Source organism: Saccopteryx leptura, chromosome 1 (genome assembly GCF_036850995.1).
Source record: "Saccopteryx leptura isolate mSacLep1 chromosome 1, mSacLep1_pri_phased_curated, whole genome shotgun sequence".
Lineage (NCBI taxonomy): Eukaryota > Metazoa > Chordata > Mammalia > Chiroptera > Emballonuridae > Saccopteryx > Saccopteryx leptura.
The window spans coordinates 314,245,806-314,386,722 of NC_089503.1; the positions used below are offsets into that span (position 1 = coordinate 314,245,806).

The window sequence follows — 140,917 nt, forward strand, 5'->3', positions numbered from 1 at the left end:
GAGGAAGGACAAAAACAAGCTGCATTGGCAGTCACAGTTCTCACCAGTGTCAGAAGCTGGGAACCACGGTATCAACCACTCTATTCAACCATCCACGTTGAATAAAAACCTTCCACCCAGACCCCATTGGCACTTCAAGATGTTCCCCGAGGTCACCAGCTCTCACTTCTCAAGTGCATACTGTCGCTTTAATAAATTCATTGTGCTTAGTTAAAAAGGAAAAAAAAAAGTGCTAGAGGCCCCCCACCCAGAGGTCAGGCTGGAGCCTGCAGCCAGGTATAAATATGGCATTAAGATGTGGCAGTGGGTCCCCAGGGCAGCGTAAGAAAGAGGCTTTTCACAAGAGACACATCCCCATTGCTTCTGTCACCCCAGGATCTGTGACACTCTTCATAGCTCATCAAAGAGTCCAAAGCATTTCTGGAACTAATGGACGCCACTGTGCATGAACCCATCATAGAAATGGCCTCATCACCCCCAGTTCTAACCCTCCCCAGACCCACCCCTCAAAGGAAGGTCCAAACTTCTTAACCCCACACCCAGTCCCTCCCCCACATTTCCAGCCACCAACAATTTTCCCTGGCTCTCCTGCCCCACCTCCCACCCCCCGGGGAAGAATTCACTGTACAGCTCTCCCTCCAGCCCTCTCAGCCTGCTGGATTCTGCTTCACCAGTTAGGGGCTCTGCTGGATGGGAGCCCTGAGGGTCCCCGTGGATTTACTCCCAGGCCTTTCAACTATCAAGTGGTGGTAAATGAACAGGAAGTACTTTTCCTTATTTGTCCTAGACTTGCCACTTTCAGAGACTCACTTTGGTGCCTTTATTAGAGGATTTAGGTACCCCAAATACTCCCTTCATGACTTGGGGATCTTAATCCTTTCCAGCCTCTATGTCATTGTCTACAATCCTTCCTCACGTTGAGGGAGAGGTCCTCCATGTCCCCAATTTATACATTCGTTCGTTCAGCGATACAACAAATATAAAAGTTGTCACTCGCCAGGCACTGCTGAGGAGCCAGGACACGGTGAGAACACGGCGGACGCAGCCCAGGTGAACATTAAACCATGAAACGTAAGTCACCCCACCTTTATCCCCAAGGTACAGGCCAACGACGACCCAGGGGGTGCCTGGCTCACTGCGGCTGCTCCCCTAGCCTCCTGCTCCGGGTCCTGCAGAGCCCAGGGGGGCAAGGTCCCACCACCCACCTGTCCCCCTCCCTGCGACACCGCCTGGATGTAGCCAGGAATTTAGGAGGTGGTTTGGCCACCTACTCGGAATTCTCCAGCCGCCCTGCTCATAGCCTCCCGCGACCGGCGCGGTACGGGGCGGTTCCTCCGGCTGAGAAGGGAGGGTCAACTCAGGCCCCGGCGTCTGCCGGGCTTGCCCGCCGGAGGAGGCGGGGCCGGAGCAAAGAGGCTGACTAGGGACCTGGGCTCTGTGGGGGCGGGGCCTTGTGGGCGGGGCCAAGAGGTCAAGCCTGCGGTTAGAGCCCGACCCTCCGGCGTCCTTGCTCTTGGACGTGTAGTCACAGCACATAGTGACGGCCGCCGTGGAACCAAGGGACACGAGTTATGGGTGAAGACTCCCTGTCCGGTGACCGTTAGACCTAAGGGGGCTGAGGGAGGCCACGCACGCACTTCCACCCACTTAGTTGGGACTGCGAAGGGCAGGAGGGAGTCGGAAGGATCGCTGACCACGCCGCTCTCCTGGGTGTCGCATCTACATCATCTGCAGCCTGGGAGCTGCCGAGCCTGACGGGCGTGGATGGGTGGGTGGGAGGACGAAGCCGCACGAGGCCTTTCAGGGTTCTTGGAGCCCTAGTTAGAGAAGAAAGCGTACAGGGGTATGGGGGTGTGCCGGTCTCCAACTCTTGTGGGGGGCAGCAGGGTAAAAAGATCAGGTCGGCTCTGGGCAGTTGAGAAGGCAGCTCTGACCAGAGCAGGAGGCAGAGTGGTGCTGGATGGTCAGGGCTGGGGTCCTGGAGTCCGCTGCTTGCACTAAATCCTCGCTCAAGCTCACCCTCCCTGTGTGATCTTGGGCATGTACTGTACCTTCCTATGCCTGTTTCCTGGTTTGAGAAGAGAGGGCAATAGCGATCCAAGTGTCTGTGAAGATGTGGGGAGATAGGCCACTCCATCTTGCCCTCAGAAAAGAGTCAGAAAACTTTGGCTATTATTCTGTTTATTCCAGTTTTACAGAAAAGGAAACTGCGGTTTTAGTAACTCAGCCTAAGGTCACACAGCCAGCAAGCGGCAGAGCCCAGACCTAGCCAACCCCAGGCTACTTTAGAAAGTTTTGTAGTAAAGCCTCCCAAGGATTTTTTTCTCCCAGTTTATCTTTCCCTACTCTGGGGATGCCCAAACCCATGTCCAGCTCTTTCTGTAACCTCTGGGGGCAGCGCAGGAACCTGAACCCCTGGTTAGCTGATGCCCTGAACACATGGGGCATAGATGACAGGCTCAGAAAGTGCCAGCTTCAAGACTGAGTGGACTGCTCTCTCAGGTCTGGTCTCAGAGCTGAAGATGGCTGTGCCCTGGGGCCACATTGCTGCCAAGGCCTGGGGCTCCCAGCAGAGCCGCCCTGTTCTCTGCCTGCATGGCTGGCTGGACAATGCCAACTCCTTCGATAGACTCATCCCTCATCTCCCGAAAGGTGGGTCTGGGGCTGAAGGGAAGCTGAGGTGGCAGGCCTGCAGGGGCAATGGGGAAGGGGAAACAGCTAACTTAGACACCTCCTCCTACCCTCTTATCTCTGTCTCAGACTTTTATTATGTTGCCATGGATTTTGGGGGTCATGGACTGTCATCCCATTACAGCCCAGGTCTGCCATATTACCAACAAAACTTTGTTAGTGAGATTCGAAGAGTCTCTGCAGGTGAGTAAAAGGCAGAGTGTGTGGGGGAGGGAGGAGGAGACATCCCCTCTCATGGTCAGGAAGTCACGCTTGCCTGGGAGTGACCTGTGTCTGGCCCCAGTTCTGCCATGAATCTGTGGTGACTTTGGGAAAGCTGGAGAGGGCTACCCAGAAGAGCTTACATCCTCCAGTGGGTTCCACCTTGCAGTGGGGCTGGGGCCCCTCTAATCTGGCCTCCAGATGCTGGGGAGGGATTTCCCAAGCACAGAGACTGTGGGACAGGGGGTGGGGGAGGACCCGTCCATCCAGACCTGGCTCTGTGTGCTTTCAGCCTTGAAATGGAGTCGTTTTTCCATCCTGGGCCACAGTTTCGGTGAGTACACTTTGGCCAAGACCTGACTGGGCTCCTGCAGTGGGGCTGCAAGGGAGGATGAGGATTTGGTACACATGTCCTTCTCCCCTGCACTTATGGGAACTTCAAGGAGAAATGAGGGGGTTCATTCAACATTGACCTTTGGACACTGTGGCCCTTGGCCTCAGGCAACTTCCCTGAGGCCCATATGGCCTAATAGGTAGCTGTCTCCCAACTTGATGAGGGAAATATGGCCTCCTGAGTGGTCTGATGACAGGGCCATTTAGCCCAGTTTGACAGCTGACACAGAACCACGTCCACTGGTGGAAGAGAAAAACCAGGCCTCTAGCCTGACGGTGGTTCAGCCCTGGGAGGAAGTTCTAGTAGGATGTTGATTGCTAGGAATATCAGCTCACTACTCTTTTGTCTCCTAGGTGGCATTGTGGGTGGAACGGTGAGTAGATGGTTTTGCAATGACCACCTCTGCCACTGTGGGTGCTCTTCTGAGGAAGAACAGGAGAAGGAAGGGGAAGTTACCTGAGACAGGAGGTGCCTCCTTGGGTCCCACGTTTCAAGTCCACATTTTATTAGCTACTGTCAACACTAATTCTGTAGATTGCAGTAGTAATCACTATGTTGGGGAATTCTGTGAAACAGTGCCAATTCCTGATGGTTACAGCACATCCCCTGTCCCTCTGTCACTGGGACCCCAGAATCCAGCAACTGCCAGGGTTTGGAGGGTGTGCTGGGTGCGGACTGTGGGGGGAGGGGAGAGAAGATTCTTGTTCTGGCCTCTTGGTCAGCACCTTTGCCTCAGCCTCAGAGATGTTTCAGGAAACAGCAGAGAAAAGTTTGAGTGCCTTTTCCTTCAAGTTCCTCTCCTCTTCATTCTTCCCTTTTTGTGTCACATCCTAGTTTTCCTGTATCTTCCCTGAGATGGTAGATAAACTCATCTTGCTGGACTCAATCCCCCTTGTCCTGGACTCTAATGTAAGAACTGGGGTGGTCACTGGGGGAGATCCAGGTGGCAGGGCCCTCAGCACTGTCTCCTTTGGTGGATACCAGGGAGGTGGGCGGAGGTGGCAGAGGGCAGACAAGGGAAACCACCTCCCCCACACAGGGGGCAGGGAAAGGGGTACAGGGGCCTTTGTTATCCTTGGAAACCCTGTGTGTTGCCTGGGATCTGCAAAATGCCAGGTCAGTCATGAAGTGACAAGGGGAGGGACAGGATAGGAGCAGTGGGTTTGAGGAAGCCCTGGGGACACACAGGTTGGCCAGCCCACCTATGCTACTGTTCAGTCAGATACCTTGGTGCTGCGAACACATGGCACAGCTGCACACAGCAGCCCTGAGTATGGACTGGTGGGAGAGTGCTGACTCCATCCATCCATCATCTGAGTCCTGGCTCTGCCACTTATCTGCTGTGTGTTGCTGGGCAAGTCAGTGCACTTCTCTGGGCCTCCATTTTCTCACCTATAAAGTGAGGAGGTTGGACTCGATGACCTGGGAGGTGCCCTTCCCAGCTCTGACATTCTGTTCTTCTGTTTCCGAGGGCTCAACCTGTTTGGTTATGACACAACTCCTTATCAATTTCCGTTTTCTTATCTGTTAAATTACCACAAACTTTATAAAGGCAAGAACAATGGGTCGTTTTTTATTACCATGCGGCCAATCCTGACACATAGTAAGTGCTCAATAAATGTCTGGTGCATAGACAGATAATCTGTGGGTTATTGTAAGGAGCCAGTGAGATGGCTGGCTGCCACTCTGGCTTTTTTATGTTTTACCCACTGAGTTGACACAGTGCCCCCGGGGTGTTTTCTGTCCTCCTAGGGGGTCTGGGGAGTGTTTGGTTTACTATACTCTCAGGAGGGTGGATGGGAGTGTCACCGCCCACTGCTACTCCAGGTGGTGGATCATGGACAGGGTCAGGTTGGTCCCAGAGTGAGCTGGGCTGGAAGGGGATACACCCTGAGGGGGGGAGCAAGCTGGAAACCCCTGAACTGCACCCCTCTGCCAGTTTCTGCGCCAGCATGTGGAGTGATAGCACTTGTTAAATCAGATGAAATCGCCAACCCTGGATGGTTCTTGACTTACGGGCCTGAATATCATACTTTTGCAGTTGATGGAGATTTTCTTTCCCCTCTATCATCCATTCTGCCCCCTCCAGCTGTCCCCACCACAGGCAGGGCTGGGCTGGCTGTGACTCAGGGGGACAGTGTGCTCGGGATCACGGGGTAACTAGCAGGGCTGATCTTGTGCAACCCCTCACAGGGTCAGAAGGAATGGACAGGGGCTGCTGAAGGCAGGAGTGGGGTAGGGAGGGGCTGGGCCTCTTTATCTGCACTTGGGAGCCCCACCTACCCAGCAGAACCTCAAATATTTAGGAAATGGAGAACCTGCTGACCTACAAGCGGAAAGGGATAGAGCACACACTACAAGTGGAGGAAGCTAAGGAGCCCTCGCGCGTGCTCAGCCGGGAGGAGATGCTACAGAGGTGGGTGCCGTGGGGGGAGATGGAGGGCCCCCCAGAGAGGACATCTCTGGGGCACAGAGGCAGCTTTGATCACACGTCCACCAAAAGCCTGTTTCTGTGTGTGCCCACCCTGGGCATCAGGCTTCCTGGCACTACTGCAACTTTAGCTGCCTCTTTCCCCACGTGTAGCGATGCCCTTGACCCATCTCCACACACATTCCGGCCCTGACCTGTCCCCTTGGGCACACTCTCCCCTCTATACCTTTGCTTCCCTCTGTGGCTCCTACCTGGACCTCTCTCCTCCTTTGGGTCTCAGCTGGCTGGCACTTTCTCTGGAAGCCTGTCCTGACTCCCCTTCCCTGCCCTGTAGGTAAAGGTGATCTTAGGTCTGTGGGTGGTGGTGACCATGGCTGGTTGGTCACATCTCTATATCCAGCCCCTGTCAGTGCCTGTTAGTCAGGGCTCTAGAAATATTTGGTGTCTAAAAGATTGAAAACACCACCGCCCCCACAGATGTGAATGACCCCTCCACACATGCCTGCGTCCTGGTGAGGTAGCCTCTCTTTCCCTGCCCTCCTCTCCTTTCCATGTGTTTCCTGTTGACCCAGAGCATCCAGCATCCTTCTGTCTCCCCCAGGTTCCTGAAGAACAACAGCCATGTAGGCGAGGAGTGTGGGGAACTGCTCCTGCAGAGAGGAACCACACAGGTGGCCACAGGTAAGGGGCTCACCCCCAAGGCCCCGCTTATTGGCACTGTTCTCAGTGAGGAGTGATAATGACTAAGCTTGCCTTGGGCCAGGCATGATGGTAAGTACAGTACTTTGCAAACAGTATCTTATTTAATCCTCCTGCTACCCTCTACTCAGCCCACTCAGAGCAGGAGAAACTTAGGCTCAGAAAGGCCTAAGGATATCCTAAGAGGCCAAGTGACTTTGAAGAGGTTTTTCAAAATAGAGAAGTAGAGTTGGTGGTACTCAGGCTCCAGGGCAGCTTCAGGCCCGTTTTCTGTGTTGTGCTTCCCCATACAGTCATTCAGGAAACCTCTACTAACAATGTACTCTGTAAAAAAAAAAAAAAAAAAAGGAGAAGAATGTACTTTGCCCAGCCCTGAGCAAGGCTGAATGTGACTTCAGTTTATAAAGTACCAAGGAGGCGCCCTGGCCAGATGGCTCAGTTGGTTAGAGCATCATCCCAATACACAGAGGTTGCTAGTTCAATCCCTGGTCAGGTCAAATACAGGAACAGATCGATGTTTCTCTCTCTCCCTCCCTTTCTCTCTCTCAAAAATAAATTTTTAAAAAGTACCAAGGAGGCAGGGGTCAAAAACCCAAGAGCCTGCGGGAACTGGGCAAGTTGTGGAATTAATCTGGCTGCTGGGAGTGAGGTAGTAGGGAGTGTTGAAACTGTGGAACTGGCCCAGCCAGTGGTTATCAGGTCTAGTCTAGTCAGAATTTCCAGTTGCTCAAGAGAAGCTAGAGATGTCTGACGAGGCAGTGGCGCAATGGGTAGAGCGTGGGCCCGGATTGCTGAGGACCCAGGTTTGAGACCCTGAGGTCGCTGGCATAAGTGCAAGCTCACCAGCTTGAGTGCAGGGTCACCAGCTAGAGCAGGGGATCATAGATATGACCCCATGGTTGCTGGCTTGAGCCCAAGGTCTTTGGCTTAAGCAAGGGGTCATTGGTTTGGCTGGACCCCCCCTCCCCCCTCCCCCCGTCAAGGCAGATATGAGAAAGCAATCAATGAACAACTAAGGTGCCGCAACTATGAGTTGATGCTTCCCCTCCCTCCCTCCCTCCCTTCCTCCCTCCTTCCTTCCTTCCTTCCTTCCTCCCTTCCCTTTCTTCCTTCCTGTCCCTGTCTGTCCTCTCTCTCTCTCTCTCTCTTAAAAAAAAAGAGAGAGGCCCTGGCCGGTTGGCTCAGCGGTAGAGCGTCGGCCTGGCATGCGGGGGACCAGGGTTCAATTCCCGGCCAGGGCACATAGGAGAAGCGCCCATCTGCTTCTCCACCCCCACCCCCTCCTTCCTCTCTGTCTCTCTCTTCCCCTCCCGCAGCCAAGGCTCCATTGGAGCAAAGATGGCCCGGGCGCTGGGGATGGCTCCTTGGCCTCTGCCCCAGGTGCTAGAGTGGCTCTGGTCGCGGCAGAGCGACGCCCCTGGTGGGTGTGCTGGGTGGATCCCGGTTGGGCGCATGCGGGAGTCTGTCTGACTGTCTCTCCCCGTTTCCAGCTTCAGAAAAATACAAAAAAAAAAAAAAAAAAAAAAAAGAGAGAGAGAGAGAGGAGCTAGAGGTAGACTGTTGTATTATTTTCTAGAAATTGACAACACACTAAGAGGTCAAATGGTCTAGATCAGGGGTCTCAAACTCGCGGCCCGCCGAACAATTTTGTGCGGCCCGCAGACTAATCCACGAAGTTCAAAATATTTTGGATAAAATTAAGTAAGCCTAGGGGCCTACTTGTATTTTTCATTTCTCTAGCATCCTAGCTAGATATTAGCTTAGTTAACAGCAGTTGTGATGCAAACTACAGTTTCTGGTTGTTTTGTGACACTGAGTAAACTGCATGTACGATTGTGCTTGTTGTACTGATTTTTTTTTGTTTTCAACTGCAGTGAGAAAAGTGTTGCGTAACAGTTGCCTTTTTTTTTTGTTTGTTTTTGTTTTTTGTTTTTTGTTTTTTTTTCATTTTTCTGAAGCTGGAAACAGGGAGAGACAGTCAGACAGACTCCCGCATGCGCCCGACCGGGATCCACCCGGCACGCCCACCAGGGGCGACGCTCTGCCCACCAGGGGGCGATGCTCTGCCCCTCCAGGGGGCGATGCTCTGCCCACCAGGGGGCGATGCTCTGCCCCTCCGGGGCGTCGCCATGTTGCGACCAGAGCCACTCTAGCGCCTGAGGCAGAGGCCACAGAGCCATCCCCAGCGCCCGGGCCATCTTTGCTCCAATGGAGCCTTAGCTGCGGGAGGGGAAGAGAGAGACAGAGAGGAAAGCGCGGTGGAGGGGTGGAGAAGCAAATGGGCGCTTCTCCTGTGTGCCCTGGCCGGGAATCGAACCCGGTTCCTCCGCACACTAGGCCGACACTCTACCGCTGAGCCAACCTGCCAGGGCAACAGTTGCCTTTTGTAGACCTAGTGCGGCCCGCCGAACGGCTGTGATCTTGCTCTGCGGCCCACATGCTGAGTTGAGTTTGAGACCCCTGGTCTAGATAGTTCCTGACTGATTTAGCCTCGGGTCCCAGTTTGTGATCTGTCATGGGAGATTGTCTTAGTTATCATTTCTGAGTCTGTCCCTCCCTGCAAATCTATAATGGAAAGAGGAGGTTGAGGACAGAGGGCCTTAGGCCCAGGCTCCCCAACGTACCCACATAGATGGGCGACCCAGAGGGGCCCCAGCAGAAATGGGCTAATCTGGAATAAGACAGGCTCTTTGTCAGAAATGGAAGCCGATTAGGCCAGGCCAGGGTCACATAACATAGTGAGCACGGATACTGAGCCAGTTGTCAAGGGGAGTGGGAGAGGAGGGAAGGAGGGCTTGGAAGGTGGTGATGGGGGGGAGTGGGCAGTCGGCTGTATTGTTGTGTTGGAACCAGCCCCTCTATAGTAGTCATGGCCCTCTGAGCCCTGGGTTTACCTAAAAGATGACAGAGCAGCAGTTGGTTAGTGTCAGCCCAATACACCAAGGTTGCAGGTTTGATCTCCAGTCAGGGCACATACAAGAATCAACCAATGAATGCAGAAATAAGAAGAACAACAAATTAATCTGTCTATCTCACTATCTCTCAAAATATATCAATAAAAATTTTTTTAAAAGGCCCTGGCCAAGTAGCTGGCTCAGTGGATAAAGTGTCAACCCAGCACACCAGAGGTCATGAGTTCAAAACCCTGGTCAGGGCATAGACGAGAAACAATCAATGAATGCAGAACTAAATGGAACAACTAAGTGAAACGGGTTGATGCTTCTTTCTCTCTCCCTCCTCTCACCTTCCCCTACCTCTCCCTCCCTCTTCAAATCAATGGAAAAAATATTTTTTAATTAAAAAAAAAAAAAAGAGTAAGCAGGCTCCCAGACACCATGGGGCATGAGGGCAGTGACATTGGAGGAACTGGTGTTCCAGGTTCCCCCCCACCCTGAGTCCTTTACCTGAGGTCCCAGATCCCCTGAAAGCCCCCATCTGTTCTGGAGCAGGGCAGAGGACTGGGACCCCTCCATCACCCACTCGACCCTTCTGAACTCAGCGTTCACTTCCTAGGGCTGTTGTTACAAAGTCCACAGACTGGGTGGCTTAAACAGCAGATTGATTCCCTCCCAGTTCTGGAGGTCAGCACCCCCAGGGCAGTGTTGGCAAGGCTGTGCTGGACTGTTGGTGCCTCTTTCCTAGCTTCTGGTGGCCTCAGACGTTCCTCACTTGTGTGCATGCTCCGCACTCTGCACCTGCGGGCCAGGTGAGAGCAAATGCAACGGAGAAAACAGCTACGGGGAGCTCAGGACATAGGGGGGTGGGGATGGCAGTTTGGTCTTCAGATGCCATGGGCTGGGCTGGCCTTGTGGAGAAGGTGACTTCTGAGCAGAGCAAAGAGGTGCAGGTGAGGGAGCTGGTCACAGGAAAGCCAGGAGGAAGGTGATCCCAAGTGACAGGGCAGCCAGGGCAGGCTTGGAGGCTGAGCTTCATCAGGCTTGTGGGAGAAACCAGGAGGCAATGAGCCACAGGGAGCGGGGAGGAGGCCAAGTCCTCATCTGCTTTCTTATCTGTGTCCAGTGTCAATACTGGCCTAGGCCTTATGGAAACAGGCTTGAGGTGGTGGCCGGGAGGGAGAGCCAAGCTCCCGTCGGGGTTCCCTAGTGACTGACAGATGTCAGCCCTGTGTCAGTGTCCAGCCCTGCAGACCCCCACCGTGGGGGATGCTCACATCCTAGGTACAAGCTGGGTGGCCCTGGGGTTGCAAGCAGGATTGGTTTGGCTTGTAATAGTTTAAACAACAAAAAAATTGCATGGGGGGGGGGGATTTTGAATGCTTGTTCATCTTTAAAATAGAAAGATTTTGTGTAAAAGTGGAGATTTCCAGTTTCTATTGAAAAGCAGGAAGACCTGGCAACACATTTTGCATTTCCCACAGGGGACAGCAGCTGGGGAGAGTTCACTCTGCTGCTGTGCTAGTGGCACGCTGGCACAAGAGTCTATGACCTTGGTGGTCCCAGCAGAGGAAGGGGAGGGAGCGGGTTGAAAGGTTTTCCAAGGTTTATTCTCTTATCTTTGAACCTTGGCCAGAGGCCAGAATGCTTCTGTACTGAGGCTACTGTCTAGATTTTCAAACACTCCTCAGCCACGGGGGACAGCAGCCCAGACCATATCTGCTCCCAGCCAACCCTGTTTTCCTATTGTCCCCAGCCCAGGAACTGCAACAAGGACCCTCAGGGGTCAGGGCCCCTTTGCTTGCACATGAGGAAGCTGAGAGCAGAGAGGGAGGACCTAGGGCCTTCCTTCCCATTTCATATGCCCATCCCAGGGCTGGTGTCATCAGTACTATCACACATTCAACAGATTAGTTCTGGCCCCTGGCCCCTGGCAGGCTGTGCGGTCACGCTGCAGGTACGTGGGTGTCAGAACCAGCCCTGCACACCTGGAATGGGCCTGGGGGCAGGGGACAGAAGGTAACCACAGTGATGGCTTCTTAACCTGGGGTAGGAGCCTAGCTGGGGGGAAGAGGACACCTGCTCTGTGGGAACCCTGCCCAGAAGCCCAAGGATAGTGAAAGCATGCCCAGTGGGTGAAGAAGAGGTGATGGTGTGGAAAGCATTCCAGACCCGGAGGACAGAACTTAAACAAATCCTGCTCCTGGCAGGAAGGAGCTGTGCAACTGACAGAAGGCCGGAGCATTTGAGGGAAGGGAGTGGCTGCCAAGTAGGGAGGCCAGTTGGAGGCTGGTGTTGGTTGATGATGGTTGATTGTGGTATTTATTCCAAAAGCAAAGGCGAGGTCTTGGTGGATTTTAACTGGAGGAGGGGGAGATGGGGAGGACTTGATCAAATATGCATTCCAACTTCACACCAGTTTCAGCAGCTGCAGCGTGGGCTCCACAAGACTCCCCACTCCAGAAGAATTGCAAGCCCTGGTTGTCACCTGTACTCTTTAACAGTCTAGATGTTCACACCCACTCCTTGGGTTCAATAATTTGCTAGAACTCCTGACCAGGCAGTGGCGCAGTGGATAGAGCATCAGAATGGGATGCAGAGGACCCAGGTTCGAAACCCTGAGGTCACCAGCTTGAGCCTGGCTCATCTGGCTTGAGCATGGGCTCACCAGCTTGAGCATGGAGTCACCGGCTTAAGCGTGGGGGTCACTTGCTCTACTGTAGTCCCCCAGTCAAGGCATATATGAGAAAGCAATCAGTGAACAACTAAGGTGCCGCACTATAAGTTGATGCTTCTCATCTCTCCCTTCCCGTCTGTCCCTGTCTGTGACTCTGTCTGACTCTGTCCATAATAATAATAATAATAAATTAGTTAGAATGGCTCACAGAACTCAGGTAAACAGTTTATTTATTATCACTGGTTTATTACGTAGGATATAGCTCAGGACCAGCTAGATGGCAGGGAGGCAAAGGGTATGGGGGCGGGGTGTGGGGCTTCCATGCTCTCTCTGGGCGTACTACCCTCCCAGCACATCCAAGTGGTTTTACTCACCAATATTTTGACCCCTCCAGCTTTTTTTTTTTTTTTTTTTTGCTCAATTTCTTTTTTCTTTTCTATCTTTTTGTTTTGTTTTGCAAGGAAGGGAGAGAGAGAAGTATCAACTCATTGTTCCACTTAGTTGTACAACTGTTGATTGTTTCTCATATGTGCTCAGAAAGGGCTCAATGTGGCGACCTTAGGGTTGACCCGGCACCCTCAGGATTGAGCTGGCAACCCTGGGATCAAACTAGTGACCTCAGCACCCCAGCAGGATCCACTGCACCACTGGCCATGGCTCAATTTCTCTTTGACAAGTGATATGATTCTTCACTACTGTGGACTTTACCGTGCCTAAAGACCCACAGGATCATTTTAATTTTTCCATTGATTTGAGAGAGAAAGGGGAAGGGAGAAAAAGAAGCATCAACTTGTTATTCCACCTAGCTGTGCACTCATTGGTTGCTTCTCATATGTGCCCTGACTAGGAGTTAAATCCATGACCTCATTGCTCCGGGACAATGCTCTAGCCACTGAGCATATGGCCAGGGCCTGCACGATCATTTTAAAGTTCTCAGAGAATTCGGAAGCCAGGTAGGGTAATTGTTCCCACCTCCTTCTGCGCTGCCCTCTGAGGTGGTCGAGGGAGGCGCTGGTGCGGGCTGCATCAGTCCCTGGCCAGGTAGCTGTGGACAAGCTCTGCTCCAACTAAACCCCAAGAGGATGTTGGGATGGTTCCTGCCAGTCCAGGCTGAAGGAATGAGCCCTGGCTAGAAGGGCCCAGGGTCCCCAGGGAAGCTGAGGTGAGTCCCCTCACCCTGACAGGAGGCACTGAGGCCACTGTCTCTGCTTCCCTTCCAGGTGTGGTGCTGAACAGAGACCGGAGGATCGCTTGGGTGAGTGCTGCTCTTTCTTTTTTTTAATTTATTTATTTTTTATTTATTTTATTTTATTTTTTTTAAGTTATTAATTTGTTGGATTTTTTTAATTTTTATTTTATTCATTTTTTTAGAGAGGAGAGAGGGAGAGAGAGAGAGAGAGAGAGAGAGAGCGAAGGGGGGAGGAGCTGGAAGCATCAACTCCCATATGTGCCTTGACCAGGCAAGCCCAGGGTTTTGAACCGGCGACCTCAGCATTTCCAGGTCGACGCTTTATCCACTGCGCCACCACAGGTCAGGCAGTGCTGCTCTTTCTGCTTCCTTCACTGGCTGCCTGCCAGCCTTTTTTTTGTGTGGTAAAATATATATAGCATAGTATTTGTCATTTTAATATAATTCATAAGTGTAGAATAAATTTAAGTGGCATTAAATTTATTCACTATGTTGTACAACCACCACTCCAGGACCACCAATGGCTGGGGCACAGGGCACAGTGACCGCTCCCATTCCTCCAGGCACCTCCAGTGTGTGTGCTCAGCACTGGCAATCCATACTGTGGCCCTACCAGGCTTCCCCAAACTACGGCCCGCGGGCCACATGCGGCCCCCTGAGGCCATTTATCCGGCCCCCCACCACACTTCCAGAAGGGGCACCTCTTTCATTGGTGGTCAGTGAGAGGAGCACAGTATGTGGCGGCCCTCCAATGGTCTGAGGGACAGTGAACTGGTCCCCTGTGTAAAAAGTTTGGGGACCCCTGCAAGGCAGGAACTGTTGTCACCTACCTGTCAAAGACAAGGAAACTAAGTTGAGGCAGCACAGCCAGCCAGCGGGGGCTTTGTACCTAGGAAACAATTTTTAAAAACTATCACTGGCCCTGGTCAGTTGGCTCAGTGGTAGAGCATCGGCCCAGTGTGTGGAAGTCCTAGGTTCAATTCCTGGTCAGGGCACACAGGAAAGGTGACTATCTGCTTCGCCAGCTCTCCCTCTTCTCTTTCTCTGTCTTCCTCTCTTGCAGTCATGGCTCAGGAGGTTTGAGCTACTTGGTCCCAGGCGCTGAGGATGGTTCCATGGCCTCTACCTCAGGCGCTAAAATGGCCTGGTTGCTGAGCAACAGAGCAGTGGGCCCCAGATATGCAGAGCTTCGCCCCCTAGTGGGTTTGCCGGGTGGATGGATCCCAGTCAGGGCGCATGTGGGAGTCTGTCTCTGCCTCCCCACCTCTCACATAAAAAAAAAAAAAAAACCCACAAAACTATTACTGCACACAGGTGCTCCTTAGAGCAAAAAGTAAAAGTCACTCCATTGGTTCCTTCTGTGTGTTATCATGCACGTCTGTGTATGGAGATGGGGACTCTTGTCTTAGGACCCTCTTTTTTGTCATGTTTGTTTTTTACGCACATGGTTGCAACTGCTTAAATGGATTAACTGCAAGGGCAATGGGAGTCCTGAAGATGTCTGGCTGCTGGGGGAGGGTGTGGTCAGGAGTTTCTTAGAAGGGACACTAGCGCTGGGCCCGAGGAGGTGGGATTTTGGTGGGGAGAGAAGGGAAAGACATTCCAAGTACTTGCTGCCGCAGAGGTGAAGTCTCAGAGTTAACTCAGTGCGTCTATTAGGGGGGAATTCCTTTAGTGAAGACAAAAAGTGGAGAGGGAGGCCTGACTTGTGGTGGTGCAGTGGATAAAGCATCGACCTGGAATGCTGAGGTCGCCGGTTCAAAACCCTGGGCTTGCCTGGTCAAGGCACATATGGGAGTTGATGCTTCCTGCTCCTCCCTCCCCCTTCTCTCTCTCTCATTCTCTTTCCTCTCTAAAAATTAATAAAAAGTAAAAAAAAAAAAAAAAAAGTGGGAGCCACTGGCCCAATAGCTCAGTTGGTTAGATCATCTTCTTGAAGTGCAGAGGTTGACAGTTCAATTCCCAATCAAGGCACATACAGGAATCTGTATGTTTCTGTCTCTCTCTCACTCTTTCTCCTTCTCTTGGTTAAATAAAAATAGAAGGGGAGAGGAGGTGCCATAACTCAAGCCCTTAAAAACCAGCCACCAGCCTGGAGGTCTGCAGTGTGTGACAGGAGCACTTGAAGATACTCACCCTCTCTCCCTCATAGAGGCTGTGTGACTTTGGGCCAGGCACTTACCCTCTCTGCGCCTCAGCTGCCTTATGTACACAGAGAAAGTGCATTTCTTTGTCTCTTATGCATTCATGATGATAGGCTGCTATGAAGACTGAGTCACATGTGTGACATGGCCAATACTCATGCTGTCATTCAGGAGTTTGCTGATGGTGCTTACTGTGGTGAAATGCTTTGCACGTGTGAGACAGTCATTAGAGGTGGGAAGCTCTGGCCTCAGAGAGCCCACCAGAAGCTGTTGTCCAGACCCAGGCTTGGACCTGAGGCCTGGACCAAGGGCGTCAGCCAAGGGGACAGGAATGTTTAAGTTTTGTTTTTGATCCAACTGGGATTTCTTCTAAGAATGGTGTGAGGTGGGAGCATCTGAGACCTTGCTCTCCAGCATACGTCATCAGTTTGGTTCGAGTAAACTCTTAAAAAAATTCAGAATAATAATGATGATGATGATGATAAAGGTGTGAGGTAGGGATCCATTTCCATTTTTCCCCAGAAGACAGCAGTTGGTCCACCACCAGTTAAAAATGGTCCTCCTACCTGAGGCTTGTGTCCCATGGTTTGTCTTCTGCGTGCTGACGTTTGGGCTAGGAGCTTGTTGCCAGATCCTAACCAGAGGAGTCCTAGAAGTCCTAGTTGGAAAAGCTATAGTTCAGGTCACTCTCCAGGCAGCAGTGGGGTGCAAGGGGCACTCTCCACTGCCCCAAAACCCAGGCTGGTTTTCTCCAGATGCCCCTTCCTTCTTCTATGGACTGTGACCAATCACAGTGCCTGACTTGTCATTGAGGGTCTGACTGAGCCTTGAAGTCAGAGCCCTAGGCCTGACAGGAGAAGGTATTAAAGCGAGGCTGAGGCCGTGGAGGGGCAGGGATGTAACAGCTAGGTTGGGAGCCCAGCCAGAACTGAATTCTGGCGCCACCTCCTGTTCGCTGTTGACTGAGTTACTTAGCCTTTTTGATCTTCCCTGAAGCCCTTCCACTTTGATAGGGGCATTAGCTCGGGTCCAGGTGAGCCCCTCCTACCTGCTGAACCCCCCTCGTCTGGTCTTTTCCTGAAAGTCGGGCACTTGGCCTTGGGAGGAGGTGGCACATCCAGGTTCTCATTACATCTTAGTTCATCTGGCCTTGTGGATATGGGAACCTATTTCTGGAAAAGAACCCAAGGTAATTTCAGCTTGAAGAGTAGGGAATGGCTGGGGGGTGGGGGTCAGTCAAGGCAGAACAAAGGCAATGAGTTTTCGTGGCCGTGACCAGATAGATAGCTTTGTGTGCATCCGTAGAAATTTTGTATTCTGCAGCATGGTGCAGAAGTAGTAGGCATGACTTAACAGAGTCCACAGGAGCTTCCTTGAATGAATCCACTGAATACACATTTATCCTCCCCTGTCGGGCTGTGGACTGAGCTTCGGACACAGAATTAGTTCTGGAGCCCACAGAGGGCTCTCAGACTAGAGACAGCCCAACAGAAGAATAACGTGAGCCTCGTGTCATTTTACATCTTCTGTAGCCACAGTTAAAGGGTAAAAAAAAACACAGGTGAAATCAATTCTATTATTTTTAACTCAGCATATCTAATATGTCATAATTTCAGCATGTGATCAGTATAAAACATTATTAAGATAGTTGGCATCACTTTTTCATATTGAATCTTCAAAATCCAGTATGTAGTTTATATGACAGCATGTCTGTTTAGACCAGTTCCCTTTCAAGCACCCAACAGTCACACGTGGCTGATTGTTACATGTGGGACAGCACAGACCTAGACGGTGTAAATGGTCATTAGACAAGGTCATCAAGGCTATGACAGAGGCCAGCAGGGGGCTGTGGGGACTTAAGGTGTACTCATTCTGCAGTGTCTAAAGCAAATTTCCTTCTTATAGAAACTGTCCGAGCAGGCAGGTGGGATGTGCTTGGCAGAGTCTGGGGCCAGGCTGGCTGGGCAGCCTGTGGACCAAAAAAGAGGGCATGGAGGGGCCACACTTAACATCTAAAATCTAGGCCCACAAGTAGCCCAGGTCACGTCTCTGTATTTAGCCACATGGCCACACCTGGCTGCAAGGGATTCTGGGGAATATCTGGAAGGGCAGCCATGAGCTCAGAAAGAGGGAGAACAGATTTAGGGGAAAGAGCCTCTGGCCTGTGGCAGTTAGAGGCCTCTGTCAAGGTGATGTGGCTGGGCACTGGGCTCTGTCCTGGGGTAGATGGGTGAGGAGGTCCCACCAGGCCCCAAAGCCCAGTGATGCCTGCTGGCAAGAATTCACTATGGTCTTGTCTCTGTAGCCAGAGCACAGCTTCGATTTCATCAGCAGAGAGCTGTTTGTACACTCCATCAAGAAGCTGCAGGCCCATGTCCTGCTTGTCAAGTAAGTCTGAACCTAGCGCCTGAAACAGGCCGTGAGCGCCACGGTTCTCCAGGCTGTCCTGGTGTGAGGTCCCCAGCTCCCCATGGCAAGGCCACATTCTAGCTTTCTTGGGAAGCCTCCAGCAGCTGGTGCATGGGAGGAAGGCAAAGCAATGGGAGGGCTTGGGCAGCAGAGGTTGGGGCAAGGGCTACACACCTTTCAACAGATGACTATGGAGGAAACCTCAACCATCTAGCCAGCCCGGACCCCTCGCATTCCCAGGCCTGTGCCGCTCCTCTGTCTGCCTTCCTCTGCAACACCAGCACCCTGCCATTAGCAATCCCACCACCTCACAGCAACGAACATCCTTTAATGTGAGTTAGATGCCACTCCCCACTCCACTGCAGCTGTCCCGGACCTTCTAAGCCCAAGGTAGCATCTGTGACTGCTAGGAACACATCTCTGTCTCTGGCACTGAGCACAGGGTTTAGAAAGCATGGACTCAAGCAAATCTAAACCACTGAGACAAGTGTCAGGATGGGGAGAAACCGAACCCTCACACGCTATGGGAATTGGAAATCAATGCAGTCACTTTGGCAAACAGTCTGGCAGCCTCTCAAACCAGGAAGTTACCATTATGATCCTCTGGCTCAGGGGTTCCACTCCAAGGTATAGACCCAACACAGGTCCACACAACTTGTACACGATGGTTCAGAGCAGCATTATTCATAATAACCAAGCAGTGGAGGCAACCATCCATGCACAAACAAGCCAACTGGGGCCTAACCACATAATCAACTACTTTTCTGTCATAAAAAGAAATGAAGCCACAATACACGTCACAACACAGATGAACCAGGAAAACATGCTCAATAAAAGAAGCCAGCCACAAAGTCCATATACTAGCCCTGGCCAGGTAGCTCAATTGGTTAGAGCATTGTCCCATTAAGCCAAGGTTGTGGGTTCGACCCCTGATCAGGGCACACACAGGGACAGACATTCCTGTCTTTTTCGCTCTCCCCCTTCTTCTGTAAGAAAAATCAAAAAGTCCACATACCATAGGATTCCATTCCACACAAGCCTGAATAGGGAACGCTATCAGCAGAAAGGCAGTCAGTGGTTGTGAGACCGGCAGCCGTGTGGGAGAGGGAATGCAGGTTTGGGACTGTGTGGTGATGACAGTGTTTTAAAATGGACTGTGGTGACGGCTGCACAACCAAACATACTAAAATCCATGGAATTATACACCCAAAACGGGTGAAATCTCAGTCAAGCTATTCTTGAGATAGAAGCACAGACTCCAGCATTCACTGGATGCACCCTGACCTGCAGTGACAGTGGCAGGTCCTGGACTCCGAGTGTACCGGGTACTGGGCAGCTGAATCTCAAAATTAAACCCAGCTCACAGGGACCTAACTGTGGGCGAGTCCAAGGGAAGCCCAGGCCAGGGCAGTGGACATGCCTGGAAGCGGACCCAATATGAACCCTGGGTCCTTCTTGCTTTCCAGAGCAACCCAAGGATATTATGACGTGAGGAGAGAGCACGACAAGGACAAGGAGTGTATGTTCCTCATAATTGACAAACTGAAATCTGTCCTAAAAGAGGTAGGTGTGGGGCTCAGGGTGGCTGGGTACTGGAGGGGGCATCAGGCCCTCTCGGCTCCACCACACCATCTTTCCTTGCACTGGGACCCCTGGTCCAGCTCCCCAGGCCTCACAGGTGACGCCCCAAGGAGCTGCCAGGCTTCTCTCCCAGCTGTGGTCAGATGTCAATCAGCACAGGCAGAGACTGTTCATTGGCAGATGCCCTGATTTTATTGCCTCACATACCCATCAGATCAAGCCAGAGGCTATCCTACAATTTAGAAAATTTGTAGGATTTGTCTTTCATTAGGACCCTAGAAGGGTCCTAAATGAAAGATGGCCAGTCCTCTCAGTGGGTGCTGGCTGCAGGTGGAGCTGGGCCTCCAGGTTGAAGTGCTGGGGCTTGTGCTGCGACTCTCTGTCCCTGGGGAGCACCTGGCATGCTATGATCATCACCCACCATGAAACCAGATCCCAGGGCCTCTGCAGACATCTTGGTGTCATCCTGAAAAGGAAGTTGGTGTAATAGCTAGCTGGCCAAGAGGCAGCACCTTCCCACTGGTGGACCTTCTTTTCAGGGAGAGGCAAGTGTGAAAAGTCCATTTTTCTCTCAAGTGGACTTTAAATAATTATCATAGACCGTCGTGAGACAGGTTAGTTTTAGCCTGACCAGGTAGTGGCACAATGGATAGAGTGTTGGACTGGGACGCGGAGGACCCAGGTTTGAGACCCCCAAGGTCACGAGCTTGAGTGCGGGCTCATCTGGTTTGAGCAAAAGCTCACCAGCTTGGACCCAAAGTCACTGGCTTGAGCAAGGGCTTACTTGGTCTGCTGTAGCCCCACGGTCAGGGCACATATGAGAAAGCAATCAATGAACAACTAAAGTGTGGCAATGAAAAACTAATGATTGATGCTTCTCATCTTGCTCCGTTCCTGTCTATCCCTCTGACTCTCACTCTGTCTCTGTAAAAAAAAAAAAAAAAGTTAAAAAAAATGCCTGACCAGGTGGTGGCGCAGTGGATAGAGCTTTGGACTGTAATGCGGAGGACCCAGGTTCGAGACCCCGAGGTCGCCAACTTGAGTGCAAGCTCATCTGGCTTGAGTTAAAAAAAAAAAAAAAAGCTCACTAGCTTGGACTCAAGGTCGCTGGATCGAGCAAGGGGTTACTCAGTCTGTTGAAGGTCAGCAGTCAAAGCACATATGAGAAAGCAATCAATGAACTAAGGTGTCGCAATGAAAAACTGATGATTGATGCTTCTCATCTCTCTCCATTCCTGTCTGTCTGTCTGTCCCTATCTATCCCTCTATCTGACTCTCTGGCCCTGTAAAAAAAAAAAATTATCAGAGCCCGCAGCACCCCCTGACTATAGGCCACTCCCCAGCCTAGCTCTGCAAGTTCACAACTCAGAATGGCCAGAACCCCAGGGCGTGGGCACTCTCCTCCCAACCAGGCCTTTCTCACTGAGAGGCAGCCTCAATCACCTATAGAGCACCATGAATAGATGGGGGCCCTTGGAGCTCTGGGTTAGTCAGTTCCCAGCCTGCAGCTCACTGTGAGGGAAATTCCTGAACCACAGGAAGGCAACAGATCACAGGAACAGCCCCCCAGCCCCCCCCCACTCCCCCCCCCCCCCCCCCCCCCCCGCCAGAGGAGCCACTTCTGGCCACACCCTCACTACCACCCCTCTCTCCCCAGCGGTTCCAGTTTGTGGAAGTCCCTGGCAATCATTACGTCCACATGAACCAACCCCACCATGTGACTGGTATCATCAGCTCCTTCCTACAGAGCAGGGACAGCACCCCAGCCTGGCTGTAGCCCTAGGCCTGGGGCTACTGAGACTTCACCACTTGGACGCCCAGCTCCCAAGGCCCGCAGCCTGGCCAGCGGCGATGGGGACAGGCCTCCCTGGTCCTGACCAGCATGAGCTGGTGGAGTGGAGGTGGGGGTGAGATTTTTGACATAGGGGAGACCGTGTCTGGACATAGGGGGTAGTCTGTTTTGTGGCTGACAGTCTCCAGTGAGCTGGTCACAGCTCAGGAAGGGGTGGGGACAGGCCCACGCCTGCCTGCAGCCCAGAGGCTCCCGCAGCAGCCTCTCCCACCACTCCACTGATGAGGAATAAACTGCTCTCGTGTATTCTCACTCCTTCTAGTTGTCACTGCAGCGGGGGTTTTTCCATTCAGGGCATGGGGAGAATAGGGCAGACACTTAGCTTTCAGAGAGGGATCCAGAGACAGGCTGGCAAGACACCAGGAGCAGCAAGGAGCCAGTTCCTGGGCTAGTGGCTTCCTGAGGGCTGAGTCCTCCTTCTGGTCTGACTCACAAGGATCAAGGGTTGACACTGCCCTTCCTCTACCCTGTGAGGGCTCAGACCTTGGTGCTATCTGAGTCCAGGCCGGCTCAGTAGGGACGGAATTTGCGTTGGGCCCTCATCAGTTCAATCCTCTGCTTGTCCTCCTCGAACTTCTTGCGCAGCTGGGCTAGATCTGCGGTGTAAGGAATGGGGAAATGGCCAGGGTCAGACAACATGCCAAACGCCCCCCGCTAGAGTCTGCTTGGCCCCTCCCCTTGGTTTCCACTCCCAGCTGGGGAGCTCAGCACTGCATCCCCCTCGTGTCTGGATGCTGCCAGGAAGCAGCTGGACTGCAGGCCCAGTCACAGGGCGGGGACTGAAGTGAACCAGACGGCATGCCTGAGCCTTCAGACAGGAAATCACCAAAAGAAAAGGCACTTGCTCCCTTCCTACCCCTGCACACAAACACCCAAGGTAAAGGACAAGGCTCCTGGGAGAGCTGGGAGACCCCTGGAACACTTCACACAGGCCCTCACCACCGCAGCAATCATACTGGACAGGAGTAAGGGGCCCCAGCCCCAGAGTGCCACAGAATTCAGAGGGCAGCTCTGCTCACTCGGTGACTGGGTCAGAGGGGAGATGTGGGGCCCAGAGGCCCACTGGCAGGTCAATCTAGAGGGGACAAGGCCAGAAGCAAAGGTACGCCGCACACATGCCCATTCTGCACCCACAGCGAGCACCCGAAATCACCTCCAGCATGAACCACTCAGGGGACTAGTTGTGGGTCCTACCACCCAGGTGCCTATACAGCCCCTAAATAACCCAGGGGTCCCCACGGCGACCTCTGGGGAACAAGGGGACCACCACACAGATGCTGTCGGGCTGGGACCCCAACCCCAAAGCCTGTTGGGAAGTCTGGACCTAAGGACACCCTGGCCAGCCCTCAGGTTCACGACTGCCTCGGGGGCTCTGTGCTTGGGCCACACGCCTTGCCCATGGGGTTGGGGGCCGGGTTGGGGGTACGCCCTTACGCTCCATCTTGGTCTCGCGGTGCTGCCAGGCATAGAAGTTGAGCAGCTCCTTGCGGGCGCGCTTCCGCTTCTCCCTCTCCAGCACCCGCAGGCTGGCTGCCTCCGTCCGGGGGAGCACGGGCCGCCGGCCACGGCGGGTCACCTTCACCCAGCCCTCATCGTCAGGGACCCCTTCCTCCTCTTTGGCCTTAGCTTCCTCCTGCAAGGAACAGGACCCTGTGATGGCGCCTGACTCCCACCCTGCGGTCGCAGGAACACCTCTCCCCCTCCCTCCTCTACAGACTCCCCCCACCCCACACCCCCAGGACCTGCACCCAGCAGCGCCTGCTGCTCCCTCCACCCCCAGCCCAGTGCTGAGGCCTCAGCTGGGAGGCGGGGGCCATACATGCCAAGGCTGCCTCCTCCTCCACCTCTGGACTATTGTTCATTCTCTACAGACCTAGAGACTGGATGTCACCAAGTCAAGTGGCCCAGGACTCAAAAGGGAAAAAGGGAATCTGGACTCTATGGGGTGATCAGGACAGGCTGCCATCTCTCCCACCCTCAGGAGCCACATCACAACAGCTGTGGCACCACTTTCCTCACAGTGACACAGGTGATGTGTGGCCACCCACGAAAGCCCTACCTCAGCTATCTTCTTGTCATATGCCTCCATAAATGTGTCCACTTCAACCTGCAGGGCCTCCGGGTCCAGCACGGACTCAGCGTAGTCACTGATCCATTCTGAAGAAGGGAGAGAGGGAAACAGGGCTTCCTCAGGCCGACACCTGGAGCCCCACCCCAGGACCTGCCAGGCCAGTTGGGATTATCTCACAACCACAGGCATGAAGACTGGCCCAGGGTTCAGGTGGTAAGGAAGGTTCTAGTGGTGGCAAGTTGGGCCCTCACCCCTGCCTGCCCCAAGTACTAGGCTTAGTCCTCTCACATGCTGCCCTGCAAAATTTCCCCCACCGACCCAGGGCCCAGTAAGGAGGCACCCAACCCTCCCACAGTACTGACTGTGAATGCCAGTCTTCACTGGGTGACTCTCTGTTGAGACCAGCAAAGGGCCCTTCAGGGCTAAAGCAGCCGACACCCCACTCGGCTTCTGGAACACCACATAGGCTACCTGGAACCCCTGGAGAAAGGGAGAGATGTCAGTGCTAGGAACCTTCCTGTTCCTCCAGCCACCCACGCCTGGCACAATGGGTCCCACCTGCCTCCAGCCTGATTATCACCAAAGGGAGATGTGCTGGGCTGTCCCTGAACCTTGATGATAACTAGGAGGTTGTCCATAATCCAGAGGTGGATGGCCACACTCCCACCAGAAGTGAAAGTGACCTGTTCCCACCAGGGGCCTCTCTCCCACTTAAGGGAGAAATTCAGTGAGAAATGTGCTCACCCTAGTCCAAATTCCACTATACCAGAAAGAGATGTGGGCTCAAGGGACACAGGGAAATGACAGTGGGGCCACCGAGCCTGAGGAAGAGTCACTGCAGCCGGAGCTCAGGGAGGCCCCGCAGGGAAGGGGCAGAGGTGATCCCTGAGCTCTGGCCCAGAACCATGGAAAGAGCCAGCAGGAAGCTAAAGCATGTAGCAAGTCCTGGGCGAGGAGTGGAGGCTGTTTATCTGCCACCCTTTGGACCACACAAGTGAAGGCTGGCCTAGGCTACAGGAAATGTTCTCAAAGTTTCACTGCCACCTGATACCACCTTCCCCTCCCACGCTGGGGACACCACCCTAGCCCCACCCCACACCCCCATTCTTGCAGACCCCAGAACTTGGAGGCTTACCGAAACAGGCTTGGGGTGAAAAATCTTTGACTTTGGCTCCTTTAGGCTCTCGGCGAGCTCAGGCTTCCCCTGCAACTCCACTGACTGGACGGGGCCACAGGGGGAGAGCAGGCGGGACAGACACTCCTGCCGTGGCCGAGGAAGCACAGTGTGAGTGGTTGCAGGGCTTTCTAGGAGCCTCCCTCTGCCCCGGAGGTCTGGGATCCCGTGTCTGTGCCCGATTCGGAGGCATGAAGGAAGGGCCTGGGGAAGCCATGTCCTCAACATGGAGGTTAAAATCCTTCACTCCCTGGGCCCGAGGCTACAACCTTGTCAATTTTCACATTAAAAACCGTGGATAACCCTGGCCGGTTGGCTCAGTGGTAGAGCGTCGGCCTGGCGTGTAGAAGTCCCGGGTTTGATTCCTGGCCAGGGCACACAGAAGCGCCCATCTGCTTCTCCACCCCTCCCCTTCTCCTTCCTCTCTGTCTCTCTCTTCCCCTCCCGCAGCCAAGGCTCCATTGGAGCAAAGATAGCCCGGGCACTGGGGATGGCTCCTTGGCCTCTGCCCCAGGCACTAGAGTGGCTCTGGTTGCAACAGAGCGATGCCCTGGAGGGGCAGAGCATCGCCCCCTGGTGGGCGTGCTGGGTGGATCCCGGTCGGGCGCATGCGGGAGTCTGTCTGTCTCTCCCGTTTCCAGCTTCAGAAAAATAAAAACAAAAAAACAAACAACAACAACAACAACAAAAAAAACACACAAAAAAAAACAAACCAAAAAATAAACCGTAGATAAAAAATCCACTCCTGCCCTGGCCAGGGCACTCAGGAGATGGCGTGTGAGATGGAATTCAGGTACAAGCATCTGGATTTGTGTAAGGGCCCCCGGGAAGCATGTGCCTGGGGTGTGTTTGGTTCTCTCATCAAAGTGAAAGAGATTTCTCCTTTGAAAGACCATCTTGCTGAAAAGTCAGTCTTTCCTATCAATTTCTCTGGGTAAATGATCCCTAAAGTAGCATTAGGTTCTACATTTTAAAAAAATTATTACAAAACAAATAAACAAACAAAAATAGTAAAGAATTATTACAAGAATAGTTGGGGACATTTTTGGTGTTATTTTGAGTATTCTAATTTTATGAAACAACTAAGTAAGTTTTACGCCGAGTCAGCCTTTTAAAAACAAAGTTAAATCTATGCTGTCGGGATCAGAATGATGGTTAGCCTTGGTGGGGACAGGAGCACGAGGAATTTCTGGGGTGTGGTGCTGCTGCTTCTCAATCTGGGTGCTGAGTACATGGCTATATTCGGTCTGCCGTACCCTTCGAGCTGTGTGCCTCTGGCTATGTCCTCACTCTCCACACACACTGCTGCTCAGAAAGTTAGAAATGCACACTTTCCTCGCAGTGATGTTTCCTCTCTTTAATCATAACCTGTCAGAAACTGGTATTTCCTTTTTTCTTTTTTTTGTATTTTTCTGAAGCTGGAAACGGGGAGAGACAGACAGACTCCCGCATGTGCCCGACCGGGATCCACCCGGCATGCCCACCAGGGGCAACGCTCTGCCCACCAGGGGGCGATGCTCTGCTCCTCCGGGGGGTCGCTCCGCCGCAACCAGAGCCACCCCAGCGCCCGGGGCAGAGGCCAAGGAGCCATCCCCAGCGCCCGGGCCATCCCCGCTCCAATGGAGCTTCGGCTGCGGGAGGGGAAGAGAGAGACAGAGAGGAAGGAAGGGGGGGTGGAGAAGCAAATGGGCGCCTCTCCCATGTGCCCTGGCCGGGAATCGAACCCGGGTCCCCCGCACACCAGGCAGACGCTCCACCGCTGAGCCAACCGGCCAGGGCTGGTATTTCCTTTTTTCAAAGTGAGAGGAGGAGAGATACAGAAACAGACTCCCACCAGCACCCTAACTGGGATCTACCTAGCAATCCCCCTCTGGGGCCGATGCTCTGCCCATACTTGTAACCAAACTATTTTTAGTGCCTGAGGCAGGGGCTCTAGGAGCCATCCTCAGTGGTGGGGGCCAACACAATCAAGCCATGGCTGCAGGAGGGGGAAGGGAAGAAAAGCAGACTGTCACCTCTCCTGTGTACCCTGATGGAAAATCAAACCTGGGACTTCCACACGCTGAGCTGACACTCTACCACTAAGCCAACTGGCCAGGGCTGACATTTATTTAAAAAATAAGTTTCTCTTCTGTAAAGTTACACAATACTAAATTCAACAGCTTTGTGGGGTAGGTAAATTGACAGGTCTGGATAGATTTAGAAGTTGTTTGAGGCCCTGGCCAGTTGGCTCAGTGGTAGAGCGTCGGCCTGGTGTGCGGAAGTCCCAGGTTCGATTCCCCGCCAGGGCACACAGGAGACGCGCCCATCTGCTTCTCCACCCCTCCCCCTCTCCTTCCTCTCTGTCTCTCTCTTCCCCTCCGGCAGCCGAGGCTCCATTGGAGCAAAGATGGCCCGGGCCCTGGGGATGGCTCCATGGCCTCTGCCTCAGGCGCTAGAGTGGCTCTGGTTGCAATAGAGCGACGCCCCAGATGGGCAGAGCATCACCCCCTGGTGGGCGTGCCGGGTGGATCCCGGTAGGGCGCATGCGGGAGTCTGTCTGACTGCCTCCCCATTTCCAGCTTCAGAAAAATACAAAAAAGAAGTCGTTTGCCTGACCAGATGGTGGCACATTGGATAGAGCATTGACTGGGACACACAGGACCCAGGTTTGAGCCCCCAGGTCGCTGGCTTGAGTGTGGGCTCACCAACTTGAGCACAGGGACATGGCCCTATGGTAGCGGACTTGAGCCCAAAGGCCACTGGCTTGAAGCCCTAGCTCACTGGCTTGAGCAAGGAGTCACTCGCTCACTGTAGCCCCCAGGTCAAGGCACATATGAGAAAGCCACAATGAAGAATTGATGCTTCCCATCTCTCCCCCTTCCTGTCTGTCTGTCCCTTTCTGTCCCTCTCTCTGTCTCTGTCAAAAAAAAAAAAAAAGTTATTTTATTTTCTTATACTTTTCCTACTATGGGCATGTACCACTTTTATAGTCAGGGAAAAACAACATGCAATTGAAGCAATTCTAAGTAATAATAAAAAGCTTTGGCCTGACCAGGCAGTAGCACAGTAGATAGTGTCAGACTGGGATGCGGAGGACCCAGGTTTAAAACCCCAAGGTTGCAGGTCTGAGTGCAAGCTCATTTGGCTTGAGCATGGGCTCACCAGCTTGAGCACAGGGTCGCTGGCCTGATCATGGGATCATAAACGTGACCCCATGATCGCTAGCTTGAGCAAGGGATCACTAACTCTGCTGTAGCCCCTTGATCAAGGTACATATGAGAAAGCAATCCATGAACAACTAAAGAGACTAAGGAGCTGCAATGAAGAATTGATGCTTCTCATCTCTCTCCCTGACTGTCTGTCCCTATCTGTCCCTCCGTCACACACACACACACAAAAAGGCAAATTTTGGGCCCTGGCCAATTGGCTCAATGGATAGAGCATCGGCCTGGCATGCCAATGTCCCGGTTTGACGTCCCTGTCAGTGCACACATGAGAAGTGACCATCTGCTTCTCTTCCCTTCCCTCTCCCCCTTCTCTTCCTCTTCTGCTCTTGCAGTCAGTGGCTTGGTTGATTCAAGCATCAGTCCCAGACAGGGGTTGCTAGGTAGATCCTGGTCAGGGCGCATGTGGGAGTCTATCTCACTTAATAAATAAAAAGCAAATTTCGACACGAGAGGTGCCCTCTAGACCAGTGTTTTTTAACCAGTGTGCCGCGAGACATGGTGAGTTGTGCCGTGGGGAAATTAAACATGGGTCCCCAAACTACGGTCCGGGCCGGATACAGCCCGTGGAGGCTATTTATCCGGCCCGCCACCAGCCACCTCCATCGAACATAAACATTCCCCTCACAATCCCTCCAGCTATAAGCGATAGGAAGAATGGAGGCACAGGGAACACTCACTGACCAATCACCTTCTAGGATTCATCCCGACCACTAGCGATGAACCAATAGTAGGCCGCCTCTCATCTACACCCAGGAAGGTCCCGCTAGGGCTGCCGCGCACTTGTCATTATGTGGCTGCCGCGAGTAGTTGAAGCTGCTACTCCTCCCCATGGTCCCGATTTCTTTCTTTCTTTTTTTTTTTTTTTTTTGTATTTTTCTGAAGCTGGAAATGGGGAGAGACAGTCAGACAGACTCCCGCATGCGCCTGACCAGGATCCACCCGGCACGCCCACCAGGGGCGATGCTCTGCCCACTGCCCACCAGGGGGCGATGCTCTGCCCCTCGGGGCGTCGCTCTGCCGCGACCAGAGCCACTCCAGCGCACGGGCCATCTTTGCTCCAATGGAGCCTTGGCTGCGGGAGGGGAAGAGAGAGGCAGAGAGGAAGGGGAGGGGGGGTGGAGAAGCAAATGGGCGCTTCTCCTATGTGCCCTGGCCAGAAATCGAACCCGGGTCCCCCACACACCAGGCCGACGCTCTACCACTGAGCCAACTGGCCAGGGCCGGTCCTGATTTCTAATCCTGGTCAGGACTGGAGGTAAATGTTGCCACCACTAGATGAAGCCTCAGCCTCAGCTGGTTATGTCTATCCTGATGGTATATATAGATATTTGACCTTTTTCTTTTTAAGAGGCCCCTGCAGAGGGTGATATACAATGCATCACAATGTTATCTAACTTTAAAGCTAAAGTTTGCTGATCTTCCTTTGGACAGTTTTTGGTTATCTGTTGCCAAGGAGTTCCTCATTCTGGCCAACAAAGCTATTTTGACATTGCTCCCATTTTCAACCACATATCTATATGAGCCTAGCTTCTCAAGCTTGACTGCAATAAAAACTAAAAACAGAGAGAGACTGAGAACTGTTGAGGAAGAGCTTCGTGTGTGTCTTTCTACCATTCCTGCCAGGATATCCCTTTTGTGTTCATCGAAACAGGCCCAGGTTTCACACTAAGTGAGTATAAATACATTTAGAAACTATATTATTAACTATATGTATAATATGTACTGTGTTAGAGTATCATTTTGTGTCATTTTGGTAGGTGGTGTGCCCCAGGATTTTGTAAATGTAAAAAATGTGCCGCGGCTCAAAAATGTTGAAAATCACTGCTCTAGACAACCTCTCTTGAGGCTTCAGTTAACTGCTCAATCTCAACAATATGGACTGGGGGGCCAGTGGAAGCCCTGCTCTGTCTAGAGCCCCACCCAAGCCTACAGGTTCCCTCCCAAATACCAGCTCACCTCTGTGCAGTATGGGGGCACATTGAGGACAAAAAGGGTCCTTTTCTGAGGCCAGGAAGACTTGGTGCCTTCTCGAACTCTGTGCTCTTTCATATACAGGTAATGACAAGTCTGCTGCTTTTCAGAGAACTTGATCCGAATGGCTGGAAGGGAAATGGGGGAGGAGAGGGATGGCATTCAAGTCAGGTTTAGGCTGCCCCTTTCTAGTCCCAACTGTCTGTCCACCCACCCATCCACCCATCCACCCATCCTTCACTGAGCCCTTTCTCGAGGCAAGGCTGTGCAGGGTGCTATGCAGGCTATGAGACTGAATAAGCAAAGAATCTCCCATGAGGGGCCCCCAAGCTGGTGGAGGAGACAGAACATAACCGGGCAACTATTACAAGTAAGGAGTGAAACCAGAGGACACTTTATCCCTGCTGCTTGTGGGGTAAACACCAAAACCCTTACGGTGGCTGCAGACCCAGCTGACCCTGACTACCTTTGGCCCTTGCTCTGTTCCTCCAACAAGTCAGTGCTTCACATGTGCTGTTCCCTTTACCTGAAAGATCAACCCTCTTCTCCCCACCCATTCTTCAAGTTTTCACTTCACTTCCTCAGAAGCACCTCACATGCCAGGTGAGAGCCGCCTGCTTGGTGCCTTCATAATTTCTCTCATGGCCTCTGTACTTGAATGATGATTTGGATAATCACTCATATTGCCATGTTTAATTTTATTACTTATTTATTTATTTGGGGGGGGGGAGGAGAGAGAGAAACATCAATTTGTTGCTCCACTATTTATGCATTCATTGGTTGATTCTTTGTGTCCTGACCAGGGTTCAAACCTACAACCTTGGCTTATCTCTAAATAATACGGACAATGCTCCAACCAATTTAGCTACCCAGCCAGGGCTCCCATACATTTTAATCCTTATAAAAATTGGGACTGTCTCTGTTTCTCTCACCACTTTCTTCAGAGTGTGCAGTGGGGATACAGCTGCAGCCCCCACATTCAGGCAGCTCACGTGGTCATGGGGGAAGACAGCGAATAAGTATAAAACCAGACTATCAAATATGAAAGAAACAGGGTGATGGGTGAAGAGGCCTTTGGATAACCTGAAGGCATCTTTGATGAGGGTAATGCATGACACAAGCCTGGGCAAAAGCCAGGGCACATCTGTCCAAGGAACTCCAAGAGGGCACAGGAAGTGCGAAATTCCTGGCGGTGTAAAGAGCTTGTCGCCTCAGAGGCACAGAAAGCCAGGCTCAAGGTCGGCACCAGCCAGTGCTGGTGGGCCATGCGGATCAATGATAGCAAGTTTGGATTCTGCTTTAGGCGCTCGCTAACTTGAGCCACTGGAGGGGGGTTCAGAGGGTATGGGAAGTAGAGGTAGGCGTGTGAGGCAAGATCTGATTTAAACCTGACTTTAGAAAGAACATGCTGGCAACTGGGTGGAGAACATAAGTCAGAGACAAGAACTGAAGCAGGAGAACCAACTAGAAGGGCACATAACTGTCCAGGTGAGAGAGCTAATGGGGACCGGACAGGGAATTGCAAAGAGATGATGAGAAGCAGTTCAGGGGAAAGGTGTGGAAGGACATGCTCTGAGGGAGAGTGTGGACAGAGGAGGGTTCACCCAAGGGCAGCGCTGGCCAAAGTGGGCTCGTCCCGGGAGAGTGTAGTTGAGACCAGAGCAAGGCGCCGCTTGGGTCTCGGGGGGCCCGCGGCCTCACGGCCTGCCGGGGCCAGCACCGACCCCCGAGCCGCTCCTGGGCAAAGCCTGGCCATACCCGGCCTCGTGTCCCCGGAGCCTCTCACCTGCGTAGCCTGGCGGGCTCGGAATCCCCTCCGCAGAGTCTCTCGCCGCACGCTTCCTCCGGCGCGCCACCATCTTGCCCACCGGAAACCGCGCAGGCCGCTGGGAGTTGTAGTTGGGAAGTGGGAGCTGTCCGTTTCTGTGACAACCGCGCCACGTGGCGTTCTTACCCTCTCGGTTACAGGCCCGCTTCTTTTACCCTGGTCACCCAGGAGCCTAATCTTCCTTTGCTCAGTATAAAGTCAGCGCATAAATGTGGGAGTAAATGAAGGTGTGGGTGGGAGCGTTCACGGGTGCCAAGTCAATTTTCCATTCATTCATTATTCATTCATTCATTCATTTATTCATTCATTTCACAAATAACAGTAAATATTACAGGCACGTCCTAAGCGCTAGAGATAGAGGTGAAATAAAACCCAGCAAAATACAAAGTATATGCATCAATACAAAGTACTAAAGAGAAAAATGAAGGAGGAGGAGGAGTGTGGTGAAGGTAAGTGTTGCAATTTTAAATAAGGTGAAGGCTTCATTGAAGTGACATTTGAACAAATATTTGAAGGTGAAGGAGTGAGGCATTCAGGTGTTTGGGAGAAGAGTGTTCTGGGAGGAGGTAAGGGCAAGAGCGAAGACCCGGAGTCTGGAGTCTCCCTGGTGTGGTGGAGAAATAGCAAGGAGACTGCATGGCTGGAGCATTGTGAGCCAGAGGGAGAATCTGAGGGCGCAGAGCCTGCCTGGCTGACCCTGCAGGATCCTAGACTCTGTACAGTGTAGAGTACCTGGCCAAGTGTTACTCTGCCTGTGCATGAGGGGAGCCGGTGTGGGATTTTGAGCAGAAAGGAGTGATGTGTAAACCGTCATTTTGGCTGTTACATTGCGATTATTTATTATCTTATTTTACATTTCAATTTGACTTGGAGGGCAAGGGCAGCAGTAGGATAGTATAGGACACCATTGCAATAATCCAGAGGAAAGATGATGGCTTGGTCATTAAGGCAGTGGCAGTGGAGGTGACGAGAGGTGGTCATTTCTAGGTATGTTTTGAAGAATTCCAGTAGGATTTGCCAACAAATTGGATACGCAATGTTAGAGAAAAAGAGAAATCCAGGACTATGTTATTTTTGGTGTCCTTCCCAGGAGGAGCTGCCACTGCCCACTGCTTCCCTGGTTGCAAGTCTCCTGGGGACCCTTAGAGTTTAGGAGATAACACGCCTGTGTGGTAAGAAAGGTGTGGGCGTGCTCCTGGGAGGGAACAAGCCCTGGGTTCTTCCTCTTGAGGGTTTGTTTGGTTTTTTATTTTATTTTAGTGAGAGAGGGAGAGAGAGAGAGAAAGAGAAAAAATGATAGGAACATAGATATGTTTCTGCATGTGCCCTGACCTGGGATCCAACCGGCAAACTATGCTTCGGGATGCGGCTCTAACCAACCGAGCTATTTAGTTAGGGCAGGTTTTATTTTTTATTAAAAAATTTAAAATACTTATTGACTGGTTTTAGAAAGAAACATTGATCTGTTATTCTACCCCATATATGCATTCATTGGTTGATTCCTGTATATGCCCTGACCAGGGACCAAACCTGCAACCTTGGCACAACTGAGCCAACCAGCCAGGCTGTCTTAATGATGTTAAAGCCTGGGGTTCAGGGGAGGAGCTCAACAGAATATTCTTCAGCTTTATGTGGATGCACCAAAGTGATATTTATTCCTCTGACTTCATCCCTCCTTGGATGTGATTAGCAAGTGGCATTAACTGGACTCCTGCTATCTGTCTCCTCTGGTTGGGAGAAGTAGAAACCATTTACTCTTAGGTATCTTTGGTTAAGGAACATGGGATTTTGCTATTTACTAGATGGCTGTAACTGACCATTTAACTATCCATCTGAATTTCTCTATTCCACTTGTCCTCGCTTCCTGGCCTGTCCAGCTTCCCTACTTACTAACTTAACGTTTCAGTGTCTAGAACAGCGGTTCTCAACCTGTGGGTCGCGACCCCAGCGGGGTCACCTAAAGCCATCGGAAAATATATAATGCATATCAGGTATTTACATTCCGAATCATAACTGTAGCAAAATTACAGTTATGAAGTAGCCACCAAAATTATTTTTTGGTTTGGGGTCACCACAACATGAGGAACTGTATTGCGGGGTCACGGCATTAGAAAGGTTGAGAACCACTGCTCTAGAGTCTTCATTTTTGTACCTGGAGACATTCTTATCTCCACGGGTGCACAGCTATGAAAGAAAGGTTGTGGCCCTGGCCGGTTGGCTCAGTGGTAGAGCGTCGGCCTGGCATGCAGACGTCCCAGGTTCGATTCCCAGACAGGGCACACAGGAGAAGCGCCCAACTGCTTCTCCACCCCTCCCCCTCTCCTTCCTCTGTCTCTCTCTTCCTCTCCCGCAGCCAAGGCTCCATTGGAGCAAAGTTGGCGGGGGCTCTGAGGATGGCTCTGTGACCTCTGCCTCAGGCGCTAGAATTGCTCTGGTTGCAGCAGAGCGACGCCCCAGATGGGCAGAGCATCGCCCCCTGGTGGGCGTGCCGGGCGGATCCTGGTCGGGCGCATGTGGGAGTCTGACTGCCTCCCTGTTTCCAACCTCAGAAAAATACAAAAATAAATAAATAAATAAAATGAAAGAAAGGTTGTTTGTTATGTGAAGAATTTCTAGGTGTTTTGTAAGGGGGGAGTTTTCCATATTATTTAGTTCTGCTTATTGCCAGAAGCAAAGGTCCTATAATTTCAGCTTCAAGTGGTTTGGTGGGAATTTTTTTCCAAAGATGGCCACCAACAATTCCTCCCATTTGTGGATATGTATGTCACTCCTTTCATCAGGTGGTGCAGTCTATGTGCCCTCTTGAATATCGCCCACCTTGTGACTTGTTTTGACAACAGAATGTGACAGAAAATGATATACTGGGGTTTTCAAGCCCAGGACTTAATTAAGCTTAGAGCTTCCACCCTCTTGGGATCTGGCCATGGAAAGGAGGTTGACCCAGAGTTCTGAATGAGAGACTGCACAGGGAGAGAGGGTACCAACTGAGGTGGCAGTCATCCTAGTGAAGGTGCATCAGATATTCTACCCCCAGCTGAACCAATGAACTGAAACCACACGACTGACACCGTGTGGAGATCAGCTGTCTGCTGAGCCCCGCCCAAACTGCAGAAGACTGAAAACATAAACTATTGTTGTTTCAAGTAACTACGTTTTTTTTATAAAAGTATTATTGAGGCCCTGGCCAGGTAGCTCAGTTGGTTAGAGTGTCATCCGCATACACCAGAGCTGGGGGTTCAATCCCTGGTCAGGGCACATACAAGAATTAAGGAATGAATGCATAAATAAATGGAACAACAAATCGATGTCTCTCTCCTTCCCTTTCTCTCTCTCAAATCAATCAATACAAAAGGAAACAGCTTTATTGAGGTATAATTTACATAAAAAATTAAAGTGTTTTGGAACGTACAGTTCAGTGGGTTTTAATATATTTACAAGGTTGTGTCACCATCATCACTATCTAATTCTAGAACATTTTCCAGTTTCCTAAATAGAAAGCCCCTACTTACTATCAATCACTCTCCATCCCCGTTCTGCCCCCAGCCCCTGGCAGTCGCTGGTCTCACTTTCCAACTCTCCGGATTGTCCTGTTGTGGACATTTCATGTATATGAAGTCATGCAGTGTGTTCAGCCCATGTATCAGTACTTCATTTTCTTTTTATATAAAAAAAAAACTGTGGTAAAAAAATACATAAGTTTACCATTTTAACAATTTCTAAAGTGTACAATTCAGTGGTATTAAGTACATTTGTTTGTGAAAATGTCTCCATCCATCCATCTCCTGAAGTTTTTCATTGCCCCAAACTGAAACTCTGTTTCACCCTCCCCCAGTCCCTCATAACCACCAGTCTACTCTGTGTCTCTATGAATTTAACCACACTAGGTACCTCATAGAAGTGGGATCATATTGTTGGTGGTAGCGAGAACAGTACCAGGTATTAGACCAGTGGGATTAGACTGGACCTTGGTTCAGCAGCCTCAGTACTTGAGTTCTGGCTAGGAAAGAAGTCAGAGCCAAGACCCAAACTCTAAGAGAAATTTTTTTTTTTGCGAAATTTTATTTTAAAAGTCACAGAAGGGCACTGACCAATTGGCTCAGCAGTAGAGTGTCAGCCGGGCATGTGGAAGTCCCAGATTTGATTCCTGGTCAGAGAACATAGGAGAAGTGACCATCTGCTTCTCCACCCTTACCTTTCCCCCTTCTCTCTCTCTCTTCCCTTCCCACAGCCATGGCTTCAACAGTTCAAGCAAGTTGACTCCAGGCACTGAGGATGGCTATATGGCCTGAGGCTTCAGTCGCTAAAATAGCTTGGTTGCCAAACAACAGAGCAATGGCCCCAGATGGGCAGAGCATTGCCCTGTAGGAGACTTGCTGGGTGGATTCCGGTCCAGGTGCCTGTGGGAGTCTGTCTCACTGCCTCCCTGCCTCTCACTTAAAAAAAAAAAGTTATAAAAGTAGCCTGACCTGTGGTGATACAGTAGAGAACACATTGACCTGGAATGCTGGGGTTGCTGGTTTGAAACCCCAGGCTTGCCTGGTCAAGGCACTGACTAGAAACAACTACAGTTGATGCTTCCCGCTCCTTCCTCCCCCACACTGACCTTTCTCTCTCTCTCTCTCTCTCTCTCTCTCATCTCTCTAAAATCAATTAAAAAAAAACTTAAAAAAGAAGAGCCCTTGGAGCTTACAAGAGAGAAGGCAACATTCATGATGAATGGAGGAGGGGAAGGGGAAAGGCATGGGCATGTTCTCCAGGAGAGGGAGGGAGAGCATGCTGGGTCCTCCATCCTGAGAGGTTCTTATTTTTTATTGGATTTTAGGGGGGATGTGAAAGGGGAGAGAGAAAGAGAGAGAAACGATCCATTTCTGTACATGCCCTGACTGGAGAGAGAACCAGAAACATTTACACACCAGAGATATGCTCTAACCAACAGAACTGTCTGAACAGGGCCCTAAGGACTTTTTTTTTTTTTTTTTTTTCATTTTTCTGAAGCTGGAAACAGGGAGAGACAGTCAGACAGACTCCCGCATGCGCCCGACCGGGATCCACCCGGCACGCCCACCAGGGGCGACACTCTGCCCACCAGGGGGCGATGCTCTGCCCATCCTGGGCGTCGCCATGTTGCGACCAGAGCCACTCTAGCGCCTGAGGCAGAGGCCACAGAGCCATCCCCAGCGCCTGGGCCATCTTTGCTCCAATGGAGCCTTGGCTGCGGGAGGGGAAGAGAGAGACAGAGAGGAAAGCGCGGCGGAGGGGTGGAGAAGCAAATGGGCACTTCTCCCGTGTGCCCTGGCCGGGAATCGAACCCGGGTCCTCCGCACGCTAGGCCGACGCTCTACCGCTGAGCCAACCGGCCAGGGCCCTAAGGACTTTTAAGGGTGGAGATTTTAGGGGAAGTTCTAGGGGAGGGTCTCAATAGAATATTATCAGTTTTTCAGGTGTGTCCTTTCAGGGTCTTGGTCTCCAATGGCTGGCACCAGAGCAGGGGGTCATAGTCAATGCATGGCTGGACTTGAGGTCAGCTATGGCATTCCTTGTCTAGTTTTGCTGCTTTTCTGGGCCTGGTGCTGAAACACAACTATGGCCTAGATCAGGGGTCCCCAAACTATGGCCGCGGGCCGCATGCGGCCCCGAGGCCATTTATCCGGCCCCGCTGCACTTCCGGAAGGGGCACCTCTTTCATTGGTGGTCAGTGAGAGGAGCATAGTTCCCATTGAAATACGGGTCAGTTTGTTGATTTAAATTTACTTGTTCTTTATTTTAAATATTGTATTTGTTCCCGTTTTGTTTTTTTACTTTAAAATATGTGCATTGTGCACAGGGATTTGTTCAGTTTTTTTTTATAGTCTGGCCCTCCAATGGTCTGAGGGACAGTGAACTGGCCCCCTGTGTAAAAAGTTTGGGGACCCCTGGCCTAGATGTTATCCTAGAGGTTTATGCTTAAGGGGGTGATTGTGCAAGGGCTCGCATAAGAGTTGCACGAGGCTACTCTTCATCCCCTTGTTCCTCCTCTAAGGGGGTCCTTCACATGGCCAGTGACATGCCAGGGGTGGAAAGGTCACCCTGGGGGGTAGGTCCTTGTTTTCCCAGTTTTGCCTGTTCCTAGGCACCAGAGGCTTTCTACCCTGGTGACCTTCTTCTGTACTTGGCTCATAGTCCTTGCTCTGCTCCAGTCTGCCTGCCTGCCACAATACAATATTTGTCTTTTTGGGTCTGATTTATTTCATTTAGTATGTTTTCAAAGTTAATCCATGCTGTAGCATGTATCAGTTTCCTTCCTTTTTAAGGCTGAATAATATTCCATTTCATTTGTGACTGATGCCTGATAGGTATTGACGCAGTGGATAAAGCGTTGACCTAGAATGCTGGGGTTGCTGGCTCTACGTATAGGCTTGTCAGCACGGGGTCACTGGCTTGAGCAAGAGGACACTGGCTAGAGCCCAGTCAAGGTGTGTATGAGAAGCAATCAAGGCACAACTAAAGTGAAAGCAACTATGAGTTGATGCTTCTCAACTTCTCTCCCCCTTTTTGTGTCTAACTAAATAAAATTAACATATATGAACCAAAAAGGGACTATGAAGTAAATCTGACAAGCTCAGTGACCAAAAGTAACCACACAGAGTGATGTAATCATAAATTCCTCACTGGACAGGCCATGGTGGATAGTCACAACCCATGCCCAAGCCAACAAACTTAGGGTTTTGAACCTAGGACCTCAGCATCCCAACTCAATGCTCTATCTACTACATCACCACCAATCAGGCTTAGATTTTTTTCATTATACATCCCTGAAATCCTTTATATTTTGTCTATTTTCTCTCTGTTCAGATTAATTTCTATGGTTCTATCTCAAGTTCACCAATTTTTTCCCTCCATTTTGCTACTGTATTTTTTTTTTTTTTTTTTTTTGTATTTTTTCTGAAGCTAGAAATGGGGAGAGACAGTCAGACTGACTTCCGCATGCACCCGACCGGGATCCACCCGGCACGCCCACCAGGGGGCAATGCTCTGCCCACCAGGGGGCGTAGCTCTGCCGAGACCAGAGCCACTCCAGCACTTGGGGCAGAGGCCAAGGAGCCATCCCCAGCACCCAGGCCATCTTTGCTCCAATGGAGCCTCAGCTGCGGGAGGGTAAGAGAGAGACAGAGAGGAAGGAGAGGGGGAGGGGTGGAGCAGCAGATGGGCGCTTCTCCTGTGTGCCTTGGCTGGGAATCGAACCCGGGACTTCTGCACGCCAGGCCGACGCTCTACCACTGAGCCAACTAGCCAGGGCTGCTACTGTATTTTTCAACTCTAAGTGGTTCTTTATATTTTCTATTTCTTTGCTGAGACTTGATATTTTCTCTCTTGAAGTGTGTTCATAATTGCCTCATTTTTTTTTCCTTCTCTTTGCTTGGCTCATTTTTATGACGACTGCTTTTAAATCCTTGTTGGGTGATTCTAACATCTGACATTTCAATGTTGATGTCAACTGCCTTTTCTCCTTCAAGTTGACATTTTCCTGGTACTAAGTAGGAGTGATTTTCAACTCAAATGCGGACATCTGGGTATTGTTACGAAAACTCTGGATTTCTTTATATCTTCTGTTAGAGCACATCTCCTCTCCGGGAGATGAAATGGCGCCATGTCATTACTACCGGCTGTGGTTAGAAGTCCAGGTTTCTTATGAAGCTTGCTGATACCCAGGTGGGAGTGCCTCCCAGTCACTGCTGAGTAGGGGTGGGCTCCATCTACCCACTGCGCTTCTGCTGGTAAAACCAGGATTGGGAAAGGTTGGGGTGCCTCCTTTCTCATCATGTGGCCTCTCCTGACATGAACTGAAAGTTTCAGTTCCCAAGTGGGCCTTCTCTGATGCCACCCCAGCAGAGTTTTTGGGTGCCCCAATACAGCCTAGTGAGGCTGGAATTCTAGGCTGCCAATGTAGCCTTTGCTGGCAAAGTTGGGGCTGGTTTTCAGGTCCTTACCTTGGGGCTTTTTTCTTTTGGTCTGCTTCTCCAGCATCCAATTTGGGATATGTGAAGCAAAACAAAAACGCAGGGGAGAGAATAAAAAAGAAAAAACAAACAAACCCGGGAACTCAGTGTGAGTCACTCCTTGGGTCCTGAGTTCCCAGCCAGTGGCCTTCTTCTCTTCACCTTACGATCTTAGGGTTGTTTCACATAAAATAACCAGGGTTGTAGTCTGTGAAAACAATAAAGGTATTTCCATATCCTCTTCCCAGAAGTAAAGGTGTTTCACCTTTTTTTTTTTTTTTTTTTTTTACAGAGACAGAGTCAGAGAGAGGGATAGATAGGGACAGACAGACAGGAATGGAGAGAGATGAGAAGCATCAATCATTAGTTTTTCGTTGCGACACCTTAGTTGTTCATTGATTGCTTTCTCATATGTGCCTTGACCGTGGGCCTTCAGCAGGCCGAGTAACCCCTTGCTCGAGCCAGCGACCTTGGGTCTAAGCTGGTGAGCTTTTGCTCAAACCAGATGAGCCCGTGCTCAAGCTGCCGACCTCGGAGTCTCGAACCTGGGTCCTTGGCATCCCACTCCGACACTCTATCCACTGCGCCACTGCCTGGTCAGGCGGTGTTTCACTTTTAATACCATAAAAAGCCTGACCGGGCAGTGGCACAGTGAATACAGTGTCAGCCTGGGATGCTGAGGACCCAGGTTTGAAACCCTGAGGTCCCCGGCTTGAGTGAAGGCTCATCTGGCTTGAGCATGGGGTCGCTGGCTTGAGTGTGGGATCATAGACATGACCCCATGATTGTTAGCTTGAGCCCAAAGGTTGCTGGCTTGAAGCCCAAAGTCGCTGGCTTGAGCAAGGTGTCACTCACTCTGCTGGAATCCTCAGGTCAAAGCACATATGACAAGTAGTCAATGGACAACTAAGATGCCCCAACAAAGAATTGATGCTTCTCATTTTGCTTCCTTCCTGTCTGTCCCTCTCTCGCAAAAATAAATACATACAATACCATAATAAAACTATACAAGAATGTAAAATGGTGCAGTTACTGAGCTACTATGGAAATCAGAATGATTTCTCAAAAACTTGAAAACAAAATTACCCCAAATAGGTGGTGGCACAGTGGATAGAGCATTGAACTGGAACTCAGAGGACCCAAGTTCAAAACCCCAAGGTCGCCGGCTTAAGCGCAGGCTCATCTGGCTTGAGCAAGGGGTCACTGACTTGAGCATGGGATCATAGACATGACCCCATGGTCGTTGGCTTGAGCCCAAAGGTCGCTGGCTTGAGCAGGGGGTCACTTGCTCTGCTGTAGCCCCCTGGTTAAGGCACATATGAAAAAGCAGTTAATGAACAACTAAGGTGCTGCAATGAAGAACTGATGCTTCTCATTTCTCTCCCTTCCTATCTATCCCTATCTGTCCCTCTGTCACACACACACAAAAAGAGTGGTTTGTACACCTGTGTCCACAGCTGCATTATTCACAAAACATAGGCGCAACCCAAGGGCCCCTCCCAGTGGATGGATAAACAAAATGTGGTGTATTTACACAACAGAATATTATTCAACCTTAAAAAGGAAGGAAATTCTGACAGATGCTAAAACACAGATGGAACTCTGAGAACATTATGCTCAGTGAAATAAGCCAATCAATCAGAAAAAGACAAACACTGTAGAACTCCATTTATGCGAGTGGTCAAAATCACAAAGACAGAAAGCATAATGGTGGTTGTCAGGTACTGGGGAAGGAAGAATATAAGTTGTTTAATAGGTGTAGTTTCCACTCTATAAGATGAAAAGGACCAAGGATGGATGGTGGTGATGGCTACACATGTTATTTAAAACCAATGAACTGTATACTTAAAAATGGTTAAGAAGAAAGAAGAAAAAAAAAAGAGAAAAAAAATGGTTAAGAAGGCCTGACCAGGCGGTGGCGTAGTGGATAGAGCGTCAGACTGGGATGTGGAGGACCCAGGTTCGAGACCCCGAGGTCGCCAGCTTGAGCGCGAGCTCATCTGCTTTGAGCAAAGCTCACCAGCTTGAGCCCAAGGTCGCTGGCTCAAGCAAGGGGTCATTTGGTTTGCTATACCCCCCCCCCCCGGTCAAGGCACATATAAAAAAAATCAGGCTTGACCTGTGGTGGCGCAGTGGGATAAAGCGTCGACCTGGAACACTGAGGTCGCCGGTTCGAAACCTTGGGCTTGCCTGGTCAAGGCACATATGGGAGTTAATGCTTCCTGCTCCTCCCCCTTTTCTCTCTCTCTCTCTCTCACTCCTCTCTCTAAAAAAAAAAAAAAATCAATAAATAAAATATTTTTTGCCTGACCTGTGGTGACACAGTGGATAAAGCGTCGACCTGGAAATGCTGAGGTCGCCGGTTCGAAACCCTGGGCTTGCCTGGTCAAGGCACATATGAGAGTTGATGCTTCCAGCTCCTCCCCCCCTTCTCTCTCTCTGTCTCTCCTCTCTCTGTCTCTCCCTCTCCTCTCTAAAATGAATAAATAAAATTAAAAAAAAAATCAGCCTGACCAGGTGGTGGTGCAGTGGATAGAACATCGGACCGGGATGCAGAGGACCCAGGTTCGAGACCCTGAGGTCTCTAGCTTGAGCGTGGGCTCATCTGGTTTGAGCAAAGCTCACCAGCTTGGACCCAAGGTCACTGGCTCGAGCAAGGGGTTACTCGGTTTGCTGAAGGCCCCCGGTCAAGACACATATGAGAAAGCAATCAATGAACAACTAAGGTGTCGCAACGAAAAACTAATGATTAATGATTCTCATCTCTCTCCATTCCTATCTGTCCCTATCTATCCCTCTCTCTGTCTCTGTAAAAATAAATAAAAATAAACAGCAAAAAAAATCAATGAACTGAGGAACCACAACAAAGAATTGATGTTTCTCATCTCTCCCTTCCTGTCTGTCTGTTCCTATCTGTCCCTCTCTGACTCTCTATCCCACAAGAAAGGGCACACTAGAGCATACAAGAAACGACCATCTGCTTTCCTCCCCTTCTCTCTTTTCCCTTCTTGCAGCCAGTGGCTTGACTGGTTCAAGTGTCGGCGCCAGGCACTGAGGATAGCTCGACTGGTCCAAATATCAGCCTCAGGAGCTGATGATAGCTTGGCTGATTCAACTATTGGCCCCAGATAGGGGTTGTTGGGTGGATCCTGATCAGGGAATCTATCTCCCCTCCTCTTGCTTAAAAAAAAAAAAGAAAAAGAAAAAAAAAAGCATAGTTGATTTAAGAGGTAAATTTCTGAATTTAACTTCTTCAAATCAAGACAAAAGCCATCAAGTCAGACTAACTAGACTAAACCTGTGTCAGAGCTGACCATGCCTAATACCCAGCAAGGCACTTTAGGCCCAGGAGGCCAAGTTATGGTGCTGGGTGCCCAGACATTACTGCTCACATGCTCTCAGCTATGGAGACTTAGGTTCTGTGAGTTATGAGAGGAACTCTGCTCTGAGGTTAGAGCTGACCAGTGTTAAAACAAAGGCAAACGCCTGTTTCTGTGTCTAGGTTCCACAATGCCATTTAGTAAAATCTTTTAAGAAATGACAGCTCCATCTAACCAGGCAGTGGTGCAGTGGATAGAGTGTCAGCCTGGGACGCTGAGGACCCAGGTTCAAAACTCCAAGATCAATGGCTTGAGCGTGGGCTCAATGGCTTGAGCATGGGCTCCTTCAGATTCAGTGTGGCATCATAGACATGACTCCACAATCGCTAGCTTGAGCCCAAAGGTTGCTAGCTTGAGTTCAAAGTCACTGGCTTATGCAAGGGGTCACTGGCTCAGCTGAAGACTTCTGGTCAAGATAAGTATGAGAAGCAATCAAGGAACAAATAAGGTGCTGCGACTATGAGTTGATGCTTACCTCTCTCCTTTCCTGTCTGCCCCTCTCTCTCTTGCTAAAGAAAAAAAAAGACAGCTAAGCCTGACCTGTGGTGGCACAGTGGATAAAGCGTGACCTGGAACGCTGAGGCTGCTGGTTTGAGACCCAGGGCTTGCTCGGTCAAGGCACATGTGAGAAGCGGCTATGAGTTGCTGCTTCCCATTAATCCCGCCCCCTTTCTCTCTCTCTTCTAAAATTAATTTAAAAAAAAATGACAACTCAGAGGTAGGAATAAGAAATGTTTATTCAGAAATGTATAAGTAACAGAGTCTCCTCCATTCCTTAATGCTTCTCCCTCTTCTTTTGAACAAAAGAGACAGATGGGGACTGTAGGGGAGTGGGAAGTTAAGAGAGACACGGGGCTGGCCCACTAATTCCTCTTCTCCGTTTCCCATGATGCCATTACACAGACCACAGAAGGCAAACAGGTTTCACCCCACGTGGTATCACATGGCGACCCAGAGGATCCAGGTGGCCGGGCAAGGGACTGGAGGGTGAGGGGAGGGTAAAACCATGCGGGCAGGATATTTATCGTCTCTGCTTGAAGCAGAGTCTGAGCAGTGGCCAGACTGTGCTCAAGACCTGAGAAAAGAGGTCCTGCTACTTTGGGTGCTCTCTTGGGCAAAGAAGTTTTGGGAAAGTGTAGGAGGAATGTCTTCCAGCTGCTAAGGAGAACTAAATTTGTACCCATTCAAAGGAGAAGAAGGGAACAGAAACTGCACTCTTAACCAGAAAGGGGAGCAGCACCAGGCATATTCCTTGAACTTGCCAGGCCCAGGCAACCTCAGAGCTAGAGGACTGATCTGGGTTCACACCCTGGGTCTTTCCTGCATGACAGGTTTAACTGTGGAAACATGAGTTTCCAGGTTTTCTCAGTTGGCTGGTCCCAGGCAGGTCATGATAGGCTCTTCGTGTTTCAGCCCCTTCACTTTCTAAACTTGTGCCTTTCACACCACCTGCTACTGATTTTGTCGAGCTCCCAGACTCTGCTCCCAGCTCTTCCAGCCTGGAGTCCCTTTATAGTCCCAACAAACCACGAGAGACAGACAGTAACTCTGGACAACGCTGTCCTGGTATTCAGGGGCTGTCCTGGGTCCTAGTTCTGCCCCAATTCCTTGGAGCCATACTGAGAGAGTAACCCACCACTTGCCTGAAAGGGCTGCTTTGCTCTTTCAACTCCCTCCTCACTATCTACCACTCTCCTCCCCCATTGTCAAGGTAGAAAAATACCACTCTGGTCTACAATAGTGGACACAGTGTCCCTTGGTGGGGGTAGCTGCATATATGCTCCCAGCCTCCCTAATTATTGTCCTGTAGACATCTGAGGCCAGCAAGAGCGAGCCCGGAGCAAACCAATACGTCCCCTTTCAATAATCCTCCAAACCCACATATCACAGAACTATGAGTAGGCCAGCCTTAACGCCAGAACCAGGTGTGAGGAGCACTGGGCTAGTGAGGCCTGAGAGGGCCAGCACCACAAGCCCTCGTGGCAGCGATAGCCAGAGGCGGGACATGGACACACACACACACACACACACACACACACACACACAGACACGACACTTGACAGAACCTGAGGGTAAAGGGAAATGGGACTTTGGGATTTACTCTGAGTTGCCTGAGACAGCGTGGGCCCTCCAGCCAAGAGCTGGGTGCTCTGCTCTGCAGAGCAGCAACCTCACTCCACCCTTGCCAACAGGGCCCTCTCCAGACCAGACTGGTCTGGTGCCAATTGTGGTAAGAAGATGAGAGGCCTGTGCCCTGATGCCTACCCAGGCCATCTCCACTGACCAGGCAGGTGGAGCGGCACAGCTTTGGAGCTGACCCGGCTCCCATTAGGATGGCAGGGGCTTCCATTTGCCACTTTAAGAAGTTTAAAAAAGAAAAAGGGGAGGCAAGCCCCTTGCCCTGCATTCCATGGAGCCACAAGAAAGCCACACAGAGAATTTAGGACATATTTCCAGATAAGAAGTCAAGTCTGGGGCTGAGGTCAGAGGGAGAGACACTGAGCAACACAAACCTACCTTGGTTAAAGGTGGAGGGAGAAGAAGCACACTACAGGAGACGGGAACGCACAGAAGAGCACAGGGAGTACACATCACAGGGAGCGGTCCAGCCAGTGAGGACGCACTCTACCCCCGTGTGGGCCTCCAGTCCGATGGCCCATTGGTCACAAGCTTTGCTTTGGGAAACAGAGCCACCCTCCTCTGCCCCACTTCTGGAAGCCTTACTCCCCCCTCAAAGTTTGATTTTGAATTCTGTGGGCTGTGTAGTCACAGAGGCCCCCGAGGACTTGAAGAGTGCCTTCAGGATGGTGTCTGGGTCCACTTCAGCAGGAGGGTTGGAAGAGGCGGCAGAGTTCACCCTGCGGGGCAGCTCGCTCTCCTTTCTCACTGCGGGGCTGTCACTCAGCCGGCTGTGGAGAGCAGGAGAGTCAGAACCTTGTTAATTTCCTGTAGGGCCCACCATTTATTGAGCGTCTCCTACAAGCAGGGCACCAAACCCCTTTATCTCACTGCACCTGTAGTAAACCTATTACCTTTCTTATTTGCCGATGAGGAAACTGAGATGCAGCCTGTTGTGAACCGGGGTCTTAAGTTTAGAAAACAATGCCTGTCCCTCAGGGATGCTCACACCACATTAGCATATTAATATATTCTGAGAAGTCTTGAAGTAAATAAATCAATTTAACTCTGCTTAGCCCAATGTCCAAACTTAATAAGTCATAGGACACACACTTTTCAGAATAAAACTTAGTTCTGGAATATAGTTTAAAAGAAACTTGTCTGAATTATACAATTCAATATCCATGGTTCACATTCCGTCTTTCTAAATTTTTGTCTCCTTCAGGCCTGCCCCACACTACCCAGCAACCTTGGCAAGTTTAACATCCTCCCTGGGTCTCTGTCTCCTTGTCTACAAAAGGATGTCCTGCCTGTCTAGACATTTGTGCACCTCAGTCCTGGGCCAGGCAGGTGTGCCCAGGCATGCAACACTAAATGAGGGGTAGCAGCCAGCTCCATCTCCAATGTCTGTCACAGGGGGCAAAGTTCTCTGCTCCCTTGGATAATGAAGTTTTCCAAAGAGGGACATTCTGGCCTGCTCGCCATTCTTCTAAGGTGTTTCTAGAGTATCCGGCTGGGAGTAGTCTTGATGTTGGACTCTCTGAGGCCAATCCCCAGTGGGAATGATGAGACAAAGCACTGTACAAATCTGAGCCCGATTGACTGCCTGTCTGCCACCAGAGCAGGGGACTGGAATGAGCTGTGATGCAGGCAAGCACTAACAAGCAAGGAGAAAGCTCCATCCACCCCCATGTCCCCAACACCCCTGCCTTTGGAACTTACAGCAGAATGGGCTGGTCTGAGGTGATAACATTCCCATTCATGTGAAGGTTGCACTTCATTGGCTGCCCTAAAAACCAGAAAAGGAAAAGTTCTGCTATGAGACAACAGCCCCTCACACTGGGGACGGGGCTGCCTCCTTCATCACCAGGGTCACAACACCCACCACAGCAGCTCTGGCTGTGCACTGGGGACAGGGCTGCAGGTTTCAGCAAAACCCAGGGACTAAGAAAATCCTAGTGTATGAGGTCCAGTCTACGGCCATACCACCCTGAACGCGCCCGATCTCGTCTGAGGTCCACAAAACTTAGGCAATAACGGCACCAACAAGCAAAGTGGCAACAGACTTAGCTTCACACAGGAGGGAAGGAGAGTAGAGAGAAACTGCACTGTGGAGCCACCCAACCTTGTTTGTAAAGCCATTATTAAGGGAAAACTTTATGCTATGAAATAAAGTAAAAAAAAGGATGTGAAAGTTTATGTATAGCTGATCGGCGGTGGGGCAGTGGATAGAGCATTGACTTGAGATGCTGAGGCCCTGGGTTTGAAACCCCAGGGTCACTGGCTTGAGTGCAGGCTCACTGATATGACCCCATGGTCGCTGGCTTGAACAAGGGGTCACTGGTTCAGTCTGAGCCCCCTGTCAAGGCTCATATTAGAAGCAATCAATGAACAACTATAAAATGATGTAACTACAAGTTGATGTTCTTACCTCTCTCCCTTCCTGTCTCTTTCTCTCTATTGCTTAAAAAGAAAAAAAAAAGGTCTATGTACAGACTTCCCCTTTGTCCATGAAAGAGTAATTGTACCAAGTACTGCACTCCCAGTGTATATAAAGTGTGACAAGGAGAACACTAACAAAGAAGAATAAGGTAAAGAAAATAAATGAGGCCCTGGTCAGATAGCTCAGTAGCTCAGTTGGTTAGAGCATTGTCTGGTATGCCAAGGTGGTGGGATTGATCCCCGGTCAGGGCACATATAAGAATCAATCAATGAATGCATAAATAAGTGGAACAACAAATTGATGTCTCTCTCCCTTTCACTCCTTAAAATTAAAAAAATTAAAAAGTTTAAAAAACATTTTTTAGGCATTAAAAAAACACAAAAAGAGGGAATAGAGCCATATAGAAGTAATGTTTCTCTCTCACTGGAATTAAGTTAGTATTAACCTGAAATAGAGTTTGATATATTCTATCTATAGGAGATACACTTCAGATTCAAAGATACCAACCAGCTGAAAGTAAAAGGAGTGGCTGTATCAATGACAACAGTTGCAGTTTCCAATACTTCATGTTCAGTAATGGACAGAATGACCAGGCAGAAGGTCAACAATAACAACAAAAACCCAGGAGACTTTAACAACACTATAAACCAACTAGACCTAACAGACATCTACCCAACAGAGGCAAAATAAATATTGTCCCAAACTCTCAAAAAAATTTGGGAAATTCACTAATCTATAGAAATTAAACCAAATAAATCCTAAATAACCAATGGGTCAAAGAAAAAAAAAATCACAAGAGAAATTAGAAAATACTTTGAGATGAATGAAAATAGACACAACATATCAAACCTTATGGGATGTGGCTAATGAAGTGTTTAGAGGGAAATATATCACTCTAAATGTATGTATTAGCCTGACCAGGCAGCACTGGACTGGAACACAGTGGACCCAGGTTAGAAACCGAGATCGTTGGCTTGAGCGCAGAAGCATCGGCTTGAGCATGAGCTCACCAGCTTGAGCTCAGGGTCTCTGGCTTGAGCGTGGGATCACGACATGACCCCATGGTCACTGTCTTGAGCAAGGGGTCACTGGCTCGGCTGGAGCACCCCGGTCAAGGTATATATGAGAAAGCAATCAATGAACAACTAAGGTGCCACAACAAATAATTGAAGCTTCTTATCTCTCTCCTTTCTTGTCTTTCTGTCTCTATCTATCCCTCTGTCTTTCTCTATAAATGTATGTATGTATTAGAAAAAGGAGACCCTGGCTAGGTGCCTCAGAGGATACACTGAGGTTGTGGGTTTGGGTCCCTGTCAGGTATGTACAAGAAGTGATCAATGACCACACAACTAAATTGAACAACTACATTAAGTGGAACAGCGAGTTGATGCTTCTCTCTCTCTCCTTCCCACCCCCCTTAATCAATGGAAAAAAAGAGGAGTTAAAAAACAAACTACAGGCCCTGGCCGGTTGGCTCAGCGGTAGAGCGTCGGCCTAGCGTGCGGAGGACCCGGGTTCGATTCCCAGCCAGGGCACATAGGAGAAGCGCCCATTTGCTTCTCCACCCCTCCGCTGCGCCTTCCTCTCTGTCTCTCTCTTCCCCTCCCGCAGCCAAGGCTCCATTGGAGCAAAGATGGCCCGGGCGCTGGGGATGGCTCTGTGGCCTCTGCCCCAGGCGCTAGAGTGGCTCTGGTCGCAACATGGCGACACCCAGGAGGGTCGCAACATGGCGACGCCCAGGATGGGCAGAGCATCGCCCCCTGGTGGGCAGAGCGTCGCCCCATGGTGGGCGTGCCGGGTGGATCCCGGTCGGGCGCTTGCGGGAGTCTGTCTGACTGTCTCTCCCTGTTTCCAGCTTCAGAAAAATGCAAAAAAAAAAACAAACAAAAAAAAAAAAAACAAAAAAAAACAAACAAACTACAGCCTGACCTGTGGTGGTGCACTGGGTTAAAGCATTAACCTAGAATGCTGAGGTCACTGGTTCAAATCCCTAGCTTTGCATGGTCAAGGCACATATGGGAAGCAACTAGGAATTGATGCTTCCCACTCCTCTCCTTCTTTCTCTCTCTCTCCTTTCTCTAAAATGAATAAAATTAAAAAACAAAAAACTACATAATGGGAGAAAATATTGACAAATCATTTATCTAAGAGACTCATATCAAGAATATATAAATAACCCTTAAAACTCAAATGATAAATGACAACTCAAGTGAGCAATGACTCTAAATAGACATTTCTCAGAAGATACACAAATGGCCCAAAAGCACATGAAAAGATGCTCAACATAATAAGTCATCAGGAATATGCAAACCAAACTCCCACTCTTTTTTTTTTTTTTTTTTTACAGAGACAGAGTCAGAGAGAGGGATAGACAGACAGGAACGAAAGATGAGAAGCATCAATCATTAGTTTTTCCTTGCGCGTTGTGACTCCTTAGTTGTTCATTGATTGCTTTCTCATATGTGCCTTGACCACGGGCCTTCAGCAGACTGAATAACCCCTTGCTGGAGCCAGCGACCCTGGGTCAAAGCTGGTGAGCTTTTTGCTCAAGCCAGATAAGCCCGCGCTCAAGCTGGCGACCTTGGGGTCTCGAACCTGGGTCCTTCCACATCTCAGTCCAACACTCTATCCACTGCGCCACTGCCTGGTCAGGCCAAACTCCCACTCTTTATTAGTTTTTGCCCCTCTGTTGCTAGCAGAGGGCCTTGCTCCACAGTCTGTTCAACAAACACCGAAAGAACAAATGAGTGGACAGAGAAGCATGGCAGAGTGCCTCTCTGCAGGTTATCCAGTGGTGAGTAAAGGGACTCTGAACTCAGTGAAATCAGTTCTTTACTCATCAGAAGCAGAGCTCACTCAGGCACCAACATTTAGATGAGGCCTCAGGCTATTAAAGAACCAGTGTCCTAGCACTGAGCAGACCAACATCTGGAAAGGGGGAGGCTATGGTTCTTTTTTTTTTTTTTTTTTTGCTATGGTTCTTGATGTACTTGCCAAAGCTCCTTAAGAGAAGCATCCATGGAGAAATGGTGGATCCCTGCTAGAAAGCTTAATGCTAGGACTGGGTGAAATTTCACCCAGGGCCTTGTGGACAGGCAGCTGGCACACAGCATCACCCAGTCTGTACCTCCCTGTCTATTTTCTGTGCACAGGAGTCCCCAGCGAGGTGACTGCACCAGGACGCGCTCACACCCACCTCAGAGGAAGGCTTATCCCAAAGGCCTGGCAGTAAGCCATGAGGAGTGGGAAGGTGAGGGAGCTGCTTTCTCCCTGACTTACCATCCAGACACCGGTTGTTATATTTCTTATATGCGGAGATGGCATCATCCTTTTTCACAAAGACCACCTCTGCAACCCCAGGATGGATCAGCCGAGCCCGCTTCAGGGCTCCACATACACAGAAAAGCTCCTGCAAAGAGCAGAGAGGCTGTTAGGGTTGGGGAAGAATTCTAGGCCATCACCCTGCCTGCCTGCCTGCCACTCACACATTCCAAGGGTGCCCAGGATTTCAGGGAGGCTCCATTTTAGATGGTGTTCTTCAGACATCCACAGGCCTCAGCATGGACCAGAAGAGGGGACAAGCTCTGCTGGTAGTGAGAATTGGGCCTGAGCTTACAAGCTGTGGTGTCCGTGACCTTCAACAAGTCACCCCTAAAGTCCTCTCGCTCAGTGCTCACTTCCAAGATCTTTAACAGGGAAAAGATATGAGATTTCTCTCAGAGAACTCTGTCAAGAGAATGAATGGGTAGGCTTATCAAATAAAGACTGAGGCTAATACATGTTGCAGGAATGTGTTAGAAATAAATTCTTGAGTTCTATGAAGAGTATCTAACCATCCCAACTTGACTGGCTCGAGGACATGGCCAGGACACAGGACTTCCAGTGCTAACCAGGAGATAGGAAAATCAGGAAAGCTGGTCACCTAAGTGAGACCAACCTGGATTTGACCTCTGAGGGTCTGCCTCTTCCCAGCAGTATGCCCTATACTCCAAGTTATTAACTTCGCTGAGGATGTTTTGTCTTCTGAAAAGGGCTGGTCTAGCCTACCTTCTGGAGCTGCTACAAGTTCAACTGAGATCATTGTTAAGGTAGCGCTTGTCTACACATCATCATCATGACATATTCCACTACCTCTTTGTTTAACAGACCAGGAGGCTGTGGCCAGACAGGGAATACAACATGGAGATGACCACACAGGCTCACTAGTATCCAAGCCATTTCTCCACCTGCAACTACCCTTTACAATGCTTTTATGAGGACAGAGACTCAATCTGTTTTTAAAGATATAGGGGAAAATATCAAATATGAAAACCAAGATGTGAAACTGAATACCAGGTATGATCCTATTTTACTCCTGGTGTTCTTTTAACATTACTTATTTGGGTAGAAAAGAAGTGAGAGTGTAGGGATAACTGTTAATGGCAGTTTTCTCTGAGTGATCATTAGAGAGTTCTCCCACTATTCTGTATTCTTAGATCCTGCATACAAAGTGCCTGGCACAAAGTAAGTACTCAATAAATGACAGCTATTATTACTTTTATAATCAGGAAAAAACTTTTTTTTTTAGTTTATTCATTTTAGAGAGAGGAGAGAGAGAGAGAAGGGGAGGAGCAGGAAGCATCAACTCCCATATGTGCCTGGACCAGGCAAGCCCGGGGTTTCGAACTGGTGACCTCAGCATTCCAGGTCGACGATTTACCCACTGCGCCACCACAGGTCAGGCCAGGAAAAGACTTTTAATTCTTTATCACCTATCAACTATTATACCAAATTGGCTACAATTTTCATTCTCAAATGCACCATTCACTGGAGTGCCTGCTTAGTTCTAAAAGCAATCACAAAGCACTGTGTGTTCCACAACACCATTAGCACACATGGTGGCCAGTGTGGGTGGTTCTAGGACCTGGGACTTCCTGCAGGGAGAGGCTGTCTCTAATTGCATTGATTCTGTGATCTCACAGTTCCGAATGAAAAGGGTACCTGGATTTGTAAACTAACAGCTTTTCTGAAAATGAGGTTAAAAAGGAGTCCTGGCCTGACCAGGTGGTAGCGCAGTAGATAGTGTTGGACTAGGATGCAGAGGACCCAGGTTTGAAATCCCGAGGTCACTGGCTTGAGCATAGAATCACAGATATGACCCCATGGTCACTGGCTTGAGCCCAAAGGTCGCTGGCTTGAACCCAAGGTTGCGGGCTTGAGCAAGGGGTCATTTACTCTGTTGTAGTCCCCCCACCCCCCGTCAAGGCACATATGAGAAAGCAATCAACGAACAATTAAGGTGCTGCAACGAAGAATTGATGCATCTCATCTCTCTCCCTTCCTATTTGTCCCTCTCTCTGTCACAAAAAAAAAAAAAAAAAAAAAAAGGAGTCCTGGCTGCATCTGGGCCCCCACTATGGAGAGGGAAATCCCGAGGGGTCAAGCACTGATAACATAAATCCATCTCACTCCTTTTCCTCTAGAATCACCATGTGAAACTCCTGGAGGAGACAGAAGTTCTGAAGACGCACAGGGAAACAGGAAGCACTGGATGCTGTTTCGTAGGACTGAAGGGGCCCACTCAGGACTCGCTCCAGCACCATCCCTGGGCACAGCCGTAGAAGCTACGAGGGAAGTGCTAGCACAGCCCGCCTGACCACTATCCTTTGAAAGGCCTGCTTCCAAGGCTGGTCCTTGGGCTGGTATTTGCGAACTTGGATTCTGGGAATGCTCCCACCACCCTAATCAATGAGTGGCTTCAGTACCTAAGCTGTTAGTACTTTATGCTGAACCCCTGCTTTCCTTCTGGGAGTCTGGAATTCTAGATTAGTCCCTAATGAATAAAACCCTGAGTGCTGAGTCCCTAATGAGCTCCCCCAACTCACACGTCATCACAATTCGTTGCTGGGGGAACAAAGAACATCCTGTGTGACTCCACTGGGAGCGGAATCAGGAAACTTGTGCCTCATCTTCCCTGGCCTTTGCCCTGGAGCCTTTCCCCTTTGCTGATTTTGCTTTGCATCCTGTAAGGAATCTTAGCCTCTATGCTGAGTCCTGTCAGAAACAGGGAACCTGAGGGTGGTCTTAGGGACCCATGACACACAAATGGTTGGAGACATAAAATTCTGGCAGGGCACAATACTCACAACAATGTCCTCCTCGGTGACTCTAGGGTGCAGATTGTTCACAGTCATCTTGGTGCCTTCCAAGGGGCTGAGGACAGGCTGCTGCAGATAAGAGTGTTACCAGAAGGGAGAGAACATCTGTGTGCTCAAACAGCAGAACTCCCTCTAGACAAGCGACCTGGAGGGCTCATCTCCCATTAGAGACCTCAGCGGCCATCATGCCCCCACCACCCTATGCTAAGGGATGGAGCCTCATTTCCCAAATGTGCCAGGCCCTTCCAGACCTCTGACCTCTGCCTGGAATGCCACTCCTATTTCAAGACCTTCCCAGCTCAGATGGCATCTCTTCCTCAAGCCTTCCTGGCTCTGCCCAGTGGAATGAGCTGCTCCCTTCTCGGTGCTTCCAGTAGCTCTCCTCTGGGTATAACTGCTATGTCACCAGACAGTACTCTGTCTGCAGGGCCCACTGAGTCTTGGTCTGCTCATTTGTAAAATGGGGGTTACAACACCTACCTCAGAGAGGCGCTGTGAGGACACAACGGGGCACATACAGCTCACTGCCCAACCAGCACAGGCTGACTCTCAACTAGTGTGGACACTTCCCCTCCCCTTCCCTTTTCCCTTCCCCTCACCTCAGCAGACGGCAGCTCTTTGGGGGACTCCTCCTTGTTCACTAGCGTCCGTGACATGTTGGTCAAGGCTTTTGTTCGAACAGAGGAGGGGAGAGCAGGAGCTGTGTATGCATCGTTCTGAACCACTTTGGTGAGAGGGAGGGCCTTGGCCATGGAAAGCTTGGAACTGCTCAGCCCAGCCTAAACAAAGAAGCAGACAGGAGTCCAAGAGGCTAGCAACATGGATGTCCAGCTAGTGGCTAACAACCGCCACCTGAGGCCTCCCAGTTTTCTAATTCCATTAACGGTCTGAAGACAGAAAGGCTGCCAGTGACATCCCACAGGAAAGGGGTAGGAAGGGGGAAAAACACATAGCTTGCACATGTGCTCTCAGAAGCCACTTTCCAGTGTTAGAAGCCCTATGGCAAAAAGCTTCCCTGCAGCCCTGATCAGGATCCACAGGCTCATATAGTGCAGACTTTTTATAAAAATCCAACAATTTGGGGCTGGTCAGGAGGCTAAAAGTTTGGCTTAAGTGTATTCCCACGCATGCTTCTATCACAGTGGACTGATTCTCGGCTCTAGGCTGGCTGGGCATAAAAACCCACTCTTAGGAAGGCCCAGACTCCCAGCTTTCTGGTCCCTGTTCTGGCCATACAGAGGCACCATGCACAGGCCTGGCCCGGCAGCTCCCAGACTGTAAAGGAACATGCTGGCAGAGTCAGCACATGGAGACCTGCAGAAACAGTCCCCTCCCTCCCCTGGGATGAGGTCCCTTAGAAATATATAAGGCAGTAAAGTCCCTGGTATTCATTTATCTGAGGAAAAAGATGCACGAGGCAGAAGTGGTCTTGCTTATTGAGGGCAGTGTCTACCAGACTTTGATTCAAAGAGGGAAGAGGAATGCAGCAGTCAGAAAGACAGAGTAGGGGACAGGCTTGCTGCACCAGCTTCTCTGGCTTTAGAAGAAATGCCCCCCCCCCCCCATCCTGCATGCCACATTCCTCATTGATTAAACACATGACCCAGGAGCAAAACTGTTTACACTTGAATCCTAGATCTACCGTTTACAAGCAAGGTGATAATAAGCAGGTTTAGGTAACCTCTCTGCCTGATTCCTTATCAGTAAAATAGGGTTAATAATGGCACACATCTCACAGGGTGAGAGGAAGGAGGAGTCCTAAGTGAGTTAATGCAAACACAGCACTGTAGGGTTCTCAATTAGAGTCAGTCACTGAGCTGGCAGACAGCCACCTGTGTAGCAGACCCAGTAGTCTAATTATTGGAAAGCAGCCCCTCAGCCCCTTTGTAACAAACTGGCATCATTCAGCTTTACACATCCCTTAATGAGCTTCACTGGTTAAAGAGGAGACAGAGCCACACATTCAGTGCAATGCTCAAAACTGAGTCTCTAGTGTCCTCAAGGCAAAATAAAGGCACTTGGTTTGGGTGCCCACTGGCCTCCCTATCTGAAATGTGGCTATATCCTCTAAGCTGAGCAGTATAGGCCTCCCCAATGCTCCCAATGTTGCTTTCTTTCCTCCCCTGCACGGTGTCTGACCAGCACCTTAGTCTAGCAAGTTTTCTTTGCAAGCACACTGCACCTGGTAGAACCCACAGGTAAGGTTAATTTTGCTAGCACACTAAGGAAATCCAGGTTTAAGAACGGGGCAGAGGTGCTGGCCATGGAGGAAAAGGAGGAATGTCCTGCCACAAATGAAAGAAAATGAGATTCCCTCCCATGGGGTTACCCACATTTCCCCGAGTGTCTCAAACCTATCAACTAGGAGCTGTGGCTCTGCACTTCATGGGCTGTGGGACCTTGAACAAGTCACTAGACACCCTAGGTTCAACATCTATAAAATGAGAGGTTAGACTCATCTATAAAATGAGGGGTAGTCTAGGTCTGAAAATCTAAAGACCCAAATGAAGAAATATTTCTGAGTTGAAAGGCCTACTCTCCACCATCTCTACCATCCACCTGATCAGACGCACAATGAGTACAGGAGAAACATAAAATGCCCTACCACATGGTGGAGAAAGCTGCCCGAGGCTGCAAACTTCATCTGTTTACTATGAATGGGAGCTGCAACTTCATCGTCTTCATCCAGGTCATATAAATTCTGAAAATAAAGGACAGCAGGGAGAGGACTGCTGGAGCAATTGAGGTGGAGGGAGAAGCAGGTATGAGAGGTGCCTGAGGAGGCTGGGGCTCAAGCCTGATAGATGGCCCCCCACCCACAAGGGCCTGATGTAAGTGCTGCTGCTTCCAGGCACACCAGAAGCACCTTTCTACAAAAGGATCATGCCTAGAAGGAGTCTCTAAAAGGTCTGCTTACATCCTTTGGCTTGGAAAGTCCACCCCAGGCAATCTGGTCTACAGAAATAAACCCAAACCCCAGAAAGAGAGCATTATCTACAAAGATGTTCAGAGAATTTCTAACAGTAAAAAACGTACAGTAAAATGGTATAAATCAACTGGAAGTCAACTCAATAGATTATGCAATTAAAAATGTAATTTATAGTAAATGTGAATCAGAAAAATGTTTAAGTTATAAAGTGAAAAAGAACGATACAAACCTGAATTAAGAATAAAACCACAGCCTGACCAGGTAGTGGTGCAGTGGTTAGAGCGTTGGACTGGGATGCAGAGGACCCAGGTTCGAGACCCCGAGGTCGCCAGCTTGAGTGCGGGCTCATCTGGCTTGAGCAAAAAAAGGTGAGCTCGCCCTGGCCGGTTGGCTCAGTGGTAGAGCGTCGGCCTGGCATGCAGAGGTCCTGGGTTTGATTCCCGGCCAGGGCACACAGGAGGGGCGCCCATCTGCTTCTCCACCCCTCCCCCTCTCCTTCCTCTCTGTCTCTCTCTTCCCCTCCCGCAGCCGAGGCTCCACTGGAGCAAAGATGGCCCAGGCGCTGGGGATGGCTCCTTGGCCTCTGCCCCAGGCGCTAGAGTGGCTCTGGTCACAACAGAGCGATGCCCCAGATGGGCAGAGCATCGTCCCCTGGTGGCATGCCGGGTGGATCCGGTCAGGTGCATGCGGGAGTCTGTCTGACTGCCTCCCCGTTTCCAGCTTCAGAAAAATACAAAAAAAAAAAAAAAAAAAGGTGAGCTCACCAGCTTGGACCCAAGGTAGCTGGATCGAGCAAGGGGGTTACTTGGTCTGCTGAAGGCTCGCGGTCAAGGAACATAAGAAAGCAATCAATGAACTAAGGTGTCGCAACGAAAAACTGATGATTGATGCTTCTCATCTCTCTCCTGTCCCTATCTATCCCTCTCTCTGACTCTATCTCTGTCCCTGTATAAAAAAAAAACAACCCAGCCTGACCAGGTGGTGGCGCAGTGGATAGAGCGTCGGACTGGGATGCGGAAGGACCCAGGTTTGAGACCCCGGGGTCGCCAGCTTGAGCACAGGCTCATCTGGCTTGAGCAAAGAGCTCACCAGCTTAGACCCAAGGTCGCTGGCTCCAGCAGGGGGTTACTCGGTCTGCTGAAGGCCCACGGTCAAGGCACATGTGAGAAAGCAATCAATGAACAACTATGAAGTAGCAACGCGCAACGAGAAACTGATGATTGATGCTTCTCATCTCTCTCCGTTCCTGTCTGTCTGTCCCTGTCTATCTCTGCCTCTGTAAAAAAAAAAAAAAAACAAAAAAAACAAAAACCCAAAAACCACAACGATAGCCTAACCAGGTGGTAGCGCAGTGGATAGAGCATCAGTCTGGGATGCTGAGCACCCAGGTTCAAAACCCTGAGGCCACTGGCTTGAGCTTAGGCTCATAGACATGACCCCGAGGTAGCTGGCTTGAACAAGGGGTCATTGGCTCAACTAAAGCCCCTCCCCCCCGTCAAGGCACATAGGAGAAAGCAATCAATGAATAACTAAGGTGCCACAACTATGAGTTGATGCTTCTCATCTGTCTGTCCCTCTCGCTCTCCAAAAAAAAAAAATGTGTGTGTGTGTGTGTATTTTCCCACAACTACAACTATGCCTTAATTAAATAATAATGACATTTTAAAAATAGGAAGGAACCAGGCAAGTAGGCAATGGTTGGCTCTGGAGAACAGGAACATAAGAAACTTCTTAATCTTTCTGTCTTAAGCACACATTAATTAAAAACATACTTTTCAGCCTGACCTGTGTTGATGCAGTAGATAAAGCATCAATCTGGAATGTTGAGGTTGCCAGTTCAAAACTCTGGAATTGTCTGGTCAAGGCACATATGGGATTTGATGCTTCCTGCTCCCCCCCTTCTGTCTGTCTGTCTGTCTGTCTCTCCCCTCTCTAGAATAAATTAAAAATAAAATCTTATATTGCTCACAAAAATTAGGGGCTATTTCAAAATTAATATGAAGCAATAAAATATCCCCTAATTTTTGTGAGGTGTGTGTGTGTGTGTGTGTGTGTGTGTGTGTGTGTACACACATATATACTTACTTTTCAGCCCGACCACACATAGCACAGTGGATAGAGCGTTGGCCTGGGATGCAGAGGACCAGGTTTGAAACTCCAGAGTTGCCAACTTGAGTGTGGAATTATAAACATGACCCCCTGGTCACTGGCTCATCTGGAGGCCCCCCAGTCAAAGCACGTATAAGAAAGCAATCAATGAGCAACTCTAAAGTGCTACAACTATGAGTTGATGCTTCTCATTTTTGTCCCTCTCCCTTTCTCTTGCTACACACACACACACACTCTCCCTCTCTCTCTCTCTCTCTCCCTTTCAGCCCTAGCCAGAGAGCTTACTTAGTTGGTTAGTGTGCTGGCCCAAGCACAGAGGTTGCTGGTTCAATTGACGGTCAGGGCACATATTGGAACAGATCAATGTTCCTGTCCTTTCTCTCTCAAATCAACAGATAAAAAAAAATTTTAAATATATACTTTCAATTTATCTCTCTGCCCCTTATGCCTCCTCCTCCCCATTTATAAAATTTCTTCTTAAAACTCAAATACAAAAGTCAAATGCAATCCCTCCCCAGTTCTTCAAATTGTGAATCTTGGGCTAGGCATCAGTTAACCCACGCAGAGGCCAAATCAAAACCCATGCCTGTGTACACACTTGTACACACACACTCACACTTTACCTGTTTGGCCTGGTGATTATTGACAACATTAATCCTCATTCCGGCAGGATGGGCATGAGGTGGTGTCACAGCCTTCTGCTGTGGAACCTAGAAATACCCACTGGTCAGAATTCATCACACAGGGTCCACACGTGTTCTTATGATCATTGACTTGAAATATGAAGGGGACTCAGTTTTGGCCTTTGGTAAAAGGTTGTAGAGAGCCTCATACCCAAGGTAGGAAAGTGACAACAAGACTTGTCCCAGAGACCATGTGACAATGCCTGTGTAGGGCTTAATGAACCTGGCTCAATAAATCTTTCCTGCTGCTGCTGTTCCTATCACCAAAGTTGCTGCAAAGAGCAAATGATATTGTTTCCATTTCCCTTGGGGTGGTGACTGTGCTGGCGGTCAGACCCCCTCCCCCCCAATGACTAAGCAGTGTGACTCTGGGCATAGCGATTCACATCTCTGAGACTGAGGTCTTTGATAAAACTGGGGTACTAACCCCAGAGTTGCAGCGAGGAATACATAAAGTCACATATGTGAAGTGCCTGCCACGTAGCACATGCTCAACAAATCTTTTGTCCTTTTCCCTTCCCCACCACCCTCTCATTTGGAAAATATCTTCATTTCTCTGGATACCCCCTCTTTTATATAAAACTGGGTAATGCCTTGCCTTCCTTATATGCTTACTATATTAACACTTTGGGGAACAGTCATTTTGCCCAAATATTCAACCCCTGCACCCTGCCAGAATCTACAGTTGTTACCAGCTTCCTGGAATTTGTAAGAGCCACACTTACTTGGATGGTTTTAGTGAGCTTCAGAGCTGGGGTCACTGTCCCAATGGGGGGGCTCATGAAGGCAGCAGGGGAACTCCGCTTCAAGCTGAGCTTCTCCCGGGCATCAGCTACTTGGTGGGGCTTCTGGGGTGCCATACTCTGCTGCTTACGGGAGTTCAGCATCTCTCTGGCATCCTGCACTTTCCCTCTGATCCGGAAACGAGCATCTTTCTGCAAAAGCTTTTCCCGGGCATCTTTGACTCCCAGCTTGAGCCGGGCATCTGTGAGGCCGATTTTCTGCCGAGCATCAAACCTCTGCTGGAAGGTGGCTGTGCGTGCTGGCTGGCTGAGGAGGCTCTGCTGGATCCCAACATGAGATCGGACTCCTCCAACTCCTGGTCTGACATTGAGCCTGCAAATAAAAATTGCAATATTAAGTGGATTTAGTTAGTTGCTCCCTGAGGAAACAAATAAGAGGCTTCCTTCTTAGTTTTATAACTTTTAACTTTGCTCAGGGAACAAATTAGGAAGGAGGGCCTGGTAGTTTCTATTACTAGGTAAAACTGTTTTGCTTCCTAGACCAGGTGATTAGAGACAGCATTACAGATAATAACCTCCAAACGATGCCAAATAAAATAAGCATATCCCCGAAATATCACCACCCCACACGTCTAAAGAGCACATTCAATTTCCAAAGTTCTTCCACATCCATGCTCTCAGGCAGCCCTCTCAGCACCCTGCGAAGTGGGCACTATAATGCCCATTTTATAGTAGGACACAGGTTGGGAGGTTAAATGATTAACAAAGGGTGCTCAGCTGACTCTGGCAGCCTCATAACTCCAATGCCAGCAGACACCCCTTACTGGGCTGGGGCCAGGAAAGCCAACATGTGGATCAGGATTGGAGCTAGAGGAATAACATGTTGATCAGTTCTGCCTCGGGCTTTCAGAGGCATCCAGTTTTGTTTGCACATCTGTTCATGCTCTAGGAAGACATTAGTGGGGACCAGATCCCGCCTCGGACTTCCAGAGGCATCTAGTTGTGCTCTGAGTAAAAGACATTAGTGGGGACTTCATTTGTGCTCTAGGAAGGCATAGTGGGGATTGAATATAGCCAGGATTAATCAGTCTCGCATCGCACTGCAACAGTGGAGACTGAGTTAACCAGGATTGATTGGTCTCGCCGTGGACTTCCAGAGACATCTCTGTGTTTGTCAGATCTCCTTCTTTGCTTTTATTGTTTCTGTCTAAACCCCGAGTAATTGATGTGTGAGTGGAAATCTCTAGTGCCTGAGCCTAAGTTCCAGGAACACGGCTGGGAGAACACCTGAGAGGTGGCTGAGTAATTGGTGTGTGAGTGGGAGTCTCCGGTGCCTAAGCCTAAATTCCAAGAATGCAGCTAGAACACCTGAGAGGCCCCTGAAAGTGGAACCCCTTCGTCTATTGAGCTATGTGCTTAAATAGTAAGTAATCTGTTTTGTCTGTTTGTCAGGAAAATCTCTGGTATAATTTTAATTGGAGTAAGTAAAGTGCGCTCATTTAAATTTCTTAATTTGTCATTTGTGTATGTGAAGTATTTGTTTAATGTCTAAACGTGTCTGTTTTTAAGGCCTGAATTAAGTTTTTGCATGCACCTCTGGCTTCAGGGCACTCTGATTTCTCCCTTGAAGAAATTATTCTCTTCTGTTGGCTCCTCCCTCTTGTCTTGAGTAATAACATCTATAGTCAAACATCCTTTATTCTGGGTGTTAGTTATTATCTCTTATCTTTTTGCTTTTATTGGTGTGTTAATTTCTGCATTCTCCTGGACAGTTTCAATTTTGTAAAACATTAAATATAGGTGGAGAAGGCTGAGTAATGCACTCCGGAAAGTGTTTCTCCAGCCTCTGGGGGCGAAGGGCTGGCAAGTAAGCAGTTTGGGTGAGATAAGAGCGAAAGGTAAGGCCGGGACATGTTGTGTGCTGAACGGCAGGGGAAGTGCGCTAGAATAAGGTGGCAGGGACAACTAAGGATACGGTGACTGGAGGAAATATAGAATAGAAACTAATTTCAGATATTCAGATATCTACCTACTGACCAAAGAAAATTTTACCCATTTGGAAGATACAAGGTAGGAATAGTATTAAAAATTATAACTTTGCTTTAGAAAAATCTTAGAGAAAGAAAAGGAAACAAGGCCAGGTAGAAATGCTTAGGAATTAACAAACCACCGGGGGGGTGGGGGTGGGGGGCGGACCTTGCTGGTTATCAGTTCCTTCAAATGAATTGCAATTCCAGAATGAGTGATGGGATCATGAGTAATAGGATTATAGGGGATGGGATTATCAGGGACAGGCTCTCCGGCTGCCTCTCCCCTTCCCCTCCCTAGGACATGGGGGGTCGCGTGGGCCCTCCACTGGTATGTAGAAGTTATGGAAGGAAAAATAAATATAAAGTGTACAAGACTAGCACTGAGAGAAGGGTTCCGACTCTCTCCTGCAGGGCCAAGGTGGGTGTTGGGTCCCCTCCAAGTTTCCCCTACCCTTCCCCAGTTCCTTCGTGTGGCATGATTGCTGTCTGATGTGGGGGGCATGGGGTTCACGGGGAAGACCAACTGCTTTAGCCATAATAGTACGCCCTTGGGCACCAAGAATCCCCTGAAGAAATTATTCTCTTCTGTTGGCTCCTTCCTCTTGTCTTGAGTAATAATTAATACCTCTATAGTCAAACATCCTTTATTCTGGGTGTTAGTTATTTGTCTTATCTTTTTGCTTTTATTGGTGTGCTAATTCTTGCATTCTCCCGGATGGTTTCAATTTTGTAAAACATTAAATATAGGTGGAGCCTGACCAGGCGGTGGCGCAGTGGATAGAGCATCGAACTGGGATGTGGAGGACCCAGGTTCGAGACCCCGAGGTCACCAGTTTGAGCGCAGGCTCATCTGGTTTGAGCAAAGCTCACCAGCTTGGACCCTAGGTTGCTGGCTTGAGCAAGGGGTTACTGGGTCTGCTGTAGCCCCACGGTCAAGGCACATATGAGAGAGCAATCAATGAACAACTAAGGTGTTGCAATGAAAAACTAATGATTGATGCTTCTCATCTCTTTCCATTCCTGTCTGTCTGTCCTCTCCCTGACTCTCTCTGTCTCTGTTAAAAAAAAAAAAAAAAAAAAAAAGGTGGAGAAGGCTGAGGAATCTCTTATAGGTCAAAAAGAGGGTTAGTATCTCTTTGCCAGCTGGGTAGTTACAAATTAGTGAGTGCATTTTGACCATTCCTTATTTTTCTCAATCAATAATTCGTTGGGATAGTTTACAATCCTCTTATTGTAAACTGTACTAAAATTGTACTAATAATAAGGCATATAGAATTGTATAGCCTGCCAAATCCAAAGACCTCCTTTTTGTACCAAGGATCCCTTGTTATGTAAAAGGTATTTACCATGTTAGAATATATGTATGTGTTATTTCAAAGGCCATTTGTTAATTCTCCTTTTCTATTTGCTGTTTCATAGACCTGTGATGTTGAAATCTTGGTTTAAATATTTAAAGAATATGTAATAATTATTAATAATGTCTTTTTATGTGATGTTTAGTTTATTATCTTGTTTGTTTGTTTTTTTGTTTGTTTGTTTTTTTACAAAGAAAGAGAGTCAGAGAGAGGGACAGACAGAAATGGAGAGATGAGACGTATCAATCATTAGTTTTTTTGTTGTTTTTTTTTATTGCGCGTTGCGACACCTTAGTTGTTCTCTGATTGCTTTCTCATATGTGCCTTGACCGTGGGCCTTCAGCAGACCGAGTAACCCCTTGCTCGAGCCAGCGACCTTGGATCCACGCTGGTGAGCTTTTGCTCAAACCAGATGAGCCCACGCTCAAGCTGGTGACCTTGGGGTCTCGAACCTGGGTCCTTGGCATCCCAGTCCAATGCTCTATCCACTGAGCCACCACCTGGTCAGGCTAGTTTATTATCATTTTTAAAGCAGTATTGTTCAGTGTTAAATCACCAAAAACCAGAGTGACCTATACAATTAGAAAACTCAGAATTCTCTTTATGCAAAACCTCAAGCCCTAGCGGGACTTTTAAAATCTGTTAGACAATTCAGACCATCTCAAGAAAATGTTTCTAATTGCCTAGCTTAAATAAAATTCTAGCTCCCAAGCAAGTGAGGAAAATTTAGACATTTACCCTCAGTTTCTGTTAGCAAGAATCAGAAAAGATACTAAGGCAGTCAACTTAGCCTTTACATAGCAATCAGCTCTAGAAATTAAAAAGTGTATTGTAAATTTCAAAAAAAAAAAAAAAAAAAGGAACTAAGCATTTTGGAAGGGACATTGCTCCTACCTCAATCACATAACTCTGCCTGGCTCCCAAGACGGCTGGTTAGTCAATGATGGGTAAGATCCCCAAAAGAAGGGACCTAAGACAGGCACAGTTGAAGGGGGGCCATAAAGAGAAGGCTTAAAAACTAACAAAGGTGAGGCTCAGACCCTCACCTCAACAATACAGGTCATCTATTGACCAGGACACCAAAAGAAGGGAGACTCCCTAAGAACTCAGAAAAAACCAAGTGGCTGAAGATGCTACCTAAAACCAGTGGTTTGAGCAAAAGCTCACCAGCTTGGACCCAAGGTCGCTGGCTCAAGCAAGGGGTTACTCGTTTTGCTGAAGGCCCGTGGTCAAGGCACATATGAGAAAGCAATCAATGAACAACTAAGGTGTCACAACGAAAAACTGATGAGTGATGCTTCTCATCTCTCTCTGTTCCTGTCTGTCTGTCCCTATCTACCCCTCTCTCTGACTCTCTCTGTCTCTGTAAAAAAAAAAAAAAAAAAAAAAAGAAGAGTTCTGACTAAAAGGAATTATATAGTAATAAAAGGTATAGGGTACAGCAATACTTTTTGAAAGAGAAAGGAAGAAAGTAAACTGTTAGAAAAGCCAGTTATTTCTGAATTAAGAAAATTTGGCCCTGGCCGGTTGGCTCAGTGGTAGAGGGTCGGCCTGGCATGTGGGAGTCCCGGGTTCGATTCCTGGCCAGGGCACACAGGAGAAGCGCCTATATGCTTCTCCACCCCTCCCCTTCTCCTTCCTCTCTGTCTCTCTCTCCCCTCCTTCAGCCAAGGCGCCACAGGAGCAAAGTTGGCCCGGGCGCTGAGGATGGCTCTATGGCCTCTGCCTCAGGCGCTAGAATGGCTCTGGTTGCGACAGAGCATCGCCCCCTGGTGGGCATGCCGGGTGGATCCCAGTCGGGCGCATGCGGGAGTCTGTCTGACTGCCTCCCTGTTTCCAACTTCAGAAAAATACAAAAAGAAAAGAAAATTTATAAAAATTAAGGATTGCCTCATGCACCTCGTTAAAATGAGTCAAGGATTTGACTCAGTATATAAAACCAGTGGGGAATGTGGTAAGGTGCCAGAGAACTGTAAAACTTAGTATTGGCAACGCCATTTAAAGAGGAAAAGTCAGGCTTTCTGTCCTGTCCTTTCTTTGGAAAATGGAGGGAGAAGGATATGAAAGTCTCCTTACTTATAAGGACAACTGGGTCATTTAGTTTAAATTCTCTGTAAGGATTAAGGTTATCTGAAGAACTTCCTTTCCTTTTCAGTAAGAGACAAAATTTACATACCATCCTACACTGGTTTTGGTTCCCCCTCCCTTCCTGGAATCTGAGATTAACGTGTACCTCTAGGCAAAGGAGGAGAGATAGACACTAAAAGGTTTATGAATGTATTTTGATATGTAAAATGACATCACCATTGTGTTACCTTGAAAGTTTTAACGTTTTTAAAATCCCCTAGACAAATGTTATAAGCTTGTTAATGATGTGTCATACTGTCATGCCCCCCTCAACCTGTTTGTGGTCAAAGGGTATATAACCAGCCTCTGAGATATATTTGGGGCTACATGATTTGGGTCAGATATGTCTCATATCAGTCATATGTGGCTGGCATATTAATAAATCTCCTTTTAATAAAGCCCTTCAAAATTCATCTGGACTTGGTGTCTCTACGTAAACCCACAGAAGTGACGTACAGTACTTTACAACATTTGGGGGTACGGGTACTTTACAATAATATGTGCCTTGACCAGGTGTAAAGCCAGTAGGCAGGGCCAGGGCCACTAACACAGCAGCCCGGCCCATGCAGGTTCGCATTGGATTCGGACAGTCGGTAAAGAAACAGCGGAGCCAAAAACTGATGGGCCATAGCCTTTAATCCTACCTTGCACCCGGCGGGCAAGTAAAAATACACACTGGGCTCCAAAACCCAGTCACACTCAGTGCTCACAAAGCCACTGACTTATCCGAGTTTCCTAGAATCAAAGGTTTCTAGCTCACCAGCCTTCTTCTCCTCAGCTCCCCATCTGCATCCTTATCCCAGATACAAACTCTGTACAAACTGGCATCTCACTCAGCACTCCGCCATCTTGGCTGCTTCTCCTGGCCTCCTCCACGTGGCCTCCTTTAGCTGCTGGCTCTACTCTCTCCGCTCTCTCATGCTAACCTCAGGAACCAAGAGCCCAAACTCTTGTTCCGTCCCCATTTTATAGTGTAGAAATCCAAACCCTTAATCCAATATACATAACAGGGAAGTCTCTAATACAAAGTCACTTCTCTGAGGCATGATTGGATTGTACCACCCCACATCAAGACGGGTGGGAGAGGCTTAATCCCAAAACCAAGCCCCAGGCTACAATGATCCTGTCTGCCTCCAACACACATTAATATCACCTGGGCGATGGCATCTTTAACAAAGTGAGCATAATACATTTTATCCGCCCAACACCAGGGTTTGAATCTAAGACCTCGGGATGGAGATAGCAACCCTGAGTTTGAGCCTATGACTTTGGTGCTTTGGGATGACGCTCTATCCACTGTGCCACTGACCAGGACAAGATTTTACCATCTTTTCTTTATCCAATTGCCTACTGATGGACACTCAAGTTACTTCCATGTCTTGGTTATTATAAATAATGCTACAATAAAGATAGGATGCATATCCTTCTGAATTAGCATTTTGGGCTTCTTTGGATAAATACCCAGAAGTGAGACCATTGAGTCAAATGGTAGCTCTTTTTTTTTTTTTTTTTGAGAAACCTCCACACTGTTTTCCATAGCGACTGCACTAATTTGCAATCCTACCAACAGTACATGAAGGGATTCCCTTTTCCCCACCATCCTTACCAACACTTATTTGTTGATTTATTTTCTTTTCATACACAGCACAACAAAAGTTGAGGATTTAAATTTTTTTTCCATTGATTTGAGAGGGAGGGAGGGAGAAGGGAAGAAAAGGAGAGAGAAGCATCAACTTGTTCCACCTAGTTGTTCCATTTAGTTGTGTAATCATTGATTATCTCTTGTATATGCCAAGACCAGGGATCGAACCCACAACCTTGGTATATGACGCTCTAACCCAGAAGTTCTCAACCTGTGGGTCACAACCCCGGCGGGGTCGCCTAAAGCCATCGGAAAATACATAATGCATATCAGGTATTTACATTCCGAATCATAACTGTAGCAAAATTACAGTTATAAAGTAGCCACCAAAATTATTTTTTGGTTAGGTGTCACCACAACATGAGGAACTGTATTGTGGGGTCACAGCATTAGAAAGGTTGAGAACCACTGCTCTAACCAATTAAGCTACCAGCCAGGGCAGGAGGATGTTGATATGAGTCTTCCTTTCCCATTTTGGCTTTGATTTAGTGGTGGTTTTCCCAGTGTTCTGGCAGCAAACACACTGTGAAAAAGCAGCATTATGCTGCTTTGATTACTATAACCCTGTTAATATAGTTTGGTTTCAGGTAACATGATACTTCCAACTTTGTTGTTCTTTCTCAAGATTGCTTTGGCGCCTGACCAGGCGGTGGTGCAGTGGATAGAGCGTCAGACTGGGATGCCGAGGAACCAGGTTCAAGATTCCGAGGTTGCCAGCTTGAGTGCGGGCTCATCTGGTTTGAGCAAGGCTCACCAGCTTGGACCCAAGGTCGCTGGCTTGAGCAAGGGGTTACTCGGTCTGCTGTAGCCCCACAGTCAAGGCACATATGATGAGAGGGCAATCAATGAACAACTGAAGTGCCACAACGAAAAACTGATGATTGATGCTTCTCATCTCTCTCTGTTGCTGTCTGTCTGTCCTATCTATCCCTCTCTCTGACTCTCTCTGTCTCTGTAAAAAAATGAAATAAAAAAATATATATTGCTTTGGCTATTTGAGGTCTTTAGTGGTTCCGTATAAATTTTAAGATTATTTATTCTAGCCTGACCAGGAGGTGGCGCAATGGATAGAGCGTCGGACTGGGATGCGGAAGGACCCAGGTTCGAGACCCTGAGGTCGCCACCTTGAGTGCAGACTAATCTGGTTTGAGCAAAGCTCACCAGCTTGGACCCAAGGTCGCTGGCTCAAGCAAGGGGTTACTCGGTCTGCTGAAGGCCCGCGGTCAAGGCACATATGAGAAAGCAATCAATGAACAACTAAGGTGTTGCAACGCGCAATGAAAAACTAATGATTGATGCTTCTCATCTCTCTCCATTTCTGTCTGTCTGTCCCTGTCTATCCCTCTCTCTGACTCACTCTCTGTCTCTGTAAAAAAAAAAAAAAAAAAAAAAAAAAGATTATTTATTCTAGTTCTGTAAAAAATGTCATTGGTATTTTTTTTGTGTGTGACAGAGACAGAGAGACAGACAGAGAGAGGGACAGATAGGATAGACAGGCAGGAAGGGACAGAGATGAGAAGCATCAATTCTTTGTTGCGGCACCTTAATTGTTCATTGACTGCTTTCTCATATGTGCCTTGACCAGGGGGCTACAGCAGAATGTGTGACCACTTGCTCAAGCCAACGACCTTGGGCTCAAGCCAGCGACCATGGGGTCATGTCTATGATCCCATATTCAAGCCAGTGACTGCAAGGTCAAGCTGGATGAGTCCATGCTCAAGCCGGCAACCTCAAGGTTTCAAACCCGGGTCCTCCGCATCCTAGTCTGATGCTCTATCCATTGCGCCACCACCTGGTCAGGCACCATTGGTATTTTGATAGGGATTGCACTGATTCTATAGATTCCTTTGGGTAGTATGGACATTTTCACAATATTAATTCTTCCTATCCATGAGCAAGGTATATGCTTCCATTTACCTTCCATGGCTTATAATTTTTCTCAGGGCCCAGTACACTGTAAGTGGTGTTGAGCCCAGGCCAACTATCAGAAACTCCAGTGGAGCTTCCTAAAAATACAGCTGTCCAGACCCCACCCCAGAGCTACTGAGGAACAGCAGTGTTGAGAATCTCTGACCTGGAGTTAGAAGGTGAAACTCTGCTGAGCAAACAAGTTCCTATACCATTTCTCACATCATTGTTCTGGCCTCCCAGAACCTCTTATAGTGGGCAAGCCATAAGGGAGTCCTACTGTCTCTTTTCTTCTTCAACTGGCTGGAGTGACTGTTCACCAGCTCGCACATTAACAGTAAGAGTACTTACAAAGGTGTTAGCCTGGTACCAGTCAAAGCAAATCTAGACCATCATCACATTAGGATAAAAACACTTGCAGCCGCCAGTAGGCCAGAATCATACCTAAAGCAGTGATGCACAGGCCAATCTTTCTGTGAAATATGACAAATGTCTAAGATTTAAATACTTTCCAGTAGGTTTATACAAGAACTAGACAGAGAGAGTGTGGAAAGGGTCATTTCTAGAATTCATCAGATTAGGGTTGGGGGTGGTGCCTATCCCTACCCTAGTTTCTCCCATAAAGGGGAGCTAGAGGTGCTAGAAAAAGCAAGGGCAAAAGGAATGGAGTGTTTAAAGAGGCCAGTAAGCACAACTAGGGAGAGGGAAACAGCTGTGTGTGGCAGACAGTATTCATCCTTCCCTGGACTGGGCTATTCTAGGCTTTGTGGCCTGTAAAAAGCCATGAGCAATAATAGTAAGGCTATGCTTTGTGGTGACCACTAAAGCCTGCAGCTATATGGAGGGGACCTTGGTATTCATGGAGAGAACACCACAAACTTCCTAACAAAGCTCTAAGTACACAATCAACTGGCAGGTGAAGGGGACCAAAGTTTCACCACCTCAAAGCTGCCTTTTGGGATATGATTTTAAGCTGTTTAGTAGGAAACAAAAGGGCCCTGGCCGGGTGGTTCAGTGGATAAAGTGTTGACCCAGCACACTAGAGATGGTGGTTGGATGCTGGGTCAGGGCAGGAACAAGAAGCAATCAATGAGTACACAACTAAATGGAACTAAGTGAAACAAGTTGATGCTCCCCACACTTCTCAAATCAATGGAAAGGGAAAGAAACAGGATTCAAAAAGAACTTTGACCCTCTCCTCCCCTTTCCTATCTAAGAGATTCAGATGGAAAAACCTGCCTTGGGAAGGGAAACTTTACACAATCACCTTAACAATTAGACAAGACTCTAAGCAGGAGACTGTTTACTAGAACCCCCTCCCTATCTTGTTGATCGGCTGCCTAGCAAAAATTTACTTGCATGTTATGTTCTGTTCTTCCTCAATTATTGCAAATGGCCTATTCTCACTTTTGAAATTTCAGACCCCTAACCCCCTTCTTCTCCATTGTCCAAAATGACACACATAACCAACTTTGCTTCACCGTCTTTGGAATTTTCATGCTTCTGTGAATTCCCCATGTGCATGTATTAAAATTTGATTTTCTCCTGTTAATTTGATTAGCCCAGCTAGAAGAACTTAGAAGATGGAATATGTATGTATGTACATATATGGCCCCCAACGGTTTTATTTTTGCTTATTTTTTAATATTTTATTGATTTTAGAGAGGGAAGAAGAGAGAGACAGGAATATCAATGTGCTCCTGTATATACCCTGACTGGGGGTCGAACTGGCAACCTCTGCATTTCCAGATGATGCTCTAGCCAACTGAGCTATCTGGCCAGGGCCCCACTGGCTTTATTTTTTAATGCTTACAACTCCCTACATCTGCTGAAAATGCCCATCAAAGAAAAGCAACAGGTTATCAGTTCAGACCAGAAGCTACCACTGAAGCCTGCTCATAAAACGGGGAAAAAGATTTTGATTGACATTTAAGGTTCAGATAGATGACACCAAAGTTAGTGGAAAGCATTCCAGGTGAAGTCCTTCACTCATCATGCACTGGACCCCTCTGAAGCCAGAGGCCTTGAGCCAGGCAATCAAGTCCCTAAAAAGGACATGGTGAGGAACAGATCTCCTGGGGCTCTGATTTGGGAGTGTAGGGCATACAGATAGCCAAATAATCACCAGACTCCTGCTTTAGTAAAGTCAAAGTTTATGGGGGACACTATAAGTAACTGGACACCTGTAGGGCAGTGGGCAAAGAGGCCCAGGGTGTCTGGGAAGAGTAGTGTGTCAAAGGGCATTCTAGGCAGACTGGAAAATGCCCACCACAGCCTAGCTTGGGGCTTCTCTGCTCTTGCAGCTCCAGCAGCAGGAGACACTGAGCTTACCTCCACCCCCATCCCCCACAAGGCATTCTTTCACTTCTCCCAGATCACTTCCACAGCTGGAAGCGCCCTCCTAGGAGCATTCAACAGCTGAAAGCTTCCATTAAGGCACTTACCATGCTGCTTCACAATGATGTGTTTACAGCCTGCATTTCCTGCAGGACTAAAGCTTCTGAGAGCACATCCTGCAGCTCCTCACCACTGTCAATCCAGCAGCAGCAGCAAAGGCTCAAAGGGCTTTCAGATCTACCCAGGCTCCTATCAATCATTATCCTTCCAGAATCACAACCTCAGTTGCCATCACCTCCATCTCCTCTGTAAGAACCAAATCATAAAGCTAGTAGCATGGCTGGGATTCCAGGTCTATCCGACTCCAGAGCCCACAGTTTTTCCATTATAATAGGCTCCAAGCCCCAGGGGAGGTGAGGGAAGTTGAGATGACTGGCCCTGACCAGGCGCAGCAGGAGCTTCAGGAAAGGAGGACATTACAAATAGAATCAGGCTGCATACACACCAACAGTGGAAGACTTACTTGATGAGCACACCTACCGGCCTGAGCAGTAAGTCTAAGTCATAAACTCTGACACAGCTCCTTTAACACTCACAACTTTGAGAATTAGATTATCCTTATTTTATAGAGGAAAAAACTGAGATTCAAGGAGAGAATCCTACATCACAGAGCTGTAATGGTGAAGGCTAGATTTGAACTTTACTGTGTCTACTTAAAGTACCGATAATTAAGCATGGTTCAAAAATAAAAGACCAGACCTTGAAGAGTTAAAGAAAGGTAAGAACTGTCCTCAGGCTAAGGAAAATCTTAGCCTGGAACAAAGCACATTCTTTAGTGACCAAGGATGACCACACACTTGGGACCCGCACACTATACTGCTTGTCGGGCAAAAACAAACACACACACACACACACACACACACACACACACACACACACAAAACAAAAAAAATCCACCCCCAAAATACCAGCCTTCTGCTATGGTATTTTATCTATGAAACAGCGCAAAAGGTACATATGGGGTAGGGAGGTGATGTAGCTGCGTTAAGTTACTTTCCCTAATTCTATGCATTCAGTTCCCTGGTTACAACCAGTTCTTTTCAACGCATCTCTTTAACAGCTTTAGGGGGTTTCAGAGTTCAGGTTTTTTATAATCACTGCTCTTCTTCCTGCATAAAAAGACAGCTATTTATCCCAGCAGGTCGCAGTGCTACTTATAAGGCAGGCATTAGTCATCAGGAATTTTTCAAATAAACACCCCTGCTAGGAGTAGATCTTTAAAACATAGAGTCAATTATGTTACCCTCCTGGTCAAAAGAACTGTTGAGGGTTCCCTAACAAAGCTCCACCCCTCAGCAGAGACCCTGGTCTGCCCCCAACTTCTGCCTACAGCCTCACCTCTAACTGCAGACTATCAGATTGTTCTAGAAACGCATCCTGCATTTTTGGCCTCAGTAGATGTCTGGGAGGAGGGAAGAGGGACAGTTTGAGCATTAACTGCCCAAACCTATCACACCCAAAACAGTAACTGCACTGTGTCCAGACACACTCGCCAGGTATTCCCCAGGCCTTGGGAAGAGAGTGCTGTGGGTGTGAGGGTAGATCTCCCACTGTGGCCCGAGCTCTCCCCCACAGACCCCAACTGGAGCCTAGACTCTTGTGAAGACTAAAAAGGGTCTGCATGGGAACAGGAATGCCTCACCCTCATGGCCCTGTCTGTGGAGGGAAGAGTGGCAGCCAGAGGTCTCTGGACATATGTCTAGTCCAAAGGATTCAGGCCAATGACAAGAGCATGAATTATTCTGAAGTGGATTTTAAGTCATGGTGGTCTCTGGGTTGCAGTACATTTGTGTTGAGATCACCATTACAGAGAGAAAACACAGTTTGGATCTATTACTGAGGGGCAATTCTGAATTAGCTATGTTAGAGATGTAAAGAAAAACACACTAACTCTTACTCTCCAAGAGTCTTGTGCAGATGTTTCATTTTAATTGATTTTGAGAGAGAGAGAGAGAGAGAGAGAGAGAGAGACAGACAGACAGACAAGACAGACAGACAGACGTCGCCTTGTTCCACATATTCGTGCCATCATTGATTGAGTCTTTTAAGTGTCCTGATGGGGGATCAAACCTGTAACCTCTCTGCATGTTGGGATGAGCCTATAACCAACTCAACTGTCTGGCCTGGGCCAGATGTTTCATTTTAAATCTTAATTGTTCCCTGTTGTGGACCGTTAATGGCAAAAAGCCATTATAGATTCAAGGCTTGGCAGGGGGCTAAGTTCTCCCCTCTCCATCTCCATATTTGGCTTTGATGCTGAGTATTTGCACCCACTCCACTTCCTTCCTTGGGTTGCAGGAAACAATATACATGCCCTTCCTCTGACTCTTTGTTTGTTTCAGATGTTTGTAAATTTCACTAATTATCCTATTTTTGCCTTGGGAGAGTTCCTGTCTTAGCCTTTGATGTGCAACTCTGTATCAGGGTCCTTGATTTGCATAGGTCTATATAATAAAGCGAACTGGGGCGGTGAGGCACTCAGATACTGCCAAGCAGTTTGAAGAGTCCTCCCGGTCCCATCGGTTTCCTCACCGTTATTTGGAGCCGCGCTGGTCCGCAGCAGTTCCCCTCTAAATTATGTAATATGGTAACTAGTTTTCCTTTTATTTGTTTTAGGTATACATTTCCTTTATTTCAACACAGAAACAAGCAGTGAGGACCCAGACCAGGGCCCTGGTCTGAACTGAAAAGCTAACTCCCTCCCCCCATGGCTCCAAGGACTCCCCAGATAGGGCATGTTGCCCAGGGCTGCTCAACTCCAATACACTCAAGGCCCAACTTTCCCGCTAAGGCTGCCTGCCATCTTCATCTAACTACACGGATGCAGTGAACAGAGCGCCATCCTCTGAGAATTAAACTAATCAAACCAGAGGGTATCCTGGCTGACTTAAATCAGCTATGCTCTCATAGCCGAAGGAAAAAACTGACCAGAGGAGCAGATCTGCATAGCAGCTGGTGCCCAGTGCTGTCCAGAGCAGACCCAGCCATAAGGCTTCAGCAACACAAGTCACTAGAAATGTGCTGTGCCTGGGGAACAACAGTGCCTCACCATGGCCTGGATGAAGCAGCTCTCAAAACGAAGTAATCAAGGAAACCTCTGCTAATTAATTGGGGCCTAGGTAATAATAATGACCCCTTTCTTGACTTAAAAGATTCAATGAAGCCTGACCAGGTGGTGGTGCAGTGGACAGAGCATCGGACTAGAATGCAGAGGACCCAGGTTCAAGACCCCGAGGTCACCAGCTTTTTTTTTTTTTTTTTTAAAGGTTTTATTTATTCATTATAGAGAGGAGAGAGAGAAGGGGGGAGGAGCAGGAAGCATCAACTCCCATATGTGCCTTGACCAGGCAAGCCCAGGGTTTTGAACCGGCAACCTCAGCGTTTCCAGGTTGATGCTTTATCCACTGCGCCACCACAGGTCAGGCCAAGGTCACCAGCTTAAATGTGGGCTCATCTGGTTTGAGCAAAGCTCACCAGCTTGGACCCAAGGTTGCTGGCTCGAGCAAAGGGTTGCTCGAGAAAGGGGTTACTCGAGAAAGGGGTTACTCGGTCTGCTGAAGGCCCATGGTCAAGGCACATATGAGAAAGCAATCAATGAACAACTAAAGTGCCACAACAAAAAACTGATGATTGATGCTTCTGATCTCTCTCCGTTCCTGTCTGTCTGTCCCTATCTGTTCCTCCCTCTGACTTTCTGTCTCTGTATAAAAAAAATAAAGAGATTCAATGAACATAAAACAGAATGGCTGCTGTAAGTACAAGCACATTTCACGCCCTGTGGGGCAAGAGGTTATTCACACTTCCACAGGCTCCTTCTTTGGCTACTTCCATTAAGAGGAAGGAAATTTTCTGAAATAATCCTAGGTTCTTCCTAAATTATTAAGATCAAAGTTCCTGGGACACCCATGGAAGTTCCCAGTAAAGAATCTTCCAGTAAGTATATAAAATAGACTATATTTACTGTAGGAAATGACATTTGTTCAGACCTTTTAAATTTCTTGACAGGAACCCCCAGATCTAGTTTTTCTCTCTGTTGGTTATGCAAGTAAAATAAAAATGGGGATTCTGGCAGGTTTAATAAAACACAGCACGCAGCCCAGTTTCTTCCACAACAATCTCTTTGCCGTACTTTTGTCCAACCCAAACTTCACATAATAGCAAAGCAATACAGTCGGTCTCTGGCCATATCATGGTTCGCTTTTCGCAGTCTCACTGTATCACCGATTTTCTTTTCTTTTTTTTTTTTTTCATTTTTCCGAAGCTAGAAACCGGGAGGCAGTCAGACAGACTCCCGCATGCACCCGACTGGGATCCATCCGGCACGCCCACCAGGGGGCAATGCTCTGCCCATCTGGGGGCATCGCTCTGTTGCATCCAGAGCTGTTCTAGCGCCTGAGGCAGAGGCCACAGAACCATCCTCAGCGCCCAGGCCAACCTTGCTCCAATGGAGCCTTGGCTGCGGGTGGGGAAGAGAGAGACAAAGAGGAAGGAGAGGGGGAGGGGTGGAGAAGCAGATGGGCGCTTCTCCTGTGTGCCCTGGCCAGAAATCAAACCCGGGACTTCCGCACGCCAGGCTGACACTCTACCACTGAGCCAACCGGTCAGGGCTTTTTTTTTTTACAGAGACAGAGAATGAATGAGAGAGAGGGATAGACAAACAGGAACGGAGAGAGATGAGAAGCATCAATCATTAGTTTTTCATTGCGCGTTGCAACACCTTAGTTGTTCATTGATTGCTTTCTCATATGTGCCTTGACTGCAGACCTTCAGCAGACGGAGTAAACCCTTGCTGGAGCCAGCGACCTTGGGTTCAAGCTGGTGGGATTTTGCTCAAACCAGATGAGCCCGTGCTCAAGCTGGCGACCTTGGGGTCTCAAACCTGGGTCCTCTGCATCCCAGTCCGACGCTCTATCCACTGCGCCACCGCCTGGTCAGGCCTCATTGACACTTTTGAAGTACTTTAGATATATTAATTCATTTAGTCCTGACAATAAATAACCCAATGAAGTACTGCCTACATTTTTAAGGAAATGGTTAAGTAACTGCATAAGATCATATGGAAAGTGGGAGATGCAGGGAATTGAACCCTGGAAATCTGACTCCAGCCTGTCCAGGGCGGGTTCTAGCTTCTACTCCTATAAGGAAAGGCCCATGACAATTGCCATCTCTTGCTGAGCACTTACTACCTAGTACAAAATTTAAAATATGCATCATATTTAAAAATATATCCATATATTTTAGAGACTTTTAAAAATATTTATTAATTTTTAGAGCGAGAAGAAGGGAGAGAAAGACAGAAACACGGATGTGTTGTTCCACCTATTCATTCACTCATTAATCTTCCTGTATGTGCCCTGACCCAGGATGGAACCCGCAACTTGGATGTATCGGGATGACGCTCTAACCAACAGAACTACTCCGCCTGGGCCATTCTTACATTCTTATATTTAATCCTCTCAAGGATCTACCGGCAACCATTATCACAAATGAGGAAACTGCTCAGCTCAGAAGTCCTCTGGCCAGGGAGGCACAGAACCACACAACGGGGACTGCCAAGGATTAGGTCCGCCAGGCTGCACACACCCAGCTTCCTGCAGCCCCATCCGCTGCCCAACACGAGACTCTGCACCCATCCACACCAAAACGAACAGACCTGACCAACAGAGACCACCGCAGACGGAGCCAGGAAGAGGGGCTGCAGAGAGCCCGTGGGGGGCCGGCTCACTCAGCAACTGATAAGCACACCCATGAAACCCGGCGGATTTAGAAGTGGCAGAGGACCCAGCCCCGCTCCACAGGATGTTCCAGAGGGAGGACCTAGGGGAGAACCGCCCCGGGGGAACGGGCGAGGACCTCAGTCTCCAGGGCCTGCGCGGAGCCGGAGTCATGGGCAGGGCTGGCCGGTCCTGAGCGGGGTGGCCGGCTCCCCTCCACACAGCGAGGGGATCTCCTTTCCAGCAACGGCACCGGAAGTAATAATACACACGTGCGGAGTGAAGGTCTGAGAAAACAATGTGTAACCATCTCTGCAGTCGGCTATTTACAAACATTTAAACTGCTCACGTGCTGGAAGACCACACGCCAAGTCCCAACTCGTTCACACGGGGGAAGCGGCGCTCGCAGAGGCCCGAGGTGACCCACCCATTAGGGTCCCGAGGAAGTTCGGGGCGCATGCTGCAGGCCATCGCCGCCGCTCCGCACACTGGCCTGGCCTCCCTCGAAAACCCGGGACCCACATGCACCGGCCAGCCTCCGTCCGCCCCGGTTCCTGCCCGCGCCTGAGGCCACCTCCGCTCTCGGTGACCTCGGCCAGGTCACTCTACCTCCCACCCTCGAGCTCCACGTCTGTAAAACGGGGACAGCACGGCTAGCGGGACGATAAGGCTGGGAAAGAGCAACAGAGACAGTGTTTCCACGAAAGCGCTGTGAGTCCCCAAAACGCCGCACGCACGGAAGCGAGTGCTCACAGAAGCGGCATAGAGAGGGGACCCGGGCGAGGGACGTGGAAATGAAAGGTCTGGGCAGGGTCTGGGCAAGTCGCTTCCCCGCCTAAGTTTCATCGTCCTAATTCTAAAACCGCGCTGGGAGAAGCGAGGCCCAAGTGCCTGTCTTCTCAGGAGACAGGGTTGCACTTGGGAGACCCTCAGGAGGCCAGATGGCAGGCCGCCCCTTCCCGCACGACCCCCCCGCGGCCCCTCCCACGAGCAGGGCACCCTGTCCCCACCAGCCTCCCCAGTCCGCCGGAGCGACGGCGCCTGCAGCCAGTGGGCGGCCAGAGCCAAGACTGTGGCGGCGGCGGCGGCCGGGCCAATGAACAGCGGGCCTACTGCAGGGGGCGGGCGCAAGCGGCCCTCAGCGTCAAGCTCGGACCGCTCCCTCCTCTGCCCCGAGCCCCGCTAGGCCGCGGGCCCTAACCCCGAAGGGAGAAAAGGCCACTCACCGTCCCTTTGCCGCAGCCCCGCGCTTCCGGATGAGTTCATCCAAGGAAATATCCGCCATCTTTCACCACAAAACAGCTTAGATTCCCTCAGCCCTCGAGCCCGCCCCTTCGGCTGCTACGAAGCGACTAGCTGTTTCCGGTGTTTGGTCGACGAACTCTCGCGATAGCTCAAATTAGGCAAGAGCCGGAAGAGGCGGGACGCTACCCGTGAGCCTTAGCGACTCAGACTGCTTATCTACATACGCTGAGTCGGATCATTATCATCCTTTTTCCTCCCCGGACGGACAAGTAAAATGAAAAGTGACATAAAATATTAACTAATATTAATATCAACTTCAAAGGATCAGATATCTCAGATCAACGGTCAACTTTGATACTCACCGTAGAGCTAATGAGAATAAGATTCATTACGTAGGAAGCAATAGCCTTATTTCTCTATGCCTTAAACTTATGAGTAAGGAAAATAACGATTCGGGGTGACGCCCGAATCCTCACTGCTAATGTGAGACGAATTTTTGAGCGGGTAAAGGTTACCCCTAAGGTGACCCGCCTACTTTGCGGGATGCCTGGGAGTCGCGATCTGCCCGTCCCTTTTATCTCTAAAAAGTAGAATTGTCAGAAAGTTAAGAGTAAGGGTTGGAAGGATTGCGATATTGTCGGAAATAGCTTACTCTGCGTTGTCTTGGTCTTATGAAGTGGGCAGTATTTGTCGTTTTCGGCTTGTGAAACTGTTCTCTGTATAGGCTATGAACCTGCGGATGACGATCCTAGCTAGTTCCCTAAAACTTCGCTCTATGCTGCTGCTTAGTTGTAGTTGAGAAATAACGGTAAGTGCGGCTGCACACAGTAGGCACTCGCGTGGTGGCTTAAAATGCAGTGAGTGCTCAACAGGGGTGAGAGGCAGAGGATTGCCTAGCTCACATCCCAGGGGCCACACTTGGCCCTTCAGAAGCAAATGGCTTCACCTCTTTGTGCCCGTCTCTGTGATCTGTAAAACTGGGCAGATAGTACAGGTCGCAGCAGGTCGTTGAGAGGGTAAAATAGACTGGTTTATTAAAGTGTTCCACACGTGGAATTGCCTTGATGCGACCCCAGCCTCCAGCAGCAAGCTTGACATGTTTGTCGAATCAATAAAAAATACATGCAAAATCTTTAGAACAGAGCCGAGAGTGGACTTAATGCTCTGAGTTGTATGTTGTAGCTATTATTTTCTTAGTCCAATACTGAGTGGAGTTACGTACTCTTTTTAAAAATTAAGTTCCTGACCTGTGGTGGCGCAGTGGATAAAGCGTCGACCTGGAAATGCTGAGGTCACCGGTTCAAAACCCTGGGCTTGCCTGGTCAAGGCATATATGGGAGTTGATGCTTCCAGCTCCTCCCCCCGTCTCTCTCTCTCTGTCTCTGTCTCTCTCCTCTCTAAAATGAATAAATTAAAAAAAAAATTAAGTTCGCATTGGTTAAGGAGTTATGTATTCTTGACATTACCAAAAAAAAAAAAAAAACCCAAAAAACCTGGCATCAGAAACTCCATGGAAAAACTGGGCAAGAGCTGGTAAAGTCAGATGGTCTGGGGTTGGGCCCAAGAGAGAGAAAGGGAATTCAGATCCCACCTAGGTGGCCGTGACTGGGTGCTGGCTGGAGCATGGCCGGCAGGTGTAGAAGAACCAGGAAGCAGCCAGAGGACACAGGAGTTAGAGCCCTGTTGTGCCTTAAGTGAGATGTAAAAATGTCACTTCAATGATTTTTTTTTTTAAGCCAGCACATTAGGGTCATTAACTGAGATCAACTTATGCTGGGATTCTCAGGGGAATGGACTTCCCCCACAGGCATTTCCGAGCTTTGTGGGGTCATGTTTGGTCATCTGGATACAGGCATCCGGTCAGGTGGAGGTGGGGACTGTCTTCCATCGCCTACGACATTCTTGGAACCAAGAGGTCCCGTGGCAATTCTCAGAGCCAGAGTTCACTCCATTTCTTGTATGGATACGCAGGACTTTTTGTCTGGTGTGAAAAGACATGGAATTGCCAGCAGTGCAGCTGTGTGGCAACCAAGGAATTGGGTCTGGCTTTGTTTAGAAATTAACCAAGAATTGTGCCTTTCCTGGGAAAACTTGGCCCGGGTCAGCAGAGCCCAGGAACCCAGCTGCATTTCCGGCCCTGACAGATCAGGAACTTGGCATTTGGGCAAACCCCCGTCCCACCCCTCTTTTGGGGGGAACTTGGGCAGCATTTATGTGCTGGAATGTGCATCATTTTATAAATTTCTTTTCTTTCTTGCTCTTTTATAATTTAGTTAGAGCTGCGTGTGTGTGTGATTAAATTCTGTGTGTAGACTGATATTACCTGTCAGGAGGGTAAAAGGGCTGTTATAAGATAAACAGGGTGTCAATGGTGGGGGGAGGGCTGGATGAGGAGGGTGGAGGGACTGAGCAAAATACGAGAAAAACTCATGGACAGGGACAACAGTATCATGATTGCTGCAGGGGGGAAGACGGAGGAGAGTATAGGGGGATAAATGGTGATGGATGGAGATTTGACTTGGGGTGAACACACAATGCAGTGTACAGAAAACTATAGTAATGTTGTAGAATTGTGCACCTGAAACCTGTGTAATTTTTTTTTTTTTTTTTTTTTTTTTTTTCTGAAGCTGGAAACAGGGAGAGACAGTCAGACAGACTCCCGCATGCGCCCGACCGGGATCCACCCGGCACGCCCACCATGGGGCGGCGCTCTGCCCACCAGGGGGCGATGCTCTGCCCATCCTGGGCGTCGCCATATTGCGACCAGAGCCACTCTAGCGCCTGGGGCAGAGGCCGAGGAGCCATCCCCAGCGCCCGGGCCATCTTTGCTCCAATGGAGCCTTGGCTGCGGGAGGGGAAGAGAAAGACAGAGAGGAAAGCGCGGCGGAGGGGTGGAGAAGCAAATGGGCGCTTCTCCTGTGTGCCCTGGCCGGGAATCGAACCCGGGTCCTCCGCACGCTAGGCCGACGCTCTACCGCTGAGCCAACCGGCCAGGGCCGAAACCTGTGTAATTTTGAGTGTCGGCCTAGTGTGCGGAGGACCCGGGTTCGATTCCCGGCCAGGGCACACAGGAGAAGTGCCCATTTGCTTCTCCACCCCTCCGCCGCGCCTTCCTCTCTGTCTCTCTCTTCCCCTCCCGCAGCCAAGGCTCCATTGGAGCAAAGATGGCCCGGGCGCTGGGGATGGCTCCTCGGCCTCTGCCCCAGGCGCTAGAGTGGCTCTGGTCGCAACATGGCACGCCCAGGATGGGCAGAGCATCGCCCCCTGGTGGGCAGAGCGTCGCCCCATGGTGGGCGTGCCGGGTGGATCCCGGTCGGGCGCATGCGGGAGTCTGTCTGACTGTCTCTCCCTGTTTCCAGCTTCAGAAATATGCAAAAATAAAAAAATGTAATTTTGTTAACCAGTGTCACCCCAATATATTCAATTAAAAAATAAAATGTGTATGAATTTAAAAAGAAAAAAAGGGTGTCAGGTCTGAGAGGGCAGAGAATCACTGACCTAGTCCACACACCCATTTGCAGGTAGGGAAACTGAGACTAGGAAAGAGAAAGAAAACCTGGTCCAATTCATGCCCTTCTTCCCTGCTCCCAAAGGCAGCATCTATTGGGCTCAGGCAGGTGTACATTCAGACCTCTACCCTCAGGATGTCTTCTCATCTTCCAGATGGAAACAGAAATGAGAAGACCTACTGTTTGTCCAGGGCTCAAAAGAGCCCAGCACACTGCAGTTATAGAGAAGGACCATTAGACCCTGGGATTCCCAGGCTCAGTCCTTTCCTGCCCACTGGGGATAGAATAAAGGTGAGTTGAGAGGAAAAGGGGGTATCCCTGGTCCCTGAGGTTTAGCCCCAGTCATTTTTTCCTGTGAACTCCTCCATCTCTTCCTCTTCCCCACTTTATTCCAGCCACACTGGCCTTCACTGTGTTCCTTGGGCCTTCTCACATGTTCTGCCCCAGGGCCTTTGTACTTGCTGGTCACTCCACTCCAGTCTCATCTGCACTATCCCCTCAGCCAACTGCCTCTGATCTGTCTGAAATCTATTCTGTGAGTCGTTCAGACCACAAAGCCCCTGCACTTGCTGTTCCCAACGCCTTGAACACCCATCCCAGCGGGCCCAGATCCATCCCATCACATCCCAGCAGTGTCATCTCCAGAAGGGGCCTCCCTGCTGCTCTTATTCCCACAGTCTCATCACTGTCTTTCATTTGTCTGGTGTTTCTCATCAGCACCCCAGGAGCAGGGAAGCACTTCAGAGCAGCCACTGATTCCCCAGCACCTGGAACAGTTCATGAATGAATGTGGCAACTAGTGAGTGCCCCTTCCTCTTGGAACCTTCCACGGGCAGTGACACTGGCTTCCCCACAGGCTCCACCTTCAACCCAAAGCCATTCATTGCTGAGCCTCAGTCTCTCCAGCAGAAAATAGGGCTAATGACTTCTCCCTACTTCTTTCATGGCTGTCAGGAGGAGAAAGCAAAAAGGAAGATGCTGGGACATCTGGAGTTGTCCAAAGATAGGCCTGAAGACACCTTGTAAAGTCTCTCACCTCAATGAGATATGAATAATGCCAGGCACATGGGGGTGGGGTAAAAGCTGGCCTTCTGGGGTCCACAGCCCCTGGCCTGGCCTTCTGCCTCCAGGAATCTGTCCTAAAAGAAACTTATTTACAAAATCCGCAAACTGGAAACAGCCTGTTTCCACCATATGGGACTCGCTATATTCTAAATCATGATCCATTTGGGTTGATGGTGAGTGCATGATGACAAGGAGAGCTCTTCTGACATTGGGGGAAAGCAGCGGCCACGTGGAAGGTCATGTGGCTTCATTAGTCATCAGTGTTTGCCTCTGGGTGTCTGGTATCATTTTCTGCTGTGTGTACTTTTCTGTACTCTCCAAATGCCAGGTCTTGTGCAGCCCCTTTCTGTCTCCCCTCCCTGCCAACCCCACAGGGACATAGGTCACAGCCTCAAGGAGCCACACAAGGGTTAATATTAGCAAACTTTTATTTCAATGTTTTTTTCTGCTCATAAATGACTCTGAAAAAGCCAATATGCAAAAGGCTAACCCACTACTGTCTAAAGGCAATGTCGAGGCCACTGAGAATATGGCTCAGACAAGAGGCTCTGCTGAGAATCTCCCCCATGCAGGGGTGCAGGCAGCAGGAGGGATGGGTTTGGGACAGAGGACTAAATAACATTAGCTCTGTCTTCGCTCTGCCATCAGGGCTGGTGGCCCAGGACCCTCAAATGGTCAATCTAACCGTTGAGCTGACAGCTTTGAACTCCCAAAGCTGCTGAACATGTGGGTGCGTTGGGGAAAATGTGGAGGCTTCGAGGGCCCATGTGCCAGCCAGAGGGGCCCTCGGCCAGCTCCTCCTTCCCGGCCCTGGGGTGGGGGGAGCCGCTCACCCTCAGCGGTCCTTGCCAAGAGGACTTCTAGGGGGTACCTGACACTCAGTGTCACATGCTGAGGCCTGGCCTGAGGCAGGCAGTGAGGGGCAGCAGACGAGGGTCCCAAGGTGGTGGCAGGGCATTCTCTGACACCTGCATCTCTGGACTGCCTGTATATTTATGTTTATTTCCAGACTGTGGTCTGCTCTGGGAGGAGTGGGTGGGACACAGTGCTGGTGGCCTTCGCCCAGTATGTGTGTGGGGGGTGAGGAAAGGACAAGACCTGGCCTGGGCATCAAGGGTAAAAACCAGCGATGCTCAGACAGGAACCTGCCCTGGAACGTGGCTGTGGTGGCCCAGTGTAACAGAACCATGTTCCCAAAGGGGCCCCTTGGAGGCTAGCCCAGCAGGGTGACCACCCAGGCACAGGGAGGCCAGGCTGAGCCCAGGGCCACTGTGTGAGATAGGAGGGGGGAAGCGACCTTAAAGATGGCAGGGAGGGGTGGGTGCGGACAGGGCGTGTGAGGACGCAGGGAGAGTGTACAGCCAGTACCCAGCCATCAGAAGGTGAAGCAGCGCTCCTTGGGGTGGCCCACCCGGTCCAGGTTGGGCAGGCAGGCATACTGGATCATGGGCGGGGGTCCACACATCAGTACCAGTGGCTCCTCCTCGGGGGGCGGAAGGTGGTCCCGGATCATCTCCTCATTCACAAAGCCCTCGCTGTAGTCCCAACCTGCGGGGCGGGAAACTGGGTGAGCCCAAGTATGGTGCTGGGACTGACTGCGGGCTGCTCAGCTCACCTGCCCGACACCCCTCCCATGGGCGATGAAGCTCCCTCCTGGGCTCTCTCCTCTCAACAAACACGGACCAGGACCAATGAGAGGCTGCTCCACACAAAGCCCCGCCTGCCGCCCCCAACACAAACACAAGCCCTTCATGGTTTCCCAGTTTGCAAAGCCCTTCACCTCCATCTGGCCTCTTGGGTGGCCCTCGGAACCAACCTGAGGGTGGACAGGGAGAGGGCTAATGACCCATTTTACAGGACTGACAGGGGTGTGGGTAGCCGATGGGGGGGGCGCTGCCTCATTCTGAGGGGCCCAGGGCTCTGCCAGGACCGCTGAGACAGGGGATGCCTTCATACCCTGAGTCCTTCTGTGGGTAGCCGATGGGGGGGGGGGGGCGCTGCCTCATTCCGAGGGGCCCAGGGCTCTGCCAGGACCGCTGAGACAGGGGATGCCTTCATACCCTGAGTCCTTCCAGCCCTGAACACCCAATTATCTGGCTTGTCTCGTTTTTCAGTCTGGAAAAGCCTCCTAAAGCCCTTGACACCAACCGAAACACAGCTTTGGAAGTCCAAGGTCAGGAGAAGGTGACTGAGGGACCTTGCCTAGATGGATAGATAACGCTCACTGCACCACACTGGGTCCATTCTGTGGGGGGTGGAAGGGGCCAAGACAGTCCCTGCTAGGCTGGGCAATGGAATGCTGAGCAGTGGGCATTCTGTATCTCATAGACACTGATCTAAGTAAGTAACCACATCTCCCTCTTCACTTTGGCTGCCAGGAAGCTCAGAATAATATGCACAACCCATCTGTGGCAAGTGTGCATCCCAGCCCATGTTTTTGCACAAACCTCATTCCTGATTCCATTTTACGGCCCTGCCCTTGTTTTCCTCTCACTCCCACTTTCTATTTGTACCACTCTGACTCACTCTCTGAGACTTTTTTTTTTTTGTATTTTTCTGAAGCTGGAAACGGGGAGAGACAGTCAGACAGACTCCCGCATGCGCCCGACCAGGATCCACCCGGCACGCCCACCAGGGGGCGACCACCAGGGGGCGACGGGCCATCTTTGCTCCAATGGAGCCTTGGCTGCTGGAGGGGAAGAGAGAGACAGAGAGGAAGGAGAGGGGGAGGGGTGGAGAAGCAGACGGGCGCCTCTCCTGTGTGCCCTGGCAGGGAATCGAACCCGGGACTTCTGCACACCAGGCTGACGCTCTACCACTGAGCCAACCGGCCAGGGCCCACTCTCTGAGACTTTTTTTTTTTTTTTTCCTGAAGCTGGAAACGGGGAGAGGCAGTCAGACTCCCGCATGCGCCCGACCGGGATCCACCTGGCACGCCCACCAGGGGCAACGCTCTGCCCACCAGGGGGCGATGCCCTGCCCCCCCGGGGCGTCGCTCCGCCGCGACCAGAGCCACTCTAGCACCTGGGGCAGAGGCCAAGTAGCCATCCCCAGCGCCCGGGCCATCTCTGCTCCAATGGAGCCCCGGCTGCGGGAGGGGAAGAGAGAGACAGAGAGGAAGGAGGGGAGGGGGTGGAGAAGCAAATGGGCGCTTCTCCCATGTGCCCTGGCCGGGAATCGAACCCGGGTCCCCCGCACGCCAGGCCGACGCTCTACCGCTGAGCCAACCGGCCAGGGCCTCTCTGAGACTTTTTAAGCTGCCTAAAATCCCTTCCAGAATAAGGCAGGGCACAGACACATAACAATTTTATAGCCAGGCAATAGATCTGAAGGACTTTGTAAAAAAACTGCATGGGACAAAACTGTACTTGCTAATGCATGAAATGCACAGGTATCTAAGACACATCTCAATTTCACAAGGATTTTAAAAGGTAGTGTGTTTCTTTACATGTGTACTGAAGGTGGCTTGGTGGGGAAAGCGTAAGTCAGCTGCACTTGCCACAGGAGCCGGACCCTCTCCTGCTCCTGTGCTTAGCTCCATAGTAGTTCTGCTGGCCAGTTACTGCTTTCTTTCTCAACATCTAGAAGTTCAGTTTACACCTAACGTTATAGTAATAATACCTTAACTACTCTTGAAACGTGGGTCAGGATAACAATAAACCTGAGTATAAACCGGTACCTCCCTTGGTCCGTTCACCAGTACTGTTAAAACAGCCCCTAGGAGGCAGCACTTTGGTCTTGGCGTTGCTATGTGCCACCAGCAGGGCTCAGTGTGGCTCCTCCTCCTGTGGACAGGGCCTCTTACTGGCAACGGGCAAGGCCTTTCCCATCTGGCTGATGAGCCTACCCTACCATACTATCAGAACCTGCAACCAGAACGGAGCTAAACTAGCCCTCATTCTCCCCCTTTGGATTGAGACCTGGGTAGAAGATAAACGTCCCTTTCTTTACTAGAAGAAGAGCAGCTCTGACTTCCAGAACCAGTGCCCCCTGCCCGACCTTCACTCCCAACCCCTTGCTGGATGTTACTGGGTTTCTCCTGGGCCTCACTGACCACCTTCTACTATGCTCTACAATTTACTAATAAATGTTTCCTGTTTATCCCACCAGAACATCAGCCCATGGGGCCAGGCTGGCTTAGTGAACACACAAACAGGCCGACCAGGAGGGAACCTGTAGTTCAGATGGGCTGGCCCAGGTCGGCCAGTCCAGCCAGAGGCCTCAGACACAGCTGACAGCTCCACCAATCCGTCCAGGCCTGGGTCTGGCTCTCAGCTTGGAGGGCCAGGACCCGATATGGTCACCCAGGAGGAGGCTCCTCTCTCAGGGACAGGCCCAGATGTCCCAACCCATTAGGTGGGCATGGTGCCCACAGCCCATCTGCGCATTTCTGGGAGAAGCAGAGGGCGATGTGTTCCCCGCGCTGTGACTTGAGTCCCAGGAACCGTGGAGCTGTGTGAGGAGCCAGAGGCCAAGCAAATGCATGATGGAAGAATGTGAATGAGATTACAAACTGGTGCCTACATGGGTACATCAAAAATGTCATTTCTAACATTTAGAAATTTCCCATGAAAATGCAAATTCAGCTTCCCTTAAAAAGTGGAAAGGCCTGTGCTACAGGGCTGGATTCCTGCATAGCCACCTGCCTGCAGCTGAGAGGGGGCTGCCCCTTTGGACAAGCCAGATGTTCTCCAATACCCCACTCTCTTCACCACTCCCTACTGTCTCCCGACCCTGAAGCAAACATCACTGGTATGCTCTACCAAGAGGCCTGACCAGCTGCTTTTCTCACAGCAAAAGGAGATTTTTTTTTTTTTTTGCAACCACATCAACCTAAGGCAGGAGAATGAAGTAGTTTAGCTCCCAGAGGGCCAACCTTGTTTCAAATTTTGGGGGCATCCCTCATTCACTGCCTCCTCCACAGTCAACCGTGTGACCTTGGCAAACAGCCTAAACACCTGGACAGACAGGTAGGGGGTAACCGTACATCAGCCCTGCCCACCCCTCAGGGCTGATGAACAGAGAGAAAATGGGTATACAGTGCAAACTGCACAGTGGAAGCGATCCTCAGCCCCAGCTCTGGGGACCTGCCCCACAGTGAGCCCCTGCCCGACGGCAGAAGGCCAGCCTCCTTTGTCCAGCTTGGGGCAGTGCAGTCTGGGGAAGGCCTCAGGCTCTGGAGGAGCATGTGAGTGCAAGCCCTGTCTTTGGTGTTTTCTGGCTGTGTGACATGGGGCACTTACTTCCCCTCTCTGACCCTTCCTTCCTGCTCTGTGAGGTGGGGGGTCACACCACCTCCCTCTCACGGCCACAGTGAGAGCATGCGTCAAAGGACACCATATAGCAGAAGGCTCAACACTGCGGAGAGCTCAGCGTGAGTGGTGAGCCACACCCCCACCCCAGCCCGTTCTGCTTGGGCTTCCATCACTCACCTTCAGGGGCTTTATCCACCGTGTACCAGAGCTTGAAGCGTGCAGAGTGTTCATTCCTCAGTTCCTCCAGCTCGGGCCGCAGCAAGATGTCCTTCTCGGTCTGTGGGGGGGACAAGTCCAGCGGTCAGGAGGCATGGCAGCAGAGACTGCCCTAGGAGACATTCATCACCCAATGGCTCGTCATTTGCCCACGCGTGGGCCACATACTTGGCAAAGCTTCCAGGAAAGCAGTCTGGTGTAGCTCACCAGACTCCTAAAAACACTCACCCCCACCCTCATCTCACTTCAGAAGCGGATCAAGCTCCAACAAAGATGTTCACTACAAATGCAGTTTGCAAACAGTGTTTAACATTAGGCGGAAATGTGCAAGGTATAATGGGGAGTGGAGAAAGTGGGAAACAAGCCTGACCTGTGGTGGCCCAGTGGATAAAGCGTCGACCTGGAAATGCTGAGGTCGCAGGTTCGAAACCCTGGGCTTGCCTGGTCAAGGCACATATGGGAGTTGATGCTTCCAGCTCCTCCCCACCTTCTCTCTCTGTCTCTCTCTCCCTCTCTGTCTCTCTCTCTCCCTTTCTCTCTCCTCTCTAAAATGAATAAAAAATAAAAATAAAAAAAAAGTGGGAAACAAAACTAAAGATGGGAATGCCCAACTACAGCACAGAGGGAAGAGAATGGGAGGGAATGTGCCAAAACTTAATTGTGATAACCCCTAAGGAATGGTTATGAGCCTGACCAGGCAGTGGTGCAGTGGACAGAGCATTGGACTGGGATGCGAAGGACCCAGGTTCGAAATCCCAAGATAACCACCTTGAGTGAGGGCTCATCTGGTTTGAGTAAGGCTCACCAGTTTGAGCCCAAGGTCGCTGGCTCGAGCAAGGGGTCACTCAGTCTGCTGTAGCCCCCCAGTCAATACACATGAAAATGCAATCAATGAACAAATAAGGAGCCGCAATGAAGAATTGATGCTTCTCATCTCTTTCCCTTCCTGTCCGTCTGTCCCTATCTGTCCCTCTCTCTCTGTCTCTGTCACAATAAATTTTAAAAAAAGGAATGGTTATGATACTTAAATTTAATAAAACGGTTCATTTAAAAAAATGAATGTTCACCACCTTCACCCCTCAGACAAGCTTTTCTGTTCCGGCGTCTCAGATAGTACATCCATGAATTAGGAAATAACAGTCACCTGGCAGCCCACATGGCCCATTGTTCTCCACCCTCCCTCCAGGAAGATTTCCTGGGCTTCCCAGGGGGCCCTGAGAGTATCTCTCTTCTTACACCATTGCCCACACCAGGTCATAACTGTTTAATCTTTGCCAATCAGAGTGATGGAAAGTAAATTTCATGTTTTATTTTTTATTATTAATAAGTAAGTTTGTCACTGGTCTAGTCATATATTTTCTTATTAGTTTATAAAACTTTTAATATTAAGGATATTGATTTTTATTGGTGATGCATTGTTTTTTTCCTAGTTATTTATCTTTCTACTTTATATGTTTCCCCCCATATAAAAATTTATATTTTTAAATTTTTCAGCAGAGGACTCACTCCACCAGACTCCTCCTCTGTGGGCTCTCCACTGACGCCTGGCTTAGGCTGACCACCCTCAGCCATTCATTCATTCATTCATTCACCAGTACTTCTTGTAAAAATGCTCAACTACTACTTTTAAAGCTTCTTCTTTTTTTTTACATGTACATCTTTAACCTAGAGTTCATTTTACTAAAAGGTAAAGTAGGGATCTACTTTAACAAATGCACAGCAATTAACCAAACACACACTGTCTTTTGTTATTTCTTAACTGTGCGTGTATCAAGAGAACCGTTTCCTTAGCTCAAATACCCATGTTTCATAGTTCAGGGTCACAGGTCAGCGACAAACTCCCATGGAATCCAACCCAAAGAAATTCCTTACATTCCAAGATCACTCTGCACTGTGGAAGATACCAGCCATCCTCATCTCTTCAAAATCTTTCATAAAATCATAATTTCCATAGAAGAACATGGAACGCTTCGCGAATCTGTGTGTCCTCCTTGTGTAGGGGCCATTGGGAACCTCTGTATCACTCCCCTTTCAGTATGTGTGAGCTGAAACGAACACCGTACCTCTACTTTCACCTCTCCCCAGGTCTGTGATGTCCCCTGCATCATACAGTCTCACACACACTGAGGCCTCTTTCTCAGTCGGACTTGTTCAACAGGGCTTTCTGCAGTGATGGGAATGTCCTAGATTTGTGTCCTCCAATGCGGTAACCACTGGTGGTTGCATGTGGCTACAGAACTCTTGCAATGTGGCTAGTAAGGCTGGTTAATTTAGATGTAAATAGACACGTATTCTAGCATGTTCCAGCACAGTCTGGACTTTCACTGTGTTACCCAGCAATGCAAGAGGTCCAGTAAGCCCAGGTCTCACGTGTGGCTCAAAACCATGTTTTCATTGCTGATGCTTTTCCAGTACATTTCAACATCTAGTGTGCAAAGCTCTTCCTTGTAACTCTTCTTTTTTCAAAACTTTCTTGTCTGTGCATGTATACTGTCTTCCAGACCATTCTGCATTATTCTGTCATATGAAAGGGGGGAAAATATCCCACTGGGAATTCTGGTGTTACTTTACAAAGAACTGACACCTTCAGAATATCAGTCTCTCTGCCCAAGAACGAGGTACGCCTCCCTGCTGTTAACTCTCCTGTAATGGCCTTCTGAAAAGCCGGGGTTCCTCTAGGTCAACGCTTGCTGCAGAGCCCCAGGGTCCCCTAACTTGGGATGAAGGAAGGAGGAAGGGCAACAACCCAGCTCGGGCAAAGTAGCAATCCTTACTCAGAGTGTCACCTGTGAGCCCAGGGATCCTTTAGAGCAATGGTAGTCAACCTGGTCCCTACCACCCTCTAGTGGGCGTTCCAGCTTTCATGGTGGGCGGTAGCAGAGCAACCAAAGTATAAATAAAAAGATAGATTTAACTATAGTAAGTTGTTTTATAAAGATTTATTCTGCCAAACTTAGCGAAAATCCAACATAAAGTACTTGGTAAGCAATTATTATTATATGCTTTAACTTGCTGTAACTCTGCTTTATAAATTTTATAAAGTTACTTCCCTACTTTATAAATCACCATTACTGTGGAACCGGGGGGCGGTTAGAAAATTTTTTTTTTTTTTTTTTTTTTTTTTAAACGGTAATGGTATTTTAATTTATTCATTTTAGAGAAGAGAGGGAGAGAGAGAGAGAGAGAGAGAGGAGAGAGAGAGAGAGAGAAGGGGGGGAGGAGCTGGAAGCATCAACTCCCACATGTGCCTTGACCAGGCAAGCCCAGGGTTTCGAACCGGCGACCTCAGCATTTCCAGGTCGACGCTTTATCCACTGCGCCACCACAGGTCAGGCAGAAAATTTTACTACTAACAGAGATACAAAAGTGGGCAGTAGGTATAAAAAGGTTGACTACCCCTGCTCTAGAGGGTCCATGGGGACAAACAATTTTCATATAATACTAGGATTTTATTTGCGTTTATCTCTCTTACTCCCTCATGAAGGTTCAGTGGAACTTCCAGAGGCTACATGACCCTAGATACTGCACCAACTGAATGCAGTAACTGATATGGAATCCAGATATGGAATCCAGCTGCTTCTACTAAGCCAGACATTACAAAGGTTTCCAAAGATGTAAAACAAAACAAATGCTCTCTAAAATCATAAAATATGCTCTGGTTTGAGTCCTGGTTCCACCCCTTACTGTGACATATGTAGGTCAAACCCCTCCCTGGCACTCTGTGTCCACAGCTTACAAAAGTGGAATAATTTCACCACCCTGGCTAACGGGCTAAGGCACAGAGATGCCCTATATAGGTGACAGAGGGCTGATGACCTCCGCAAACCCAGCATGAACAAGTCGAACTGCTGCCTGCCCTCCTGGCCACCAGCAACTTGGAATTTCTGCACACACCCCGGGCCTAGGAAAGGCCACCGTGGCTGGCCACAGAGCAATTTTCTGTAGCTGTGGGAGTCTGAGCACCCACGGCCAAGGACCTTAGGCCAGCCCCAATCCCTCTGGGCTCAGTTTCCTCCAGATGGATGGTGCAGAGCCTGGGCCAGATAAATCTATTTGAGAGGCGCAGGGAGTCTCCAGACTATAGGGAAGGAATGTCTCCCCCTGGTCTCCCCCTAAAGGGACATCACTTTATAAAATCCATGTAATCAGTCATGAAAGACTGAACCAGGAAAGACTTTGTGATCTTGCTCATTCCAGCTGAGGGTCAAAGCCCAGAGAGGGAAAGTGAGTGTCTAAGGCCATGGCAGGCAGGCAGCAGGTGTGGGGAAGAGGACATGCACTTAGGAGTGAGAGAGAATAGGTCCAAACCCTGCCCCAACATCTCCTGCTCAGGGACCTCATACAGATGGGCTCTTGGCACCTCACCAGGCCAGCCCCAGCCTAGGCCAGCATTTGCCAACTTTCCTGGTGGGTTCTGAGCTCTGCTCATGAAGGAAGCTCTGAGGTTTGAAGGAAGCAGCCAGGGGAGAAAATCTCAAGAGGGAGGTGCTCCAGGTGCCTGACCCCTCCCCACCCCCGAAGTGTCAGGTCAGACACTGGGCTCTGGGCTGAAACACCCACCTCCCACCCACTGCTACAAAGGCTGCCTGTGCACATTATGCTCGGAGCACCTCTCATACGTCAGCTGTCCCAAGCGTCTCCACAGAGCTGTGCAGACCTCCAAAGATGTCTCACTAGGTCCTGCGTCCCCTCTCCGCAGGAACTGGGTCTGCTCATCTCAGGAATGCCCACCCACCTGGTTGGCAAAGAGCAGGTGGCACACAGTGTGGTCATCCGGGTCCTTCATGATGGCACGAATCACCTGGAGCATCGGGGTGATGCCTGCAAAATGGGAGCCCCCACAGGCTGAGTGAGCCCCTGCAGTGTATATACAGGCCCGGTGCCAGCCAGGTGCCCGGCTATGTGTGTATGTGTGTGCTTGTGTGTGCTTGTGTGTGCCAGGGCACTGGGCTGGGGTCCCTGATCTCAGGCACCTCATAATTGCTCACATCTGTGTTCCTTCCCATACCCTGACCCCCCCACACAACATCCACCTGCCAGGGACTCGGAGGGGCTCCAGGCCCACGTACCTGTTCCTCCTGCGATCATGCCGACAGACTTCACCGTCTTGATGACTGGGCTGGATTTCTTGTCGGGACGGATGGCAAACTTTCCTAGAAAGAGAAAAGGGAGTGGTGCCTGGCTCTCAAACATGTTGTTTAGGGGTCGGATGAGCCAGAGAATCTGTCCCCATTTTGGGGGTCCAAAGTACAGGGGGCCACCATATAACCGAACCAGTGTGCTTGAAAGAGAGGATGGTGGGATACTAGGACCAACTCAAATGCCAGAGGAACCCAGGATGGGTTCCTCATGCAGACGGCGCAGGGAGCAGTGCAGAGGTTGGTGCACGAGAGGCTTCCAGCACGAGCCTTTTGCTTGTTTTCAGGTAAACAAAGCTGGTCCATGGGCTGGATGTGGCTTCTGAGGACAGCCAGTCTGCAACCCGTGCTGGTCAACTTATCCCCTACACGGCTGGGGAAACTGAGGCCCTAGAGAGGAGACAGCTTGCCCAACTAGGATCAGTCATCCAGACAGCAGCAGAGTCAGGACCTGCACTCAGCATTCACAGGCCTGCTGGGTCCTCAGGGGACTCCAACTCAATTCACCTTTGCCCTGGTAGACCAGCAACCCATTCGGGCCCCGGAACTCAATGGTGTCTCCAATCTTCATGTTTTCCAGGTACTGAGACATCTTCCCTCCAGCGGGAAACTTGGGATGGGTATCCTTGAAGTAAATCTGCAAGACACACCCATAGTCCTCAGTCCCGTTCCCAAGGTTGCTGAGTGAGCTCTAGGCCGCAATGGGAAGTGACTGCCAGGGGCTCTTCTGTAGCCTGTGTGTGGTCTTCTTATATAGTAACCCCTCCACCAGTCTGTGCTCCATACCCCCAGGAGTCTGCCCCCCCTTAACGTGTCCTGGGAACGCATCATCAGCCTGATGTTTATAAGGAAACCAACCCCATGGGTGGATCTGATGTATTAATGTTCTATCAAGAACCCTCTCTGTGACCCCTTCCCAAAGGGAGATTCCGACAGCTGTCAGCACTGCAAAGGCTAAAGGCTCCACGAAGTCGGCTCATCCTCCCTCCCGGTGGATGTTCAGTCCTTTCCATTCTGTGCTGTCATAGAAACATCATTCTCAGAATAACTTCCTACCCTGTGTCCTTTGGGATTTCAGCTTTGGAAAAAAAGGAAGTGTTACAACCCTCAGATAAAGAGATAGGAAGACAGAGAAGGGCTGGGAAGGCCTCATGGGGGGCATTTTCACTGGGCCTTGAAGGACAGCGAGAGTGATGGGCAGAGAAGGGAAAGACGGCTGGGGAGGGACAGTGTGTACAATAGCCAGGTGGCCTGAAAGGGCTGGGGACTCGGGGGTGGGGGAGGAACTTGCTATGGCTACAGCACAGGGGTGTGTCTGTGTGTGGGGGTGGGGTAGAGAGTGCAGGCAGAGGGAGACTGGTCAGACTACACTGTGTGCCAGGCCAGGACTGTGGCCTTTATCCAGGGCCAACAGCAGCCCACAAAGTGTCCAAGCCAGGAGAGGCCCTGTCATCATGAGTTTTTTATCCCCTACTTGAATCCCCCCAGCACTTCCACATCCTCTGGCCTGAGTGATTTCAATGAGAACAGATGCTTGAACACTCAGTACTTTCCTTTTACTTCTAGACAAAGCCCTAAACCTTCCCAGGGCCTCCAAGGCCCTGCCTGGCCCCGCTGACCTACCCTGACCTTGATCCACTGACCTTTGGCTGCTTTAGTCCTGTGCTTCCTTCTGAGCTCAGGGCCACTGCCTCTGAGAGGTCCTTTGCATCCCTCCTCACCTGGTTGCTGCCTCCTCAGCCACTAGATCTCACCTCACTGTTGCCTGCTCAGGAAACAGCTCTCATTATCCCATACCTACCACAGGTTTGGTGTGTGTTCCAGGTGTCAGTCCCATGCCCCTGGAGTAAGCACTCAGCTATAATATGGCCATCCCCACACCTATCCTCACGTGGTTGTGGCCCCAAGACCTCACCTTGATGACCAGGTCCACGAAGCCCTTGTCATCATCACTGGAGACAGGTGTGTAGGGCCGAATGACCAGATTTCCATCGATTCGAGCAGAGAGGTAGATGTGCTGGCCTGCGGGATGGGGAGAGGTGACCCTGGCTTGGGGACTATGCCTGCAGGTCCACTGGGCCCTGTCAACCAGTTTCCCTTGCCCATCCAGCACCCAAAGCATACCCTGACTTGGCTCCCGTTGTGCTCCCTGGGATTCCCATCTCATCCCAGCTTCCTGCCACCATGCCTTTGCTTGTGCTGGTGCAACTGCCAAGGATGCGGGGGGCATTTCTTCTCTCATTCTGACACTTACCATTGGAGGCTCATGGCACTGTACCTCCTCCTTGAAGCCTTCCCTGCTCTCCCTAATTGAGGTACAACCTCTCTGACCTATCACCCAGCTCCGTCTGGGCTGGGCTGGGGCCGTACTCACCAACAGGGAGGCCCAGGATATGCTGGGGTGATGGCAGGGCAAAGCGGAACCGACGGGTGTCATGATTGATGACCTGCAAAGGGGCTCAAGCTGTAGGACACCACCCAGCGCAGAGAGGCCACCAGATCTCAGAGCCCCCACCCCTCTCCAGTGTCCCTCAAGTCATTGAGAAGAGTGATACTGATGCCCGTCACATGTGGACACTCAACCTGCACCAGTGTGTGCGAGGGCAGAGGTTAGGCACACGTGTGCCTGTTCTCACTGGCCCAGGGAAGGGCAGTGACCCACCCAGGGCCACACAGCAAGATTGCCGGAGCAGGAAGTGAACTCAGGATCCCTAAGGGTGGCTGCCAGATGGCCAAGAAAATCCCAGGGACAGGAGGGCAGGATCCTGCTCTTCCATCGGCCTAAGCAGTGTCCTGGGGCAGCAAAAAGAACTCAAGAATGGGGCTAGCAAGCCAGGGGCAGAGCTGAGACGAGGCCCAATATGTCCAGGCCTAGGCTTCGGAGAGGGGCTCTAGAAACTGCTACACTCGAAACCACCCGAGAACCAGGGCATCCATGGCTGCACAGGGCAGGAGGCTGGCAGCCAATTTCTCCTCCAAGGTGGGGCAGAGGCTGTGTAAGAGGAAAGAGCCAGGATTAAAGCCCCAGAAACCCCACTAAGTGGTCTTAAACCGAGGCTGGACAACAGGTAGTCAGAGCTGGGAACCAAACCTGGCTCCCTGATGCCTGGCCTGGGCTTCAGCAGGCCACTCTGGGGTCTTCCCTGCACCTGGTGCAGCCTGGAGGATGGGTGTGGACAGGCGGTATGGAAGGTAGGTAACTGTCCAGCACATGTTCACACAAGGCTAGGTGACATGGTAAGGTACATCAACAGACAGAGTGTTCTCACTTGGGAAGCGTGTGAGTGTGTGTGTGTGAGGGGGGAGACAGGACACACACAGACTCCTCCAAACAGACAGAGCCTCGCTCTAAGCACCACTGAAGTATGTGAGCAGAGAAAAGTAGCCTGGATCTCAGGAAAGATGGTGCCCTACCACCATGGCGCTTGTCGGTGGCCAGCGGGCCTCTCTACACCAGCAGCCCAGGCCTGAAGCTGCCTCCCCAGAAGCCTTTGCACTCTGAGCAACAGACCCCAAAGGCTTCCTGGGAGCAGATTCCAGAATTATTAACTGGTCCTGGGGCTCAAGGTCAGAAAGCCACAAGCCAGACAATTTTTTGAGGAAGAACAGAAATGAGGGAAGGACACTGATAATCACTGCGCTGAACAAGCTCTCGCGGGCACAGCAGAGGCAAGAGGCTAAGCCCGTGTATGGCTCAGCATGGTGCCGGCGTCCAGGACGCTGCTGGCCGTGACCATCTGAGCAGGAGACTCTCAGTGCTTTGGGGGACCTTGTAGGGGCCTTTCCCCATGCCCATGCAAAAAGCAGATCCACCTACTAACCCTGCAAAGCCACCAGGAGACTATGACTGGGGGGGAGGGGGGTGGATAGATAGGACCGCTAGGACATTTGCCACATGCTCAATCAAAGGGAACTGGAGGTCCACTGTGTGACATCCCTGTGATGAAATACTAGACAGTCATCAAAAATAAGATACCGCTTGACCTGTGGTGGCGCAGTGGATAAAGCATCGACCTGGAAATGCTGAGGTCGCCGGTTCAAAACCCTAGGCTTGCCTGGTCAAGGCACATATGGGAGTTGATGCTTCCAGCTCCTCCCCCCTTCTCTCTCTCTGTCTCTCTCTCCTCTCTCTCCCTCTCTGTCTCTCTCTCTCCCTTTCTCCTCTCTAAAAATGAATTAAAAAAATTGAAAAAAATTAAAATTAAAAAAATTAAAAATAAGATACCAGCTTTGGGACAGACATGAAAGGATATCCATGTTCTATGGCTGGGCAAAAAAAAGAAAATCAGGTTAGTAAAAAACAGAAACTCAGTATATGCACACCCAAACCTCCACACATCATGTGTATGTGGACATGTCACCCAGGAAGCATGTGGTGACCAGTGAACGGCCCCCTCTGCACTAGTGTGGGATGGGGGCGGGGATCACTCACACGGCACAAACAAAATTTTTATAATGAACATATAAAAATCATAAGTTACTTCTAGAATTAAAAAGCAATAATAAAAACAAATTTTTAAAAAGGAAACAATTTTACAAGTTTATGATTTCATTTTAGTAAGAAAAAATGGCCCAGCCAGGATCTTAAGCACCTGGGACCACCAGGAGGCCTGGGCCTGAGTTCTGGCTCTACCTCTAACTTTTGGTGTGACCTAAATGCTCCTTACTCCTCTCTTGCCATGTTTGCCCAGCCGTTAAATGGGTTCCGGGACCCAAAAGTCCCAAGGGGTCCCTCCCATTTGGACATTCTGTGGGATAGTGGGATAGTGAGTGTGGTTTAGAGAACGCATTCTGTGGTCAGAGACCTGGGTCCAAATCCCTCTGCCACTTACTGGTAGCCATAGAAACGGTCATCACCTTGCTTTCCCCATCTATAAAATGAGCCATTAATAGGACCTATTTTAGAAAAGTCCATGTCCCGAGCACACAGTAGGCGCCCAGCAAGTGCTGTGATGCTGACAAGGAGAGAGGTGCCTCTGGGGGCCCACGTCCTGTGACCCTCAGGGCCTGGCACTCACCTCCTTGTCAATGAGCCGCAGAGGGTACTTGATGTCGGGGCTCTCGAGGGTGATGGCTGGGCTGGAGCGCTGAAACAGCTTCATAAGCAGGTTGTAGAGGAACCAAACTGGGGAGAGGACAACGTGGCCCAACTGAAACGACAGGGATAGGTCCACAAAATCAGCATGGGCATGGGGAGGGGCCTGCCACCAGCCCTTCCCTCAAACACACCAGTGGGTTCACAACTTCATGCCTTTGCACATGCTATCCCCTCTGTCGGGCATGCCCTCTCGCCAGCCTCAACCAGAAAACCCCAGCATGCATTTTGGCGCTGGCTGAGAGAAGTTACAAAACCAAACTCAGGCCCTGGCCGGTTGGCTCAGCGGTAGAGCGTCGGCCTGGAGTGCGGGGGACCCGGGTTCGATTCCCGGCCAGGGCATATAGGAGAAGCGCCCATTTGCTTCTCCACCCCCACCCCCTCCTTCCTCTCTGTCTCTCTCTTCCCCCCTTCCCCTCCCGCAGCCAAGGCTCCATTGGAGCAAAGATGGCCTGGGCGCTGGGGATGGCTCCTTGGCCTCTGCCCCAGGCGCTAGAGTGGCTCTGGTTGCGGCAGAGCGACGCCCCGGAGGGGCAGAGCATCGCCCCCTGGTGGGCAGAGCATCGCCCCTGGTGGGCGTGCCGGGTGGATCCCGGTCGGGAGCATGCGGGAGTCTGTCTGACTGTCTCTCCCCGTTTCCAGCTTCAGAAAAATACAAAAAAAAAAAAACAAAAAACACCAAACTCATGAAACCCATCAATCAGTGCATTACTAAGTCATTGGAAAGCTCCATTTCCCGAGGAACCAGGATAAAGAAAGCTGAGCTATACGACGGAACATGTATCCCTTTTCACTCAGGGTGCCAGAGAGCTCAGAGTTCACAATTGTGCTTATTCTCTTTTTTTTTTAAGATTTTATTTATTGATTTTAGAGAGAGGAGAGAGAAGCATCAACTTGTAGTTATTGCTCCTCGTATGTGCCTTGACTGGGCAACCCGGGATTTTGAACCAGTGACCTCAGCATCCCAGGTCAATGCTTTATCCACTGCGCCACCACAGGTCAGGCAATTGTGCTTATTCTTTTTTTTTTTTTTTAATTTTATTTATTCATTTTAGAGAGGAGAGAGAAAGGGAGAGAGAGAGACAGAGAGAGAAGGTAGAGAAGGTGGGGAGGAGCTGGAAGCATCAACTCCCATATGTGCCTTGACCAGGCAAGCCCAGGGTTTCGAACCAGCGACCTCAGCATTTCCAGGTCGACGCTTTATCCACTGCGCCACCACAGGTCAGGCAATTGTGCTTATTCTTGAGCACTGTGTCTGTGTGCTCTCTTCTCCCTTTCTTCCTTCAGTCAACTTCCCTGGCCCTTTGAAGTTCTATTTAGACCTAATAGACAAGCCCCTGAGCCCTGGGGTTCTGCCTTCAGGTGTGAAGGGTGGCTAAGGCACTGAGCTGGGTAATAGGAAGCTCTGTTCTCTGCTGGCTGTGTGACCCCAGGCAAGTCTCTTCCCCTCTCTGAACTGAACTGGACCAGGTGATTGGCAGGATTCCTGGAAGCTGTGGGAGGCCACTGCTCAGCACCATGCTGAGCCCCACACAGGTGTTAACCTCATGACAGCCCTATGAGGTTGGTACTGTCATCACCACCATTTTACAAATGAGGAAAAAGTTCAGAGAGGTGAAGCAACTTGCCCAAGTCACCAGTGTCCATCCGCCTGCCTCTCCAGCACACACTTAGACAGCAGGCCACGCTCAATCTCTTGTATGGCCCTGAGAGGTTCCTCCTTGCGAGTCCTCTGCCCCCACTTCTCAGTCTCACAAACACCCTAAAGGATGGTGTGGAACTTTTTAGAACAGAGAAAACCAAGAACCCATGGCAGGTTGGCTCATTGCTCGGGTTTACCTGGAGAGGACACTTTGCAAAGACAGGCAACAGGCCTCCTGCTCTTTCTAGCTAATTTTGTCCCTGGGCAAATCACTTAAGTCTCTCTGGTCTCAGTTTCTCCATCTGTGAAATGGAGAGCATAAGCCATACCCCTCTGGTTGTGAAGATGGAAAGAAGCCATAGAAAGTGCCTAACCCAGCCAGGCCCCCAGCAGGCCTTTGGCCCCACAGGGCATCTGCTGTGCAGCAGCTACTCCTTGACCCTCTGGAAGTCGGGTCCAGAGCAGCCTCCGCTATCTGGACTGCAAGCGAGACTCCGGAAGAAAACCCAGAATGGCCACAAGACAGCTCACACCAACCCTACAGTGGAGAACCTGGCAGACCCCTGGCAAATCCCTAACTAGCGAGCACCACAGGAAAGAGGCAGATAACTGGTACCTCTTGACGTGACTTAAGAAGGGCCCACCACTGCCCCGCGGGCTTCTTTCAGAGGCACACAACCTGCTTCCAATCCCGAGGAAACACTGAATAACTGGCTACAACTCTTCAAAACATTAATGCACCTGACCAGGTGGTGGCTCGGTGGATAGATCGTCAGACTGGGAGGCGGAGGACCCAGGTTCTAGACCCAGAGGTCGCCAGCTTGAGCGCGGGCTCATCTGGTTTGAGCAAAGCTCACCAGCTTGGACTCAAGGTCGCTGGCTCGAGCAAGGGGTTACTCGGTCTGCTGTAGCCCCACGGTCAAGGCACATATGGGAAAGCAATCAATGAACAACTAAGATGTTGCAACGAAAAACTAATAATTAATGCTTCTCATCTCTCTCCGTTCCTGTCTGTCCCTATCTATCCCTCTCTCTATCTGTCTCTGTAAAAATAACAAACAAAAAAACCACATTAATGCCACAAACAATAAAGGAAGTCTGAGAAACCAGTCCAGATTCAAGGAGGCCCCCAGAAGACACGCCCACCCAGATTGTGGGAACGTGACATCTGGATAAAGGGTCTTTGCACATGTGATTAAACTAAGGATCTTGAGATGAGGTCATCTTGAATTATCCTGAATTATCCCAGTGACCGTAAGTTCCATGATAACTCTCCTTATGAGAGAGAGGAGACTCAGAACTGGCCATGTAAAGACGGAAGCAGACTGGAGTGATGCTTCCACAAGCCAAGGAAATCGAGGATGGTCAACAGCCAGGAGGAGAAGCAAGAAAAGGCAGGAAGGGCTCCCCTTCACTTCTAGAGAGCATGGCCCTGCCCACACTTTGATTTCAGAATTCTGGCCCCAAGAACTGTGACAGAATAAATTTCTGTTGTTTTATGCCATCTAGTTTGTGGTAATTTTCACACAGCCCTAGGAAATTAATATTGAGGCCAAAAAGACAGATCATCTGAATGCAATGGGTGGTTTTGAATTAGATCCTGGCCCAGGAAAAAAAATAGTTAAAACAGGCAATACTGAGACAATGGTGAAATATGAATTTGGGCCCACACCTGACCAGGCAGTGCCACAGTAGATAGAGCATCAGCCTAGGACTCTAAGGATCCAGAGTTCAAAATCCCGAAGTTGCTGGCTTGAACTCAAGCTCATCTGGCATGCTGGGAATGAGCAGGGACACTGACTAGCATGTACAGAGGATGCTGGGAGTGAGCAAAGACACTGACTAGCATGTGCAGAGCATGCTGGGAATGAGCAACCCTACCTGGCAACATGTGCAGAGCATGCTGGGAGTGAGCAGTGTCACTGACTTGAGCCCAAAGGTCACTAGCTTGAAGCCCAAGGTTGCTGGCTTGACCAAGGGGTTACTGGCTCAGCTGTACCCCCCCCCCCATCAAGGCACATATAAGAAAGCAATCAATGAACAACTAAAGTGACACAAGTATGAGTTGATGCTTCTCATCTCTCTCCCTTCCTGTCTGTCCTTATATATCCCTCTGTCTCGGTCTCTGGCTCCTTCGCTAAAAAAAAATATTTCGGGCCCAGGGATCAGGCAATAGTGTTATATCAATGTTACGTCCATGACCTGCTCATTGTCCTGTGGTAAGGTAAAAGACTGTCCTTGTTCTTAGAAGAAAGACACAGCAGTATTTAGAGGCAAAGGGGCATCATATCTGTAACATTCTTAAATAATTAGTTATATATGTATACACACACACACATAAAGCAAATATAGTAAACATTAACATTTGATATGTCTGAATGAAGAGTATATAAGAGCCCTTTATATCATCTTGCAACTTTACTATAAGCTTAAAATTATTATTATTATTATTATTATTATTTTTTTTTTTTCTGAAGCTGGAAACGGGGAGAGACAGTCAGATTCCCGCATGTGCCCGACCGGGATCCACCTGGCACGCCCACGAGGGGCGACGCTCTGCCACCAGGGGGCGATGCTCTGCCCCTCCGGGGCGTCAGTCTGCCGCGACCAGAGCCACTCAAGCGCCTGGGGCAGAGGCCAAGGAGCCATCCCCAGCGCCCGGGCCATCTTTGCTCCTATGGAGCCTCCGCTGCGGGAGGGGAAGAGAGAGACAGAGAGGAAGGAGGGGGTGGGGGTGGAGAAGCAAATGGGCGCTTCTCCTATGTGCCCTGGCCGGGAATCGAACCCGGGTCCCCCGCACGCCAGGCCGACGCTCTACCGCTGAGCCAACCGGCCAGGGCTTAAGCTTAAAATTATTTAAAAATAAAAAGTGGGGCATGGTATAGGGGAAGCCCCTGATGGTTGTTCAGACAGTGAGGTTGAGACCCAAAAGTTCACATAAAACACTGTTTCTCAAAAAAGTTGTTTCATAGCTGGTTCATTCTCCTTAGGAAACCTCCCTGACTTCAGTTCTCTCAACAAATGACATTGTGCATTCTTTTTATCATAGTCTTACAAGTTCCCCTTTTTGCCTTGGCTGCCAGGAAGCTTGGAACTGAGCTCCTTGCTTCCATTGGGGCCTCTCTGCTTCCTTTGTGGGGCTCTTGAGGGAACCTATTCTGCAAAGCACAGACCTGGAAGTAGCCCCTGCCCTACTGAGAGCTAAGTGAGATGACCTTCACCTCTCAAGATCAAGCCCTACTGCCCCCCTCCTTCCTAGCCCTCCCCACTCTCTATCAACTTGGGGAGGCCTCTCTGAGCCTCACTATTCTCTTCTATAGAAAGAAGATGCGCCTGACCAGGCGGTGGTGCAGTGGATAGAGCGTCGGACTGGGATGCGGAGGACCCAGGTTTGAGACCCTGAGGTCTCCACTTTGAGCGCGGGCTTATCTGGTTTGAGCAAAAGCTCACCAGCTTGAGCCCAAGGTCGCTGGCTTGAGCAAGGGGTCACTCAGTCTGCTGTAGCCCCCACAGTCAAGGCACATATGAGAAATCAATGAACAACTAAGGTGTCACAATGAAGAATTGATGTTTCTCATCTCTCTCCCTTCCTGTCTGTCTGTCCCTATCTGTCCCTCTCTCTGACTCTGCCACCAAAAAAAAAAAAAAAGAAAAAGAAAAAGAAAAGAAAGAAGATGAGAGCCACTGCCCTGCCCACCTCTCAGGGGAGCTGGGATATAAGATGAGATGGGGGTGGCCCAGGTCACAGAGTGGTCTATAACTTGGGAATTGTGGGTACACACACAGGAGCTTTTCCTGCCAACCTCATGGGCCATTACCACCGGGAACTGGAATATTCAAGTGAAGGAAGAGCAGAGGCTCAAGATCCCACTCCAGACCTGGCGGCTGCCCCGCAAACCGGCCCAGCAGCTTCAAGTTGCCTGGCGGCAGCTGAGATTACAGGCCCTTTGTTGGACTCAGAACAATGTGTGCCTCTCCCAGGCAGGGCCTCCAGGCTGGGTGCAGCCAAAGCCTTGCCCCACACGGCCCCTGGTCTGTGACTCAAGGGTTTCAAGGGAGGCCTGGCTGACCTGTGGTGGCGCAGGAGAACAAGCGTCCACCTGGAAGGCTGAGGTTGCCAGTACAAAACCCTGGGCCTGACTGGTCAAAGCCCATATGGGAGTTGATGCTTCCTGCTCCTCCCACCCCCTTCTCTCTCTCTCTCTTCTCTAAAATGAATAAAAATTAAAATTAATAAAAAATAGAGGGAGGCCTGCAGAAGCCCACCCAGAATACGCCCTGCCCAGGGCCACCTGCCCATTTAACCAGTACCTACCATGTTCTGGGTACCATGTGGTGTTTTACCCCTCCCAGGTCTCATTTAAGGTCCCAGCTGGCAGCCCTGGACTTGGGGGTCCAGACACCAGGGTTTGAGTCCCAGTTCAGGACCTCAGGAGAGAACCTTTCCCTCTCTAGTTCCCACCTTCTTCAAGGGCATGAAATGGTCCCGTTTATAGCTGGGAGGAAATGAGGCAGGAAAGGCCCATGCGCAGAGAGAACATGACCAGTGTCCCCAAGCCGATACTGCTTCAAGTGGGGGACGTGAGTTCCCTGGGGTAATCCTTACTTTAGCCATACGTGCTCTGAGGAAACTGAGGCCCAGAGAGGATCAGTAACTTGTCCCAAGTCACACTTAAGCCAATCCTCAGAGGGCCACACTCATGACAAGTGACACCGTTGTCCCTGTTTCTCAGAAAGATAAAATGACTTGCCCGTGGTGATGCAACAAGCCAGGGGTAGAGCCAGGATTCAACCCCAGGCCTGTCAAGCCCAAACAGCTCTTCCTGAGCTACCTTTCAGGTCAGGTGCCCTCTCTGTGCCTCAGTCACAGAGCCCACAGCCCAGCTCCCCCTTCCCCATTCCAATCTGGTATCTCTTGCCTCCTACAGTGAGGCTCAAGTGCCCAAACCAACAGGCTGCTCCATTCCCTCCTCAAACACCCACCATGGCTCCCCATTATCTACATTCAAAAACCCCTACTGATGGCCCCAACACCAGCCACAAGCCTTTCTTGCTTCAGTCCTGTGCATATCTTCCTTCTGCCCAGAATGCCCTTCTTCCGTCAGCCAATCAGCAAACTCCTATTCATCCTTCACAGTCCAGCTCAAATGTCAAATCTTCCCTGACTGGCACTCCCTAGCTAATCAGGCCTTCAGCAGGCTTCCACAGCCTGTGCCCCCCCTCCCCCCACTGTGAACTCCCTGGAGGTGAGAACTGTTGATTCCACTGCTATAAGCCCCTCCCATGTCAGTCAGAGAAGCTACATCCATGGGGAACATTGTTTAGGGAAAAGTTGAATGAAGTTACATCACAGAAAATCACCATTGTTGGGAATCCTGGAAATGAACTTGATGACACTGAAAGTTAACTGGAGTTGTGTTCAGTGCTTAATTTTCCCAGGAGCTTAATTTTCCCCGGCACAGCTGTTTAAGTGCACAGGGAAGTTCAATAACATAAGACTCTTTGGCCCTGGCCAGATGGCTTGGTTCGTTGGAAGGTTGTCCTGTGGAGTGGAGGTTGCCAGGTTCGATTCCCCAGTCAGGGCACATACAGGAGCAGCCTGATGTTTCTGTCTCTCCCTGCCTTTCTCAAAAAAAAATAAAAACTGCCTGACCAGGCGGTGGTGCAGTGGATAGAGCATTGGACTGGGATACGGAGGACCCAGGTTCGAGACCCCGAGGTCGCCAGCTTGAGAGCGGGTTCATTCAGTTTGAGCAAAGGCTCACCAGCTTGGACCCAAGGTTGCTGGCTTGAGCAAGGAGTTACTCCATCTGCTGTAGCCACACAGTCAAGGCACATATGAGAAAGCAATCAATGAACAACTAAAGTGCCCAACGAAAAACTGATGATTGATGCTTCTCATCTCTCTCCGTTCCTTTCTGTTTGTCCCTATCTATCCCTCTCTGACTCTCTGTTTCTGAAAAAATAAAAATAAAATAAAAACCTCTTTGGCTTGTAGCTTGCTTCAGTCTGCAAAGCACCTTCCCTTGCATTTCCTCACTGACCCACAGTGGTGGGAGACAGGCCAACTATGTTCTTCCTTTGATGAATGGGGAAACTGAGGCCCAGGGAGGCCAAGGGTGGAGTCTCAGCTTTGGTTCCCAGTTTTCTGCCTCTCAACCTGAATCTCTCGCCTGCCCCACGCCCACAAACGCTGGCCTGTGGTAAGTGCTCGGCCATGAGAAAGACTCCCTATGTCAACAGCTCTGATGGCAAGTCCTAAACACCAGCCTCAGCCCTTGCCCAGCCCTTCTAGACCCCAGGCGCCAGCTTTGTGCGCCCTAGATGCCAGCCCTGGGCGCAAGCAGCCAGGCCAGCTCCCCAGACGTGGTCATAGTCAACATGAAACAGCGGATCCTGCAGAAGAAGCCCCAAGAGGACTGGAGGATCTGTGTGTCACATCACCAATGCATCCCCAGCACTCAGAGCAGGGAGAGTATAAGTATTTGTGGATAAGCTTGTGAAGGGACAACAACAAGCCCTACCCTCAGCCTCTACTACCACACCCTGGTCTCTCTGATTCTTTTTATTATGCCCGGAAGTTTCAGGAACAAGGACAAGAGGCCAGATCTCTCCCCAGGGAGGGTGGAAGCAGGCACAGCCCATCCTGTATATCTTAAAAACCGGCCCTGGCCGGTTGGCTCAGCGGTAGAGCATCGGCCTGGTGTGCGGGGGACCCGGGTTCGATTCCCGGCCAGGGCACATAGGAGAAGCGCCCATTTGCTTCTCCACCCCCACCCCCTCCTTCCTCTCTGTCTCTCTCTTCCCCTCCCGCAGCCAAGGCTCCATTGGAGCAATGATGGCCCAGGCGCTGGGGATGGCTCCTTGGCCTCTGCCCCAGGCGCTGGAGTGGCTCTGGTCTCGACAGAGCGACACCCCGGAGGGGCAGAGCGTCGCCCCCTGGTGGGCAGAGCGTCGCCCCTGGTGGGCGTGCCGGGTGGATGGTCGGGCACATGCGGGAGTCTGTCTGACTGTCTCTCCCTGTTTCCAGCTTCAGAAAAATACAAAAAAACAAAAAACAAAAAAAACTCCCACAGCCTTCCACAGAGCACAGATGTTGTGGGCTATGACCCTGGCTTCCTGGCTGTGTCCTCACCTGTTAGGCACACCTACCTCCCAGAGGTGTGGTGGGACTGGAGCCATTGCCGAACAGATAAATGTCAGTAGCCTTTCAGCCTCCATTGCCAACAGTGGGCTCCACAGAGCCAGGTATTACTCTATTTCCCCATGTATAAGATGCACCCTTTTTCAAAAAATTTAGGGTCTAAAAACTGGGTGTGGCCTGACCAGGCAGAGGCGCAGTGGATGGAGCATCGGACTGGGATGAAGAGGACCCAAGTTCGAGATCCCGAGATTGCCAGCTTGAGTGCGGGCTCATCTGGTTTGAGCAAAAAGCCCACCAGCTTGAACCCAAGGTTGCTGGCGTGAGCAAGGGATTACTCGGTCCGCTGAAGGCCCGCGGTCAAGGCACATATGAGAAAGCAATCAATGAACAACTAAGGTGTTGCAACGCGCAATGAAAAACTAATGATTGATGTTTCTCATCTCTCTCCATTCCTGTCTATCCCTCTCTCTGACTCACTCTCTGTCTCTGTAAAAAAATAAATTAAAAAAAAAATTAAAAAAAAAACAAAACAAAAACTGGGTGTGTCTTATACAGTGGTTGTAGATTTTTTTACTTGCATTTAAGAACTGTAGCATTTCAAATGCCATAGATGGAACTGAGGACGAGGCAATATATGAAGACAGTGATTCGTCATCAGACACAGATGAGGACAAGCTAATGGATACGAGTTTTGACAATAAAGAGTTGTATGAATTTTATGATGAATAAAACCTGAGTTCAATAACTTTATGCAATTCATTTTTTCCCCAAATTTTGGGCCCCAAAAGTAAGGTGCGTCTTATACATGGGGAAATACGGTATCTCCTGTCATTTGCAAGCCTGGGAGGCAGAGCTGTTATAACTGCTGTTTCAAGTAAGGAAACAGGCTTGATGACAATCCCAAGGACCAGGATTTGAATCAGGGGTTTGGCTCAAGTCCATGCACTGAACAACAATACACCACGGCCCCTCTGTGCCCATGGACACCGCCTGGCCATCGAGAAAGCAGAAGAGGACTCTGTATATGTACAAATTCCTCTCTGGGGAGGCAGCTGTGGGCAGACCGTCACTGTGAATCAGTCCTTTCAGGCCACAAATCCCACTGGGCACACCTGCCAGGGCCTGTGCTGGATTTGGAGGGCACAGCCCAAGGGACCCTGCCGCTGAGGAGCTCAAGCCACTGGGGGAGACAGTCACAGGGAGAAAAAAGGGTGGAGGGGCGAAGGCTGTGACTCCAGAAAGTTGGAGGCTTTATCAGACTCACAAGCGGAGGAGATGACATTCTCACGACTTACGGATGGAAAAGGCTCTGAGGCCCCTCCCTGTCTATGGCTCCCCTCCCAGCCCAGTAAGCAGTGAGCAGAATAAACAGGAGGCAGATGGCTGAGGCCAAGGCCTCACCCCAGCTCCTCCTCAGCTGTGCTACTCATACACTGTTAGTCAAATAAGTTTATAAATATGATGTATATGTTTGCTCACTTAATAGTTTGCATTGGATGTGGGGGACAGGCTGTAAGCTGGCAAGGTCCTCATAGCCTAAGGCTTAGTTTTAAGACTAAGCCTTTCCCACCCTTTTAATACTAAGACCTTCTCAAAACTAAGCTTTTCCTCATACCCTTGACTGTTGTATGATGTGGGGTGGTACACTCTTATGAGGAATCCCACTTATGCCTCAGATAAGTGGCTTTGTATCAGAGACTTCCTTATTTGTAAATTGGCTTAAAGGCTTTAATTTCTACACTATAAAATGAGGCAGACAGGGGCTCTCTCTCTCTCTCAGATCCTGTCATCAGCATTGCAGAGGAGAGGTAGCCACGATGGCGGAGTGCTGAAGGTGAAGCCAGTTTGTGCAGAGAGGAGATGAGGAACAGAGGTGAATAAGGCTGGTGGGGCCTTTGATTTGGATGAGTCAGTGGCTTTGGGAGCCCTGAATGGAAAGGGAAGTGTTTTCCCACTGGGTGTATTTTCTCGCCCGCTAGGTGTGAGCTAGGATTAAAGGTAATGGCCCACCAGTTCTTGGCTCTGTTGTTTCATTACCATCTGTGCAAATCAAATACGAACATGCATGGGCCAGACGGCTCTGATAGTGGCTGCAGCTACTGGCATTACATACACTCAACAAACACACACACACACACACACACACACACACACACACCCATTTCACCCCAGCCACCCGGGGGTCTAGGAAACAGCTGCCTCCCAGGCCTTAATCTGATGCTCCACAAGCTGTGCTTTGCCCCATCAGGGACACCTCTTTGCCTTTCCTCACCTGTGACAACACAGGAGGGGAATAGGGAAACAGGGTGCCAGAGTCACAGGATGTCTCCAGGGAGCCAACAGCTCACCCACCATAGCTGAGGGACTGGAGCCCTGCTCCCTGCAACAGGGCACCCTGCCCAGCTAATAATCCCATGGAATTCCCCACTGGGACCCTGGCATCCACTCTACCCAGGTCAGGTCTGGGTGGGCAGAGGGATGTGCCAGGACCTCCCACCTGGCAGGCCTGGCCCTCCCCAAGTGCCAGCTCCTTTGCTGAGGCTTACCTACTTGCTGCCCGCTTGCTGGCTGTCCTACTGGGATCTGAGGCCACCTCCCTTTTGGTTCCCTTCTCAGGAAGTGGGAGTGGAGAAGTTCTACAGGGAGGCGGGGGCTCCTGGCTTGTAACTGCCCGAGAGGGAACCCAGGAGGAGGGGCAGGTGAACAGCAGAGCTGCCCTCTGCACAGGAGAAACAACCCTGCTTCTCAGGGACCACGTGGAGATGAGGAGGTAGGGAGCACCAGGAGCCTGCAACTCTTCCTGTGGTGGCGGGTCCACTGAGCACTCACAGTTGTACTGGGGGCAGGGAGCCCCAGTCCCCAACATTCCCTTCAGTTGGCTGGTGGACTCAACTGCCAACCTCTCAGCTGGGCTCCGAGTATGGGAGGAGGCCTCCCTCAGAGCCTGCACATCCCAGATAAGGTACCTGGTGTGGCAGCACGAGCTGGCCTCCTGCAGACTGCATGGAACTCCTGTGCCAGGCGGCTTGCCTAGGGTCTGCTGTGGGTATTCTGGGCCTGGTGGTGATCCCACAAGGGCAAACGAGGAAGAGGCAATTCCTGCCAACCCATGAATGGATGAGGTTTCCTGACTCCAAGACAGGCCTCTCTGCCCCTCACATGGGGGCTGCCACAAGACACACGCTGGGGACACAATGAAAATCCAACCAACGCTGGCTAGAAGGTGAGAAGCACTGAGGGGGTTGGGGTGGGGGTCAGCAGAAGGTGATTTCTGGGAACAGTCAGGCCATTATCCTGAGGCGGGGGTAGGCCCACAGGTACACCCTGGGCAAGGCTGCCCCTTAGTCTGAACATCCCCCAGAGTCCTGAATGAACACCCTCTGTCTTTGTCCTGCAGGAGCCTCAGTCAGGTGCCCTCCAAGTTCAAGGGGTCTGCGGTTGAAATGAAGGTGGAGGTGGAGGTGCTGGGCCAGCTCCTGCTGCCCACCCAGCCAGCACCATGGGTGGGGGCTGCCCTCTGGCTACAGTTTCCAGGTAGATTCCCCAACCCCACCATTGTGGCTTTTGAGAAATCCAAGAAAAGAGGTGGACCTGGTGGAAGGGAGGGCGGCCCTGGGCCAGTCCAAAAGTGACAACCCGAGGGTGGACTTTAGAGCAGCACAAATTCCAGCTCCACCACAGGTCTGAGTCTAATTTCTTCATCTGTAAAATGGCTAACAGCATGGGCCTCACATTTGTCAGGATAAGAGCAAGCTTCTTTTGGTTAACTGGAGAAGGGCCCAGTGGTTGTTACTAAAAGATGTGTAAAAACTCTCTCTCCCCCTTTTTCACTCTCTAAAATCAAAAAGTTAAAAAAAATAAATCTATCATTAAAAAACACTCTTCAATCGAGTGACATCACACACATTCACACACACACTCTCATTCCCATTTATGCAGATACACACATTTACACTCTGACACAATTCACACACTTCTACACACTACTCACCAGGCTCACACACCCGCTCACTCAGCCAGGCACTAAGTAACACACTCAATCTTTGTCTCACGCCATCACACACCCACAGTCACCTGATACAGCCACACTATGCACACACATTTGCAAACTCACGTGCATTCACATTCACACACGTAGGCACTCACGTTGACATGCATACTTGCTCACACTCTCACAAGCCACATCCACATAGTCACACGTCACACACGCAAACTTTCCCGGTCACAGGCATCTGTCTCACACTCACGCGCACACACTCCTCCATTCCCGGGATGGGGGCAGCGAGCGGGGCCGCCCCCTGGCGCTACTCGCACGCCCCTGGCGCAGAGGGGGCTGGGTCCCGCGGCAGAGGGCAGGGCGTGAGTCACGGCGCCCCCGGGCACGCCCGGCCGGGGTGGGGTGGGGCGGGGTGGGGTCCCGCACCCTCGCACCCCGGCCCTGCCGCCCCGCCCCTCGCGGCGGGGTCGCGGTCGGCGCCGCCCGAGCCCGAGGTCCCGGTGCCGACAGTCCACGGTCCCGCGGAGGCCCGCACCCCTCGCCGCCTACCGTGCTCAGTTGGGCCCCCATGGTGGCGCCGCGCTTCGCTCACTCCGCTGCCGCCGCCGCCGAGACAGTGCGGCCGCCGCGCCCAGAACCCGCCCAGCGGCCGCGTCACCCTCCGAGGGGGGCGGGGCCCGGAGGGGCCCAACGGGACGCGGGGGCCGAGCCCGCGCCCTGGGCTCGTCCCGCCGGCGTCCGGCGACGGGTGCATCTTGGGTGGGGGCGTTCCACCCTGCTGTGTGGTCGCGGGTAGGACGCTGGCCTTCTCTGAGCCTGTTCGCCACCAGAAAGGGAGGAAGATGGCGCTCTCCCTGATGGGATCGAAAATAAAAACCGGAAACCTTGCGGCAGCCTTCCAGGCCTGCAGAAGCCGGCCCCGCCGGGCCCGGCCTCAGCGCCGCTGAGCACGTTGCTGGGCCTGAGGGCATTCCTGTTCCTGACTCTGCTTAGTTTGGCCCCACTTCCAGACCTTTGAGCACTATGCTCAGCTGCCTCAGGGTCACCCATGCTTGTGTGGTTATCACATCATATGTTCCCTCCTTAACAAGGCCTGCCCTGATACCTCTATTCAGACAGGCCCTGTGGTCTTCCTAGCACTTAATATTGAGCTGAAGTCATCCTATGTGTTCCCTGGGGGATGGTCTGGCCCCTGCTCGTCCATCTCAGTGGACTTTGGGCTCCTTGAAAGGCAGGACTCTGCTTGGAAGTCTCCTGCATATAGCTCAATAAATATTTATTGAATGCATGAATTTACCAGACAGTGGACACCTCTGTGTTGGCCATGTTGGCCCCAGAAACACTCCCTGGCTTTACCCTCCTGGAATGATGGTCTTGGACCCAGATATGACTTCCTGGTGCTTTGACCAGCTAGCCTACAGTAGGTGAGGTGTTCCTGCAGTATGATGCTGACCAGGCAGAAGGCACTGGGCAGAGCCTGAAGGTGGGAACGGGGTGGACAGATACAGGGTCAGCAAGGCCAGAGGGGCAGATACAGTCAGAGAAGGGAGCACAGTGGTGTAATGTGAGGTCAGGGTGAGGCAGTGAGGGGCCCGGAGTAGAGGGAACTGGGTTGTGGGGAGATGTGGGAAGCTCTGGAAGATTAGGCATGAAGAGAGTGACTGCTGGCTTTAAAAGGAAGCTGGAGACAGCATGGAGGGAAAGACAGAGAGAGGGATCTAATACCATAGAATACAAGGATAAATGAAACAGCAGATCAGTTACATAGTATTTCAGTTTTCTTTTTTTTTTTAAGTGAAAGGAGGGGAGATACAGTGACAGATACCCACATGTGCCCAGACAGGGATCCACCTGGCAACCACTCTGGGGCCCATCTGGGGCCCCTAGCAACCGAGCTATTTTTAACACCTGAGGCAGAGGCTCCACAGAGCCATCCTCAGCTGCTAGGGCTGATGCATTTGAACCAATGGAGCCATGGCTGCGGGTGGGGAAAAGACAGAGAGAAAGAGAGAAGGGGGAAGGTGAAGAAGTAGATGGTCACCTCCCCTGTGTGCTCTGTCTGGGAATTGAACCCAGGACTTCCTATTTGTTTTCATGATCACAATTTTAATATTTCAAAGGAAGTAGTCAAATCAAAAAACTTGACTTCAGCGCATGTAATCAGTAACTTCCTGTGGCTAGGTACCTTCTAGGCCAGGCACTGCACAGGTGCCCTTCTCCACAGAGGCCTGGGGAGCAGATCATCCCGAACCTCATTCCCCCAATAGCTCCTGATTTTCCTCATGTTTCTTATTACATCTGAATTGATGATTATTATGGACATAAACATGTGATGTTGGAGTTCCTTCTCCTCGTGAAATTTGGATGTAAATAAGTTGGCTCTAGCCTTTTTTTTTTTTTAATTTTTATTTAATTTAATTTTATTTTTTACAGAGACAGAGAGAGAGTCAGAGTGAGGGATAGACAGGGACAGACAGATAGGAACGGAGAGATGAGAAGCATCAATCATTAGTTTTTCATTGCACATTGCGACACCTTAGTTGTTCATTGATTGCTTTCTCATATGTGCCTTGACCGCGGGCCTTCAGCAGACCGAGTAACCCCTTGCTTGAGCCAGCGACCTTGGGTCCAAGCTGGTGAATTTTTGCTCAAACCAGATGAGCCTGCGCTCAAGCTGGCGACCTCGGGGTCTTGAACCTGGGTCCTTCCACATCCCAGTCTGACGCTCTATCCACTGCGCCACCGCCTGGTCAGGCAGCTCTCACCTTTTAATCATCCTCACCAGCCATGAAGAAGTACCACACAAAACTTGTCCCAGAAAGACTCATCACCTAAATCACATTAAATAAACAAAACCTAAATACCGCCCTGGTCGGATAGCTCAGAGCATCGAGCTGAAGCACAGAGGTTGCCGGTTTGATGCCCAGTCAGGGCACATACAGGAACAGATTGATGTCCCTGTCTGTCTCTCTTTCTCTCCCTTTCTCTCTGGCTAAAATCAATAAATATTTTTTTTTAAATATTAAAAAACAAAAACAAAAAATCTAAATACCAGCCAACAATCCTACAAAATCAGAATTAGAATGGAGTCTATTTTCCTGCCTTGTATTGTTCTTTAATTTTTTATATGTATTTGTGGATTCAAAAAAAGGAAGTTGTTTTCCTCCCAAAGTTATATATTACTGCCCCTCTTAAGATCATATTAACTGTTCATTTCTTTACTTTTCTATCTGTATGAATTTATTTGTAATTATTTCTATACACAAAATTTAACATCGTTCACAACATACATTATTGGAGTGTTTTGCTCTCGCTGCAATAAACCCTGCCCATGTTTAGACCTCAATCCACTGACACACTTCACTGGGTAAAGCACAAAAGTAGATTTTACTCCTGGTTCTATCTGGAAGCTTCCCTCTAAAATGACTTGCCTACCAGGCCAGGCCTCCCACTGACGTTGACTCCTGCTTGGCTGTGTGACCCAGTCCATGGCCACACATGAACTTGGGGAGGCCACACCTGGTGCAGAAGTAGACAAGGACTAAAAATGGGGCCAAAACTGGGAGTGAATTTTGTCTGCTTGGGGTGCCCACGTGGTCAGGATAGTAGCTTATGAGCTCTGGAATGTCATCACTCCAGTGTCACTTGAGACCCCTTGCAGCCACACCCTCCAGGCAGCTTGGTCTCAAGCCCAGCAAGCCTGTCTTCCAACTGTCCCTAGCCCTGGTAAGGGACTGGCCCAGGGGCATTTATTTTGCTCAGTTATTGATCTGGGCCTCAACTCCTCGGTTTCTTTCTGGGGTTTGGACTTGCATGCAACAGCCACCACGTGAGACTCTAGGACTTGTTGCTTTCCAGGGGACACTGTTACAATTCCTGCTCCCTTTTCTCTGAGCCTCTTCTTCTCCCAGCCTGTCTGATTCAGCCTGCACCCTGGGAAGAAGAGTGTCTCTTTACAGTGGTGTGCAGTGCACGTTGAGGTAGTTGTGGCCCTGTTTCTTTGGCGAGAGAGGGGTAGGTTTCTTCCTGGCTCCCATGGGACCTGCTCACCTCCTGCAGGAATGTAGGGTGTCCTCGGGGGCAAGGAGAAGACCTAAGATGACATTGATGAGGTGGCTTCTTCCTGCTCTTGGAACTCAAAGCAAGTGGGGAGGGTTCAGCTGCCATTCACTTGTGGTCATAGGTCAAGGCCTTCTGTTCTCAGGCTCCTCCTGCAAGAAAGAAAGTTGCATGAGCTTACACAGTCCTTTTTTTTTTTTTTTTTTAATTGAGAGAGACGAAAGAAGAAACAGAGAGAAACATTGATTTATTGTTCCACTTATATATGGATTCATTGGTTGAATCTAGTATGTGTCCTGACCAGGCAATCTTGGTGCATCGGGTCGATGCTCTAGCCAACTGAGCTACCCAGACAGGGCTCAGGCTGCAGGGTCTTTAAGACGCTTTGACTTTGGATGTTTCATTCGGGGTGTGTGTTCCCTCAGACTTTTTTTTTTTTTTTTTTGGATTTTTTCTGAAGTTGGAAACAGGGAGGCAGTCAGACAGACTCCCGCAGTCAGACAGACTCCCGCATGCGCCTGACCGGGATCCACTCGGCATGCCCACCAGGGGGTGATGCTCTGCCCATCTGGGGCGTTGCTCTGTTGCAACCAGAGCCATTCTAGCACCTGAGGCAGAGGCCATAGAGACATCCCCAGTGCCCGGGACAACTTTGCTCCAATGGAGCCCTGGCTGAGGGAGGGGAAGAGAGAGACAGAGAGGAAGGAGAGGAGGAGGGGTGGAGAAGCAGATGGGTGCTTCTCCTGTGTGCCCTGCCCGGGAATCGAACCTGGGACTCCTGCACGCCAGGTCGACGCTCTACCACTGAGCCAACTGGCCAGGGCCTCCCTCAGACTTTTTACTTGGAAAAAATATCCAGTGTACAGAGAACTTGCAAGAATAATACAATGAACTTTCAGACTCACCAGCTGCTATCATTTGACCTCTCTCTCCTTTTCTCCCTATTGATCTATTTGCTTTTGCTGAACCATGGAGCGTTAGTTGCATTGCATGACCCTTCACCTCTAAACACTTCACGTAGCTCCTGAGACCAAGGCTGCTCTCCTATACACCAATGTGCAATGATCAAATTCAGGAAATTTAACACTGATACAACACTATGACCTAATTCCCAGTCTACATTCCTCCTGCCCCAGTTGCCCCATAATGCCCTTTCTAGCTATTATTTCTTCTGGTCCAGGCTTTAATCCAGGTCAAGCCTCGCATATACTCCATAGGTCTCTTTGGTCTCCTTTCATCTGGAGACTTGCATCAGAGACTAGGTAACGAGCCTCTGGCCCTTGGCGCCTGCCAGGTCTCCCCATGGTAATAGGTAAAGAGAATGTTTACTTTGATACCATGTAAAACTTTCATCTGATGGTTTTAGCTTCTGTTGTTGATCCTTGCCTGAGTCAATTATCATTGAGGTGGTTTAACAGGTTTACAAGGTGCTTTGGGGAAAATAAAAGACCTTTGTCCTGATTCCTTAAGGTCCTCTAGTGAGCCAAAGACCAGAGTACCCTACAGCCTCTTTGCCTCTGGGCGTGTCCTGTCCACAGAGAAGCCCTTACCCTCTCCTCAGGTGTTTGATCCTTGGGTGAGGCTGGGAGGCAGGGCAGAAAAACCATCAGTTTCATTATACAGTGGAGGAAACTGAGACCCAGGGGGAAGACTTAGGCCTATGGAGCTCCTGCCCAGGAGTCTCTGGGCTCCAGCCCCTTCCATAGACTGAACAGGAGGCTTTCAGGCAACCGGAGGGCAAAGTTTCAAGATCCAGGTTGAGGCTGTTTGACCCCTAGAAGGCCCCCTGGTCCCCATTACCTGTGCAACACCTAACAAATAAAAATACAAGATATCTGATTACATTTGAATTTCAGATAAATAATGAATAATTATGTGGTTTATGTCCCAAATATTGCACTTAAATATACTAAAAAATTACACTAACCCCTCATGATGTCTGAGGCATTTGGACTAACATCAGAGGTGTCAGGTAAAACACAGGACACCCGGTTTAATTTTAATTTCAGAGAAATGATGAATAATTTTCTCATCCAGATGTGGGGAATTAAAACACACGTGGCAGGGGTAATCAGATGTAAGACATAAGGCAGGTGATGTTGGTGGGGATTTGAATGCTGGGATGAGCTGCCCTCTTGAGAGGAGGGGACAGCCGTGGAAGGCCATTGCCAGACAGTTCTAGAAATCCTACCAGTGGGATGGTGGGGAGCATGGACAGAGGGGGGTGAAAGGCCAGAAGGACTGACTAAAGGACAGGGACCAATCAGTGGGTGGCTGCAGTGTCTGGTGTCATGCCATGAGGCTCAGGCCAATGGTCAGGGGGTGGAAAGGACTGATGGGACCGGGGCCCACCAACTGGGGAGGGTGGGCAGAAGGTCTGGTCTGGTGTGTCAGGGGCAGGTTTGGGAGGACTGTGAGCATGGGCAGAGGAAGCCTGGGAAGCAATGGAGTCCAGTGTGTGGGGTTCTGAAGGGGCCAGGCCCGAGGAGAAGAGTGGTCCTGAGTCAGCAAAGGAGGGAGGCAGAGGTAGGGTGGGGTGGCAGGCTGTACAGTGACCTCCCAGGAGGCATTTCTGCCCTGATTACTTCCCCCACCTCATTTTTGCTACATGAGGAGGTGACTAGACCCCAGGGCCTTGGGAGGGGATGGGAGGCAAGGTTTCCCTCACTCCTGGAGAGGAAAATTCAGAACCAACCAGACCACCCGCCCACTCCTAGCTGAGTGCAGAAGCCCATAAAATCATTTGTTGGGAGTCAATGGATTTATTCCCTAGGGCATTTTCAATTTGAATAGGGAACTTGTTTTTTAAAAAAAGAGGGGGAAAATGCAGCTTTATGGGCAGAGACTGAAGCATTAATGGAGAATTGCAGGCACCCACTCAGACTCTGAAGGCACTTCAGCAGGGAGGGGACAACGAAGTCAGTTCCAGGGTCACCAGACCTGTCCCGCGGAGCAAGGCCTCTTTGAAAGCCACACATCCTGCTCTGTCCATGCCAACAGAGGTGAGAGGTTGACAGAACAGGCATTGATGACATGCACACTCTACGTGGGAACCAGATCAGGAGTGCTCAGTGGTGCAATTCAAATAATTAACAACCGGTTCTCTGCCCTAATGACTGTTTTAAGTATAAAAAATGATATACTGAAAGGTAGCTTATTATTTCATGCATTTAATACTTAAGTAAGAACTGCCTGACCAGGCGGTGGCGCAGTGGATAGAGTGTCGGACTGGGATGCGGAAGACCCAGGTTCGAGACCCCAAGGTTGTCAGCTTGAGCACGAGCTCATCTGGTTTGAGCAAAAGTTCACCAGCTTGGACCCAAAGTCGCTGGCTTGAGCTAGGGGTCACTCAGTCTGTTGAAGGCCCGCGGTCAAGGCACATATGAGAAAGCAATCAGTGAACAACTAAGGTGTCACAACGAAAAACTAATGATTGATGCTTCTCATCTCTCTTCGTTCCTGTCTGTCTGTTCCTATCTATCCCTCTCTCTGACTCTGTCTCTGTAAAAATAAATAAATAAATAAATAATAATACTTAAGTAAGAACAATAAAAGAGGTACACAAAACTAGATTATGTTGTAAGAAAGAGTTTTAAAATATTAAACTTTATTATTTTTTTATTTATTCATTTTAGAAAGGAGAGAGAGAGGGAGAGAGAGAGCAACAGAGAGAGAGAAGGGGGAGGAGCAGGAAGCATCAACTCCCATATGTGCCTTGACCAGGCAAGCCCAGGGTTTCAAACCAGCGATCTCAGCATTTCCAGGTCAACACTTTATCCACTGCGCCACCACAGGTCAGGCGAGTTTTAAAATATTAATAAAAAATATTAATACCTGACAAAAAACAATAAAACTGTTATTTAAGATATTTCCATAATGCTTCTTTTTGTGTGTGTGTGTGTGTGGCAGAGACAGAGAGAGTCAGAGAGAAGGACAGACAGACAGGAAGGGAGAGAGATGAGAAACATCAATTCTTCATTGTGGCTTCTTAGTTGTTCATTGATTGATTTCTCATTGATATGTGCCTTGACCGGGGGGGGGGGGTACAGCAGACCGAATGACCCCTTGCTGGAGCCAGTGACCTTGGGCTCAAGATGTTGAGCCTTGCTCAAATGAGCCCACGCTCAAGCTGGCGACTTCGGGGTCTCGAACCTGGGTCCTCCACATCCCAGTCAGACGCTCTATCCACTGTGCCACCACCTGGTCAGGCTCTATATTGCTTCTTGATTGGCATCCTCACTTGCAATATTCTTCGCTTTTATCTGAGCATCATCGGCTATGTGATTTATCATTAATTATCTCTTCACTGTAGGAATAGGATCTCATTCCTTTACCTACAGACAGAATGAACATGACTATGGACGCTTAGAATACACTGTTGTGCAGATGAACATTAAAAAAGAGGAAGGAATGTAAATTTGTGATTTCTACATTGGACGGCTACCCAGGCGCCCACCTTAGAGAGAACCCTGATTACAAGTGCCATTTTAATAACCGGTTCACTGGCCTGACCAGGCAGTGGCTCAGTGGATAGAGCATCGGACTGGGATGCCGAGGACCCAGGTTCAAGACTCCGAGGTCGGCAGCTTGAGCGTGGGCTCATCTGGTTTGAGCAAAAGCTCACCAGCTTGGACCCAAGGTCGCTGGTTTGAGCAAGGAGTTTCTCGGTCTGCTGAAGGCCCGCGGTCAAGGCACGTATGAGAGAGCAATCAATGAACAACTAAGGTAAAAACTGATTGATGCTTCTTATCTCTCCGTTCCTGTCTGTCTATCCCTGTCTATCCCTCTCTCTGTCTCTGTAAAAAAATTAAATAAATAAATAAATAAATAATAACCGGTTCACTAAACTCAACAAAAAATTTGATATTGGTTCTGCCAAACCAGTGTGAACCGGCTGAATCCCACCACTGGGAGTTCTCCTGGGAAGCATTGGAAGCACACTCCCAGCCTGGAGCATCCAAAGCCCACGGAGCCAGTTGAATGTGGCTAGGGCCCATGGGTGGGTGAGGACTGCTACATCAGTCAGCTGGAGAGCAGAGAGCAAGCCATCCTGACCCTGGGCATCCTGTCTCCATTTTAGAGAGGAGAGGCTATGGCTCAGAGAGGGAAGAGCCTAGACCAAGATAACACAGCAGGCAAGGGCTGGGGCTAGAGTTTGAACCCAGTCTATTTGTGTCTGGAATTAACTTCTCCCATGCATTTTTGTTTTTTTTCTTCTCTTGGTTGTTTGGCCTCTGGGCTGCCTTACAGTGGATGGTAAGGACGGACTTGGGGGACAGGGGCTGAGGAGGGCTCTGGTCACTCTCCTAAATCCTGCTTTTTCCCAACCAGTGATTCTCAGATCTTGGCTCTTGCTGTGCAACCTTGGGCAAATTGCTCCCCTCTCTGGATAGAGTAAAGGTTGCAAGCTGCTAGCCAAGGGAGGCATCCAGTGCATGGAAGAATCTGTACCAGGTTTTGGATTCATTTCAACCAATTGCCAAGTCGAGATTTCTGGCTTCTTGTTATGCATCTAAGACTCTTGTTGTACTAGCTCCCAGCTGGAGGGCCCTAAAGGTACTGGATGTGCAAATTCTGCTGGAGCTGATTCTTCCCAGGTCCTTCCTCCTTCTGAGGTGCCCACTCCCCCCATAGGATATGATTCTCATGTGCTCTGCTCCCTGGGAAGCAGGAGACAGGTTCTAAGCTTGGCTCTACCCCACCTAGCTTCTTGGTCTTGGCCAGCCCCCATTCCTTTCCAGGCAAAATCTGTAAATAGGAGTGATCACACCCATTTCAGAAGGATGTATTGAGGATTAACAGAGATGTCAGATGCAAACCTGCTTGTAAAGCCAGATCTGTGGACAGATGTAAATAAGACCTAGAAGCGCCTGAGTATCTATGCCAGAGGTAGGGAACCTGTGGCTCGTGAGCCAGATGTGGCTCTTTTTTTTTTCTTTCTTTTTTTTTTTGTATTTTTCTGAAGTTGAAAACGGGGAGGCAGTCAGACTCCCACATGCGCCCAACCGGGATCCACCCGGCATGCCCGCCAGGGGGCGATGCTCTGCCCATCTGGGGCATCGCTCTGTTGCAACCAGAGCCATTCTAGCGCCTGAGGTGGAGGCCATGGAGCCATCCTCAGTGCCTGGGGCCAACTTTACTCCAATGGAGCCTTGGCTGCGGGAGGGGAAGAGAGAGTCAGAGAGGAAGGAGAGGGGGAGGGGTGGAGAAGCAGATGGGCACTTCTCCTGTGTGCCCTGGCCGGGAATCGAACCTGGGACTCCTGCACACCAGGCCGATGCTCTACCACTGAGCCAACCGGCCAGGACTAGATGTGGCTCTTTTGATGGCTACATCTGGCTCACAGACAAATCTTTAATAAAAAAAATAATAATGTTAAAAATATAAAACATTCTCATGTATTACAATCCATTCATTTCCTACTGCTCATGTTCATGGTTGCAGGTGGCTGGAGCCAATCACAGCTGTCCTCTGGGACAACACCAAATTTTTATTGGATAATGCGTAAGGTACACGGGTCATTGTATGGCTCTCACGGAATTACATTTTAAAATATTTGGCGTTCATGGCTCTCTCAGCCAAAAAGGTTCCCAACCCCTGATCAATACTGTGCTGAGGGCGAGGTTGGGGAATCAGAGATGAACGTGGTTCGGTGCCCAGAGACAAAGACAGGCACTAAGTTGAGAACAGTGGAGGAAGCCAGGTCTAGGCCCTTCACTAATCAGTGAAATCAAGGGAAATCTCACAAAGGAGGTGATATTTGAGCAGATTTATTCATTCTTCTAGTTTTACTGAACACCTACCATGTTCTAGGCACCATTCTAGTTGCTGCGGTTACAGTTGTGAGCAAGATAGACAAAAATGTCTTTGAAATATGTCATTTTGGTGGGGGAGGAGGGTATAAAATAAACAAAAAATAATTATTTTAAACAGTCTGGGGAATACAGGTGGTAGAAGTGGCTATTTTACATAGGGGCCAGGGAGACTTTCCTGAGTGACAACATTGAAGCTGAGACCTGAAGGAAGTCAGTGAGCAAGCCCTGTGGGTAACTGGGCAAAGAGCAGTCCAGCAGCAGTGAGAACAGCAAGTGCAAAGGCCCCAAGGCAAGAAGTGCTTGGTTCTTTAAGAATCAGGCATGATGCCTGACCAGGGTTGGTGCAGTGGATAGAGCGTCGGACTGGGTTGCAGAAGGACCCAGGTTCGAGACCCTGAGGTCGCCAGCTTAAGCGCGGGCTCATCTGGCTTGAGCAAAAATAAAAAAAGAAAGAAAGAAAAAGAGCTCACCAGCTTGGACCCAAGGTTGCTGGCTCGAGCAAGGGGTTACTCGGTCTGCTGAAGGCCTGCGGTCAAGGCACATATGAGAAAGCAATCAATGAAAAACTAAAGTGTCGCAACAAAAAACTGATGATTGATGCTTCTCATCTCTCTCCGTTCCTGTCTGTCTATCCCTCTCTCTGACTCTCTCTGTCCCTGTAACAAAAAAAAAAAGAAAGAAAAAAAGAAGCAGTCATGATGCTGATATGTCTGATTACTGCAATGCTAGCTTTGCTCACTTGGCTCAGATGTCCATCAGGCTTCTCCTTGTAAAGGTCTTTGCTCTCTTTGTATTTAATAAGTCACCTGTGATATTGAGACTGGTTGCATTATTTGATTTAATCCTCACAGCAACCCTATAGCAGTTTTAAAACATGTCTGTAAATTCTATAACATTCCATCCATTGAGAAATGCGGGGGGTGGGGGGGGTTGTGTCCTCACCCTTCAATCTGAGCTCTGTGACTTCTTGACCAATAGAATATGGCAGAAGTGGCACTGCCATTTTAGGGGCACCTAGGCCAAATAAAAGTTGTGGCTTCCACTTCTTTTTTGTAACAGAGACAGAGTCAGAGAGAGGGATAGATAGAGACAGACAGAAAGGGAGAGAGATAAGCATCAATTCTTCGCTGCAGCTCCTTAGTTGTTCATTGATTGCTTTTTCATATGTGCCTTGACCGGGGGGCTACAGCAGAGTGAGTGACCCCTTGCTTGAGCCAATGACCTTGTGCTCAAGCTGATGAGCTTTGCTCAAACCAGATGAGCCCACACTCAAGCTGGCGACCTTGGGGTCTCGAACCTGGGTCCTCTGCATCCCAGTCCGACGCTCTATCCACTGTGCCACCACCTGACCAAGCGGTGGCTTCCAATTCTGTCTTTTGTGATGTTTGCTCTTAAAACCCAGCCACCATGCCGTGAGGAAGCCCAAGCAACCCATAGAGGGGCCATGTGGAAAGGAATCTAGGCCTCCAAACCTCAGCTCAGCTGAGCTCCCAGCCAATGGCCAGCACCAGCTTTGCCAACCATGTGGGTATACCATCTCCCCAGTATACCAGCCCCCAGTTGAGTCACCCCAACCAACACCCTGTGGAGCAGAGACGAGCCACTTTCTCCCCACCAACCCTGCTCAAAAATCACATCTGTGAGCAAATTAAAATACTGCTATTGTGGTTTTTTTTCCCCTGTGGGAAAGACAGACAGGAAGGGAGAGAGATGAGAAACATCAATTCTTCGTTGCTGTTCCTTAGTTGTTCATTGATTGATTTCTCATATGTGCCTTGACCGGGGGGCTACAGCAGAGCGAGTGACCCCCCTTACTCGAGCCAGCAACCTTGGGCTCAAGCTGGTAAGCCTTGCTCAAACCAGATGAGCTCACACTAAAGCTGGCGACCTCGGGGTCTCGAACCTGGGTCCTCCACATTCTAGTCCGACACTCTATTCACTGCACCACCGCCTGGTCAGGCTGCTATTGTTTTATACCACTGAATTTTAGAGTGGTTGGTTACACAATAATAGTCAACTAGGAAAAACCTCAAGAAAGTCTCCCGTTTTACAAATGAGAAACTGAGGCTCAGGGGGTTGAAATAGTTCATCCGAGGTCTCATAGCCAGTTAGTGGGAAACTGGCATTTGAAATCAATCTCTTAATGTTGTAATTTGATGAACAGAAGTTCTTAATCTTAATAAGTTCAATTTATTAGTCTTTTATTTATGATTAATATGTTTTATACAGATACAGTGTTTTGAAATTTTTTTCACATTTGACCACCTGATCTCTTCTGATGTTCAACATATTGAGACAATTTTAGTTCTTTCCTAATATTTCATTGTTTTAGCCTGACCAGGCGGTGGCGCAGTGGATAGATCATCGAACTGGGATGCAGAAGACCCAGGTTCGAGACCCTGAGTCGCCAGCTTGAGCCCAGTTCATCTGGTTTGAGCAAAAGCTCACCAGCTTGAGCCCAAGGTCTCTGGTCACTCAGTCTGCTGAAGGCCCGCGGTCAAGGCACATATGAGAAAGCAATCAATGAACAACTAAGGTGTTGCAACGTGCAACGAAAAACTGATGATTGATGCTTCTCATCTCTCTCCGTTCCTGTCTGTCTGTCCCTGTCTATCCCTCTCTCTGACTCTCTCTCTGTCTCTGTAAAAAAAAGAAAAAGAAAAAATATTTCACTGTTTTGGACAAAACTGTGGGAAATACCCTTGCAGGTATATCTTTGAATGGTTCCAATTATTTCCAAAAAATGAACTCGGACATGGATTACTTAGGCAAAGGGCAAGCAAAGTTTAAAGATTCCTAGTGATACAGCTACCCTGCTAATGGGCACGTTGAGTGAGCAGGTATTTTCTGGGGCTGTCCTAAATTACGACAAACTGGCTGGCTTCAATAAACAGACATTTATTCTCTCACAGGTCAGGAGGCCAGAATTCTGAAATCAAGGTTGGTTCTCTCTGGAGCCCCAAGGGTGAAACCTTCCCATACCTCTCTCCTTGCTCCTCGGGTTACTCAGCCATCCTTGGTGTCTCCTGGCTTGTGGCAGCATGCTGACAATCCCTGTCGCACCTTCTCCCTGCTTCTGCGTCCTCTCCTTTTCCTGTAAGGATGCCAGCCAGTGGATTCAGGGCCCGCCCTCAAACCCGGATGATTTAGTCTTGAAATCTTTAAGTAATTACATTTGCAAAGACCTATTTCCAAATCAGGTCATGGCCTGAGGTTTCAGCTGGATATATGTTTTTGGAGGACAGGATATATGTTGTTGGTAGACAGAATATTTCCAGCTTGCGCCCAAGCAGCAGTCACCCCTGGGGCTCAGGCAGAGCTGGACTGGTCTGGGCAGGCCAGTCCTGGATGGCGAAAGCCTGGCTGACAGACAGCTGTTTGTGTGAGAAACTGAGCAGTCCTCTGGGAGGGGAGCTGTCCTTGGGGCAGGGGCTGGGCATCTGGGCATGACAATATCTGCACTTGCTGAGCACTTTCCAGCACTGTTCCAGGTACCGTGCGCAGTGAGATGGACACAGCCACCGAGGGAAGAGGCATTCTGTGTCTATCTCATGGTGCCCATCACTGGCAGTGGTCTGCAAGCCACCCCTGGCTCCAGGCTGGCTGCTATGGAAGGCCAGATTTATGAGCTTTTCTGCCATAACCCGTGTGTGAGCACTGAGCCTGAGCAGGTCCGCCAGTGAGGGCAGGGCTGGCTCGTGCAGCCTCATCACTAAGGAAAGTCAGTGCCCAGCTTCAGCAAGAAGGAAGCAAACCATAGCCACGCTACTCTAATGGACAGAGTGGCTGACTGTGGGCACTGGTGGGAGGCGCCAAGGGTCCCAGAAGGTGTAGGATCCAGAATGCTCCTGGTTGAAGAGCTGGTGTTGTTCAGGCGTTCTTATGTGCCTGGTGCTATTATAATTCATTTAATCCCCACAATAAACCAATGAGGATTACAGCTGGGGAAACTGAAGCTCTGAACTATCCTGCCAAAGGTGACACAGCTAGTAAGTGTCAAGGGGGATGCAAAGCCAAGGCTGGCTGGCTCTGGAGTCCATGTTCTTAACATGAGGCACTACCGCCTGGGGCAGAAACCTGATTCAAACTAGCCATGCAGAAAGGATTTAGGAAGCATTTTTTTTTCCTTTTAATTTTTTATTTTATTTATTCATTTTAGAGAGGAGAGAGAGAGAGACAGAGAGAGGAGAGAGAGACAGGGGAGAGGAGCTGGAAGCATCAACTCCCATATGTGCCTTGACCAGGCAAGCCCAGGGTTTCGAACCGGCAACCTCAGCATTTCCAGGTCGATGCTTTATCCACTGCACCACCACAGGTCAGGCCATGCAGAAAGGATTTGACTGAGTCATAGGAGGGGCCTTGAGAAAGGCTGGAGAGTACTATTTTATTTTATTTTATTTTATTTTTTTACAGAGACAGAGAGTGAGTCAGAGAAAGGGATAAACAGGGACAGACAGACAGGAATGGAGAGAGATGAGAAGCATCAATCATTAGTTTTTCGTTGCGCGTAGCAACACCTTAGTTGTTCATTGATTGCTGTCTCATATGTGCCTTGACCGCGGGTCTTCAGCAGACCGAGTAACCCCTTGCTGGAGCCAGCGACCTTAGGTTCAAGCTGGTGAGTTTTTATGCTCAAACCAGATGAGCCCGCGCCCGCGCCCAAGCTGACAACCTTGGGGTTTTGAATCGGGCCTTCCGCATCCCACTCCAATGCTCTATCCATTTATTTATTTATTTATTTATTCATTCATTCATTCATTCATTCATTTTAGAAAGGAGAGAGAGAGGAGAGAGAGAAGGGGGGAGGAGCAGGAAGCATTAACTCCCATATGTGCCTTGACCAGGCAAGCCCAGGGTTTCGAACCAGCGACCTCAGCATTTCCAGGTCGATGCTTTAGCCACTGCGCCACCACCTGGTCAGGCAAGGCTGGAGAATACTCAAAGCTTCCCTCTCCACCTCTTTGCCTCTCTCTGCTGGTATAATGGGTGTCTTTCCACTTGGATGGGCCTCCCATGACCCACCAGAGATGGTATAAATAGAGAAATCCTAGGGAAAGTCCTGACTGGTCTGTTTTGTTATGTGTCCATCTTTGGACCAAACAGTGCCTCCAAGAGGCTGGTACTCTCCAGCTGGCCCAGTTTGGGTCACGTGCCACCCCTTACGCAATCACTCTGTTGAGGTAGGGGGTCAAGTGCAGGGAGGTTGGTAACTCCCACTGGGATAACAGGGCTGGTGTGAAGTGGGTACAGGAAGGTCCCCAGGAGAAAGGGACAGTACCCTTGTGATCTAGGGGGAGTTGAGCAGAGGTCACTGTTGGGTCCTAGAGTTGGAAAGGGCTCCATTCCTGACTTGCTTTGTGACCTTGGGAAAGAGGCTCTGAGAACCTCAAAATCTGCATAATTTTTTGCAAATGAAGGAGGAAGAGAGCCACCCTAGAATACCTGCTCTGTGCCAGGTGCTTTGCCTATGTAGAGAGATACGATCAAAGATGTAATCTGGACTTCTCTGTCTCCTGTATTTTCCCTCTTCCTGTCTTTGTGCTCATGGCCCCAGGGGATAGTCAAGGCTGAGCAGAATGCCAGCAGCCTGTCTGGACTGGGGAGAGGATTCCCAGCATGGACAGAGCTCCCTGAGGACACACACAGGAGGAAGGGCTCCCAGTCCTGACTAGGAAGGTGGACCCCTCACACTCTAAGATTTTAGGGCGTACAGCGTGGAACAGGCCAGGCTGGAATCAGGATCAGACGGCTGAAAAGGGTGATGTAGAGCTTGGCCTCTCTGAGGCTTAGTTGTCTCATCTGATACATGGGAATAATAATAGTGTGCACCTGATGAAGTTCTTGACAGGCTACAGTCAGATTATTTCTACTCCTTGGAAGGACTTTCTATGCATGATCACACTTGAGTAGGGAATTATGCCCCACCTCCTGGAGGATGGAGTGTCTACTTAAGCTATTTGGAATTCTGTATGGGAGATTTGTCTCCTTACTCCATTTATTTATTCAGTCACTTATATTTATGTCAGTATGAACTCATGACTACTGGTATATTTTATTTTATTTTGTTTATTTATTGTGACAGACGGTGAGAAAGACAGAGAGAAGGACAGATAGGGACAGACAAACAGGAAGGGAGAGAGATGAGAGATGAAGAACATCAATTCTTTGTTGTGGCTCCTTAGTTGTTCACTGATTGCTTTCTCATATGTAGGGGAGGTGTGTGTGGCTACAACAGAACGAATGACCCCTTGCTCAAGCCAGTGACCTTGGGCTTCAAGGCAGCAATCTTTGAGCTCAATCCAGTGACCGTCATTGTCATATATATCAGTGGTCCCCAACCCCCGGGCTGCGGACCGGCACTGGTCTGTGGGCCGTTTGGTACTGGTATGCAAAGAAAGAATAAATAACTTACATTATTTCCACTTTATTTATATTTAAGTCTGAACGATGTTTTATTTTAAAAAAATGATCAGATTCTCTCTGTTACATCCGTCTAAGACTCACTCTTGACGCTTGTCTCGGTCACGTGATACATTTATCCATCCCACCCTAAAGGCAGGTCCATGAAAATATTTTCTTTTTTTTTTTTATATTTTTCTGAAGCTGGAAACAGGGAGGCAGTCAGACAGACTCCCGCATGCACCCGACCGGGATCCACCCAGCACGCCCACCAGGGGGCGACGCTCTGTCCACCAGGGGGCGATGCTCTGCCCCTCCTGGGCATCGCTCTGTCGCGACCAGAGCCACTCTAGCGCCTGGGGCAGAGGCCAAGGAGCCATCCCCAGCGCCGGGCCATCTTTGCTCCAATGGAGCCTTGGCTGCGGGAGGGGAAGAGAGAGACAGAGAGGAAGGAGAGGGGGAGGGGTGGAGAAACAGATGGGTGCTTCTCCTGTGTGCCCTGGCCGGGAATCGAACCCGGGACTTCCGTTTGCCAGGCCGACGCTCTACCACTGAGCAAACCGGCCAGGGCCGAAAATATTTTCTGACATTAAACCAGTCCGTGGCCCAAAAAAGGTTGGGGACCACTGATATATATGATCCCACACTCAAGCAGCAACCCCGTGCTCAAGCTGGCGACCTCAGGGTATTGAACCCAGGTCCTCTGTGTCCCAGTCCAATGCTCTATCCACTGTGCCACTACCTGGTCAGGCAATTTTAAATTTTATATATATATATTTTTTATTATTATTTTTTTGTATTTTTTCGAATTTTTTCTGAAGTTGGAAACGGGAGGCAGTCAGACAGACTCCTGCATGTGCCCGGCCGGGATCCACCCGGCATGCCCACCAGGGGGCGATGCTCTGCCCATCTGGGGTGTCACTCTGTTGCAACCAGAGCCATTCTAGCACCTGAGGCAGAGGCCATAGAGCCACCCCCAGCGCCTGGGTCAACTTTGCTCCAATGGAGCCCTGGCTGCAGGAGGGGAAGAGAGAGACAGAGAGGAAGGAGAGGGGGAGGGGTGGAGAAGCAGATGGGCGCTTTTCCTGTGTGCCCTGGCCAGGAATCAAACCCGGGACTCCTGCATGCCAGGCCAATGCTCTACCACTGAGCCAACCAGCCAGGGCAAATTACATATTTTTTATAGGTACATATTTTAGAAATTTTTTACTTTGGGTTATAATGCAATTCTTTCTTTCTCTCTCTCTTTTTTTTTTTTTTTTTTTAAATTTTATTTATTTATTTATTTTATTCATTTTAGAGAGGAGAGGGAGAGACAGAGAGAGAGAGGAGAGACAGAGAGAGAAGGGGGGAGGAGCTGCAAGCATCAATTCCCATATGTGCCTTGACCAGGCAAGCCCAGGGTTTCGAACCGGCGACCTCAGCATTTCCAGGTCGACGCTTTATCCACTGCGCCACCACAGGTCAGATCTTTCTCTCTCTTATTGTTCCATCTTTGGCCATTGGTAGCTCTTTCCCTTGGCCCGTGTCTATTTACATAGTATGTGCATGTTCTAGCACTCCCCGTTGTGCCGGGCTGGTTTCATCTGTTTCCTGCCCCAGTCCTAGAACCACTCTTTGGCTATAAGGAATCATGCTGCTATGAACATCTGCGTGCAGACTTTTGTGTGGACATGTTTGCCTTGCTCTTTGAAACAGACCTAGAAGTGGAATTGCTGGGCCACATGGTAATTCTATGTTTGTCCTGTTGATGAACCGCCAAACTGTTTCCCACAGCACCCCCCAGCAGTGCTTGAGGGTTCCAACTTCTCATCCTCACCAGCATTTGTCAGAGTCTGTCCTTTTTTTTACAGAGACAGAGAGAGTCAGAGAGACAGATAGATAGGGACAGACAGACAGACAGACAGAAATGGAGAGAGAGATGAGAAGCATCAATCATCAGTTTTTTGTTGCAACACCTTAGTTGTTCATTGATTACTTTCTCACATGTGCCTTGACCGTGGGCCTTCAGTAGACCAAGTGACCCCTTGCTCAAGCCTTGGGTCCAAGCTGGTGAGCTCTTTGCTCAAACCAGATGAGCCCACACTTAAGCTGGCGACCTTGGGGTCTCGAACCTGGGTCCTCCGCATCTCAGTCTGACACTCTATCCACTGCGCCACCGCCTGATCAGGCAGCGTGTCTGTCTTTTTGATGACTGCCATCCTTGTGGCTCTGAGGTGGTAGCTCTCTGTGGTTTTGATTTGCCTTTCCCTGATGACTGGTAATGCTGAGCACCTACCTGTTCATGTGCTTGTTGGCTACTGGTCTATCTTCTTTGGAGAAACGTCTATTCAGACATTATGCCCACTGTTAATTGGGTTGTTTGTCTTGATAAGTGGTTATCGGTACGCCCTTCAACCTGGGGCCTGAGGAGATTTCCTCTCACTTCACCCAGTCCTGACCTTAATATCTGAAAAAAGGGAACGGGGTGCCGTGAGTCCTCATGAGGGAACCCCCTCAATTCTCAGAGGTTTTGGTGACCAGGTGTGGGTGAGAACAGGGCAGCGGCAAGGATGAGGAGATGATCCAACTCTGGGTGGGTAGGTGTTCTGGTGTGAGGAGGGGAGGAGGCTGGAGGGCAGTCGTCATCCATAGAACACGAGCAGTAGCAAACCTTGGGGCATCTGTCCTTGTGTAGCTGACAGAGGCAGAACCTGCTGTCCACTGGCACCCCCCTCCGTGCCACTTGGCACCGGAAGTGCTACCCTGACCTGAGTGAGCTACAGGGTGTTTGTCCCCAAACCAGGTTGTGCCTGTTGAGTCCTTGCTATCGCAATCCCTAATGTAACCAAGTGCTATGTAAGTGGCTGCAACTGGAGGGCAAACAGAAAGATCGTGGGGATTTCTGTGAACGTGCACTTGCCTCTTATGGAAAACTTTGATGTAGGCAAGTTGCTTTAAACACAATGGCAAGTTAGGTAAATGAGATGACTGCTAAACATTGTGAGGAAATCCTCAAAACCTAGGGGGCTCTGTGCTCAAGTGGCTTCTCAAGCCTCTGAAGGTTCTAGATCCACTTTGGGAGCCACACCTGCAAGTCACAGATGCTGGGGATGGGATGGGGACACAGCATCATCCTGTGTCCAGGCAGCAGCCCCAGTCTTTAGAAAGGTCTGGGGTCCTCATCAGCAGATTCTGAGGGGGTGTCCACAAGGTGAAACACACTATTTGAGGCACACCACACACACATTTACCACTCAGGGTCCCCTAAGTCAATGAATTTCAATAACCAACCATCCACAGTCCCCATTGTATAGAACGAAAGAGCTTGCTCTGGTGTCCCATGCTCCAAGTGCTATGTGGGGAGATGGGGAAGTAAGACCCAGTTGGAGGTAAGTGTGGTGACACTGGGTTTCCATCTCTCTTGTCTCCCACCTCCCTGGACCCACACAAACAGCTCTATTTCCCAGAAACCCTACCTGTGGCTGGTTGATGGACTTGCTGTGGGGGCTTTTTCCACACTTCTGGCTGCAGCCCCAATAAGGAGCATCCTGGGAACAAGAAATGAGTCCAGAGAGCAATGTGTCAGGTCCCCGAGGAGTTGGCCTCTGGGATTCAGATCCTTGATACAGCTGGGAGTTGAGCAAAGGAAAGAACATATATTTCATATTTCATTCAGACGGACTCAGGTTCAAGGCCCAGCCCCTCCACCCACTGGCTGTGTGACCCTGGCTGGAGTCTGTTTCCATATGCAGAGTGAAGATGATGGCACCTGTGTGACCCACTCTGTTCCTCTGCGCTCCCTCCTCCAGGAGAGGGTCTCCCGCGGGGCCAGTGGTGAGTGCTTTGGAGACAGAATGCATGCAGGCCCTGACACTCAAGGCCTCTGACATCCCAGCCCCCAAGGCCTAGGCTGCCAGCTGAGGTAGACTCCTGGCCCTGTGGGAAGGGGCTCAGGTGTGGGCGTTGAGAGGGGTGGTATGAGGGTAGCAGATTCCTCCCCAGTCACGGGGCATTCTCTGTCATGGTCACTTCCCACCTCAGGGCCTCAGTTTCCTCTTCTGTGCAAAAGGACAAAATACCCCAGCAAGGGCACCTGCGGGTGTTTGCAGAGCCAGAGGAACACTTTCTCCATTCCCTGAACTCAGTCATCCCAGGGCATTGCAAGAGGTTTATTTCATCTGAGCTTCCTCTGTTATGTCCTTGGATTGATTCACTTCTTCCCTTAAAAAAGGAACTTCATGTCATCACGAGTAGAGAACAAGTACCACTTCCAGAAGTAGAGAGTAACCTTGAAGATAAGCACAGTGGAGACAACGGGATTCAGCTGGCTGGATGCTGTTGCCATCCAAGGCCCGAGAAGGCCTGCCATCCTCTGGGTGAAATGAGTGCTCAGCCCAGGCTGCAGAGGTGGCCAAGTGTCTGAGCACTGAACTGAGCTCATCAAAGGCTGGAGAGAGATGTGAGAGGATAGCAACTCTCTCTCCAGGGGAATGCACTTTACTTAATGCTATAACCATGTTGCACTAAATGGCCCAGGGACCCCCAACCCCAGTGGGACGCTTGCTTGGTGAACCCAGAAGTGCCTCCCACACAGTGGTGTTGGGCTTGTGTCTAAAGGCCTCCCACTGCCCTCAGCAGCTCAACCGGGCAGGTCACCCTGTGTGAATTAGGACCTGGCCACTCTGGGTTCTTGGTCAGTTTCTCAGAGTCTGGTTAGCAGAAAGCCAAGTCTCACAGCCCCCTCCTCCTGGGAATGCCAGGGGCAAAGGACTCAGCCACAGGACCCTGTGAGGTCCTGTTCCACAGAGGCCCTGTCTCATCTGGACACGCCCTCTACCCAGAGACCTCGTGCTGTTGGTACACTCAGCACACTGCATGGAGTCCTCCGTGGGTGGGCCTGCCTTCAAGGAGCTGAAGGTCTGGGGGGGGGGGGCGGCTCAGGCCCAGAAACAGGTGGTTTCTGAGAGCAAGATGGGCGAGCACTGAGGAACAGGGAAGCTGAGGGTCCCCTGTGAACCTGTGAGCAACCCCATGAAGTCACTGTGAACCTGGCTTTAGAGCAAAGATGGAAAAGGAAAATGAGGGGTGAGGGGCATGGCTGAGAGTCCAGCTGGCCAGGTGAGAGGCTGCCAGACCACCCAGGTCCTAAGCTAGGCCAGCTGTGTAACCTTGATCAGCACAGACTGGCATTCCACACTCAGGCCTAAAAAGAGTGAGCCAAAATTGGCACCTGGGTGTCTGCTAGGACTCCTGGGTGGGCATAGCGGAGGTTCGGGTGAGCAACATAGGGAAGGAACCAGGGAGCCCTGAAGGTAGTCATTTTAGGCCAGCCATGTCATAAATCTCTGTGCAAAGCTCCAGTCACAGCCTTGTTATCTAGCGCCCCCAGGTGGATAATTTGAGAATGGGCGAACACACTGAAAAAAGGAAGGAAACCCGCATTGCCTTCACTTCCCAGATGGGGATGAAGTCCCCATGTGGAACAGCATCACGGGCAAAGGACCCAAACACAGGCCCCTGTGAGGTCCTGCTCCCCAGAGGCCCTGTCTCATCTGGACATACCCTCTACCCACAGAGGACTCATCAGCACACTGCATGGAGGCCCCACCTGCATTGGGTCTCTACCACTTACCTGCTCTGGGACTTTAGGCAGGTAAATTCAAATTCTGTTCTGTTCAATGTAAAATGGGGTCTAATCCCAGGGAGGTAGGACCTGGAGGTGGCACTCAGACCAGAGAGCAGAGTGGGCTAGCTCCTTCCTTGATACCTGCCTTGTGTGACAGCCCAGGCCCCCATGGGGCTTCCTCATGGGTCTCTACATCTCAGTCAGCACACAGAGGCACTAGACTCTGTCTAGGTCACACAGCAAAGCACAGGCAGGGACCCAGGATAGCCGGGATGAAATTGAATCAAAGCCGGAGGGTTTTCTTTTTTAATGTTTATATTGATTTTTGAGAGAGAGGAAGGAAGCAGGGGCAGGGGAGACAGGAACATCTGTTCCTGTATGTGCCCTGACCAGGGATTGTACCAGCAACCTCTGTGCTTTGGGATGATGCTCCAACCAACTGGCCTATCTGGCCAGCCCTCTCTGTGCCCACTTCATTCTACAGAGGGGTGGTGAATGAGAACTACTTGCTCTAACTATTCATTGGTTGCTTGCTGTAATGTGCCTTGACCAAGCAAGCTCAGGATTTTGAACCAGTGACCTCCACATTCCAAGTCAACGCTTTTTCCACTGCGTCACCACAGACCAGGCTGTGCCCATTTCAAATCCACACCAGAAGCCATGCCTCTGTCTGGAGGCACACATATGTTCCTCTCTTTTATCAAGCCTCATACAAAGGAATAAAAATGTTTTTCTTTCCACTCTCCTAGGTCTGTGAACTTGAGCTTGCCCAATACCCCCCACTCACCCCAGGCCTGTCTCCAATGGCTTTAAGCTGTGTTTACAGGTGGGACACGGGCAGCTGTTGAGCTAAGCCAGCTTCTCCTGCATGAGAATGTGGGCGTGCAGGCCACAGAGGCTATGTGGACTATGGGCAAGGGCTGAGTAAGGCCAGGCCGGGGCCCAGCGGTGCGAGATGCCCAGGGCTACAAGGTCACAAGCATTCAGAGCAGACAGCATTGGGGGCAGGGACAAAGAGCATGGGTTCAAAGAAAGAGATCCTAGCTCTATCACCAGTCCAGTGTGTGGCCCTGGGCAAGTGACTTGACCTCTCTGAGCCTCATTTGCTGAATTGTAGAGAATCCTATTTTTCACCAAATGTGTTGTTTGTTGGAGAAACAACCGGTGAGTGTTTCATTAGGTGCTAAGGAGGTATTTGATAAAATCCAACATTCATTCCTAATTTTAGAAAAGGGTTTTACTAAAATAGGAATAGAATTTATGCTTTCATAAGATAAAAGTATGTCAATATGTGACCAACGAGCATTATATTCACTGGTGAAACACTGGACATATTCCCACCAACTTCTGGGACTGGGCAAGGTCTCCTGTCACCACTGCTATTTAACGCTGCTTTGGGGGAACTGGCCCACGCAATTAGATAGGACACATAAGTAATCATAAGTATTGGAAATGCAGAGGCAAAAGTCCACTGTTTTTATATTATTTAATAGAAGAGTTAAGAGAATCAACTAGAAAAACTATTTCAAACTTTAAGAAGATTTTTATTTTATTTTATTCATTTTAGAGAGGAGAGAGAGAGGGAGAGAGAGAGAGAGAAGGGGGGAGGAGCTAGAAGCATCAATCCTATATGTGCCTTGACCAGGCAAGCCCAGGGTTTCGAACCGGCGACCTCAGAATTCCAGGTCGATGCTTTATCCACTGCGCCACCACAGCTCAGGCACACTTTAAGAAGATTTTAAAACATTAATACTTAAGCCCTGGCCAGTTGGCTCAGTGGTAGAGCGTTGGCCTGGTGTGTAGGAGTCCCAGGTTCGATTCCCGGCCAGGGCACACAGGAGAAGTGCCCATCTGCTTCTCCACCCCTCCCCTTCTCCTTTCTCTCTGTCTCTCTCTTCCCCTCCCGCAGCCAAGGCTCCATTGGAGCAAAGTTGGCCCAGGCGCTGAAAATGGCTCTATGGCCTCTGCCTCAGGCGCTAGAATGGCTCTGGTTGCAACAGAGCGACGCCCCAGATGGGCAGAGCATCGCCCCCTGGTGGGCATGCCAGGTGGATCCCGGTTGGGCGCATGCGGGAGTCTGTCTGCCTCCCCGTTGCAAACTCCAGAGAAATACAAAAATAAATAAATAAATAAATAAATAAATAAAAATAAAACATTAATATTTAGCCTGACTGGGCAGTGACGCAGTGGATAGAGTGTCGGACTGGGATGCAGAGGACCCAGGTTCAAGACCCCAAGGTGGCCAGCTTGAGTGCAGGCTCATCTCACCAGCTTGAGCCCAAGATTGCTGGCTTGAGCAAGGAGTCACTCAGTCTGCTGTAGCCCCCCAGTCAAGGCATATATAAGAAAGCAATCAACGGACAACTAAGGTGCCGCAACGAAGAATTGATGCTTCTCATCTCTTTCCCTTCCTGTCTGTACCTCTCTGTCTCTGTCACAAAATAAATAAATAAATAAAATTAAATGCTTTAAAAAAAAACATCAAGTGAAACTAGTCTGTGTGGTTTAATAATTGTGGATACACATCATCATACATTTGTCCAAAATAGTAGAATGTATAACATCCAGAGTGAACCCTCATGGACTTTGGATGACAATGATGTGTCATTATAGGTTCATCAATTATAACAAATCAACCACCCTCATGGGGAATGTTGCAAATGGGGGAGACTGTGCATATGTAGGGTAGGGATTATATGGGATGTCTTTGTACCTTTCTCTCAATTTTGTTGTGAACCTAAAACTGCTCCAGAAATAAAGTCTATTAAAAAAATCAGCCTGACCAGGCAGTGGCACACTGGATAGAGCGTCGGACTGGGATGCGGAAGACCCAGGTTCGAGACCCCGGGGTCACCAGCTTGGACCCAAGGTCGCTGGCTTGAACAAGGGGTTACTCTGTCGGCTAAAGACCCATGGTCAAGGCACATATGAGAAAGCAATCAATGAACAACTAAGGTGTTGCAACGCGCAACAAAAAACTAACAATTGATGCTTCTCATCTCTCCGTTCCTGTCTGTCCCTATCTATCCCTCTCTCTGACTCTCTCTCTGTCTCTCGGGGGGGGAAAAAAAAAAGAAAGACCTCATTCATAATTGCATTTAAGAAAAAAGAGGCCCTGGCCGGTTGGCTCAGCGGTAGAGCGTCGGCCTAGCGTGCGGAGGACCCGGGTTTGATTCCCAGCCAGGGCACACAGGAGAAGCGCCCATTTGCTTCTCCACCCCTCCGCTGCGCTTTCCTCTCTGTCTCTCTCTTCCCCTCCCGCAGCCAAGGCTCCATTGGAGCAAAGATGGCCCGGGCGCTGGGGATGGCTCTGTGGCCTCTGCCTCAGGCGCTAGAGTGGCTCTGGTCGCAACATGGTGACGCCCAGGATGGGCAGAGCATCGCCTCCTGGTGGGCAGAGCGTCGCCCCTGGTGAGCGTGCCGGGTGGATCCCGGTCGGGCGCATGTGGGAGTCTGTCTGACTGTCTCTCCCTGTTTCCAGCTTCAGAAAAATGAAAAAAAAGAAAAAAGAAAAAAGAGGATGTGAGGGTGATCTGGTTGCAACATCTGTCATGCCATTGATTGCCAGGGTTGATTCGGCTGATCTGGCTGGCTAGGCGGGTGTCCCCTTCCTCCCTCACCGCTCCATGTGCTTCCCTCTCGAGGCTGTGCGCTTGGTCGAAGAGAACGACCTTGCCCAATAGAGAGGACCGTTCTTCAGTCAAGGGCATACGAGTAGCTGTGCTCCCCTGCTGGAACCTCCAAACAAGTCTCAAGGAAAAAGAAGTAAAATGTTAGAAAATAAATTTAGCAAGGATTGAATAAGTTCTATGTGAAGAAATGGGGCAGAACAGAAGACATAAAAAGACAGGTTTTATTCTTGGATAAGAAACTCAACAACACTAAAATGTTTGTTTTTTTCTAAATTACTTATGCATTTAATAAAACCCAAACAGGATATTAAAAAAATTAACTGAAGGACTCATCTAGAAGGGCAAATGTGTGACAATAGCTAGGAAAATTTTGAGAAGGAAGAGTAATAGGGAAGGACTGACTCCAGTAGGCTATTAAAAGATGTAATACTTAATTATAATTACTAAGGTAATTGAGCATTTAATATGTTCCAGGCCTTATTTCAAGGGCTTTATAAAGACTAACCCATTTGATCTTCATTACAACACTTGACATAGCAGGTAGTAGAGTTTTTTGGTGTGTTTTTTTTGTTTTTTTTTTAAGTATTTTAATTATTTATTTATTCATTTTTAGAGAGGAGAGAAAGAGGGAGAGAGAGAGACAGAGAAGGAGAGAGAGGAGAGAGAGACAGAGAGAGAGAAGGGGGGGAGGAGCTGGAAGCATCAACTCCCATATGTGCCTTGACCAGGCAAGCCCAGGGTTTTGAACTGGCGACCTCAGCATTTCCAGGTTGACGCTTTATCCACTGCACCACCACAGGTCAGGTCTGGTAGTAGAGTTTTAGAGGCTTAATTCATGTACTCTTTTCTCTTACTCTATTACTAATAAAAGCTGAATTAAAGGATGAGGTGAAGTTCTAAAAGCAGAACTTCGTCAAGAGAATAAAAAGACAAACTACAGATAGGAAGAAAATATTTGCAAAAGATATCAAATAAAGAACTTGTATCCAGCCCTGGCCAGATAGCTTGGTTGGTTTAGAGCATCATCCCGAAGCACGGAGGTTGCTGGTTTGATCCCTGGTCAGGGCACATACAGGAACAGATGTTTCTGTCTCTTTCTTGCTCTCTCCCTTTCTCCCTCTAAAATCAATAAAATAAACATTAAAAAAAAAAAAAAAAGAAAGAACTTGTATCTAGCCTGACCAGTGGTAGCGCAGTGGATAGAGTCAACCCGGGATGCTGAGGACCCTGGTGCAAAACCCCGAGGTTGCCGGCTAGACTGTGGGGTAGCTGGCTTGAGCCCAAAAGTCTCTAGCTTGAAGCCCAAGGTTGCTGACTTGAGCCCAAGGTCACTGGCTTGAACAAGGGGTCACTGGCTTAGCTTGAGCTGCCCACCCCCTGTCAAGGCACATATGAGAAGCAATCAATAAATAACTAAGGCCTGACCTGTGGTGGCTCAGTGGATAAAGTCATGACCTGGAATGCTGAGGTCACCGGTTCAAAACCTAGAGCTTGCCTGGTCAAGGCACATACTAGAAGCAACTACTATGAGTTGCTTCTCTCTTTCTTTCTCTCCTCTCTCTTTTAAAATAAATAAGTAAAGCCTGACCAGGCGATGGTGCAGTGAGTAGAGCGTTGGACTGGAATGCAGAGGACCCAGGTTCGAGACCCCGAGCGAGATTGCCAGCTTGAGCACGGGCTCATCTGGTTTGAGCAAAGCTCACCAGCTTGGACCCAGGGTCGCTGGCTCAAGCAAGGGGTTACTTGGTCTGTTGAAGGCCCATGGTCAAGGCACATATGAGAAAGCAATCAATGAACAACTAAGGTCTCGCAACAAAAAGCAGCTATGAGTTGATGCTTCCTGTTCCTTCCCTCCACCTTTCTCCCCTCTCTCTGAAAGTCAATAAATAAAATATTTAAAATAAATAAATAAATAAAATAAGTAAATAAATTAATTAATAAACGGACAAACAACTAAGGTGAAGCAATTATGCTTCTCATCTCTCTCTTCTCTCCCTCTCTCCCTTACTGTCTCTCTAAAAAATAAAAATAAAGAATTTGTATCCAAAATATACAAAGAACTCATAACTCAAAAACAAGAAAAACTTCCCAGTTTAAAAATGGGCAAAAGATTTAAATAAACACCTCACCAAAGGTGATATACAGATGGCAAATGAGCATATGCAAAGATGGCCGACATCATATATATAGTAGGGAACTGCAAAGCAAAAACAACAGTGAGATACCACTACATACCTATTTAAATCCAAATGGCTAGAATCCAAAACACTAAAATTAAAAAGAATCCAAACACTGGTGAGGATGTGGAGCAACAGACAGTCTCAAGCTGGTGGGAATGCAAAGCAGTGCAGCCCATTCGGGAGACAGTGTGGCAGTTTCTTACAAAGCTAAATATAGTCTTCACATATGATCCAGCAATTAAGTTCCTAGGTATTTACCCACATATTTTCCACACAAAACCCTGCACATTAATGTGTATAGCAGCTTTATTTATGGTTGTCAAGACTAAAAGATGTCCTTCAATAGGTAAGTGGATAATGGAAGGCATATCCAGACAGTGGAATACTATTCAGTGCTAAAAAGAAATGAGCTATCAAGCCATGAAAAGACATGACTAACTTTATTTTATTTTATTTTTTAATTTTTCTGAAGACTACAAGCATCTTGCCCGCCTACAGCCCGCCCCCAACACACATTAATATCACCTGGGCGATGAGCTTCCATGTGGGCAGCGACATCTTTTTTTTTTTTTTTTTTTTTTTTTTTTGGTATTTTTCTGAAGCTGGAAACAGGGAGGCAGTCAGACAGACTCCTGCAAGCACCTTACCGGGATCCACCCGGCACGCCCACCAGGGGGCGATGCTCTGCCCATCCGGGGCGTCGTTCTGTTGCGACCAGAGCCAGTCTAGCGCCTGAGGCAGAGGCCATGGAGCCATCCCCAGCGCCCGGGCCATCTTTGCTCCAATGAAGCCTTGGCTGCGGAGGGGAAGAG

At 49.8% G+C, this 140,917-nt stretch overlaps 4 protein-coding genes and 1 non-coding gene across 10 annotated transcripts; 2 read left to right on the plus strand and 3 right to left on the minus strand.

The window, feature by feature from the left end:
* The first annotated feature begins 1,456 nt into the window (after positions 1-1,456).
* Positions 1,457-21,663, plus strand: SERHL2 (serine hydrolase like 2). Of its 4 annotated transcripts, none has more exons than XM_066358582.1 (12): positions 1,457-1,575; positions 2,503-2,652; positions 2,761-2,874; positions 3,185-3,226; positions 3,640-3,659; positions 4,121-4,195; positions 5,593-5,702; positions 6,319-6,398; positions 13,208-13,242; positions 17,626-17,708; positions 19,196-19,292; positions 20,968-21,663. In XM_066358582.1, exons 1-12 carry the CDS (start codon positions 1,572-1,574, stop codon positions 21,085-21,087), a joined length of 930 nt encoding a protein of 309 aa, XP_066214679.1. In that variant the 5' UTR covers positions 1,457-1,571; the 3' UTR covers positions 21,088-21,663. The 4 variants fall into 4 exon arrangements, with proteins under 4 accessions (XP_066214679.1, XP_066214678.1, XP_066214681.1 ...); XM_066358581.1 differs by having other exon boundaries at positions 1,468-1,593; XM_066358583.1 differs by lacking the exon at positions 1,457-1,575 and adding an exon at positions 1,611-1,768.
* On the minus strand, positions 21,660-31,467 carry RRP7A (ribosomal RNA processing 7 homolog A). Its single transcript, XM_066358586.1, has 7 exons — positions 31,374-31,467; positions 29,573-29,715; positions 24,369-24,494; positions 23,596-23,713; positions 23,222-23,319; positions 22,597-22,795; positions 21,660-21,758 (listed from the first exon to the last, which is right to left on the minus strand). Exons 1-7 carry the CDS (start codon positions 31,444-31,446, stop codon positions 21,673-21,675), a joined length of 843 nt encoding a protein of 280 aa, XP_066214683.1. The 5' UTR covers positions 31,447-31,467; the 3' UTR covers positions 21,660-21,672.
* A 12,111-nt stretch (positions 31,468-43,578) lies between these two features.
* On the minus strand, positions 43,579-78,471 carry POLDIP3 (DNA polymerase delta interacting protein 3). Of its 3 annotated transcripts, none has more exons than XM_066358578.1 (9): positions 78,333-78,471; positions 59,916-60,306; positions 59,131-59,217; positions 56,075-56,170; positions 54,069-54,248; positions 53,458-53,535; positions 50,612-50,741; positions 46,612-46,678; positions 43,579-45,680 (listed from the first exon to the last, which is right to left on the minus strand). In XM_066358578.1, exons 1-9 carry the CDS (start codon positions 78,389-78,391, stop codon positions 45,503-45,505), a joined length of 1,266 nt encoding a protein of 421 aa, XP_066214675.1. In that variant the 5' UTR covers positions 78,392-78,471; the 3' UTR covers positions 43,579-45,502. The 3 variants fall into 3 exon arrangements, with proteins under 3 accessions (XP_066214675.1, XP_066214674.1, XP_066214676.1); XM_066358577.1 differs by having other exon boundaries at positions 53,458-53,538; XM_066358579.1 differs by lacking the exon at positions 78,333-78,471 and adding an exon at positions 77,860-78,095 and having other exon boundaries at positions 53,458-53,538.
* Positions 78,472-78,769: 298 nt separating this feature from the next.
* LOC136390102 (U12 minor spliceosomal RNA) lies at positions 78,770-78,919 on the plus strand. Its single transcript, XR_010748587.1, has one exon. It is a non-coding gene; the product is annotated as a U12 minor spliceosomal RNA (small nuclear RNA).
* A 4,416-nt stretch (positions 78,920-83,335) lies between these two features.
* On the minus strand, positions 83,336-112,070 carry CYB5R3 (cytochrome b5 reductase 3). The gene is made up of 9 exons (XM_066358585.1): positions 111,962-112,070; positions 98,553-98,684; positions 95,909-95,981; positions 95,450-95,556; positions 94,042-94,171; positions 93,466-93,549; positions 93,132-93,217; positions 88,358-88,457; positions 83,336-84,473 (listed from the first exon to the last, which is right to left on the minus strand). The coding sequence occupies exons 1-9, from the start codon at positions 111,980-111,982 to the stop codon at positions 84,301-84,303; spliced, it is 906 nt and encodes a 301-aa protein (XP_066214682.1). The 5' UTR covers positions 111,983-112,070; the 3' UTR covers positions 83,336-84,300.
* Positions 112,071-140,917: the final 28,847 nt, after the last annotated feature.

Coding starts and splice junctions, on each gene's coding strand:
- SERHL2 (XM_066358581.1), top strand. CDS start 1,572: ATGGGTGAAGACTCCCTGTCCG. Junction 2,653..2,760: donor CATCCCTCATCTCCCGAAAG/GTGGGTCTGGGG, acceptor TCTCTGTCTCAG/ACTTTTATTATGTTGCCATG. Junction 5,703..6,318: donor CGGGAGGAGATGCTACAGAG/GTGGGTGCCGTG, acceptor TGTCTCCCCCAG/GTTCCTGAAGAACAACAGCC.
- RRP7A (XM_066358586.1), bottom strand. CDS start 31,446: ATGGTGGCGCGCCGGAGGAAGCGTGCGGCGAGAGACTCTGCGGAGGGG. Junction 24,495..29,572: donor TGCCCCCATACTGCACAGAG/GTGAGCTGGTAT, acceptor CGGCCACGGCAG/GAGTGTCTGTCCCGCCTGCT. Junction 23,714..24,368: donor TTCACCCCAAGCCTGTTTCG/GTAAGCCTCCAA, acceptor CCCTTTCTCCAG/GGGTTCCAGGTAGCCTATGT.
- POLDIP3 (XM_066358577.1), bottom strand. CDS start 78,391: ATGGCGGATATTTCCTTGGATGAACTCATCCGGAAGCGCGGGGCTGCG. Junction 54,249..56,074: donor GCAGCTTTCTCCACCATGTG/GTAGGGCATTTT, acceptor TTCTTTGTTTAG/GCTGGGCTGAGCAGTTCCAA. Junction 45,681..46,611: donor TCAGACCAGCCCATTCTGCT/GTAAGTTCCAAA, acceptor TGCTCTCCACAG/CCGGCTGAGTGACAGCCCCG.
- CYB5R3 (XM_066358585.1), bottom strand. CDS start 111,982: ATGGGGGCCCAACTGAGCACG. Junction 95,557..95,908: donor TATCCTGGGCCTCCCTGTTG/GTGAGTACGGCC, acceptor CCCATCCCGCAG/GCCAGCACATCTACCTCTCT. Junction 93,218..93,465: donor CATGATCGCAGGAGGAACAG/GTACGTGGGCCT, acceptor CCCATTTTGCAG/GCATCACCCCGATGCTCCAG.